Source organism: Spermophilus citellus, assembly GCF_964194105.1.
Source record: "Spermophilus citellus genome assembly, chromosome: 8".
In the NCBI taxonomy this organism is placed as follows: Eukaryota; Metazoa; Chordata; class Mammalia; order Rodentia; family Sciuridae; genus Spermophilus; species Spermophilus citellus.
This window is the reverse complement of record NC_138189.1, coordinates 103,788,124-103,932,302: the sequence shown is the minus strand read 5'-3', so window position 1 is coordinate 103,932,302 and position 144,179 is coordinate 103,788,124. Positions and strand designations below refer to the sequence as shown.

At 38.3% G+C, this 144,179-nt stretch overlaps 1 protein-coding gene across 3 annotated transcripts; it reads left to right on the top strand.

The window, feature by feature from the left end:
* Positions 1–25,204: 25,204 nt before the first annotated feature.
* On the top strand, positions 25,205–142,742 carry NFKB1 (nuclear factor kappa B subunit 1). Of its 3 annotated transcripts, none has more exons than XM_081303800.1 (24): positions 25,205–25,337; positions 45,939–45,984; positions 50,452–50,527; positions 54,139–54,176; positions 58,132–58,230; positions 92,621–92,769; positions 104,759–104,922; positions 107,032–107,190; positions 108,537–108,641; positions 110,699–110,790; positions 112,193–112,331; positions 118,577–118,720; positions 120,657–120,746; positions 121,963–122,154; positions 123,304–123,445; positions 126,408–126,522; positions 132,102–132,303; positions 132,796–132,965; positions 133,280–133,382; positions 136,542–136,666; positions 137,564–137,630; positions 137,952–138,124; positions 138,926–139,100; positions 141,878–142,742. In XM_081303800.1, exons 2-24 carry the CDS (start codon positions 45,946–45,948, stop codon positions 142,036–142,038), a joined length of 2,919 nt encoding a protein of 972 aa, XP_081159926.1. In that variant the 5' UTR covers positions 25,205–25,337; positions 45,939–45,945; the 3' UTR covers positions 142,039–142,742. The 3 variants fall into 3 exon arrangements, with proteins under 3 accessions (XP_081159926.1, XP_081159925.1, XP_081159927.1); XM_081303799.1 differs by having other exon boundaries at positions 54,136–54,176; XM_081303801.1 differs by lacking the exon at positions 54,139–54,176 and having other exon boundaries at positions 25,320–25,337.
* The last annotated feature ends 1,437 nt before the right edge of the window (positions 142,743–144,179 follow it).

Sequence of the window (144,179 nt, the reverse complement as noted above, 5' to 3'; positions counted from 1 at the left end):
GATGGGCTTCACTGAAGGCCTAAATAAAGCTAAAAGTAAGAAAGGAAGAAAGAATTTGCTCTTTCTGCCTAACTCTCTTAGAGCTGATCTTCTGTCTTAGATTCAGACACAGACTGGAACCTTTCAGGGGTCCTAAGTCTCCAGCTTTTCACCTTGTGACACCTCAGCTTTCATAGTCATATAAGCCAATTCCTTACAATAATGTAACCGATGACATGGCAGCCTTAATTGAAGAGGCTTTGCAAAATGTAACAGCAGAATAAAGAAATATATATGGTAGAAAAGATGGTAGGTAGAGAATGACAATCTATGTTAAGAATTAAAGGTGTTCAGGGTGGAAATCAAAAGCAAAAGTCAAAGATAAAACAAATAAGCAAGGGCTGGGCCTGGGGCTCAGTGGTAGAGCACTCGCCTAGCACATGTGAGGCACTGGGTTCAATCCTTAGCACCACATCATACAAATAAATAAATAAAATAAAGGCATTGTGTCCAATTACAACTAAAAAATAATAATTTTTTTTAAAAAAGCAAATGCTTTGCTGAGCAGAAAAAAAGAATCCCTTAAGTGTATTACTTTAACAAAACTATCTTGTTACAAACAAAATTAGGGCATAGCAAGCCATATCTTGGAAAATTTCTTCAATTTTAAGGATAAAGAATAATTTTAAAGCAAGCTTTTTGAAATAAACATGCACATATATAAAACATATGGGTGTGTGATACACACACACACACAATTGTTTTTGTTATTTTAAAAAAACTTCACTATACATCTAGTTTTATACTTGAACTATTTCAATGATTATTTAAGAACTTTCATAGTATAACTCCCCTATTTTAAAATTTTGATTTTCACAGTAAGCTGAAAGATGTAGTCAAGTACATATTTTTTTTAACACAAAGCAACAGGATAATGTTTTCTGAGCCATTTTATATTCTTAAAGTATCTTTATGCTGCCTTTACAGATAAACAAAAATTAATTAAATACAGAATTACTGGTTTAGAATTTTATCCCTTTAAAATTTTACAGAAAAGATTCCATTATAAACTGACATTTATTACTGTAAAAGAGAATTCTCAAGTCTTTCTGGCTTTTGTTTCATAATTAACATGTTTTAGTTCAAAAAGATTATTTTAATTTAGCAAGATAAGGTTCTCTCTATACTAATTTTGCTTGTAACATGGTAATTCTTTCAAATTAATATATTTCATACTTCGGATTTCTCCAAGGTCCTTTCTTCGTCCTTTGCTTATCTAAAAGCATCCTACAGGTATTTGAATATAACTGCCATAACTACAATTGAACTTTTTACTCAATGTGATTTTTAGAATAACTAGCACAAATCGCCAACAAATTTCACTGGGAACACACATGGAAGAAGAGGAGATACAACTGATAGCAGAACTAATTCAGGTAAGTCAAATCAACTTTTGGCCCAGTGTTAATGGCTGCACAAAGATATGCTTGATCTGTGATGCTGGTTCTGATGGTAAAGAGATAGTATTTTTTCAATGCATCACGTCATTAAATGAGTTATTTCCTGCATTCAACTTCCTTCCTTCAGCAGGATTTAAGCTTGCTGATAAGAAGATGCTAAATTTGTGAGGGAGTAAAGTTTCCTATTCCATGACCTTTCAGTTAAAGATCAGATTCAGAATTATTAAGAACAAGTGATTTAGCTTTGTCTATGAAACTATAAATTAGATTTTTCTGTAAAGGAATTTATTTTAAAAGACCAGCTCTTTAACTCTCCACCATGTATGTTACTAGTTTTTAAAAATTTCCAAACTCTAAACAATACCTAAAGTATTGTTGTAAGAATTGGAATTTCAACCTCAAATTTGTCATTAAGTACTTTTCAAAAGGAAGACTGGAAATAAATATTCCACTTAAGTATAAGCACAAGTTGTGTTGCATCACAGTTGTTTACAGAGTGGTAGGTTTTTAGGATAAAAAATGATCTTAATGGATTAAAACTCTCCTTCCACCCATGACCAACTATAATCTAAATGGGTCAAAGAGAAATATCCAGAATAAGACAGGACATATTACTACACTGCAGAATCAGAAGGCAGTAAGGGAATACTACCAGTAACTCCACATACAATAATTGGTAGCTTAGATGGAATGGGATCAACTTCTATAAAATATAAATTACCACAACTCAATCAAAAGAAAATAGATATAGATTTAGTATCCCTTATCCCAAATGTTTGGAACCAGAAGTATTTTGGATTTGGGATTTTGTTTTTCAAATTTTGGAACATTTGCATGTATATGAGATATCTCAGAGATGGGATGCAAGTTACTATAGAATTCATTTATGTCTCAAATATACCTTATACACATGGCCTGAATGAATTTCATATACTATTTTTATTACATAATTTTTATTATATAAAATTTTGCTTTTATGATATTTTATAAAATATTTTATTATATAATGCTTTATTACATGTGACCCATCACATGGGGTCATATGTGGAATTTTCTACTTGGAACTTTATATTGATACTCAATAAATTTTGGATTTGGGATTACAGATTTTCAGATTAGGGATGCAATAGCATTGTAACTATAAACAAAATTGAATTTGTAATTTTGGAACTTCCATAAGAGACACCTCCAAGAATAGAGAATACCAACTTCCACTCATTTCTCTCCCCCACTATACCTTCCCCACTCCCACACCCAACCCAGAACTGAGGATTGAGCTCAGAGCCTCACACACGCTAGGCAAACACTCTACTGCTAAACTACATCCTCAGCCTAAATTTTATCAAATATTAAAAGAAGGACCCATTACTAATTCTGTGCAATTTCATCCAGAAAACAAAAAAGAATGAATTCTTCTTAATTCATTTTATAAAGCTAGTATTATCCCGATGCCAAAACCAGCAAAAAGATGGTAAGAAAAATAAGAGGGTCTGGGGAGAGAGAGAAGAAACACTATAGACCAATATCTTTCCTGAATAAAGACAAGAAGATTTTCAGATAGATTCAGAAACATTTAAAAATAATTATACAAAGTGGGATTATTCCTGAGATGCTAGACTGCATCAAAGTTTTAAAAACCAGTTAATATAATCCACCATATGAAATCTTAAAAAAAATCACATGATCATATTAATTAATGAAGCAAAAGCATTTGGCAAAATTTAACACCCATTCATGATTTAAAAAGAAAAACTCTCAGAAAAATAGGAATAGAGAAGAACTTTTTCAACTTGATAAAGAGTATCTACTAGAAAAAAAGAAAAAAGAAAGGAAGACCTTGCCATTAACATTATACTAATGGTGAAAGATGAGTGTTTCCCCCTAAGACTGGAAGCAGGGTAAAGACCCCACTGTCCCTACTCTTATTTAACATAGTACTATAAGTTGTAGTCAGTGCAATAAGGCTAAAAAAGGGGGAAAGGGCATACAGACCAAGAAGGAAAAATAAAACTGTTTCTATCTACAGGTGACATGATTGTTTATGTAGAAAATTCCAAGGAATCTACAAGAAGAATTCCTACAACTAATAAATGAGTTCAGCAATGTCACAGGGTATATGATATATAATCAAAAATCAATTGTGGAGCACATAGGATTTGGGAGGCAGTGAAAATACTCTGTCTGATACTATAACACTGGACACATACCATTACATATTGTCCAAAATCATAGAATGTATAAAACCAAGAGTGAACCCTGAAGTAAACTCTGGACTTTGTGTGCCAATGAGGTGTCAATGTAGGTTTATCAATACTACAAGTATAACAGTCCGGTGAGGCCTGTTGATACTGGGGGAGACTATGTATGTGTAGGGGCAGGGGGAAATATGAAGATTTTCTATACTTTTCTCCTGGTTTAGTTGTAAGACTGAGTCTTCTCTAAAAAAATAATAATAATAAAGTCTTTTTAAAGTTGTATTTCTATAATATTAGCAAAGAACATCTAAGCATAATTTTTTTTGTACCAGGGATTGAACTCAGGGGTGCTTTAGCATTGAGCCACATCCCTAGCCCTTTTATTTCATATAAAAATATATTTATATATATATAAATAATATGTATATTTTATTTAAAGACAAGTTCCCGCTGAACTGCTTAGGGCATTGCTGTGTTGCTCAGGCTGGCTTTGAACTCACGATCCTCCGGCCTCAGCCTCCAGAGCCAGTGGGATTACAGGCATGCACCACCACGTCTGGCCAGAGCACAAAATTTTAAAATGCAATACCATTTATGATCACTCAAAAAAGATGGAAAAAAAACAGGTGTAAATCTAACAAAATATATGTACAGAATTTAAATGCTAAAAAAAAAAAAAAAAACTACAAAATGCTGATGAAAGAAATAGAAGATCCAAACAAATAAAGAAATGCTGTACTCATGAATTGGAAGGTTTAATATAATAAATATGTCAATTCTCCTCAAAGCGATGGGCCTGGGCTTGTGGCTCAGTGGTAGAGCACTTGCCTCAAACGTATGAGACACTAGGTTTGATCCTCAGCACCACATAAAAATAAATAAATAAATAAAGGTATTGTGTCCATCTTCAACTAAAAATATTTTTAAAAAGAAGAAGAAGGAGGAGGAGGAAGAGAGGGGTAGGTGTAGAAAGAGGAAGAGAGAAGAAAAAGTCTACCGCAATTCAAGACCATGTAGAGTTTTGGTAATCAAGTTAGTAAGTTATTGGAAGTGGGATACACATAGATCTGTGGAAAAAAAATAGAAAATCCAAAAATAAACTCACAAGAATAGCCCCAGCTGATTTTTGACAAAAGTGCAAAAGAATTTCAATAGAGGAAAGACTGCCTTTACAAAAACCGGTGCTGAAACAACTATATATCTATAGACCTAATAAAAACATTAACTCAAAATGGATCATGAACATAAATATAAAATATAAACTATAAAACTTTTAAAAATGATACATAAAATCAGGGGAAATTCTGGGAAATGGTATTAGTCAAATTACATTGTTATTTTGTGTGCATGTACAAATATGTAACAATGAATCTCACCATTATAATGTATCACTAAAAAAAAAAAAGAAAAGAAAATCTTAGTGTTCTAGGGCTAGGCAAAGAGTACTTAGTCTTTACAACAATTTGTGAAAAGATAAAACAATGATATATTGGGTTTCATCAAAATTTATGCAAAGAAAGAAAAAAACTCAGTTAAGATTAAAAGCCAAGCTACAGACTGGAAGCATATGTCTGCAAACCACATAGCCAAGAAAGGGCTGGTATGTAGAATAGATGAAGAACTCACAAAATTCTGTGTAAACAAACAAATAATCTAATTAGAAAATGAACAAAAGTCATAAATGAAACTTACTGAAGAGGATAATCAGATGGAAAGCAAACACATGAAAGTATGTGCAACTTCATCAGCCCTTAAAGATGTACAAGCCAAAGCACAATGAAATATTACTGTACACTCAGAAGAATGGCTAAAATTTTTTTAAAAAGTGACAACACTAAATGCTAATGAGGATGTAAAGACACTGGCTCACTCAAGTACCTCTGGTTGGAATGTGAAATGGTAGAGCCACTGGAAAGCAGTTTAGCAGTTTCTTTAAAAATTAAACACGTTGCTATCATACAATCTAAAAATTACATTCCTGGGCAATTATCCCAGAGAAAGGAAATTTTATGTTCATATAAATACCTATGCAAGAATGTTTATAGAAACTTTATTTTTAAAATAATTTTTTTAATTGTAGATGGTCACAATACCTTTATTTTATTTGTTCATTTTTATATGGTGCTGAGGATAGAACCCAGTGCCTCACACATTCGAGGCAAGCACTCTGCCACTGAGCCACAACCCCAGCCCGAAATTTTGATTTTTAATAGCTAAAAAGTAGAAACAACCCAGATGTCCTTCAATGTGTGAATGCATAAACAAACTGTGATTACTACTCAGCTATAAAAACAGAGGAACTCCAAATACATACACACACACACACACACACACACACACACACACACACACCTGGATGAATCTTCATGAAACTATACTGAGTGAAACAACCCCATTCTAAATGGTTACATACCATCTGACTCCATTTGTTTAATATCCTTGTTGTAGCAGAATTATAGAAATGGAGAACAGATTAGTGGTTGCCAGGGCGTGAGAAGGGGTAAAGGACAGGGAGAGGTTGGTGGAGCTGTAAAGAGCTGCAGGAGGGATCTTCCTAGTAATGGAAATGTTCTGTATCTTGACTTTATCAATGTCGAAATCCTGGCTGTAATATTGTACCATAGTTTTGCAAGATATTACATTGGGGGAAACTAGGCAAAAGGTACATAGAATCTCTCTGTCTTCCTCCTCACAACTGCATGTGAATTTACAGTTATGTCAAAATACAAAGTATAATTTTTAAGTGGGTAGTAAGGAAATACTGTGACAACTTTATGATGACAAATTCAAGAACTTAGATGAAATAGCAAGAGACAGATTAATTGCCAAAACTCACTCAAGAAAAATAGCCTGCATAGTCCTAGATTTATTAAAGACAATGAATTTTGAATTTAAAATTTTTACAAATTAAATTCCAGGTCCAGGAGGCTTCACTGGTGAAGCCTATTAAGTATTCGTGGAAGCGGGAGGCAGGGAACATTCTACACAGACACAAAAATAGATTGAAGAGGAAGGGAACATGCTTCAACTCATCCCAAAATTCTAACATTACATTGAGCCCTAAACTAGATAAAGCTGCAACAAGGAGAAAAAAGGGGGGGTGGGGGCAGGGCGAGTATGGCCTAGTATGCCTCCTGGACATATATATAAAAATTCTAGAAAATTGAATTAAATAATCTATAAACTGGATAATAAATATTAACAAGTAAGATATATTCTAGGATTTATTTAACATTCAAAAACCAATGTAGTTCAATATACTGCTAAAATAAAATTTAAAAATCATATGACTATTTCAGTGGATGCAGAAAACACATTCGACAAAATCCAACACGTACAGGATATTTTAAAAAATTCTCACAGGACACAGTGGCACATGCCTAAAATCCCTGGGGCTCAGGAGGCTGGGGCAGGTGAAGCACAAGTTCAAAGCCAGCGTCAGCAACTTAGTAAGGTTCTAAGCAACTTAGTAAGACCCTGTCTCAAAATAAAAAGGGCTGAGGATGTAGTTCAGTGGTTAAGTGCCCCTGGATTCAATTCCTGGTATAAATAAATAAATAATAAATTCTCAGCAAAGTTATAATTAGAAGGTTACTTCCTTAAACTGACATAGATCAGCTATAAAGACTTACAGAAAATATCATACTTGATAACAAAAAAAAAAAAACTCAATGATTTTCCATTAAAATCAGGAGCAAGACAAAAATGCCCACTCTCACCACATATATTCAATGTTGCACCAGTAATTTCTAACCAGTGCAATCAGGCAAGAAAAGTAAATAAAAGATGTCTCAGTTAAAAAAAAAAAAAAAGGACTGCATTTTTTAAATGGCATGACTATCAATGTAGAAAATCCAGTGAAATCTACAAAAAAAAAAAAAAAACCTCTTAGAACTGCAAAGTAAATATATCACACAAATTCAATAAATAACAACTCAGTTATATTTCTACATATAGGTTGACCCTAACTTATGAATGTCTTTTTTACTTTATGATAGTTGTGAAAACATTATACATTCAGTAGAAATCATATTCTGAATTTTGGGTTGATGTTTATCTAAGACAGCACTATGCAGGATAATATTTCCTTACTGTGCTGGGCAGTGGCAGCAAGCCACACCTCCCAGGCAGCCATGAGATCCGGAGGTAAGCAACCAATGCTCCACAGTGCACTCTGTTGCTCAGCTTCAATGGCTGGCAGTGTAGGTGAAGTAGACACAATTTTTACTTATGATCATTTCAACTTATGACGGGTTTATTGGGATGAAACTACATTCATAGTCAAGGAGCATAGGTATTAATAATAAAAAAGTAAAATTAAACGTTAAAATTTAAAATTCCATTTAAAGTATATCAAAACATAAACACTTAGGGGGGAAAAAATTTAAGTACTAGGGATTGAACCCAGAGGCATTTTGCCATGAACTACCTCCGAAGCCCTTTTTATCTTATTTTGAGACAGAGTCTTGCTAAGTTGCTCAGGCTAGCCTCAAACTTGTGATCCTCAGCCTTCTGATTAATAGTGTGAAGACATGCACCATTATGCCCAGCACTTAGGGATAGATATGACAAAAGATGTGAAAGACCTAAACACTGAAAACTAAAAAAAAAAACAAAAACAATGCTAGGAGAAATTAAACAATGCCTAATAAATGAAGACATTCCTTGTTCTTCCTTGTTCATGGGACAGAAGAAAAAGGGAAAGAACATCAATCCATATTTTTACTATATGCAATACTTACTCTACACTCTACCATAAATCTGAATTTAAGTCCTCAAACTATAAGAATTTAGAAGAAAACACAGGAGAAAGATTTTACAAGTCTGAGGTAAGCAAAGATTTCTTGGATACAACAAACACTGAAACCACAATATTGTAAAAATATAATAAATTACACTTCATCAAAATGATAATATTGTCTTCAAAAGATGAAAGACAAGCCACAGACCAAAGGAAAATATTTGCAAATCATAATCTGATAAAAGATTTATCCAGAACATAAAATGAACCCTCTAAACTCAGCGAGAAGAAAACAAACTACTAAAAATGGGGGGAAAATTTGAACATGGATTTCACTGAATGGCAAATAAACATATGAAACGACGCTCATCACCATTAGACAGTAGGATAAAACGTCAAAGTCAGTGAGATACCAATACACACACCAATTAGAATGATTATAATTAAAAAGACTGGCCATATCAAGTGTTAAAAGTATATGGTAGAGCTCCTGGAGGGAATATAAAATAATAAAATCTCTTTAGGAGAACAGTTTGCAACATATGCTCACCATATGCTCCAGTCATTTCACTCCTTGGTATTTCCCATGAGAATAGAAAGTACATGTCTCTATAAGCAGTTACATACAAATGTTTTAATAGCTCTATTTGTATAGCCCCAAACTGGTCACCACCCAAGTATCCATCAACAGAATCATACTCAGTTTTAAAGAGGACTGATATTGATGCATACAACATTGTGAATGAATCTTTGGATAATCATGCTGAATAAAAGAAGCCAGATTTAAAAAGCATGCGTGTTGTATATGGGCAGTATATGTTCCATTCATACAAAACTTTAGAAAATGCTGAGTAATCTAAAGTGACAGAAAGCAGATCAGGGAGTGGGAATGAAGAACTCCAGAAAGCCATGAGAAGACTTTTCAAGTGAACTGTATGGTCACTACCTGTATTGTGGTAATGATTCATAGGGTTATACATACATGGACTTGTGTACTCTAAATGTGTTAAATTCATTGTACGTCAGTTATAACTCACTAAAAGCATTTTCTAAAAATAATGAGCACATGACCCAATTCAGGCCAAAGAAAACATTGAAAACTTCTGGAAAAGTTCTTCTCTGATCTGAAGAGAGAGGCCTAAGAACTGTCTCTCTACCTCTCTCTCTGTCTGCCTCTTTGTCTCTATCTCTCTCTCCCTTTCTCTGCATGTCTCAGTGTGAAGAAGTATTTTGTCCATATTACAGCTGGAAGCCATCTTTTGGCCAGTAGAAAATCCAGCATGAGTAAATTGTTAACACAGATACAAAAAAGCAGAAACAAATTCCTCTGAGAGGAACAGAGCCAAAGTCCTGATTGAACAGAATATGAAGTTCTCTTTATCTAAGAACTGTTAAATACTTGATCTAATAATATTCTATAATGTTTAAGTCATTTTGAGTCAGGATTCTATGGCTTCTAGAGTAAGCATCCTAACCAAATCAGCATATTCTCATGTGCAAACCACTTTAACAATTATAATATACCATCAGAATGGAACTCTGGTTTTTAATGAAATTACTTACTTGATGTAGTAAAAAAAAAAATGGGTATGTATCTATTGATACGTTATCAGTAAAATTGGTATGTATGTTAGTTTTATAGATCTATGTATATCAATTTTTATATATCTACAATAGATAACATGAATCAGTGCTACAGTATCAGGGATATGAGCTGTTTAGAGTCTTTCCTCCTTTTGGCAACAGTTTTCCCTTAATGAATGATTGATCTAACACTCTTAATTTATGACTTTTAGGTTCCTTGTACGATTCAAAGAGTACTATAAGAATGTGGGAAAATGAGCCCAGGCCCACCAAACTTCCCTCCTGACACCCTCTCAGCTACTTCTCCTAACAAGAAAAAAAACTGGAGTAAGTAAGCAGGGGCTCAAGAAGGATGCATCTGAAGTCAGAGGCTCCAGGATCTCTGAAGAAAGCCCTTCTCTCTTTGGGATAGATGGGAAGTCCTACAACAGATAGGCCAACAACAAAGATCTGAATTTCATGGCTCCCAGTGAAAGCTGAGGGAGTCTGTCAGTCCCTCTAGGAAAGAGCTACACATGCTTGCTGATGTGGATTCTTATGAAGGATGGTCTAGTCTGGCTGAGGACAGGTAACATCAAGGGGAGCTGTGCCCATGAAATGCATTACTCCCAGCCCCTGAGGCTAGGCAGGAGTCCCCACCTGCACCCAAAGAGAGTTGGGAGAAGAGAGGCTTCCTTCCAATAACTGGGTGTTGACAGGTTGCCAGCTGGTTCACTGCCAGACCACAAGAGCAGAAACTTTCCCCTGGTAGGTTTGCCACTGCATGAAAGACCCTAACTACTTGGTCTGTAATTATAGGTCAGTGTATGCAGAGCAGGAAGTGGAAAATAACAACTTGCCCTTGTAGTACCAGCAAGCCAGAGAGGAAAACCAAGATAAACAAACACTTCAGACAGGTGTTTCATTTGAAATAGAACTGTTAGAAGAGTCAGATAAGGAGTTTTTCAAAAGCAATAAATACCCTCAAGAAGATATAATTAAAGATTTGAAGGTAAACCGTTAAATATATGATGGATACTTTAAAATCATTTTTAAAGTATTTAATAACTCTGTGTTTCTGACAGTGTGGTCCTCCTAATTAAATAACTAAAATGAACTAACTGATGGAAATAACTGAAATACTGCATAACATATTTTTTTAAAAATGAATACATTGTTTAGGTGGCATGAATGTTAATAATTCATCTATTTCCCAAAGTGAAAACTATAAGGAATAGCTGAGAAATTTTCTGTCTAGCCCTTGCCACTGGGTAGGAAAAGAAATTCTCACCTGTGACTTCATAACCACTCACACTGTATATGGTGATCAAAAGCATTCAAACAAAGAATTTAATTTGTATAGTGTACCCGGAGTAGAGGCAACAAGAAACCCAGAAATTCTATAGAGGACTCAGTTTCAACCTAACTTTCAAAGAATTTCACAAGATAACATTTTAAGAAATACAAGCAAATTATCATTGAAAACTTAGTTGTTGCATTAAGCAACTTATGAGATATGGTTGAAAAGTGAATTAGTGAACTAGAAGATAAATCCAAAGAAATTATTGAGAATGCAATATAAAGAGGTAATGATATAATAATATTAAGAGTGAGAAGGTCTATCATATACTTAATTTAAATTCCAGGAGAAGAGACTAAAGAACATAAAAAGAAAGAGAATAACTTCAAAAGATAATGGACTAGCAATTTTTCAGAACTTTTTAGCGGAGAAGGCACCAGGACTTGAACTTAGGGGCACATCCCCAGCCCTATTTCATATTTTATTTAGAGACAGTATCTCACTGAGTTGCTTAGTAGCCTCAAAGTTGCTGAAGCTGGCTTTGAACTTGTGACCCTCCTTCCTCAGCCTCCCAAGTTGCTGGGATTATAGGTCTGCACCACCACATCTGGCAAATTTTCAGACTTTTGGAAAGATAGCCAATCTTGAGATCCAAGAAGTCATATAAAACCCAATGAAATTCAAATAGGGCATACAAAAGTATGATAGTTTGGATTTATTTCTTCTTCTCTTCCTCCTTTGTGTGGGCAAATTGAACCCAGGGTCTTGTATATTCTAAGCATGTGCTCTACCACTCAGCTGCATCCACAGCCCCCAGACTGACCTTTTAATAGAAACAATGAAAACTAGAGAATTGAATGAAATCTTTAATTTTTAAAAAGAAAGTAATTCCTATAAATTTGCACATCAGTAAAATAATCTCTTAGGAACAATGACAAAATATACTTACAACCAAATGATACTAAAGAAATTCTAAAGTATAAGGTTTTTATACACGAATCTGGCCATATTGTTCTATTTTTTTTTAAAGAAATTTACACTGTAAGTTAGATAAAATTGTACTTCTATTCTAGAGGTTGAAGGCCTGTTGCTATTTTATACTGTGATTTTGAGCAGACACTAGAAGGAAGTGAGGGAGTGAGCAATATGTACATTCAGGCCAACCATAGAAAACAGCTTTTGTGTAAGCTCCAGGGGTTGGGGAGGGGGTTGGGGGGAATATTCGGGGCATCAAGAAGACCTTTTCTGGAGCAACACAATGGTAGAAGATATGCAAGGTGACACTCGGATCATGAAGAGACTTTTTATAGGGTTGACTTTGGTATCTTTACTGAGTGATAAAGGAAGCCATTGGAGGACTTTGATCTGAGAAGGGATTTGATCTGATCAAGTGGATGAGATGCTTCAGAAATAACCCCTACTTGAGTCAACAGAAATTATTCTTTCATAGGCCAGGTATGGTGGTGCATGCCTGCAATCCCAGTTGCTAGGGACCCTGAGGCAGGAGTATTATAAATTTGAGGCCAACCTCAGCAACATAGCAAGACTCTGTCTCAATTAAATAAACTACTACTACTACTACTACTACTACTAATAATAATAATAATAGTAATAAAAGGGCTTGGGGTATAGCTCAGTGATAGAGCACCTCTGGGTTTAATGCCCAGGACTCCCCTCCAGAAAAATTTTTTGTTGTTGTTCTATGAACTAAAATAATCTGGTCTTTTAAAAACTTCTGTGGATACAGAATTTGATACAAGGATAGAAAGAGAAAGCAGACAGCATGTCTTTTTCGTTGTTGATAATTTTCAACTAACAGGGTTTTTGACAGGAACTGGTCACTAAGTGTTTAAGAGTTTATTCTGTGGTGAGGCCTACTTTATGCTCTTGACACTTTGATCATATGATGAAGTTTCCCAGCATTATTCCATTCTACGTCTCACAGCCTCCTGTCCCTGTCAGGATGCATTAGCTACAGCATGAGCCCAAATAGACCATGACACACTGCCTGCCTGAATGCTTATTTTACTGTAATTCAGTGGTTATTTAGGGGTTGGCATTCGTTCTGGAAGTCCTGCATTTGTCCTCCAGATCTTCTTTTCACCATACTTCATTCTGCTTTGTGCCTCTGGCTTCCATCTGGGTCCCATATTTTGGGAAACACTGAAGATGTGAATGGTGGGAAGAAAGTTTGCACAATACCTCCTCTGGCCCCCTGCCCACCATGCAGGAAGTTGTCAGGGGCTGGTTTCTCCAGTGAAGTGCCCAGCTCCTTTCAGAAACTCCACAGCTGCACCACTTCTTGGTTCCAGCAACGTTCTGTCCCCTTGCCCTTCCACACATAGGGGTGGTTAAGGCTTGTGAGCCCTAGGCTGCTCTGGCATTCCTTACAGGATTCCCTGAACTCTGCCCACAACCCTATAAATAATCCTTCATTAAGAGCTCCTTAATTACTCTCTGGAGAGTGCCATTTGTCTTCTCACACTCTCATACATGGAACAAATATTAGCTATATTTATCAGTTTTGCTTCTTTAAATGTTTTACTTTTGTATTTATCTTATGAAATTATATTTTGGGATTTTCACCTATCTTTATATTCAGAACATTTATTCAATACAGTACAACTCAAAGCAATGAGCTAAATGCAATGCCCCCAGGTACTAGAGAAGCAAATAGGGGGGTCCTGAGGCAACTTTGGGGTTCAGTAAAGATTCCCTCAAGAAGGTGCCATTTGAGCTGAATCCCAACCAGTAAGCAGAGCTCAGCTGTATCTCAATCTGGGGCATCCCCTTTCTACTCTGGAACTGTGGGTCTCACTATGCCACAGATACAGAACCACACAGTTAGTGGTTCCTACAGGCTCCAGGCTTCCGTCAGAGTACCTAAGCTCTGTAGCTGTGAGGACATTCACCTGAAACCATCAAACTCCCCAATAGTTCTTAATACTCACTTCATTCCCCAGGGAAGAGGTAAATCTGTTATCCAAGACTGAGCATCAGGGAGTAGGACCCACACTCCTGCAGCCCACTTTTAGAGGCCAAGTCTTAACCACCAGGCCTCTCTCTGACTCCTGTTGATTTATGGCCTAAATGCAGATGATCAATAATTTCTCTGTGTTTTGGGTTTATTTGGGCCCCTAACGACATCCTCCAGCACACACTAAGCCTAGGATTATTCTTGAATTATGTTTCTATTGCGAGTAGTGAAAGGCTGAGACTGTCAGGGCACTGCAGGGATCACGAGAGGCAAGAGCTACCTCAACTCTTCCCATTACCTCTCACCTCCAAATTATACTCCTAATGTAATCAGAAAACCTGAGTTCTTACTTCTACTCCGTCACTTGGGACCTCGGACAAATTACTAAACTTTTCTCACTTCAGTTTCCTCATCTGGGAAATAGAATAAGTAATTAGATTGTTGGGACGATTGAAAGCCATGTGTAGATAAAACTCCCAGCATTTAGGGGGTGACAAAGTACCAAAAATCTAAAGAGGTACTAATATATATCTTTAAATGTCTTTTCAGCAGGTGACAGTAAGTACCAGAAGTCTAGAGAGGTACTAAAATGAATCTTTAACTCTCTTGAAGTACTGTTTTATGAATAAGGGAATAAAGTTTTCTTGTTGGTCTACAGGACAGAAATGGGGAATAAAGTACAAATTACAAAAAAACAGATTTGTCCTCAACATGAGAATAACCTTTCACAGTGCCTCTTCAGGCATGGAAGGGGCATCTTATAAAATGGTAAACCCTCAAGCTACTCACTGGAATTATTCACAGGCTTTGGGTTTCATGTTGGATTTCAAGGTCTTTAAATTTCCTTCTACCTCTGTTAAGTTTTCTATAATTCTAAAGAATTTTCTGGTTTTCAGCAGACCACAAATGAATGACTTATAGCTAAAACATCTCCTTTCAAAAAAATACTGGTTTTATTTAAAAAAAAAGTTTTGAAAAGAAATACTTACATAATTTGCTATAGGAAACACTATTCTCTATTCTGAGAAATTAAACATTTCTCAAATATTTCCATCTGCTTCCTAAATAAGATGAATTATTAGGATAGAAACGCTTTCTCAAATGCAAATCAAAACTACACTGAGATTCCATCTCACTCCAGTCAGAATGGCAATCACCAAGAAAACAAACAACAATAAAGGTTGGCGAGGATGTGGGGAAAAGGTACACTCATACATTATTCATGGGACTGCAAATTGGTACAACCACTCTGGAAAGAAGTATGAAGATACCTAAGGAAACTTGGAATGGAACCACCAGTCATTCCACTCCTAGGTTTATACTCAAAGAACTTAAAAACAGCATACTACAGTGACACAGCCACATCAATACTTACAGAAGTTCAATTCACAACAGCTGAGCTATGAAACCAACCTAGGTGCCCTTCAACAGATAAATGGATAAAGAAACTGTGGTATATATACACAATGGAATATTACTCATCCTTAAAGAAGAATGAAATTATGGTATTTGCCGATAAATGGGTGGAACTAGAGGATATTGTGCTAAGTGAAATAAGCTAATCCCAAAGACCCAAAGGCTGAATGTTTTAATATGCAGATGCTAATTCACAATGGCAGGGGGATACAGGTATTTTGAACTAGACAGAGGAGAGTGAAGGGAGGGGAGGAGGAATGGGGGTAGGAATAATAGTAGAATGAATTGGACATTACTACCCTATGTGTATGTATGGTTATATAACCTGTGTAACTCTACATCATGTACAACCAGACCAATGAGAAGTTATACTCCATTTATGTATGATGTGTCAAAATGCATTCTACTGTCATATATAACTAATTAGAACAAAAAAATTGTTTTTAGAAGAAATGTTTTCCCAAGCACACATGCACATGTGTGTATACATACACTTATTTGCACACACAGAGTTAGCTCTGAAGACTGTGTGTTAATTCCTTTACAAGCAATGAGTGTACTTTTAAAACACACTGGGATCTGAAGTTTTTAAAAATAGTTGAAACTGCAAAATAATGAACAGAAAAGCAGCACTGCATGAATTTTTACTTTAACAAGCCCTGACAATGTTCTCCTTAAAAGTATTGCAGCCATTATAACAATAGAGATCTATATAATAACTGATATTATTACAATGGGTTGTTTCAGATTTCTATAAAGTCTAGTCAGGAGATATATGCATGGAAAGGTAATTTTATCCTATTTAAAAAGATATGTAGGCACTGGGGCTGTAGCTCAGGGGTAGTGCACTTGCCTGGCATGTGTGAGGTACTGGGTTCGATTATCAGCACCTCATATAAATTAATAAAATAAAGGTATATCAACAACTAAAAATTTTTTAAAAAGTATATGTATAAGCATCAGAACATGACTTTAAAATAGACTTGACAGCCAGATATAAAACCTCTCAGAAGACCCCTCCATAAAACACATTAACTGGCAATTGTCTCAATGGGATGCCCAATAGCTATGCTGATTTCACTTGAAACAATTTCACTGGTTTCATATAGCATGACCAATCACTATGGTTTACTGGGGAACTGAAGGGCTCTTGGATGCGGGACCCTATGTGCTAAAACCAAGACAATCCCAGGCAACTGGAATGAATTGGTTCTCTAGTTTTTGTATTTTTGTGCAAATTGATAAAATATATTTCTGTTATTTTCTCAATTTTGTATCACCGGACTTCATAGGTTGAAGTCCTAACCCCTAGAACCTCACAATGTAACTGCTTTGAACTTAGGGTCTTGAAAGAGGAGTTAAAATGAGGTCAGTGGGATGGATCTTCATCTACTATGACTTGTGTCCTTCTAATAAGGGACTAGAACATGGACATAGGGAGAAGGTGGCTATTTGCAAGCCAGGAAGAGAGGCCTCTGAATAATCCAGCTCTTCTGACACCTTGTTCTCGGACTTCTGACTTCCAGAAAATAAAATTTTAGCAGTTAAGCCATCTGGTCTGTGGAATTCTGTTAGGGCAACCCTCACCAACTGACACAACTCTCTTATAGTTATTCCTATAACTATAAGATTTTGTGTGGTGCATTTCAGCCAGTGATTAGGGTCTAAGCTTTACCTCCTCCTCTTCTCATTCCTCACCAAGGAAGACCTCCCTTCCACTTCACCTCGATCATGACCTCCACACATTCCGCTTCTCCTTTATTCTGATACCTTGTTCCTTCAGTAGTCTTTATCTTATTAAATCTACTAATTCATTAAACTATCTTCCTCTTTTCCAAACTTCCTTTAGCCACAGCACTCCATAAGAGGTTCTCAAGTTAATGAAGGATGACACTAACTTCTGCCTCCTTTCTTCTCACTCCAAACTTTTGATGACCTTCTTTAACACTCACCACCCTCTTTTCCCATTCCCTACAAGTCTGGTTCTTGGCTCTCTTCTTTATGTGGAAACAACTACCACAATTTTATAATAATCTCTTGATTTAGATTTTTAACCCTATGTATCTCTGAGCGTCAGGCTTTAATTTCCAAATGAACATTAGTTATTCCCACATGGACATCTCACTGAGCCTATCACATTGCATATATCTAAGCGGAACACATCAAAACTGCAGATCCTTTCTCAGTTACGGCGTTAACACTGTAATCCACAAGATGTAGAAACACAGAGCTGAATCTTCCTCTTAGAAGTAAGATCACAGTCACTGCTAGCAGTGTTGAGAATTAATATAGTCCCCTTGACTTCCAAGCAGAGTGAGCAGGAATGAGCAGAGCAAGAACCTTGTTTCTGCATTAAGCTTCACCAGCCATGCCCTGAGGCCAAGTTCAGGATTTTGTAATTCCCAAATTCAACTGCCGGTTCTCATCTTCAACTTCTCTTAGGAACTGGCTGCAGTATCTGATAGTGTTGAACACTCTCTCACCCTGGAAACTCTTCTCTGGTTTTCCAAGCCTTCTTCCTGCATTGGATGGCACCTCAGGAGCTGTTGTTGTTTGCCTTACTGGGGATTGAACACAGCAACATTCTACAACAGAGCTACATCTCCAGCCCTTTTAATTTTTTTTTTTACCATTTAAAATTCATATTCATCTACATTGATTTAAGTCACATTACGTTTGGCTGTAAAGGTGTGGGAAGGGTAATATCAAATTTTGTAGTGAGCTAGGGTTAGGGTTAGATAATTCACATTAATATGGGGAAATATGAATATTCATCAGGAAGTACTTGTGAAAATATGGGTGGAAACATAAATATACAAGATCGGAAACAGGGAAGATTAAAATATGAATCCTATAAATATATATTGAAAATATGGGGATGCAAGGATGAATCCTATATAAGATATATCGTGGTATGTATCCAAATTTAACATTGAAAATTGAAGTCAAAATACCCTTTAAAATTCATATTTGTGTTCATGGATTTAAAGCACATACTGTTTAGATGTAAAGACAGGGTCATCCTAAGTTTTCCATTCTAGTTTCAACCCTGTGATCCTCCTGCCTCAGCCTCCTGAGTAGTGTGGATTACAGGAGTGAGCTGAGAACCATTGCCGAGTCCGAATTACGCATGGCATTTTTGCCAGAACTGAGTGGTTGAGAGGTGACGCCAGCAAGCCATTGAAATGATAATGGTTATGTTAAGCTGTGTATATTAGACCCCTGCTGTCCGCCTTGGCCTGCTACTTTGGAGTTCTCCAGGGATTCCCCAGAGAGTTCCCATTGGTTGGGGAAGGGCCGGAGGAGGGATTTCCGGTTGGTGGTTCCTGGAGGAGCCGAGTGGCGTTGGGGAGAGTTCCCGGGGAGTGTGTGTGGAGTGTGCTGGTAGAGTTCAGAAATAAAGTTTGTTCCTGCTTCAGTGGCTCGTGATTTGTGCCCAGCCAGACTGTGTGTACCACTGTGCCCAGGCAGGTGTGTACCACTGTGCCCAGCCATTTGGGGAGTCTTCAAGGACAAGTTTCCCTCTCCCTATCTCACATCAGCCCCAGAAATAAAGTCATTTATCAAATTTCTGGTCTTGGTCTTCTTTCCTAACTCTCTGTGGCCCTTTTAGAAACATGCTCAGGAAAACAACCACATCTTTATAATAATCTCTTGATTTAGATTTCTAACCCTATATATCTCTGAGCATCAGACTCTAATTTCCAAATGAACATTAGTTTTTCCCAGATGAATATCTCAGTGAGCCTATCATGTTTCATATATTGAAACGGAACACATCAAAACTGAGAAAATCCTTTCTCAGTTACAGTGTTACCATTTTAATCAACAAGATTAGAAACACAGAGACAAATCTTCCTCTCAATGAAATGACATACATAATCTGAAAACATGTCCTATTAACTCTACCAATAGGGCAAATATGGTGTCACCTTTAGTCCAATGAAGTTAGAAGACATACTTTCCCTATGCGTTCTCTTCCCTTTCTGAGGCACCTGTGGAAGAAACACTTGATGATTGTCAGCTGGTGGAGGGAATCTGAGTCACTGGCTCATGACACCGAGGCAAGTTGCCAGGTGAGCCATGCAGTCAGGAGCTTGTGCAGTGGGTATTAGATGTGAGAGAAATACACTTTTATTGTGTTAAATTAGAGATACTCACTTTTTGTTTTTAAAAACATTTATAATAGGTGCTAGTATTATTTACCCCAAACATCATGTAAATACAATGGAAACAGTATCCCAAATAGTAAATACCCAATAAATGACAGAGATCACTCTTTCTACTGCTAGTATATTAGACGGAGTCCAAATCACCTTTCACTTAGAATATAAGGACCACATAAAACATCAGCTATTGCCTGGGAAGTTAATTTACTTAGGATATATTTTTCTATACAAGTTTTTGCTCTGCTCCATTATGTCATTGGTGAATTCCAGGGTAATTGTGAAATGGCAGAAAAAGAATATTATTTTGTGTCTTCAATGCAAAGAAAAACATTAGTTATTTCCTTTTCTTCTTCACTTCTTGAAACAAGCAGGATAAATGACACCAGGTCTTCTCCTACACACTGCAACTTTTCTCCCACCACCACATGCATCTAGGATCCCTGAATGTAGATGTTGAGTTGACTTAGGTTCAAATCCTGGCTCTCTCACACTGTCTTCATCTTCCTGAGTCTCTCCATGAATAGAGTATGCTTTTATAGTCAAATCTTTGGAAAAACAATGTGTATTTTCTTTGTTTTCATCAGGCCCTAAGTGTGTGTGTGTGTGTGTTGTTGCTGAGGATTTAACTCTGGGCTTCCTTGTAATGCCAGCTATGTGCTTCATCACTGGACTAGAAAGAAGAGGGTCTTTCTGAACATGTCTACATTATTTATGGAATATATTTTAGGCACTATAAAACTGTGCTATAAGCTGTGTTTTAAACCCTGACTTCATGTCTGTAAGTCTCACTCCCACTCATCCATCTGTTTTCTTTCTTCTGTTCATTTTGATATCATATTTTATCCACCATTTCCAACATCCACTAAATACTAACCTTTTCATCAAAAAACTTCTTTTGAGAAACAACAGTATTATTAAGAACCAAAATAAATGAGGTTTCCTGAGAATCTTGCATCTCAGTAAGTGCTTCATTTACATGATGTCATTTGACCCTTATGCTACCACTATGAGCTGGGCATTATCGTCATCCCATTTTACAAAGTGAGTAAAAAGAGGAATGATCATATTTGTTAAGGTCACACAGCTACACAGAGCAGAACAGGAATGAATTATTTTCTGTGAAGGTGCCAATCAGGCTCTGGCTTCAAGTTTGAAGGGAGCACTGGATTTCACAGCCTGAGATCTTAACTACCAGACCATGCTCTTAGCACTGTAATCTCTCTCCTTATGTATTTGAGTATACCTCCATGAAAGCATTTACTGTACAATTACATGCACTCCTTTGTGCTTTGTGAATCCTTTGAAGACAGCAATGACAATGTATAAATATTCATTTAAACTGACAGAGAGGGGCTGGCGATGGGGATCAGTGGTAGGGTGCTTTCCTAGCATGTGTGAGGCACTGGGTTCGATCCTTAGCACCACATAAAAATAAACAAATAAAATAAAGGCAACCTGCCTATCTACAACTACGATTTTTTTTTCAAAACTGACAGAGATGTAGTATCTGTAAAACTAGTGACATTCTCCTTTCCAGTTTATTGATGTTTCCATTTCAGTATGTTTTCATCATTAAGGGAATACAATTCTGGACTCTCTGGATGAGGAAGAAGCATTCTTGCACTTCTTTGTTGGGTTCACTCTCAGTGATAAAATCTATTGTACAAATCCCTTTTGTCCTGGCTACTATACAAGTAGTCATTCTTCCAAGCTTTATGTTAGAAGTAGAGATCATATCTTCTTTTTCTTTTGAAACACTTATAGAGGCTAATGGAGGCTTTCAATAAGACATGCCGTTATGCAAGCACAAGATAGAATATGGTGGTCATTTTAATGGAGGTTTCATGAAATACTCCACTATGAATAGGAAGAGATGTAACATGATGCACATATGTTCTAGTGGTCAACAGTGCAAGCATTTATCTCTTAGGACTATGAGGAAATTAATTTCAATTTGTTTTACTTTATAAGTTCCTATACTAATTGTTTACATTTATATAGACCTTCTCATTCTTTTTCTCCTGTAACTTAGGATTATTACAATGTAACATATGTTGTTATTATATATTTGCATAAGGAAACATACATGTTAAACATATATTTAAAACATCCATAATGGAAAGTATTATATAAAGTGGTCATATACCTTATAAGCCATAATGATATAGGCTTAATAAACAAATTAAGAAACTGAGGCTTAAACAGGCTATTATTCCACAAAAGTTACACAGATAATTCAAGACAAAATTAGGATTCCACTTAGGTCTGATTTTAAGTCTGGTGAGTCTTCCCATTCATCCTGACTCCTTATAGCTAAGACCTGAGACCTGTGTATTCCTAAGCATGTTGAGGTTGTCTTCATAACCTGTAGCAAGTTGTATCCTTTACAGAAATACAATTCACTCCCGTTATCAGCATGTTTTTTTTTTTTTTTTTTGAGAGTGAGAGAGATAGAGGGATAGAGAGAGAGAGAATTTTTAATATTTATTTCTTTTTAGTTCTCGGCGGACACAACATCTTTGTTTGTATGTGGTGCTGAGGGTCGAACCCGGGTCACACGCATGCCAGGCGAGCGCGCTACTGCTTGAGCCACATCCCCAGCCCCATCAGCATGGTTTTTAAGAGTTTGCAAGACTCAGGTGTATGTCCGAATCACCTTCATACATTGTACAATTTCTCATTGTCAATGAGTATACTATACAGATCTTAATCTCAGAACTCTCTGTACACCATTTCCACCTCTCGGATTCATGAGAAATTCATGTGATTTCAGAGATCTAATGACAAACACAACCTACCTTTTCTATAGTATTGGTGCCCCAAATCCTGCATTTAGGCTTCTTTTTTCTTTGTAGCCTGAAAATAGCAAATACCTTCTGACATTATAGAGTGGATGAATTTTTCAGAAGCTTTCCTGAAAGCAGGTTTATAGAGAGCATACAGAAAATGGGCAACAAAGCAGGAAAATGGGAAGGTTTTAATAAGGAGTCCAAAAGAGCAAATGGGGAGCTTTTTTAGTTTTGGATGCTGTACTGCAATAAGTAGCATCTCCCCCCAAATATATGTTCATGTCCTAACCCCAGGTATCTATGAACATGATCTTATTTGAAAATAAGACCTTCATAGATGAAATCAAGTTAAGAGGTGATCATAATGGATTAGCGTGAACTCTAAACCTCACCAGTAATTTCTAAATAAGAGAAAGGAGACATGAGGAAGATGGTCACATGGCAATGGAGGCACAGATTGGAATGATACAGCTGAGCCAAGGAATGTCAAGGATTGCCAGCCAACAGGAGTTAGAAAGAGGCAAAGGATTTTTTCCTAGCCTTTGGAGAGAGAATGGCCTTGAGAACACCTTGATTTCAGGCGTATAGCCTCAAGAATTGTGACAGAATAAATTCTTGCTGTTTTACACCATCCAGTTTGTAGTAATTGTTAACTGCAGCTGTAGGAAACTAATATACCTGCTTAACACTCCAGCCTCAATTCCAAGTCACAGACCATTTTGAGTTTGAAATTTAATCCCCTTCAATTTTTGTTCCCCAAATATGTGACGATTCTATCTTGTACAATCCTACCTCTACATCTTTTGGCAACACAGCCCTCTTAGAATGAAGGGCCCTTGTAGAATGCTCACAACTAGTCCACAAAGAGGAGAAGATTCATGTCAGGAGCAAAAATCATTTTATATAGATTATACATCCATCTACTACAATATAATAGTGGCACAATTTCTAATAATGTCCCATAGTAACACAGACTTTCTAAAAATAACACAGACTTTCTAAAAGCCATTGCCTTTTATGTGTATGAACCCTCTGAATTCTAGGTGTTTGAACAGCCTCAGGAGCTAAATAGCTTGGACGCATATTGTTAGGCAGCCCCAAGTTCACCACAGAGGCTCACTCAATACCCAGTAAAATGGAGATCTCTCTCTCTCTCTCTCTCTCTCTCTCTCTCTCTACCAAACCTCCGCCAAGAAGGTTCTTATAACCTCATAAGGAAGGGGAAATAGGAAGTAGATCTGAAAGGAGGAGAGCAAGCATGCTATGGGCAATCTGGGTATCATAGCAACACCGCCTAGTTACTACCTATTCCTGATGTTTCCAGATTAAATTGACATTTGACCTCATTACATTCTAAAATATCTACTTTGGCTCAAAACTTATTTGGGGAGCTAACCCACCCCGTGGTATCCCAGACTGTGCCTGCCTGGCACAGTGTCCGTGGAATAAAGAAGTTCAAATGCCAATGAATGGTCATCACTGGGAGTACTAGTAGCAGATTCTCCAGAAATAAAACTCACCTCCACCAGATGAAGATTTCTTTCTTTCTGAGTTGTAAATCTAGATCAGTCGCTCCCTTAGCTATAATTCTCTCCAAGCAATTGTAATGGCCTGAAAGTGCTCTGCAAATGAAAGTTCTGAACAACTGACCTATAACCAAGATATCACCCAAGTCCCAGCAGATGTGCATACTTCACGGGGCAGAAGTCAGTTATGATATCGAAATTCCGGCTTAATCTGTAAAGAGATCTGAGTATAACTGAGACACAGTTAAATGGAATATACACAGGAGACTTATTTTTATACGCTGGCATGCTTGGATCCCTGCCGAACCCTCTTCCCCTCCAGCTGCCGGGGCCTGCCCTTAGGGGCTCTGGGCGGCCCAACCCTAGAAGCCCAACAACCACCGCCTCCGCAGCGCCCGCTTCCCTACACAATCCGGCCCCGCAGGCGCTTCCTGGGGGCGTCTTCACCCGCTGCAGCCCTAAGAGTTTCGGGAGCGCCAGGCCGGGAAGCCGGAGCCGCGGGAGGGGGACCCCAGCATCCTGGGCCGCCTAGCGCGCGCCCTCGCGCAGCCCCGAAGCGGCCGGGGGGCGGGAGCGAGCTGGGCTACCAGGCCGGGCTGGGGGCGATAGGCGCCCCCACAAGTGCGGGCTTCCCCCACCCCCGGCGGCGACCCCACCTCCCGCCCCCGCTGCGTGCGCGTGTGTGTCCGTCTGTCTGTCTTCTATCTCGACGTCAGTGGGAATTTCCAGCCAGGAAGTGAGAGAGTGAGCGAGAGAGAAAGAGAGAGAAGTACACCCGCGAGCCGGGGCAGGAAGAGGAGGTTTCGCCACCGGAGCGGCCCGGCGACGCGCTGACAGCTTCCCCTGCCCTTCCCGTCGGTCCGGCCTCCCGCCGCCGCCGCCCTCGGCCTGTACGCCGCCGCCGGCCGGGCTCCGAGAGCCCCGCGCAGCCCAGGTCGGAGACCCCGCGGCCAGGAAGGCGGCCCCGCCGCCGCCCGGCCACCGCGCGCCCTGCGCTTCCCTCCGCCCGCGCCGCGGACATGGCGCGGCGCTGAGTGGCCCGGCCCGACCCGGCCCGGCGAGATCGCGCGCGCGTTCTCCAGACCCGACCCGACCCGACCCGCACCGGGCCTTTTCAGGCTCCGGCTGGCCGCCGCTCTTCCTTCCCCAACCCGCTGGCCCGCGCCGCCGCGGAAGGGGAGTCCACAGGCGCAGGGAGGCCGAGCGCGGACCCGCCACCAGGGTAAGCCAAACTCGGGCAAGTGGGGGCCACTCTGGGGACGTGTGGCCCGAGTCCCGCTGCCCACCCGCCCCGCGCCCCCTCCAGCAGCACTTGGACTTCCTCATTCCAGCGCTAACCTCTGGGCTAGACTGTGGGACAAGGTTGACAGTAGTTCAGAGACACATGGGTTTGGCGACAAGGGGGAAAAGGCACATCCGGACTTCGTAGGGGTTGGTCGGCCGAAGGGCCGCGGCCTCGCGGGCCGGCATTTCTGTTTAGGTCTCCACCGGCGGGAACAAGAGCCGGAGGGCACCTCTTGCAAACTTTTTTTTTTTTTTTAATCCCCACCTCCAGCTCTTGCTGCGGGGTGGCGAGGAGGCTGAGGTGCGCTGCGGTGCGGAGGAGAGAGGGGAAGGTGGTTGGTGCAGTGCAGAGCCAGATTTCACCTAAGGGCGTTCCACGAAATGAAAGCAGAAGTGCTTGTCAGTCCTCTTGGCTAGGAAAGCCCTTCCCAGCTCCCCAAAATTGAACAGGAGATCCTATTCCTTCCTTTCCTACTTCTAAAAGAAGCCCCCCTACTTCTCTCTCCCTCTTACACACACGCACACACGCATACACGCGGCATAAAGTATTCACCTGCTAGAGGACCTGCATGATGATTTTCAAAAAATAAGGACTTGATACTTACCCTTCAAAGTCTGGCATTTGAGAAAGAAAAGAAATTACCTCCTTAAAGCACTGTTTAGATACTTGATTATGTAAAACTCTTGGACAGTGGCACCCTGCATTGTGCATGACCTCTGAAAAATAATGATATAAACAAAGCCTATCCTAAACAGGTTTTCTAGTGGTATTTTAAAACAGACACCGATGGAGATGTTGGCCCTGGTTTATTGGTCTATTCTGTACCTTAAATGGGACTTAATGATACAGGATTCAGTCATCAAGATTTAAGACATTTTTATGGACTTTGTTAAGTAGAGCTTAACTTTGCTCCTTATGAAATAACCATATTTATTTTGTTATAAAGCTCATAACTGAGTAATGGCTGTGATATTACTAAAACATTTAAAAGCTGTGTTATCAACAGACTCTTGTACTAACTGATGTTCTTTAGTAAATACTAAAACTTGGGATCAAGATGCTCAATTAGTTTTCTAACAGAATTCCTCAACTGAATATTCTTGTGTAATCATATTTATTGAAACTTTATAGGGGACACTTGATTAAAATAACGCCTTTAATGTAAGTAAGTTGTTTTTCTGATTTTAAATTTGTGCTTTCTAGAGATGAATTATTTTAATGTTTGATGCCTTAAAAACTTATGTAAACTTAAAGTACTTTTTTGAGCTTATAAACTTGGAAAGACAGGAAATACAGAGCTTTGTTTCCTATAGCATTTTACATTTATCGTTTAATTGAAGTGCTAAAATAAAAAGAACATATATAATGAATGGAAACATGAAATCTGTTGAAACTGTTCATCCATATCCATATACCCCAAATTCCTAAATGTTCTCCCTCACTTGTTTAGATAAAATGTCTTCCTAGGTTGCAGACTACTAAACAAACCTGAACATGAAGGAGGACCCATATATAGATTTAATGCTGGAACTAAAATACTATTTGCTGGGAGAGGTAAACCACTTCTAAACTGTTTGAAAGACTTTTTAAGCAAAATAGTGTCTTCCTATTGAAGGTTGGTGGCAATTTGACAACCTGTTTATCCTTAATTTGAATTTTCAGTTTTATCTTATGTTCTGCAGTTGGCAATCATTTGAGCTGAATAAATGCCCCTGTTTTTCAAACTTAGTAAATACTGGAGTATACATACAGAGGTAGTCATTCTCCTTTGTAAATACTGCTTTGATCTTTGCACTTCCTTTTTTACTTGTACCTCTTAAACAAGATCATCTTTGATGACTGAGTTGCATTTGGTTAAAGCTCAGTTTGTCTGAACTAGGCAGAATTTTAGATTTAGTAATCATATTCTTTACATTTTTCTTGTCATTGTTTCTTGAAACACATTGAACAGTTTGAGAAACCGAAGTTTGTGCAGGCTGTTTTTACTACCCTTTTAGAGTTCCAAAAAACTAATTAAGTAAGTTACTACCTTGACTTTCAGGGATTGCTTATTGTGGTAGGTAGGAGGTCTAGATAATGAATTGGCAGCAGCATGGATCTTGGGCTACCATTCAATCAGCAAGCCCATACTTTTACCTAATTTATGAGAGAGGTATTCCCCTGTTCAGCAGAGGTGAAAGTTCTGGCTTCTAGGGGAAGTGGTTACTTCATAACCTTCAATTAATTTGAACTCAGGCAAAGTAAGAAAAGTAGTTAACATTTTTAAACACTATGTTAAAATAATTATATTGAGTTGCTATAAGAATTTTTTTGTTATGGTTGTTATTGCTTTGCAGTGTGTGGAGCTATGTACTGCAGCTCTGCCATTTGCATTTTTTATAAAGTATTCAAAATATTGTATTTTTTGTCTTCAGAATTTATTAGTAGATCTTTTATTCTGAGCCTAGAGATGCCTGCAATAGGAAGTATACCTGGAATGCAGATAGGTCACAAATAGAGTAAATACTCACATTATACTCTTCTAGTTTACAGACTATACAGGAGTCCCTAGAGCAGGAATGGATGTATATGAATCCATGGCTATGCAAAATGTCTCACTAATTTGTTGTATTTTTAGTGGGAAGATTGTGTTGTTTGGTTGGCTTATTGATTTTCTGTTTATACTATGAATTACATAAGGTCATGTTAGAAGAAGCAGGAGGAGAAAAAAAGAATAGAATTTCAGTACTGGAGGACACTTCAAGGTAGATGTCTGCTTCTGCATTTACATTTATTTCTGATCAGGGTTAATTGACAAATGTCTTTTGGTAACCAGTAAACCACTTGGAACAATTTATCCTGTTTTCTGGGAATTATGATTTGTGCTGTGCATCTCTTGTAAGTGCTCAGCCTAATTGTGGCGTTTCTATAGAGGTAAGCAGGTAAATCATTAGGAGCATTTATATTAGGAGATTTGAGGTTTTAAACAACTAGAGGCACTTATTCAGCCTCAGGAATGTTTGGATGTTGTGGCACAGTCCTGCAAGTGAGTTTGGTCCTTGAATATGCGTGTGTATGTGTGTATGTTTGGGTGTGTGTATGTAAGAGTGATATTTTCACCGACTTAATAGTTAAGGCAACATAAACATGTCTTTTGTCTTTGTATTGTTTCTTAAATGAGTGTACAATGCCTTTTAAATAAAGAGAGAAAAAGGAGAAAGTAGTAATATGTTCATAAGGATGAAATTGCTTCATATCTTTGGTCTCTGCTGTTTTAGAGGGTGTCTCTGGTGCGAATTAATAAACTATATTTTAGGTAGACCTGGCCTTGAAGATCAACCAATTGCTTAGAAAATAAATTGTGAAACAAATTTGTATTGTTTTACCACAAAGAATTTAAAACCTAATAGTTTTATTCAAAAAGAATATAAGATGTAATTTGTTAAAGGTTGTAGAAACCATCAGAGTAGAGAATATGGATGAAAATATTAGTTTAAGTTAGAGAATTAATCATAACTATTGTATTGTATTTTAAATTTTAAAAAGAAATCCATTATTTTTTAGTCCTTATGTCTTGTATAGTAACAAGTGCAGATTTATCAGTAATACAAGTTTCATCTGCCTTAATTCATTGCCTGTTTTTGAAATTGAAATAGTGATATTTGTGTTTTAATTATCCATTATAAATTGGCTTATTATTTTTCATTTCTCTTTCACCTTTAGACCAAAAACCTTATCACTAGGGTCTTATTCTGATCCATGCTGTCAACACATATCAGCAGTTTTAAACTATCTGTAGATGCTATTTCTTGAAACTGTGAAAAAGTATTAAACTTTAAAGAAGAATGTAAATATTCTGGATGACTTATTCTTTTGAAGAACCTAAATTATTTTAAAAAGAAAAACAAAGAGGTATTTGAAAAATCAAATTCTATAGTTCTAGCTAAAAAGAAGCAATATCTAATTTAGATTGAAAAGAAATACTTAGCATTGTGCTTGTTAGCGCATAGTGAGCAATAACTGTTGAATGAATGAATGCATTTAAGTTATTTTTACTTCACTTTTTAAAATGGGCATCCTTTTGCGTATGGAAAAAAAATTACAGTTTTCTTGCCTTCTGGTAAGAAAGAAGCCAAAACATAGTTATTGCCTCCTAGATATTATATTATCTAAAGTGTACTTGAAGATTAGTAGGACAAGTAAATTATTTAAAAGTACCCAGTGTCTTCCCAAAAGGAAGCATTTCATTTTAAAATAGAAGTTTATGAACTGGAAAGGGTTTTGTAGTTTCAAAGTTTTAGAGGCACTTGTCAAGCAAGGCAGTAAAGTAATTGAAATGATAAATGGTGCATGTACAAGAGAAAAAAATGTTACTTTTTGGCAAAGTTAGAATTTCTCTAAACTCCATTGAAAATGCAGTTTCAGTATGAGCATCTCCAAAAAAGGAAACAATACTGTAAATACTGCTTTCTAATCTAAGGATTATTAACACTTAGGTAAATTCATCGAACAAAAAATACAAACAAAATGTGTTATGACCTCCAGAATTAAATATTTGCCATCCATAAATCTGCAACTTTTAGAATTTCTAGATGGGAAACCTTAGAAACAAATGGGCAGTTAGCAGGGTTTACAGTACTTTCCACTTTCATAGCTTAATGGTTTTGCAACACTATAAAATCCCTGCCTTTTCATGGTGAGGTTTGTACATTATTTCTCAGTTGAAATTTTTTCAACAAATTGACCTTGAAACCCTGTATCTGACCATTTATTCTTTGTGGACACAATTTATAAACGAAATATACCATTCAGACGAAAAAAGAACAAAATGACAACACTCCCATCCTTGTGTTGTGCTCTGGGAGAGCCCTAAGACAATCTTTGAGGAAGACGGAGCCATTGAACACTGCTCACTGAGCTTTCCTGCCCACCTAATTCTTGTTCTGACCCTGACCTCTCTTTGCATCCCTCACAAACACATTCAAGTTTTTAAAATCAGTTATAAAAATCAGTGTATACATATGTGTATATTAAATCTTTTTTGTTGCCAACAAATTAAATGTCTACATATATAACCAGTACATTGTTAACCTGTCATTACTGAAAAGTACTCTGAACTTGAATAGCTGCATTGTTTGTTACTTAGAGTAATAAAATAATCCAAGCACTTGCTTCTACTTCCCCATGGGATGGCTATCAGAGAATGATAAATTTTTCTATGTTCCATTACATGATCAATTCAGCTTCTGGGCATAAACAAAGCAAACAAATCTATAACTCTGTCATAATCTTTACAGTGCTATTCAAAAGTGTATGGACAATTCATACATTTCATGGTAGACTTAATAAAGCCATTGAACTTTTTTTTGATGGGAATATTTTGATAAATGAGGCTCACTGAAGTTTCTAGGATAGATTTACTTTTTGCTAACTTGAACTAAAGAAAGAACAAGACCTGCATAAATTAAGTACATTTCTAGAGAAAATATTGGAACATTAAAAATAAGTTTTTATTGTTTTGATGCATTTTATTTGTTAAAATAGCAGCCATTTCAAAAAGTATTATTTTTATTATGTGTCATGTGGTTTGAACTAGACAAACCATATTTCAATGTCAGAGCATACTCATCCCTCATTTTCCCCAAATATTGATTCTAACATATATCAAGCATGCAAAGAAGAAAAATTAAAGTGATGGCAGACTCCCTAATCAGTCTATATATTTTCTGGTTCTCTTCCCAAGCCTGCAAATAATTTAAATAGTGAAAATAAATTACTTAATTATCTTAGAAAACATGCCCTCCAAGATGAGAATTTTAGGAATGAAAAAATGACTAATTTGGATGTCTTAACATAAATTCCTAACACGTTTTATAGCTATTTGAAGAACTTCTTTGTCTACTAATTCTTAGGGATAGGTTTATTTTGTAGGGTTAATCCTACAAAATTGGTGTTTGGCCATTAAGACTTGATTTATAAGATCCATTGTCTTTTTCTTTTAAATGAGTTATGTATTCTGTTTCTTTTAGAAAGTCTACTATAATAACTAAATAGGAGTAGTTAGTCCAAGTTGTTTGGAGAGGTAGTCTAATCCCTTGCATGGTATTGAGGGTAAAGGAGAAGAATCCTTTACAATTTACAGTTGTAGTGTAATGCTGTGCATGTAAGACAACCACTTTTATGACTTAGAAAATTAAAATCAAGATGATGTATAAGGTTGGAAGAATTGGAAGAAATTTGAAGTAGAAAGGAAGAAACATGAAGAAAGTTAAGAATAAAAGTAACTCAAATTTAATTTTGCTTTATTAGATATTCAGGAAGATACTTTAAGGGATTATATAAAACCGTCGATTTACATAAAGTCAAAACTGAAAACTGAATTAAAATCTAGGAATTGGAAACGATTTTTTTTTAACTGCGCACAAATTGCTAATTTCAAACCAACCAGAAAGCCTGGGAGGAGACAGATTAAAATGAAACAAAAATATAGCAGTTTTGTACCCTATTCATTTAATTCATGCATTTCTTAGGCTGCGAATACACATTAAGATATATAAGTAATATGTCTGCTTAGGTGTGTGTGTGTGTGTGTTATTAAACCAAGAGACTTGATGAATTTGGTCAAAACAAAGGATAATAAAAGAATAGATAAAGGATTAAGAGGAGAGCATATACAAAATTAAGTCTTGAATGTGAAGAGAAAATAATCTAGAAAATGAATCAGAAGGCGGGCGTGGTGGTGCACACCTGTAATCCCAGTGACTTGAGAAGCTGAGGTAGGAGAATTGCAGATTCAAAACCAGCTTCAGCAATTTAGCAAGGCCCTAAGCAATTTCTGGAGACCCTTTCTCAAAAAATAAGAAGGGTCAGGATGTGGCTTGATGTTAAAGAGCCCTTAGGCTCAAACTCCAGTACCAAAATAAATAAATAAATAAATCAGAATTCCGGAGAAAAGGATCATTTACATATTGCATGGTTAAAGGAGGAGGTTAGAGTGAAAAGAACAGAGAGGTTGCCCATCAATATTACCATTTTGCAGGCATTCCATGGCATAATATCCTATTTTAGATAAATTGAAAACCATGGATACTCTCCCTGTACTCCAAGAGCATGTTAGAAGTCTCTTATGATTGAGTAAACATCAGTTCACCTGGGAAATTAATTTCAAAAACATGGTATCTGGCCTCAGTTAAATGTATTTCCTTGCTTCCGTGCCATATTATAGCATTCATTTGACATGTCTTTATGGTTTCTCTCCATGAGTTTACCCAATTTCCCATTTAAGACATTTAACTAAATTTAACAAGCACACAGAACCTTTTAAATATTTCCTGATTATTTTAGAACATTACATTATCAGTCATTTACCCTGCAATTATGGTTCTTTTTTATGATGGGTGGGGAAAGTATTCTGTTTCTTTTAGAAAGTCTACTGTAATAACTAAATAGGAGTAGTTAGTCCAAGTTATTTGGAGAGGTAGTCTAATCCCTTGTTGAGACAGAGAGGTGAGGTTTTTTTTAGGTGATTGTTCTGTATTTACTAAATATCTGTTAAACTGGAGAAGTCCAGCCATTCCAGGCAAGTCTAGAAAAGGATCTGATGGTAAGGCACTTAGGTATGTTCATGAGGATGTCCTCATCAACATGCAATATTAAATTTATCGCCAGCATTGTTACCCCCAGCACATTAGGGAATGCAGTTGGTAGCCCACTGTGGGCCCTGCAGTGGGTTTCCCAAGCTAGCAGTCTCAGAGCCCTTCTTTATACACTCCTTCAGTCTGTCAAGTTCTATCAAGTCAGCCTTCTCAACTCCAGCATCCCTCTCTTCCTATTTCTGCCATGTCTTCTGATGCATCATCTCCTGCTTCCTGGTGCATCTTTCTTTCCTGTGTAAGGGTGAGCTTTCTAGAGTATAAATCTGACCAGGTCATTGTCTTTAATTTCTGAAGTGCATCTCAGTTGTCCTTACAAGTGGATTCCTGCATACCTCACCTCCCACCCCTACTCCTCACCTATCCCCAAGTCCTCTCTAACAGCTGTCATGTCCTTATCCTTCTATTTGTTCACTTTGGATGCTTTTGCTTACGCCCTCCCTGAATGAGAACTTCTCTCCCCAGCCCTCCTGCTGACCGCAACCTTCAGATCTGGTCAAGCATCACCACTTCTGCCATCCTCCTTCACTCTCCCTGACCTCCGCATCAGGAATTGCACTGTCCCAGTCTGTTATTTGTTCCAAAAAACAAAACATCTTCAGGGCAGGGTTTATCTTATTTACTTATTCAGTAACTGAATAAAATATTGGGAAATGATGCCACTAATTAAGCTCTGTGGCTCTGGGCAAGTGGTTAACTTCTCTGTGAAAAAAAAATTGGGGGGTTAGATTAAATGGGCATCTACCTCTAAAATAATTTGTTTCTTTGATGTAATTGCATTAGTTGGAAGACTTCAAATTTTCTTGCTGTAATTGAGATAGATTGACTTAAGAAAAATTCATGAGTAGTTGCAAAGTCCATTCTTCATTATCAATATAAAGATATGATCAATGGTCTATTTTGTGGATAATAATTATAATCTTTGGTCCCAATCTAGTTTTTTTCCCAACATCCTGATATTTTATTATTAACTATTCTCTTATTTATATTTCTCTAAAGAAAGTCATGGCAAACTTAAGACTGAAATTGAATATAAAATTAAATATTAAACTCCAGATCAATGCTAGGTCTCATTAATTATAACTTTATTTGGAGGAGGAAAAAGGGAAAGTGATAGTAGTCTGAGCTGACTCCTCATCTGTCATAGAAGGAATGTATACAATTGATAAGTCAAGAGAAAAGATATAAAATTATTGGATATGTGAATAGATCCATCAGATAAACCAAACCCAGAAAATTATGAGTGTTAAAAAGCTAGTATCTCTGAAAAGCAAGATTGGCAGTATGAAGAGGTGTAGAGTAAGGGAACCTTTGATTATTTATGTGTTCCCATCCTTATGTAGTAGAATTTTTTTTACTATTTTCTCCTTTATTTTCTCCAGCTTTATCACAGTACAGTTGAAAAATAAAAATTACATATATTTATTGTACAAGAGGATGTTTTATGCATCTGTGTGTGTGTGTGTGTGTGTATAAAATGATTAGATCAAGAAATTAACATAAGTAGGATTTTAGTTTTTCAACAGTAATTCATTTGAGTGTATGTCAAGGTATTTTTATGTGCCAGGCACAGTTCTGAGTACAGGGAACACAGTGTTGAGCAGGACAGAAATTTAGACCATCAGGGAGCTTAGGTCATGTAATGCTTCTTGTTTTTAAATTTTTCTTTTGTAGTAGTCCTTTTTTGAAGTTGAGGAATCGCCTAACTGAAAAGTGCACAGATCGCAATGGTGCACCTTTAATGGTTTGTCTCACTCTGAGGCGCTTAACCTAGGTGGTGGTCAAGAAATAGAACATCCCCACGCCTCAAAAGCCCCCTACTGCCCCTTCTTAGTCAGGACCGCACCCTCCGCTCATCTGAAAGGTTCCATGAATGACTCTTGGATTACGTGTACATTACTTCCATGACTCATAAGACTATCAAGAGTTCACTGAATGAATTAATAACTCTGAACTGCCAATAATGAGCTTCACACAAATAAGAATTCTGCTATGGATAAAGACCCTACGGTCAGTTTAGATATTCCTTATCAAACAGAATGTTGTTTTTTTGTTTCTGTTTTTGTTTTTTGCCTAAGACATTAGTAAAAAAAAAAAAATGTATATAGAACAAATCACATTTCACATTAATTTATCATTTATGGATTTAAGACTAAAATTCTCTTCATTGCTAAGTTTTCAGGGTCACTGACAAAGAGACTTGGAAGAAATAAGGATGCACATCTGACTCTCAGATATAAGACAGTGTAGTTCATCTCTCCCTAAAGGGTTTATTTATATCAGTCCGTGGTCGGTGTGGAAAGGACCTCATAACTGGATCTAAGGACTGAGAGCTCCCTGCATAAGGCCTGATTTTGATGCATGCAAATCATTACATTTTTATATGTGTAACTGGAAGGTCTTTGCTGTACTCAGTGCTCAGGATAGGAGCACGTGGCTGTGATTGTTCCCTCAAGGGAACCTTTTCTCCTTCCAGGCCCATGGTAGCCATAGACATAGAACCAAACATTGCTGGTTCACATGATGAATCATTTTCTTTTAAAACAAAGGACAAGGGGTTGGGGAATATGGCTCTGTGGTACAGCATGGCCTAGCTTGTGTAAGGCTCTGGGTTCCATCTCTAGCACTGCTAAAACACAAAGGATATATTTTTGTAGGTTTTTGAGGGTTAATAAGATGAAAATCCAAAATAAATCATATTCAGAGTCAAGAGAACAGGATTTGTTTCTTTATAGTTGAACAAAAGAATACTAGTCTCTCAACTCATAATCCATGAAGTCTGCTTCTACCTTAATCTGGTAATGTAAATACTTAAAAATGGTACTCAAGGCAAAGGCCAGATATCAAAATTAAATTGCTGTACTGTTTTTTTAGGGAAGGAGAAAACCTGTAACATTAGAAATGCAGAAGCAAAAGGTCAGAACAAAGTTCAGTATATCAAACCTTTTTTTAGTGACACCTGAATGAAAGGCTTCAAATCATAAGTAGATGCATTGAATTGGTTTTTTAGAGGAAATGGAAAGCAGGATTGTATCAAGAGTTACTTAAGTGATAACACAGGTTTTTACCCAATTTATTATAATCCATAGAGCTTCTATAGCTGTACAATTTATTCTCAGCAGGTTGTCCTACTATAACATTAATAAAAATGAATTTCACTTAGAATGGAATCTGCCATTTGATATAAATGACACAGTAATTAAAATGTGTCCAAAACATCTTTTTGATCCTATGAATGTTAGCTGTGATTAAGAACACAACCATAGGCAAAGATTTGTTTCTTATGGAACACTTGGAATGCATTCTAATCACTTCACTCAGAAAATCCCTGTCCCCCTTGGTTATAGTGAACATGATAGGGCAAGAATTTAATTTTTTTTTCCAGACAAGGCAAATGAGGTTATATTTATTATGTTTAATTGATTCTAAGAGGCACATTTTCCCCTTTGACTTCATTACATATATATTTGAGGATTTTATTGGTATCTTACTGTTATTAGTTTCTGATTTGATTTCATTATGTTTAGGTAATATACTGTATTAGTCAGCTGTCAGTGTAGTGAAATACTTGAGGTAAATTACTCATAAGAAGCAAAGGTTTATTTTAATTCATGATTTTGGAGGCTCCGATTCCCAATCAGGTGGGCCTATTATTTGGGGCCTCTAATGAGGCAGTACTCAGGGTAGGAGCATGTGGCTGTGAAAGCCACTTACCCATCAACCAAGCAGCAAAAGGGAAGAAAGAATGGGCCAGGGTCTCATAATCTCCTTAAAGTGCATTAAGGACTTTCCAATAGGCCCTACCTCCCAAAAGTTTCACCACCTCCCAATGCTGCCACCCTTGGGGACAAAGCCTTTAACATTTGAACCTTTGGAAGGCCCTTAGCCAAACCATAGTCCATACTCTGTATGCTTTACCTGAAATTTATGGAGACTTGTTTTATAGCCCAGTGTGTGGTCTGTCTTGGGGAATGTTCCATGTGCTCTCAAAGAGTGTGTGTATTCTGCAAAGGTTGGGGTGTTTTGTACATGGACTTAGGTTCATTTGATTCATGGTGTTGTTCCTAAATCTTATAGTGTTCTTACTAATATGGTTTAAAAATGTATCCCCTTCCAAATTCACATGTTGAAACTTAATGACCAATGCGATAGTACTGAGAGGTAGAGCCTTTAAGGGGTGTTGAGATCATGAGGGTTCCTCATGAGGAGGGAGTGCATTCCCTCTAGCTCCTCCACTCTCCATTATGTGAAGCACAGTGTTCTTCCCTTTGGAGGATGCATCTCTCAGCAGACATCTAATGCTGGTCCTGTGTTCCCATGTAGCTGGAATCACAGTCATATGTCACTGTGCCTGGTCCTAGGCTGCCCTTTCTTGTCTCTTGACACTTTGGAGATTTTTTTTATTTGGCATTAGTTTTCAACAGTTTGGCTATAATATGCTTAAGCATAGTTTTATTTATCTTTCTCCAACATGAGAATCTTTGAGATTCTTAGATAATAGGCCAATTTTTTAAAAATCAGCTTTGGAAAATTCTCAGTCATTATTTGTACAAATATTTGCCCTATCTTTTTATCCCCCCTCCTGGGATTCTAAATTACAAATATGTAAACTACTTGATATTTTGCCCTAGACCACTCAAGCAAGTCTTCATTTCTTTCTGCGTGCTCTCCATATTTCAAGTTGGAGAGTTTTTATTGATGTAGTTTATTAATTCTTTCTTCTATGTTATCAAAGTTCTTGAAAAATCCATTTGCTGAAATTTCATTTCAGTTCTAGAATTTCCATTTAGTTCTTTTTAAAAAAAGTTTGCTTATTACTGCTAAGATTCTGTATCTGTTCATTCATTATATCCATCTTTGCCTTTATATTTGTTGAATATATTGTTGTTAACTATTTTGAAATCATTCATTGCTAATCTCACTATTTGTTTTGTATTTTTTCTTCTGGGTCGTATATTTCTGTTTCTTTGCAGGCTTTATAATTTTTAATTGTGCCTTTACATATTCCACTGTGGAAAGCTTGTGTTTTTGTCTTCCATTATGCAGTGTTGAATTTGTAGTAATAGGCAATAAGTTTACTGGTTAATCAACAGGTTTTATAAGATGGATTTAGAATAGCTGTAATTTTAGGGTGTGTTCCTAACTCTCATTGCATGGTTTTTGAGCTGTCACAACTGAATGCTTAGAATGTTCAGCATTGTCTCTCCACCCTGGGATGTGGCAATTACATTGTCTCTCAGCACCATGTAACCTCTTGAATTCAACTCTTATATCCTGAATATTTGCTTTTTAGTTGGCTTTTCAGGGTCTTGTCTTGCACTAGCATAGCTTAATATTTGGCTAACGACTAGAGGTGACCTCTCTGCAGATTTCTGAGGCTCTTATTCCTGTTGTAAACCTTTTCTGTGACATTGCTGCTCTCTGTTTGGGCTCTACTCCATGTAGAAAGTGACCATGGTTCAAAAAGTAAGGATGGACTTGGAGCTGATAGCCTATGATATATAGCACTATGATATCTGTTGTTCAGTATCTTAACCTATTGCATTAAGTATTTTGTGTAGTTTTGCAGTTGAACATGGTAAAGGAACAAGTTCAGATAACTGTTAATCTGTCATGATCAAAACCAGGAGTCAATATTTTCACAAATTTGATATTTCAATGCTTCTTACAGTTAATACTATATTAATAAAAAATACTTATGTCTACTGGTTGGGAAGTACAAAAGAGCAAAACTCCCATTTATATTAGGCACTTATACTCCCTTGAGAAGATTTTAAATATATAGGAAAAATTAAGTTGCAGTAGAACATGTGCTGTAAAGTGTAGAATCACCACGACTGTAAGTGTTCTAGACCTAATGTGGATTACAGGGCTATAAATTATAAGGAAAAGTACAAGGTTTTATGGTTAAGGTTGGATTTAAGTAGAGCCTTGAAGAGTGGGTAATACTTAGATAGGAAAGATGGCATTTCAGGATGTAAGGCACACTAAACAAACAGAAGAGATGGAAATGAGCAAGACGTTTTTGAATAACCAGTCTGCCTGAAGTAATAGTTTTGGTTGGAACATGATAATAAGTGATGCTATAATATGCTTATACTACAACTTATCTACAACTAAAAAATATTAAGAAAAAAGAAATGATAAATTGGCTTTAGAGATTAGAAAGTGGAGGAAATTTAAAACATCATCACTTATTTTATAATGTCATCATTACTTAATGTTAAAAGTGACCGAATAATATTTGCACTTTGAAAATTTTAACAGTTCTAATTTTGTTCTCACAGCAAAGTATTTTTGACGAACTGTACTTGTTTCTTCTGTTCAGTTGGGAATTGAATAAGACAATAAGAATAAAAGCCAGTCAGTGCAGGAGTGTAATTACTGAATTGTATTACCAAGATAACTCGTGCCCCACATACTCTCCGTTTCCCTTAACACTTACTAGGTTGCACTTTTTTTTTTAACCTGTTCATCTTCCTACTTACTAAACTGTTACATTAGTTAACTTCTGCTGCATAAGAAATCACCACAAAGCAAATTGAAACACCAGCATTCATTATTTCTTCCAAGTCTGTGGGCTGTATAATCATCTGTCTGGACTTGCCTGGCTGATCTCTGAAGTTTTCGCCTGCTCAGCCTGTGCTGCTTAGTCGAGGGGAGCCTCAGCCAGCCTTGCCCCTTTCTGCTCCATATGGTGTCTCATCCTCCAGTGGGCTAGCCCAGGCCGGTTCACACAGCAGCAGTGTTCCAAGAGAGAAAGAATGTGATCACTGCAAGGCTTTTTGAAACCAGTGTGCAGTACCCACACTTTTCCTTCATTCTCTTGGTCAGAGCTAGTTACAGGACTGCCAAGATTCAAAGCATGAAGACATAGATATTTTTCCTTCTGTTGGGTGAGTGTAAAAAAAAAAAAAAATGTGACCATTATTTCATTCTACCACAACTATAAGTTCTGTGAGTACAAGAACTGTGTTTTTCTTATTGTGTAGCATCATGTCTTTGGAAGCGGACACAGTAGGCATAACTGTTTTTTAATGAATGAGTAAACTAATGAAGGAAGGAAAACATCCAGGTAACATTTCAAATAAACCTGTCACACAGTGCACAGCATGTGCCACAACAACCACCGGTTTTCCCCTCTTGGTTGCCAATACTGGCACAGCTCAAATTTAGCTTTAAATTTGTATATATTTTTGTAATATGGTCAGTGAGTATGTTTTTCCTACAGACATGTTTCAGAGAGAATACCTTTATTCTTCTTTGAAATTTACCAATGAATGGAGATATATAGATATCATCCCCCCTTACATATCTCTCTCTCTTTCTCTCTTTCTCTCTCTCTATATATGTATATATGTATATATTTTCATATGTGCATATAGGTTTAAAATATCACTTGAACTGATATTATTTGGTGTTTTTATTTTCACATTTGATTTCTTGTAAATAACTCATTTGAATTTCCTACATTGTCAGAGTCTTATTCTGCTTTTCAGGCTATGCTACTTGAGCCAAATAATGTGTTGACTAAGGCTTTGCTGTTTTGTGGGTGCAGAGCCAATGAGCACAACCAGGAAATCAGAGAGTGAAAGAAGGTTTGCAGCAAATAAGGAGAGCATGGGGTGACTCCCAAAGTGCTATCTCCCCCAAAAAGGAGGCAAGGGAATCTAATTGGGGAGACTTGTCTGTATGTCAAAGAGCACACATTTCTATGAAAGTGCATTTTGAGATCATCTTCTTCATATGTTCAAAAATGGTGCATTGGGAGCTTATGGGGCAAATATAGCATTATAGTGAGATTGTAAAGAGCAAGTTCATTCCAGGACATCTAGAAGAGGGGTTGATTGTTTGGGGACTGGTTTAAACCAGTTCCTTACATTCTTTGGAGAGCTTTTCTTGAAAAAAACAACTTGAATGTTGGCTATTATCATGGGAGACAGCAGCCACTTCTCCACAAGCATAGGTGACTGGTCCTGTGAGTTTCTATTTGTAAGTTTCCAGCTATAGCAGCTACCATTGCAAGTAGACCAGCTCCAAGTAGAACACTTGGGAGACCTGGAGCAAAGGTCTGTATTAAAATAATGAAGTCAAGAAGAAAATCACATCTACCTCCAATAAAAGTGGTAGTAGACAGGTTAGCTAGCATTACTCTGTCGGCCTAAGCAAATGATTTAGTCTCTCTAATTTTTAGTTTCTCAGCCGGGGCAATCAGTATTCCTCAGGATTAATGTGAGAATTAAGTGAAACATGTGAAGCACTGTCTACAGTTCCTTTCTCATGGGAGGTAGTCAGTAAAGTTTAGTTCTTACTCTGTGTGAACAGAAGTACTGTCCTGGTGCCATAGCATTCATCAGGGTTTCTTCTCAGCATTATTAACAGTTGGAGCTGGGAAATCGTTTAATGTGAGGGGCTGCCCTGTGCATTATAGGTTTAGTGGTGTCTCTAGCCTCTCTACACTAAAATCCACTAGGACTGCCCACAACAGCACAAAATGACTCCTGGTCGCCAGATGTCCCCTGGGGACAAAATGCAAACATTTTATTCAGCAGTGACACATAATCACTTTAGAGAAATAATATGGCCATGTACCTGTAAATGTAGATGGAAAAGAAATAAAATACTTGATTCTTCTCAGAATACTTAAAAACTTTTGCTGTCTGTATTGCTCTTTTAATAATTTATGAACAGATTATTATGCTCTTCTACTAAAATGGCTAACATTTGCTAGGAAATCATTCACTGTGCTAATAGGCTTTGCATGAATTAACCAGCTGAATATTTTCTGTGTGTCTGCCATCCCTGTTAGGTTGACATTCCATCCTCAACAGGGACCTTATCTTTACCAGTGCTGAGTCACTAGGTAGATATTCCACATTTTAGTTGGTCACATTATACCCAAATGAAACAATACCAGTATAAAAATGCAGAGAGGAGTAGAACAAAATGAAAACTGTGTCTATACATATCTCAGTATGGTAGCATACAAATAATTATTCTTTTAAAAATTTTTTGGAAATCATCTCTTCTGAAAAAAACAAGTCTACTGTCAACTTATCTTTCATCATTTCTAGCACCATATAGTATCAGCAAGATGTAAATGAACAGACATTTTAAAGTTAGATTTTTTTCTATTGTATTTCTTATGAAAGAATTCCAGGAGTACTTAGAAATTTTGGGCTCATTCAAACTTCATGTTTTATTCACTATATGTCATCATTAAGATGTCAAAGTTAAACTGATAAACTGAATTCTTTAAATTTGAAAAAAAAAAGATGTCAAAGTTAAACTTAATATTTAACTTATTCATTAACAGTTAGGCAACTGTTAAACAATTTGTTACCAAAGGACATTTAGATTGTTTTCGTTTATTTGCTGCAGTGACTTATCCTTATACTTACTTTTTTTTTGCGTACTTGCTCAGATAATTCCTGAAATTGAAATTACAGAAAGAAAAGTTACAGTTACTTGAATGTTTTACATTATATGCAGTGCGCATGTGCATTACCTTATATCATATATCATGCTTTTTCTAACAAATTCCTATGTAAAAAAGAGGCTTCAGCAGATTTCTTTTTCTTTATATATTTATTACCTTACAGAAATGGTGAAAAGTCAGCTTTATTTCTTATGAGTTTCATCCTTATTGCTATGCAAGATGACATACTAAAATTGCACATAAATGGTGTGTGTTGTGGCTGAATATACTCTTGAATACAGAGGTACTTCATCTAATTCCCACTGTATCTTCTGGATGGCAACTAAAATTCTGTTTTTCAAACTGAAAATTGTGAGCTATAGTGAGTCATGAAATCATTTTAATGAGTTTGAAAAAATTGAAGTTAATGCACTCAGTCTAGTTTTCTTCAGAGAGAAGCTGAGGTGTTGGGGTGGGCGTCACAGATGTGTAGAAAGTAACCCACTGGGCATTTCATTGAACTCATCACATATTCAGAACTAGGCTAGTTGTAACCTTTTGCTTTTCCTATAGAAAAATAACAGTTCACTGGATATTTTCTTTGTTGCTAGCTAGTTACATTTTCTGTTTCTCTTTTCATGTATGAAAATCTTCCTAAAAAACCTCACTGTTGTTGGGGGGAGAGATGCAGAGATTAGACCCATCTTCTCCCCAGACGACTCAGTATCTGCTTTTTTGTTTCAGGGTCCTTCCTCAAAAGCACAGAACTGAGCAAAAGGAAAGCGAGGGGAAGGTCTGGGGACCGGGGGGACTGAAGGGGCTTTCCCTGGTTTTTTCAAATCCTTCAGTTCTAAAAGCTTAGTTGGTATTTCAACATTTTAGAAGTAAAACCTGCTTTTACAATTAATGCAAATATTACTTTATGATTCATTCTTTCCAAATGATTCTTGGTTTCTTTTGACATTTTATTTTAAAATTTGAATTAGCATTGACATCACCCTAGGAGTAGCTCTTACCTCTCAGTTCTTCTCAGTGAATTCAGCTATCTTTGAAGGTGGTACAAGTTCAGTTTTTAACATTCTCCCAGGTGTCTCTCAAGTTGCTGTAGGGTTTTTAAAACTATTTTTTTATAGGTATGCACTAGTGCATAAATCTTGTAGTGGGATGTTATTGGAGGGAAGACTATTTAATTTAGTGGTTTGTCCACATACCTATAATTTGGAGCTCTTCATTAAGGCTTTCTCTACAATACGTGATCACGATACTTAATCTGTGTCAGTTCTGCTAAAGGAAGTTGAGTTGACTTTTTAAAGTTACAGTGAAGGCTACTTTATGTTAAATCCACACTTAAAGTTATAGTATATACAACTATAGTATATACAACAGTTTTAGTATATACATAAATCAGTGCCATATAGGTAACTGAATGGGTTCTGTTGGTTCAATACGTCAACCATCTCACCTCTACTTTGGAAGACTCTGGGTCAAGATTATTTGGAAAGAATCAGGACACCACCCCAGATTAATGGAAAGCCTAAAATGAAAAGAATATTTTTAAAATTTTTGTGAAAGTTTGAGCTCCTGGGTGGTCTAAGTTTAAGGGTTTTCAAAAAGATTGCTGTAACTGATATTAACGTGCAATTTCAATATAACATTTTTTACTGGTATTCTCCATGTAACTGAAATTTATGATTCTTTAATATAGAAATATGATTATCAAAAATATGCATACAGAGTTTTAATGTAGATATCCACTTAAAAATGCATACAAAAATTCAAGTTTACCAAAGAATGACTTAGAGCATGTATTCTTTGGATAGCAATTTATTAGCTAGCACATATTCCAAGCTCAACAAAGTTCTACCCTTTTCAAAATTCCATTCCATCCAAATCTCCATTTTTACAAATGAGATAACAGGCCACAGTGAGTTAGCTAATCAAGGTCACCCACCCAGGCATGAAAGAACTCTTGAATTTTGAATTACTTAATTTCTCTTTACTATATCAAGTCAATTTTCTCTTTTAAACTGTTTACCTTAATAGATATGTATTTAATTGCACCTGTTGGAATATTTGCACTCACTATTTCTTGTAGAAAGCACATATTTCCCTGCCAATCTGCCTGGACTTCCTGTTCTATAGACTGGGAGCTGTTCTTTTCCCTTTTGTTAGAGTTGGACTCTGCCTTGCATCCCTGAGAATTCTCAGGAAGCTGTCTCTCTCCATCAGTCATTCAGTGTCATTCAGGGACCCAGATTTGGTACCTCCTACTTATCAGCCATCTGCTAGGCTGTTCATCGTTACCTGCATGGTAGAAGCCTCATCTGGGTTTTATCCATTAGGAAAGAGAAGCAAAATATGGAGGGAGTTTCTCAAGGACCTTAAGCCCACAGTAGTTATGACTTTCTATCGGTGAGCATTTTGTCAAATGGCCATCTCTAACCCGGGAAGTATATGGCAATTCTAGCTGAACTGTCACAGTCCCTCCTCCACCCCTTCTGCTGTGGAACAGGAGAGAGCACTTGTTGGTAGACAACATTCTCAGCTGCAATCCCAGGTGTCCTTTCATGCTTTATAGGCTTTGTGGAAAAAATTGATAAATTTGTCTCAGAAATTAATATTTGCTTTTGAAAACACTTTTTCCATGTCACGTAGCTTAAACTTGATCTAAGTAAATTTCAACTAAATAATCTATATTTAAAATAATGAAAGGATATCTCTGAATTAAGTAAATCCCTAATGATACGTGATTTTAGGTACTATCTTTATGCGATCATTTTCATGTTATCAGGACTCGCAGCATCAAACAAGATTTCTAGGGCCTGCAGTGTATTAATACCTGGCTGGAGTTAAGTAAGTTGAGATCCATAGCCTTGATAAGAAGGGCTCTTATTTTTGTGTATTTAATTATACTTTTGATATTACAGAGTTTCTATTCCACTTTGACAGTGGCAGGAAAATGCTTCAATGGAATGCAATAGAAGACAGAGCCTGGCAGACTGTAGCCGTCCTCCCCGGTGCTATGCAAAACTCTGATCAGGCCCTTTGAACTTCTCAACTGGAGTGACTTGCAGAAAATTTGGAGACAATTTTAGAACATCACAGAGTTCATGAGGGCTGAAAAATAATATACATAAAAGCCCAAACTGTAAAGTCTTGAAGTTTAGAGGGTGATACAAAGAAATGGCCTCAAGTATGCATAGTTTTTATAGAGAGGATGTAGACCCGTTGTACCAAACTCAGGATACTGTGTGAGCTCAGCAAGAGGTTCCATATCATAGTAAGTGGCAATTCCTTAATTATGCAATCTCCCTGCTGTTAGATTTAGATATCAAAGGGGAACTATATCATGTCCTCCTTCTAAAGGTCTTTAAAAGGATTGTATTTAATCTTCATAGAATTTACAGTTTACCATATCATGCATTCCATGTTGATGGAATTTTTAAGGTTCACCCCAATGTTACAGTTTTGTTTTGTTTTATTATACAGCTCCAGAATGGCAGGAAACAATCCATATGGGGGAATGCCTGAACAAGTAAGTGTTACCATCTTACTGTTAATTTTATTTATTTTTTAATTTCATTTAAATGGATTCATTTTTCAAAATGTATACAGGCAAACATAGTAATTCAATATCAATACAACTCTAAAATTACTAAATATTTCTTTTAAGTTTTTTCTTCAGTTTCCCTGTCCTTCCAGGTAAGGTTAGAGAAGACATGTCATACAAAATGAGTCACTTAAACTACTAAGTTTTATTGTATAAATATTGTTGATGTTGTAGTTAAAACAATAGCCCTTAGTTTCCTAGGGCTACCGGAACTAATGATCACAAATCTGCGACTTGAAACAACAGAAAAGAGTCTCACAGTTTGTGAGGCTAGAGGTTGAAATCGAGGTGTTGGCAGGGTTGGTTCCTTCTGAATACTCTGAGGGGACTGGTTCTGTGACTCTGAGGTAGCCTCTCTGATGCTCTCACTCCATGGCATTCCTTGGCTCCCGGATGCATTCCAGCAATCTCTGCCTCTATTGTCACATGCCCCTTCCCCTACTGTGTGTCTGCATCTGAATCTCTCTCTCTTTTTTTCTTAAAGAATACGATGAATTTTATTTAGTGCAAAGACAGTTGAAATTCGAATCAAAATATTATCTATTCTGAACTCCCATCTTAAACAAATGTTAGTAGAAATTAAGCAGTAACAATGATTCTCTTTTCTTAAAAAGGTATCAGACATTGGATTTAGAGCCCACCCTTATCTAATCTGACTTCATCTTATCTTGTTTATCTGAAAGAATGTTATTTCCAAATAAAGGCACATCCATAAGTTCCAGCAAATAGAAATTAAACATTTTTACATTTAATTTAACATAGTTCAGTTCATTATAGCCCATTAAAATATATATTTAAAATTCCATATATATATATATATATATATATATATATATATATATAATATGTAGTAAAACTCTTCTACTGAGGAGCCAGAGTTGTGTAGTTGAAAAGAACCTTTTGGACTTAAAATTTGAAGATCATTATGTAAGTGTTGACTGCTACTAATCAGCTCTTCTAAGTGAAAAATCACTTATGAAGCATCCCCATCCTCACTTTTCATTTGAAAAATAGAAAGCTCCACATTCACTGTGGTTTTAAATATTACATGTTTAAGTAACATGTTTTGGGAGCACAAAACTGTTCTTTCTTTTTAATTAGCAGCATGAAGGAATACCAGTGTTCTTTTTTGGTTTTCCCTAACTTTTTACTTTGAAAGATTCCAGCAAATCTTTGCTGGTTACTAACACTTTGCTTCTTTCTCTCTCTTCTATTTATTATGCTCCTGAAGCATTTTTATGTACCAGAACTTTGATGTAGTAGAGATACAAAAATAAGTAAAATATCTGGGCATGGTGGTACATGCCTGTAGTCCCAGTGACTCAGGAAGCTGAGGCAGGAGGATCACAAGTTTGTGGCCAGTCCAGCAACTTAGCCAGACCCTGTCTCAAAATAAAATAAAAAGGTCTGGGATGCAGCTCAGTAATAAGCACCTCTGGGTGAAAATGGCCAATACCAAAACAAACAGAAAACCAAATAAGTGGTACATAGAGTCTAGTCTCAGAAAGCTGCCATTCTAATAAGAGGGATGGAGACATTGTTTCCCTAGGGTAATAAATGCTATAGTAGTAGTGATCTGCACAGAGCTGGACTGAAGTGTTGAGAGGGATTACTGGGTGCCACTTTGGGGATGAACATTTAGGGAGGACTTTCCAAAGAGGTCTATAAAAGCTGAGATTTAAAAGATGTAATTTTCTAGGATAGACCAGGAGAGAGAACCGCAGGTACCAGGACATGCTGGTCCAATATTCATTATCATTTCTCATTTAAATTGTAATGGCAATCATCTAAAACAATGGATTTCCCAAAATTACTCATGCACAGAATTAGCCAGAAAACAGAACCAAAAGTGAGAAGTTTTAAGGAATCTGGTGTTGCTCCCTTAAAGTAGACTTAGAGCAGTCATTAATCTTTTTAAAAAAAATATTTATTTTTTAGTTGTCGTTGGACACAATACCTTTATATTATTTATGGATCAAACCCAAGGCCTTATTATACATGCTAGGTGAGTGCTCTACCGCTGAGCCACACCTCCATCACCCCTCAACCCCCCCACCCCCGCAGTCATTAATCTTGATGTAATATTCTGATTGATTTAGGAAGAATGAGTAGCTTTCCACATTAGGATGCTCTTTTCCAATTTTGTTGCAAAAATGGCAATTCAGGTAAATCTAGGAACATTTTCTTTGATTGCAGAATGAAAGACATTTGGCTACTCATATTATCAAAACCCTTTGTTTTACCTTTCACTTTTAATACGTGATTTCTAACAATTAAAGGCAAACTCTAACCAGCATGAGGGTTGTTTCTGCTTGGTTTTTAAACCAGGCTTTCCTGTCTCTATACACAGGAAATCTTATCAATCAGAGATGGTCCTTTATGCCACACAAGAGTAAAACCTGCTGAAAACATTCATTTTGAAAGTTTCTTATGTAGGCAATTTTGTGCTCGTTAGCAACAAGGGTGGAGCATATTCTTGCAGTTCCATTTTTGAGGGGAGAGGACCTTGAAGATTTTTTTGTTGGCATTTTTGTTTTGTTTTGTTTCTGTTCGCTGTTGCTGTTTTCTTGTCTTGAGCTTCATGGCCTATATTTCCTAAGGTTTACATGTCCTTGATGAGATATCCTCTGTGTTTCATTTGTGTGTGCTGCAGATTGCTCTCCACCCCAATCTGATACTAGAAGCTGCAACACAGTGTTATCTTTTCGTGCTTTTGCTATCAGTTTAGCCATTTTAGCCACCTCCAGGCTCATAGGAAAGGAAATTTTTTCTTCTAGGTCAGCCTTTCTGCTCTGATACTGGTAAGGTGGGGCCCCTTTTGTAGAATGTGTTTTCTTATTCCTATATTTCCTTTTCAGCAAACAGTAAATAGCATCAATGAGATTTACTCTGAAGCATTGAAGTAGAGCACACTTTTTGTTCCTCAATTGAAAATTTGCAACTCTAACAACTAAAGTGTTATTTATGTAAATACTGCTTCTCTTACTCTTGATTTGACTAGGTTCTTAAGTACCCAAGAGCCTTCAGTAATTTACTAATAAGAAGAGGATACTCTCTATTAAAGAAAATTATTGATATCCAGCATACTTGCTACCTATCATAAAAACTGAAGTACGGTTGGTTCCGATGTTATCCACAAACACTTCAAACAGATGTGAACTAAATGGAAAATAAATTTCTTTGTTTTGTTTTGTTTTTGGTACCAGGGATTAAACCCAGGGACACTTAACCACTGTGAGCTTCATACCTCATACTTTATATTTTATTTTGAAACAGGGACTCACTAAGTTACTTAGAACCCCTCTAAGTTGCTGAGGCTGGCTTTGAACTCATGTCCTCCTGCCTCAGCTTCATGAGCTGTTGGGATTATAGGTATTACAGGCATGACCCACTGTGCCAGGCTGGAATAATAATTATTACCTTAGAAAATTATCTGCTTCTTGGACTGAAAAATTCTCTTTTTTAGTTATCTGATATTGTTCCAGAGCTGCTGTCAATAATTCTTTCAGGCCTTGAAATTGAGTGGCTAGATTAGAGATATATTTGCCATCATAAAAGAAATATTTATTTTAGGATTATATTCTTTTTAAATTTTTTTTTGTAGTTGTAAATGGACAGAATTCCTTTATTTGTTTATTTTTTTAATGTGGTGCTGAGAATCGAATCCAGTGCCTCACACATGCTAAGCAAGTCCTCTGCCACTAAGCCACAGCCCCAACCCAGGATTATATTCTTATATTTCTAAGAAAGTACTAGCTCCAAATCATCCAAATAAGTAGTAACTTATCAAGATAGAATTTAATTTCCTGTAAATATACTGTGTGCCTACTGTTTTAATTTTGTGTTGCTGCTATAAGTACTGACCACCCACTTGTGGCTTAGAACAAACACACATTTATCTTTTATAGTCTAGATGTCAGAATTCTAAAGTCAAAGCAGCTTGGAAGGCTGAGGCATGAAAATTGCAAGTCCAAGGCCAACTTCATCAACTTAGTGAGCGTCTGAGCATCTTAGCAAGACCCTGTCTCAAAACATGGTCTGAGGATGTGGCTCACTAGTTAAATGCCGCTGGATTGAAATATTTATTAAGCACCCACTCTGTGATGAGCATATACTTGACTCTGAAGATGTACTAGTAAGCAAGCCAGAGCCTTGCCTTAGGGATTTCTAGCTAGCTTATCCTTCTCATTCTCTTCATTTTGCAAATTCCATACACATGAGAGTTTAATTAGTCTTATAAGGTTTTCTTTTAAATCTTGATTTTAAATATTTTCAGGCTTTGGGTTTTTCCTTGAGTTTTCATTTTTGTAATTTTTAGGTATATCAACATTACTTTCTTAATATAATGTTGGAAAAGTAATGATTACATAATTTGTAATTTTTTCTTTACAGATATTTCATTTGAATCCTTTGCCTCATACTATATTTAATCCAGAATTATTTCCCCCGGAGATGCCACTGCCTACAGGTAAGAAAGCTATCACCTTTGCCTTATTGTTTTACTTTCACTTAAAAAAAAAATTCAAGCTTTGCTAATAGTCTTAGAAATTCGGGATATGAATAGAAAGGAAATAGTGATTTATGTTTTAAAAACCCATCTTTCAATACATTTTTCTCAACATATAATTGCACAAAATTGTTTCACCTCACTTATCTATTATATTAGCAACCACAGTTGCTCTGTCTGCTAGGACAATTCAGAGGATTTTCTTTTCTCAATATAAGGATTTCCCTTTTCTCCCAATTTTACTATCTCAGTTCTTTTACAATTCCTGTGTTTTGTCCCACACTCATGCAAAGTGGTCTGTACTCCTCAGCTCTGTTCTAAAAACATATATATATATATATATGACAGTCTGTTGTATGCCTGCCAGCCAAAGGAAACATCATAAAGATTAACTCAGTAAAAAATATATATATATTTTAAAAAATCTTTTTTAGCTTTGCATTCTGGCCAATTGGACAAAATTTACAATAATAATCTTCTCTCAGAACATGACTATGTTCGTTATCTGAATTCACAAATTGTTTAATCTCATATGTAATAAAACATTCAACCTCATCTGGCCTCTTTTTTACTGATTTGTGCATAAGCATGGTTTGAGGGCTCTATTTTGTTTCACCCCTCACATCTGTGGGACTGAACAGATGTTCAGAATCAGTGTGGGTGAATTACAGAGATTGTGTACCAGAAAGTTTGGTAATCACTGGCGTGGACAGCAAGTGTTTTGTTTACTGTGGATTTGCTTGTCTCATGGGGAGACATGATCCTGTTTTTATCATTGTCACTTAAAATTACTGTGGTGACTCTGGTACTCACCATTAATGCTTTAGATCAGAATGTTTCTCTGCATTTGTATCTTTAATATTTCTGGAGTTTATGGGAGGGAACAGTCAATCTGCCACACTTGCCCTTCACTAGCAGAAGTTATATTGGTAGAGGCCTTTCTGTCTTTACCCCACAACATACTTTTCAGGCTATAGTATCTGTGGTCTTGTGAAGTGCTGTCCAATTTGAGTTCTAGGTCAGCTTCCTGTGAACAAATAAATGGCTTAGTAGCATCTGTGTTTCCTGTCAACTTTTTTATTCTGGGGTTCAAAGTATTTTTCTTAGTATTAATGTTTTATTGAAAATGTAAGAACTTGATTCTTCCCTCAGGAAGTATACACATTTCTATTTAATACCTTGTAAACACCAAAGAGCTATCTTGAGGAAGATCTTTCTTTTTTAAGTGTTTTTTTTTCTTTAGGTTTATAGACATAGAAGTAAGATTATCAAAATACCATCTCAGTGAATATTCTGTGTCAGAGCTTCATGTTGTAGAAATTACTTTGCTGTAAATATTGGAAAATCTCTCAAAATTATCTCTGAAATCTTATTTTCTGATTGGTATTACCATCATCTTTTCTGGATGTTTCCTCCTCTTTATTCCAGTCACATAGTTCTGTTTTTATAGTCCAAGATACATGAGATGTTTCGTTCAAATTTTAAAGGAGTTAGGGAGGCTCTCTAAACTAATATTAACTTGAATTTTAATATGGATTTTTTTTCAGTCTTCTGGATTTCTAGAAATCTAAAACCATTGGTAAATCTGCTCCTTGTTGAAAACTATGGGATATGGGACAACTGTTAGTTTTGTAACACTCTACGATAACTTAAATTTCTATGCACAGTGGGATGCCGCTTTCATGGCACAGAAACATGTCCAAAAGAAAGTTGGCCTTAAAACAAATATGTGCATATCGAATCTAATTTTCTAGTTGATTTAACTTTAAATGTGTTCTCTGAAAGAGAAAAATGGAGCCATTTCACATGGAATTTCACATATTTAAAGAAGATTAAGTCCTTTAGAAAAACTAACACCAAAACTGAAAGTATTTTTAGGAGAGTTAACAAGAAGGGAGAGACTTGAAGTTTAATGTAAATGTGCTTCCAGCTCTATATATTTCCCATGGCATCTTATCCAAATATTGCTTTCTTAGAGAGCTTTCTTCTTAAGGTGTTCTTTTAACATTTTTACAGGAAATATTTCCATATCTGTTACATTGTCCTACAGGCTGTATATTAGTGGTGTGAAAATATTTTTATTTCTAATCAGTGTTATTTCCTTAGCAAAAATTAAATTCGTGCCATTTTTTTAAAAATTTTAAGATTATTTTCTAAAAGTACTTTAAAATGTTAAGGGATGAATTTCATACAAACAAAAAGAAAGTAATCTGATACATACCATATTGGCCAGTGACACCCAATTTTTCCTTTCTTACCTATATTTCACTTCAAATTCAGTCATTTTTCAGCTGACTTATAAATTTCTTGAATACTAACAAAATAATTATATCCTTTTCTCTACAGTTCTTTAGTTTTATCGTGATTCAACAAAATGCTGAAAAGACAAAAAATTATGTTAATTTTTATTTTATTTTAAATTTCAACCAGATTTATCTCTTTTTTGCAAATTGATTTATCCAAAATAAGTCTTTAAGCTTCTAGCAGTAGAAACAGTGAAGATTCAAATGGACCCAGAAGTATTCTTCTAGAATGTTTTTAATACCAAACATCTTTATTTATATTCAAACAAATATGAAATTCCATACATCATAATTTATTCCAACGGTATGGGTTATGCTACTTTTGACATAAAAACCAGTTATGATGCTTAGTGACTTTCTCACTTTGAGCAAATTCATATTTATGCTCTCAGAGGTCCTGATTATCATCTGAATTTCAGGAATTTTCAGGTCAGATAGTTGGGCTATGGATTAAGCATGTAGCTTTTGTTGTGCTTTTATAGTTATTAATTGGTATGCACCTAACTTCAATGAAATTATTTTCAGTGTTTTCTAAATGCTCGTGGTGTTTATTTAGAAAGAGTTCATATGATAGCACAATATTAAGAAATTCCATATAAACGTCCAGAGCTACAGGTTAATAAGAAAAATTCACAATGTCTTATAGACAAAATTAAATTATTAGGGGGAAAGGAAGAACAAACTAGTCAGATAATGAAGGCCAGATTCAGGTAAGGGAAAAGAACAGAAACGTAGCGTAAGGAGAAACAGCTGGCCTGGGATCATCTTTTGCGTCTTTCACACGTGTAGATTGCTAGCTCCATCCTTAATTTCACATTGAGCCCATAAGGACTAAAAGTCCAGTGATGTGAAGGAAAAATAACATGTCATAACACCCAGAAAGCGATTGCTGCATGTAATTGATGTTCGTGTTTTTTGGAAAATGCTGTGCTGGGAGACAAGATGGCGGAGTTTATTGACTTCCCATGCCTGCCCATCTGGGCACCCTTAGTTGAGTTGGGCAGTGTGCCATTGCCAGTCAGCATACATTCACTTATTGTGGCTCTCTAGAACTGTAAAACTACTATTAAAATAAGGGTAATATTGGAAATGTAATAGTTCAAACGAGGAGGAGAAATTATGTCCTTGTGGAATGTTAAGTACAAAAGTGATTTGAAACCTCAATTTACAAACATAATTTCAGTTTTTGACTTGCTTTACATTTTATACCACATTTGAGAAGCCTCACAGTTTCTTTTGGTTTCTGTTTGTTGTTTTTGTTTTTAGCAGATGGCCCATACCTTCAAATATTAGAGCAACCTAAACAGGTAAGAAGATGAAAGGGATGGGACTTTTTCTGAAATGTTAGAGCCCTACATCTAATATTAAGCATTACATAATAGTAAACAATGGTAAATAAATTTTATGAAGGAAGTAGCTTATCTGGAAGATCAAACCTGCCAAATTATGTAACACTTTGGTCATCCATTTTACATTGCTCTTAGTCATTCTTTAAACGGTCTTGAACCTCTGTGCATAGTTCTGTGGAACTCCAGTTAATTATAGATCCTTATGTAGTCTGCTATCTCTGGCAGCTTAGTTTATCAGCACTCCTAGGAAAGGCATAGGTTATTTCCAATCGTTTTCACTGATAAAGAAATACATGCAGTACACAGCCTTTGAGTTAAATTTATCAATCATGTCCACTCGTGAATAGTATTTCTTAACCTTCCTCCGTGCTTTCATAGTTTCGACTTTTTCTCTTATCTGTGAAACATGTAACTTAAGGCCTTAAAGTATCAGGCAGAGGTAAAGTATTAGAATGGATTGTTGAATTCCTTTCCTTCTGGTGTTAGCTTTAGACTCAGTCTCTTTGCAGCAAAGAGAGGAACATTTTATCTTATTGGGCTCTTCCTCTGAACATTAGATTTTATAGAGGATAGCTTGAAAATGGAAATGGCCTCAAAACCATGTCTCAGCTGTGTGCATGAATATTTATTGGAAACTGCATGGCTCCAGTGCTGTGAAATAGGAGGAAAGAGAATCTTTTATATTTGCCCATAGGACATTTCAATTATTAGGGGATAAAAGTAACAGTATAGTCTCCCACAGAATGACAGTCACTAAATCTCTGAACGGATGTGCTTATCATATCTGTGTGAAACTAAGCATACATATACCTGTCCTCCTGCAGTTATATTACCCAATATCTTTCCTAAGTGTTCTTTGAGGTAACCCAGGTGAATGAGTGTAGCACTTTTATATTGAGTAACATTTAATAAATATAAGAACTTAAATGTCAAGAGCTATATAAAGCAACCACTACATTTGTGGTTTCCAGAATCATGGCATTATATATGTAATAGATTTGGTCAGAATTTAAAGAATATGAATATCTTAATGAAAACCAGACTATCCTTACAAGGTTGAAATTAGATGAAAGGTTTTGTTGTGGGGACAGGAATTCCATGAGAAACTTTGGAGCATTGTTCTAGTTGTTTACAAGTGGCACATCCTGACTCCACAGTTTACCAAAAGCATTTTCTTTTGCTTTACCTCCATGTCCAATTCTTGTACCAGTGATTTCTCGCATGAATTCACCTGTTCTCTTAAACAACCATTCAGAGGAATTTTATTCCCTGAAATTTTACACAGGAATCCAGCATCCCAAAAAATTCTGTTTGTAAAATTTAGTGATCCATGAAACTGTTAAGCCAACTAAAATTTTTCTGCACACCAAAGTATTTTTTAAATACCTATTTTTATAAGGATAGCACTATAATAAATTTTTAACATATAATTCTTCTTGGGGCGCAATGATCACAAAGAAAAATTTGACATTTATGATTTGTTTGAAGAGTTAATGTCATTCCAAAATTCAAAACAATTCATTATGTGTGACTATATAAAAACTCATGTGAGTAAAGCAATGTGTTTGTTTATCAAAGTGGTATTGTTTTGATATCTGACTACAGTGAAAGTAAGCAGGTTGTGTTTAAGTCAGGCTTTCTGACTGGATGAATGTAGCCCTGCCTTTGAGGTCAGTGACTCATTTTGAGCAAATGGAGTTACTGAGATGAATGGCTGTGGATTGGCAAATCTTTAATCTCAGAAATTTAGAATCAGAAATATATCTACACAATACATTTGAAAACATCTATCTTCCTGAAATAAAAATTATAAATTTCCATCCTCAAGTTACAAATTGCTTTTCATTGATCTTTCGATGCTCTTTTGCAACTAAGAATAATATCTTTTAAGTGTCTTTAAAATTATAAAGCCTTGACTATTTACTTATAGTCAATTTGATACCTCTGTCAATAAGAAAAAAAATGTATATGTATATATTTTTTCAACTGCCCCAAGGGAACTTTACGATTAAAGATAATAAATTATTTTATTATTATTATTTTTTAAAGTTAGAAAATGTTCTTTTTCTTTGGGGCCTTTGTGGTACAGGTTTTCCCTTGCTCTGATGGTGATGAGTCATAGCATAGATTACTAATCTTCAGAATACCCAGTTCTGTTGTGCTTTTATTTGGTGTTAATTATCTAATACAGTTTTAAAAGTGAAGTTGTGTTTGAATTGATTAGCAGCCAAGTAAATGTCTATCTTCATGGTTAGCCAGTTCTGGAGACTAACTGTAGTACATGCTCTTATTTTCTCATGCTCTTAGAAATCTTATTACTATTGCTTCCAAAAGACGTAGAGCTGAATTTGTAGTTCATTTTTAAATTTGAATTTTGTGAGAAGTGAAACAGATGAATTGCCCCTAAAAACTCACCTTGAAGGCTCTACCAGTATTCAGGTTTGGGGTCTCCTATGGAGTCATATGCAGGAGTTGCTTTAGGTCTTACTTTGATGAGTTGAGTATCCCATGTAGGCCTTGAGGACTTTCCCAGACTAGGGAATTTATTTTGGGCCTTTCTCATCTAGAGGACCAATTTTCTTTGGAAATCAGGAAGTCCTCAGAGAATTTAGAGACAGTTGCAGATGCAATTGCAGAGATTTAAGTAAGTGCAAGGCACCTGGACCACTTAAAGATTGTAAGACTCTAGTAGGCATAATGAACTGTAGTATAGTCTACGGAGACAAAGATTTTACTTTGGTCCATGAGCTCAAAGTCATTAAAACCTTCATGTTGGCTGCAGATCTGTAATGTGTGAGTACATAAGGCAGAAACCCTCACCAGCAAATAGTGAGCATGGGAGTTCCTGATGACTAACGATCAACACTGAGTATGAGGCACCTGCCCCACAATAAAAGTAAATGAAAGATGAAGATGTTTCTTAAATTATGGCATTGAAAGGTGAAATTGAAAAAGAAAAACCCATACAGTTGAGTTATTATATAGTCATAAACAACTAACACTACCATCAATTGAATTATTCATTTTAAAGCTGAGTGTTTCAGAAAATACAATGAAATATTCCTTAATATTTGCCTACTTTTCTTTTTCTCTGTATATGAACATGTGTAAATATAGTTAAGTTACTTTTTTATAAATTACAAACTGTTAGAACTGGAGACCTTAAAGATGGTCTAGCACAGTCTTCTCATATGTACAGATGGAAAAACATGGCACTTAGGTATTTATCAGTCCCCAATAATTCACATAGAAAAGGCTTCCAGCTGACACTTTATTGATTAACCACATCTGTAAAATTTCTTGATCAGATAGTATAAGGAACTATCTGGTTTTGGATTCATTCAAGTCAGTTAGTATTCAAGCTGGAGCTCAATTACATGAATAATCATAAAATCAAAGATCTGATCTTCTGAATGGGAGAAGCCCACCAGATGCAGAGTGTAGCATAAAGTGTGTTCTACAATTCTGATGCAATCAATATTTGTGTCATCCCTCACTCCAAACAAAATGTAGTCAGAGCAGATAAAGGAATTCCTTTAAGTAACAATCAAAGAAGCATAACTTACTAAATATGGCAAAGTTCAGAGCTTGGCAGCAGCAATTTGAAATTGAATGTCTAATTCAGACAAGCCATAGCACATCACATCCAAAAGCTTGAACTCCAGTAGTTCACTGTCCACATCTGTGCCGCAGGGGAGGAGAACCCAGGTGCCATAGCTCAGTGCACAGGTACCAGTTAATAGGGTAGTCATGATAATTTGGGGAAAGTAATTTTCATTCTCCATGTTCTCTCATTGTTTCATATTTTTTAAATCTGGGACACATGAACATTAGAAATTTGTGAGTAACTTTGTTTCTCTCATTTTTAGTAAGTATTTCTCAAAACTTATTGGCTGTGTATTCACCTTTGCAGAGAGGATTTCGTTTCCGTTATGTTTGTGAAGGCCCATCCCATGGCGGACTTCCTGGTGCATCTAGTGAGAAGAACAAGAAGTCCTACCCTCAGGTTAAAGTAAGTTTATAGTATCCTACTATGTGAATTCTCAAAAATTCAATTTTCTAGGAGCAAAACCAAAGAATTGCTTTAAATGAGTACAATTTGCCTTTGCCCCTAAGCAGATGTGTTCACATGAGTATTTAATTTTTATAGAGCAATTTGTCTCATAGCAATAAAAGTGACAGGTTTTCAAACTTTGCCAACATTTCCATTAAATAACAAAATCTTTTTAGCCTCAGCTAAGAAATTTTTATTAATGCTTGACCATCTTAAAAGGTTTCTATATTGTTTACTCTCTAAAACCTTAATAAGATTTTGAAACAAATGCTTGATTTGAGCTCTGCACAGATTTATGGGAAATAAACAGGTAATGAGTATATGGATTGTATAGGATGTCATTTAAGATCACGAGTTCAGATCCAGACAGTGTGACAAGCTATGTAGGATTTGAATAGGTTTACTCAACCCTTCTAAACCTCATTATCCTAATGTGTAAAAATACAGAAATATTCATAAGGTCTTCTAGGGATTGAATGAGAAATTATATGTAAGTACTCTATTGAAAACTTGAAAGTCCCCCACACCCTATCTGTGCAGTACAGTCATATGTGTTGTCCCTTCTTGGAATGCTTGGCTTAGTGATATGTTGGTGGGGTGCTTGGGCGCTCCTTTGCCATCTTCATGCTCTTCTATTGTTAGGTGAATTAATGGAGAATGTCTTCTTCTCTAAATTAGGTTGAGTTTGATTTTCATAATATGGTGCCATGTTTCATAAATTGACTGAGGATAGTTTTGTCAGTCAACAATTGGAGTTCAGTCATTTATAAAAGTTTTTATATATTCAGTAATTCAAAACCTAGACAAAAAGTTACCAACACTCTCCCCACTAGGAGTGTGCATCCTTTCAATTTTTTTTGTTGGTATGTTTTTGTTAGTAGATGTTCAACAGAGCTGTCCCTCAGCAAAATTGCAATGTCAGGGAATTTATCTTTGGTTTTACCAGTCTTGGATTCTGTTTTTTTCCTTTTCTTATATCTATCTCACTTCTAGGCCCAGGCCTTTCTAATTTCTTATCATTGTTCTATAACAAAAGAAAAGCATTGTGATGCTACTGTTTATCTTTCAAGTGAAACTCACCCATAGTCATGTCTTCATTTTGAGACTTTTAGCTCTAGTTATGGAATGAAAGGTGTTTTCCCTGTTAAAGGTAATTAGACAGGGAAATGCAATGTCTTGAGTCCATAGAAGGAGACTGCGGTTGCATTACTCCAGATTCTCCAGAAAGACAGGACCAACAGGCGAAAATAGATCAATGGATGGATGGATAGATAGGAAGGGAGGGAGGGAGGAAGGTATAGTCCCCCATGGCAAAATATAGACTCAGAGGTGCTGGCGGCATGGCTCATTCTAAGTCCAGAAGCCTCAGAACCAGAGAAGATGGTGGTGTAACAGTCCAAGATGGTAGGCTTGAGAAACAAGGGGTAGGGGGGAGGTTGTTGGTATAAGTCCTGGAGTCCAAAGGCTGAGGATCCTGGAGTTCTGATGTCCAAGAACAGAATAGGAGTATCCTACCTTCTGAGGGGTGGGTAGAGAATTTTCTCTCTGCCTTTTTCTTCTTGGTGCCTGCCAACATTAAGGGCAGATCTTCCCCTCAGTTCAGTGATTCACATGGCAAGCTCTTCTGGAAACACCCTGACAGATACACCCAGAAATGATTCTGTCCTAGCTCTCTAGGCATCTTTTAGTCCATTCAAGTTAACACCAAAAATGAACCATTACAACGGTCGTGGCTTCAACCCTTTACCACCCTGGGTGAAAAATCAGGAGCACAGGGGGGCTGGAGCTGGAGCTCAGTGGTAGAATACTTGCCTAGCATGTGTTAGGCACTGGGTTCCATCCGAAGCACCACACAAAAATGAATAAAATTTTTTTTAAAAATGAGGAGCACCAATAAAGAAAGGAATTAGAATCTATTCAGCACCAACAATTTGCCACGTGTGTGACACCCAATATCACTTTTAATATTCATAACAACCCTAGTGGATAAAAATGTGTGATGCCTGTGAGCAAACTGAAGCTCGAAGAGAGGAAGTAACTGGCTTTTCTCACAGGACCAGAGGTTCTTCACCCTACAGAGGACTGTTTCGCACTGAGCCTCTTATTTAGGATGTGCACACTTGAGGTGGTGGAGACAGGAAGACAAGGGGCCGGGACATGGGAGGACAGTGATGGAATAAGGCATGGAGAATGGGAATCAGAGAAAACGCAGGAGAGAGAGGCCAGGGTAGGGGAAGTATGCTCAGTACCAGGAAGTCAGATCCAGCACTCTTCAACACACGTGTCTGTCCCGTATGTCACACACGTATGTGTTTATGTGTATGTACAGCTGAAGGGTAATTGAAGTCAGCCCTGATACTGATGATAACTACTTAAGAATTAATGTTATGAGAAAAGCTACACAGTCCCGTACAGTTTTATGAGCTTTTTACTTCTCTGGCTCCAGTATTTTGTGGCTAAGTAACATTCTTGGTACTAACAAATCCATGGCATTAACTTTGTTGTAAGTTTATTGACTAATAAAAAAGTTTATATCTCCATTTATGCCCAGTCTTCATGCCTCCTTCTCATGTGGTACTTCCACCCACTCAGAAACTTTCCTGCCTCCCAGTCACAAAATAGTTCAGAACTGAAACAACTTCATGGACTATCTTGTTGAACCACATCTGCATCAAGGAGTTGAATACTTGGTGAAAAGTGTAGATAAGTGAGCAACTAATAATAAAGCAAGTCAAGTATAAATGTGGAAGGTTGGTCATTATCTCTTTAGCCAGAGTACATTATTTCACCCAGCCATTTATTTTTATTCATTAATTCCACCCATATTTATTAAGCACTTAATGAAATTGAAAGAAAAGGAGGAACTTAGAGCTCACAGAACCTGGCCATTACAAGTTGTCCTTAGGCCTCTTATTGTTCACTGAGAGTTTAAAGGGCTTTTTCAATTAAATTTATTTACCTATTTATTTTAGAATCTCTTCATTAGAAGGATGGGAAAGAGGGAAAGAGAGATAATTGTGAGGTCTTTTTTTTCCCAGAGGTTTTCTTGCAGTGTCCCTTCTAATAGTTTTCCTTGTAAAGAATAGCTATGGGTCGGGCTGGGGTTGTGGCTCAGTAGTAGAGCACTCACCTAGCACCGGCGAGGCCCTGGGTTCGATCCCCAACACCACATTAAAATAAATAAGTAAAGATATTGTGTCCAACTACAACTAACAAATAAATATTTAAAAAGAGTGGGTGAACTTTCAGTTTACAAAGAGATTGTAAATCCCATTTTCCTACAAAATGTAGGCATTCAAAAATCTGCTCTCAGTCTTTCTTTATCAGGAGTGCCTTCTCAGTTGTGTGTTTCTTTTCTGCAGTACTTTACTAAGCATCTGCTCTGTGTGAGGCTGCAAGGCAAGTAGTGACAGGTTCACCTAGATCAGAGTTTCTCAAATTCTGCACTATTGACATTTTGGGCCAGAAATTCTTTGCTGTGAAGTGCCTTACAGAATATAAGCATCATCTCTGTTTCTACCCACTAGCATCTCAACAGTTGTGACAACCAGAGATGTCTGCAGACATTTGCAAACATCCCATGTAGTGCAAAATCAGCCCTGTTTGAGAATCACTGGTCTAGATGCAATGTCAAATTAGTCTTAACCATACTCCTTTGTGTACCTTTTTACTCAGAAGCTGTATCACATAGAATATTGTCCATATACATGTTATTTTACAGACACATGCTCTCTTCCCAATTATTAGCAGACATTTATTTTCAAGGTGATCATCATGATGTCTGAATAAGGAAGAAATACATAAATCTTAAATGTTCAGTATCCTATGGTGACTGTATACCTAAACGTTAATATAAAAGTTCTGTTGGCTATCTGTTATAAACTTATAGAGGAGAAAGGGGAAGTGGAGGCAGGGGTTCCATCCACCTGCATTAACAACAGGAACATCTATGGATGGTGCTTTCAGGTCAGGGGAGGTCTTATGAGAGTGCCACATGCACACCCCCAGAATCCATTCCTGCAGGAGCCTCAGAAGGAAGGCATTTACATTTATTGAAGAGAAATTGGGGAGCCATATTTAGTAAGTGCACTTGTTCAGGTTTGAAGGTAAAAATGTCATGGACCCTGCCTTTCCCTCACCTGAAGTCTCTCTCCCCCTCCAGCCTCACTCCCTGCCTCTGTGAAGCACCACCACCTTCCTTGGAGAGGTGCCCAGGAAGGCTGGTGGTTCTTGTGTGTTCAATCCCGTGGAGGCTTCAGCAAGGGTCAGGGGCCAACATGAAAGTTCTGGAACTGACTGGCTTGGGAGCTGCGCAAACGAAACTGCACTTTATAGAACATGTAAATATATAACCCATGTGGGTGACTCACTGATGTCTAGATTTGATGCCTCAAGTTAAACCATTTTAGAACCAACTCTAGGGCCTTACCCAGGTCCTTCATTTTCTACTGGAATTGTGCCCCATTCATAAAACTCTGTTGCAGATAAGCGGGGTGCAAGCTAGGCTTAGACACCCTCTTGCCATGTTAACATTGTTTCTAGAACTTGGGCTACTGTACTATGTGGTGGTATGTATGTTTCTTTCACGTAGCTGAGAGAAAGAATCCCATTTAGCTTTCTAATGTTGCATGCAAGTATTCCATATTCTTTTTACAAAATATTTTAAATTATAAAATATTTCAAGCAAGGGCTGGGGTTGTGGCTCAGTGGTAGAGTGTTCGCCTAGCACGTGTGAGGCTCTGGGTTCAATCCTCAGCACCACATAATAAATAAATAGATAAAATAAATGTATTGTGTCCAACTACAACTAAAAAAAAATAAATATTAAAAAAATATTTCAAGCAGAAAGGAAATTTAAAAACTAATAACAGATACCTTATGCCACATTGTAGACTTAATAGATATGAACATTTACCTGTATTTATTGCTTCTCTAACAAAACATAATTGCATTTAAGGCCCCACCCATCTATTACTTGTCCTTCTTCCTTTTCCATAGGTTAACTACTGCTATGAACTTCTGAGTTATTTTTTTAAATATTTTTACTACCTAAGCATACATTGATAAATATTGGCATTTTGAAGAAAATTAATTTTTGCTAGCATCATCTCAAAATTTTGATTATATATGATGGCTTCTTTTCGGGCCAAATGAGTGTTAAACAGTGCTTGCATTGCTCCTGCTGATTCCTCTTTATTATCTGGTTTAAAAACAGTTTCCTTCACTGTGTGGAGTATATGCTAACTCTTAAAGCAAAAAATAATAACCAGAAAAAAAATCTAGAGAAAGAAACTATGCAGACTAACTCTTATATCTTGCCCTATTTTAAGAGGTTTTCCTGTTGTTAAACATGTAATATTCTATTATACTGTCCTATAAAGCTTCGCTTTAATGTTTACTCAGGTCTTATTTCATCATGGAACTCCTAATGGGGGAGGCTGGCAGAAGAGCAGGAGAACCTCCTCTAGGCCAAGCTTGTCCCTGCCTGTCTTTGACTCAGCAAGGAGTGCCAGGGGAGGCTCATCGCCCTCTATTTCCCGAAAGTTGTGCATAAAAAATTTTAAATCAAACTGCCTTCCTTTTTACAGAGGTGGAATGAGGCCAAGTAGAGTAGCCCCTTGGGGCATCAGAAACTAATCTCACTCCCATTCTCGGCCTCTGTGATATCCTCCTGCATGCCTCACTATGCAAAACACACATCAACAGCAGTGATTTTGTTTCCAAGATGCAAATAGCTAACACTTGGAATTCTTATTTTCTCTTTTGTTATAAATATCAAATAACAAGGGACTTGAAACAACTGATACCAGTGTACTTATTTTTTATCAAATATTTTCTGAAAGCTGCTTCTTACATATGCTTCTTTTCCTGAGTGTTTTATATTGAGCAAAAGACATGTGTTGAATGTTTAGTTCAACAGCAGCTTTTTTATGCCCCTTCCACTCCCCACCCCACCTCCATATCCCCCCGATTAAAAAGAATATCTATTCTCAGTACCTCTTACTTAAAAATCCTAAATGTCAAGTTTCTGTCAAGGTCAAATGAAGACTGACTGATCTGCTTTGGCATTTAAGGATATCACATATCTTTGCATAACCTCCCTTTCCTTTGTATAGACTTGTCTGATTCAAGAAGTTTTCCATTCTGAGGATCTGGTTGAAAAACTAATTTTGAATAATTCAGTCTGACTCATTTACTTAAAACACCAGGAGAGAAGATCACCAATAATCAATTGGGCATGCATAAGAAACATAGATCATACATTTGTTAGAATTTCCATTGAGACCCTTAAGTTGTTCATTGTGTGCATATGTTAATAAGAGAAAACAATCCTACCCCTTATGTACATTATATATAACATGTACTCTCTAACTCACACAGAAAAAAGATGCCTAATGAAGAGAAGGGCTTTGTAACTTGAAGTCCACAGACCCTTTTAGTGGTTTCTGAGGGCCTTTGGACTCCTAAATTTATATGCAGAGTTTTATGTCTATGTGTATGCATTTTTTTTTCTGGGGGAAATGCATATAACTTTTTAAAATCGGATTTTCAAAGACAAACATGGTTAAGAATTAATGCCATAGGGTACATGTCACTTTGACTTTTTGATAGCAGCAAATTTTTTTAAAAAAATGATCTCTATAATGTTTCTTACTTTTTTCTTTTTTCTTTTAAATTTTTAATATCTGCACGTTTGCATTTTCTGTACATTTTAAGTGAGTTAAAATGCTTTAGGTTGCTCAACACAAAAGTCAATAAAGTTTCCCTTCAGTGTGCCAGTTGATAGAAAAGATATTGATAAAAAAGAAGTAAGACCAGTGTCAATAGGTGGAAAAGGTGAATAGGCTTTACTACCCTCCCCCAACACATACTGACTAAGCGTGAAGTTAACTATGATTAGGGGTTAAAGCCAAAAGAGAGAAGACAGTTAAATCATAGATATTCATTGAACACTGTGTATCAGGCAAGCAGACAGAATATCCAATGTATAACCACATCCTAGACTTCTACATAATATTTCTTTTAACTAGTTCAGGAGTTTTGCATTTGGCTCCTAGAACAAAATATTACCTTGTCAAATGTTTTTGAACATAGCCCTCTAAATCAAAATCACCATTATAAACTGGAGAAAGCTGCTCATTAAGAGAAACTTTTAATACAGATCATAACTATGAAAATTAACCCTCATAAATTATTAGAGATCCACAGACTTCTTGAATTTGTGAATTGTCTGAATTTTAAATATGTGATTTTTCAGTACTGGCTTGGTGACCTTCTGTTGGCTGTTTGCATTTTTCTTGCCTCTATGTTTCCCTGAATATGATTGTTCCTGGGATTATTGTTTAATCTGAAGCAACTTTTGAATGGCTTCTACTAAACCCAGTGGTCTTCATTTGAAGATTAACATAGTGTCTCGCTATTCTATTCAGCAATCCTGTTTTCATTAAATTGCATACAGGTAGTTCTTTTCAATAAGGTAAGGTGGCTACACAGAAGCACTAAGGTCCTCAAATGTCTGCTGCTGCGTCCCCCACAGACAACTTGTTTTTTAACCCATCTGCGGATCTAGAGGTGATGCTGAAGCTTTCCTGTGGTCTCCATCCTTTCTCCCACCCTGGTAGAATCCTCCCCTGGTGGATTCCAGAGCAGAATCCTTCAGCCCACCTTCACTTCCTTGAAGTCTCCTGGAGGTGAGCTGGAAGATGCATGCAGATTTGCACACATAGTGCCTTTCACCTTTAGGTCCCCATCCACCCAACAAAATAATTATTTACAACATCCCATTTAATCTCAAGGGCAATTCACTGAGAGAGCTTCTGTGATCCTCCTTTTATCAATGAGAAAATGGAAGTCTGGAGCAAATGAGGAAGCCTTCCCCACCTCAACCCCCAGTCTCCAGCCTCTGGGGGATGCAACCTGAGGTTTTCATTCAGGCAGTATGAGATAAGAGCCCACCCACACTCTTACATACCATAGAACACTATTAATTATCATAATATTAAGGATTTGTCTCTTGCAGGGTGTCCTTTAAATTTGTGGTTCTTAATCATGGTGTGTATCAGAATCATCCAAAAATATTTCTACAGAGATACCTAGGACATACTCTACATGTGCTGAGCCACACTAGAGTCCTATAATTCTGTGATAACTTCTAAGGACTAGGATTATTATATAATGATGACATATAACCACAGATGATTAAAGAGACTAATCATAACATAACCATGAAATAGAATGGTGTTTTTTAAAAACAGTAATTATAAACACTCCAAATATGACATTGAAAACTGCTTATAATCTAACACTAAGGAAAAAAGCAGGATTCCAAATTAGTTATATTAGTATTTTTTTTTAAAAGAGCTTTTTTTTTTAAGAGCTTTTTTCCTTTAAAAAAAAAATTACATGGGTGCACCTTTAGCTGATTTACCCATGAATTAAACTAGTTGAGTGACATGGGACTCTGCCTTGAGTGTCAGGACCTTATACTGAAGGGAGAAAAATGTGAAGCACACTCAATAGCTATGCTTACCAGCTGTTTCAGTTGAAGGTGAGAGATGATGGAGATGTAGAGCTATAGACACTGATTTCGTCACAAGATCCACAGGAGAAGGTGCAGTCTGGTCTGTGGACAGCACTTTTAGGGTTAAAGCATTGGCTTTGACACCAGTTATTTGAGGGCCAGGCATACTATTGATTCTTGGTTTTGCCATTTTATCAGCAGTGTTACTAAACTTGGCTAAATCTTAGCTTCCTTATCTGCAAAATTGACAAAAACGATACCTCCTTCATGGGATATATGTGTAAATTGAATAGTCAGTGCATGGTATATAGTAAGCACTTAAAAATAATGGCTGTTTCTGTTTTTATGTGCCCAAATACACTAATGTGAATATTGAAAGACAGCTTTATTGATTGATTTATGGATTCATGGAACTATCTGAAAGTTTTACCACATCACTAATTTCTTACTTTCAGAAGTAGCACATGATGTCTTAGGAAAATCTCACAGGTAGCAGGAGGCTAGAAAGGAATTTATAAATTCTTATTGTATTCTTCAACTGTGTTCTCTTATGCACTATACATATGCTAATTTCAACAAGTATTATATTATTGTCCTAGGGCTGCCATAACAAATTACACAACCTGGGTCCTTTTTTTTTTTTTTTTTTTTTTTACTAGAGCATCATAATCATATATAGAATTTGTATTCATTTTGACGAAACAATAGGTGCAAGAAATTTGATTTCCATCCTCATCCCCCGCTTTTCCATCCCTCCTCCCCGTCCTATTCCCTCTCTTCTGTTCTGTTGATCTTCCTTTCACTCCTTTATCTATTTATGTTTGATTGGTGTTTTCTACACACACACACACACACACACATATAATATGGTATATTGGTATTATATACATATATATTTATATGTGTGTGTGAAATTCTTTTATATATATATATATATATATATATATATATATATATATATATAAAACAAGCTACTGTTTATTTCATTCCATTTTCTACCCCCTTCCCTTCCTTCCTCCCTCCTTGTTTTCCTTCCTCTTCTCCACTGATCTGTCCTATATCTTCATGGTATCCAGTCCCCTCCCCCACTATCTTCTTTCCCTTATTTTGCTGTAGCTTCTTTCATATGAGAGAAAACATTCAGCTCTTGATTTTCTGAATCTGGCTTATTTCACTTAACATGATTTTCTCCATTTCCATTTCCCAGAAATTGCTATTATTTCATTTTTTTGTGGCTGAGTAAAACTCCATTGTGTATATATACAATTTCTTGATCCATTCATCTGTCAGTGGTCATCTGGGTTGATTCTATAATTTGGCTATTGTGAATTGTGCTGCTATAAACACTGAGGTGGCTGTATCACTGTAGTATTCTGATTTTAGTTCTTTTGGATAAGTACTACGGAGTGGGATAACTGAGTGGTGGTTCCATTGCTAGTGTTTTGAAGACTCTCCACACTGCTTTCTGTAGTGCTTATATTAATTTATAGTCCCACCAGCAATGTGTAAGTGTACTTTTCCCCCACATTTTCTTCAGCATTTATTATTGTTTGTGTTCTTCATACTTGTCATTCTGATTGGAATTAGATGAAATCTTAGTGGAGTTTTGATTTGCATTTTCCGGATGACTAGAGATGTTGAACATTTTTTCATATATTTTCTGGCCATTGTATTTCTTCTTTTGAGAAGTTTCTGTTTAGTTCTTTGGCTCATTTATTAATTGGGTTATTTGATTTGTTTGGCATTAAGATTTTTGAGTTCTTTATATATTATGGATATTAATCACCTGTACGAAGAAAGCTGACAAAGATTTTCTCCCACTCTGTAGGCTCTCTCTCTTGACTTGCTTAGTCGTTCCTTTGATGTACAGAGCTTTTTCGTTTGATGGCATCCCGCTTATTCATTCTTGGTTTTATTTCCTAAACTTTATGGGTTGTATTGAGCAAGTCATTGCCTGTACCTACATGATGGAGTGTTGACCCCTTTAAAGCAACAGAAATTCATTCTTTCACAGTTATGGAGGCTCTAGGTCCACCCTCACGTCAACAGGGCCATGTTCCTTCTGTGGACCCTAGGGAAACTGACTTCCTTGCCTGTTTCCAGTTCCAGTCCTTGGCATTCTTTGTCTGTATCACTCCAATTTCTGCCTCTATTTTCATGTGGTTGTTTTCTCTCTGTGTGTCTGTTCAAATCTCCTTCTTTCTCTTACAAAGACACCAACCAATGTTTGGGGGATGGGGGCACCATAATTCAGTAAGACCTCACCTTAAATAATTGCATCTGCAAAGAATCCATATCCAAGTAAGGTCACATTCTAGAGTTCCAAGTGGACATGAATTTAGGGGGACACTATTCAACCCATTACAAGTGTATACTGGTATTGAGCTGATAAACCATTAGTCCTGAGGTATGGATAATGCTTATTTCAGCCCCATGATGTACTCAGTAAGAAATTTACATGTATCCATGTGGTGTTCCCTTGTATGTCATTTTTATTTATTTAGGAAGTAGTAGAAAATCTTTTTAAGTTACAGGGGTTTGCCAGTTTTACCAGTGTTTTATTCTACTCAAGAAAAAGAAATTCCAACGATATTTCCTCATTGAGTCAATGATGGGTGCTAGTAAATGTCTGACAACTAGCTCAGGTAGGAGCCCTGCACACATACACACCCCTACACATGTACACAACCTGATTTATAACATCTGTCAATTTTCTTGAATATTTAATTTTAAGATATTAGTGTGAATTTAAGTGGCTTGCAAAATTTCTGAAAATGTAACCTTTGATCCTTTGGAGCTGGTCAAGCTATTTCCAGCATACCACTGCAAGATTTCATAAAGAAAACAGATATGAGATTACATCCTAGATATTAACCCAATGATCAGTAGTCAAATCAAGAGAAGGTAATAAATTGCTTCCTATAGGGTTCTGTTCTGATGTGTCACATAATGTAATTACCAAGGACTTTGTAGGATCTGAGTAAACCAATTAAGTTGCTGAAGTGGAGACATCTGTTGTATTGTAGTTAAAAAGAGCTTGTGGTTTAGTGGGCAAAACACCATACTTGAAAGCAAAAGCTAGATCTTACTCCAGATTGTGCCACTTGCAGACTATGTGATCTTCAACCACTTGCTTAATCTCTTCAAACTTTATTTTCCTCATGTATAAGTGGAAAATAAAAATATCTACCTTGCAGGAAGAGTCTAGGAATAAATGAGTAATTTACATGCAATCAACTAGCATAGTTCTTGGCATGCATATAGCATTAGATGTGCATTCAGGACATATTTATATTTTTAATTTTTAAAAATCATGAAGAATGCCTGAAATGTGATTGTTAGTTCCATAAGAGCAAGGAATTTCGCCTGTTTAATCTCCAGCACCTGGAATGATGACTAGTGTATACGAGGTGGCCAGTGGCTGTTTGCATATTGAATAAAAGCTCAGTGGGCAGAAAGCGGTAAGAATCCTCTTCCTATAAGCAGCACTGCTTCTGCCATGATGTGACTAAGGAAGAGACAGATAGCATGATATGATAATACCAGGTTGTAACTGGCAGCAGCACGAGTCTTCAGCCGGGTCCCCGGGTTCCCTCCAGGTGTGCTCCCTGTGCTCCCATCTCCCCAGCCTTCTTTTCCTGTTCCTCTCCAACCTTACTTGACTTGTAGTGAGGACGGCCATGTCTTAGTCCCAACTCAGGTCTTAGACATATCACCAAACCTTTTCTGGGTTGAAATGGCCTTTTCTGCCTCCATTTTTCAATCCATTGGAAAAAATGATAAGCTGAGATAAAAACCAACAAGGAGACTTAGTTGTTTAAAAAAGTGAAGATCCCTGGGGAAGAACTAAGTGGCTTCTAACTCCAGTAAATTCAGGGATGAAATGATACAGTGTGGCTTCCATGGTGTGGGCTTCACCTGCAGCTGGGAAGGTGGCCCTCGTGGCAGCTCTAGGCTCACCTGGAGAGCACCTGTATTATAAGTCCAAATGCAGCAAAGAGTCTGCTTTCCTGGAAGCTGAAAGAGAGGTTTAAGAGATCTGAGACTGGCGGTGTCTAGGTTCTGGTTGGTCTGAGTTGTTTGGCGACCCACCTCTCAAGGTAACACTGGAGATAGGGAATGTGGGGCCAAGTGACTTCCTTAACAGACATTCCTAGGCTTTACCCCTGATTCTGGAAGTGGGCTTAGCTGCACCACACACATGTGGGCTGAATTGGGTTGTATGTTCCAAGCAAGAGATCCGTGTACTGGTAAAATTCAGAAGTAACATCAAATAATTTCTCTCTCCCACAGTCTCCTAAGACTTCCAAACCTTTTTCATTACTGATTGTGTGATTCTGTTCTTCCTCTCTGGAAATCATCTTCTTGGTGCTATCCCCAATGCATGACTTCTTTCTTTTTTGTTTTTTTAATTAAGAACTAGTTTTTAATTTATTTACAAGTATCATCTGCATTTAACAAAAATTCAAGTAATTACAAAGAATAGTGAAAAGCAACTTTCCCTTTTATCCAAAATCCCTGTCTTCCTTGGAGAGAAGCACCATTACAAATCTCTTGAGTAGGCTTCCAAAAATACTCCATGCATTTACAAGCTTGCATGCATATGTGTATTCTTGTAAGCACAGGTGTATTATATGTCCAAATGCATACCAAACATAAACAGTAAGCATATGTATGTGTACCTAAATTTTATAAATGTATAAAATATTCCATCCTTTGATTATTTCACTTAATGAATTTTAAAGAGTCTTTAGAATCTCATAGACATCTAGGGAGGTGAGATTGCAAAGTGATTATTAGAAAGCTCAAAAGGCAGGCTATCCTGGGTTCAGATCCAGCTCTGCCCCTTATTAGCTGTGTAACCTTGGGCAAGTTAGTTAACTTCTCTGTGCCTCTGTTAAAATAAAAAAAAAAAAAAAACAGCATCTACCTCACAGTATTGTTGGGAAGATGAAATGAATAGTATTGTAAAGAGCAGTGCCTGTCCCATGGTAAGTGGTCTGCCAGGTTTGAATATCTATCTTATTCTTCATAATGACTGTGTGCCATTTCATTGATCATATACAGCTTCTCATTGCTGCTTTTGTGCACAACATCTTTGCCAGCCTCTGAATCCATCTCCTCTTCTCTCTTTATCACGGACATGCTCCAAAGGCCTGTCATGATAATCCCGCTTGAACCCGGTCTTTATGATTTTTGAACACATTTTGTCATTTAGTTGCCTTTTACTATCCATCAAACTTTCCTTTTATAAATGTTCCTTATTTCTTATGAATTCTTTTTTTGTTTGTTGGGTTTTTAATTTTTTATTTATTTTTTGTTTGTTTTGGATACTAAGGATTGAATCTATGGGTACTTAACCACTGAGCCATATCCCCAGCCTTTTTATTTATTTGTTTGTTTGTTTGTTTGTTTGTTTGTTTATTCAGACAGGGTCTTGCTAAGTTTCTTAGGGCCTCACTAAGTTGCTGAGGCTGGCTTGGAACTTGCAGTGCTCCTGCCTCAGCCTTCTGAACCACTGGGATTCCAGACATGCACCACTGCACCCACAAATTCCAGTTTTTTCCCTTGGCTTCATTTTCAGCCCTTTGTCATTTCATTTACTTCTTGTGCATTTTCATGATGTCTTTTTCAGTGCAACTACTTCTTCAGAAGGTCTGCCCTGATTTGCCCTCATTTGATCAGCTGATACAGGTGACCTTTCAGTATCCCTCCATAATGGGCCACGATACCCTTGCATGTCTCAATGCTGTGAGCCTCCTATTGGCTCAGTTACTTACACTCCTGTCTCCTCATCTCTAGATGGTATTTCTTGAGGGCAGGAACCATGTCTTATACTTCATTATATCATCTCCAGCTGGTAGATGTACAATAAATATTTGTTGAATTAAATTAAAGTCCTTTTCATTTTTGGGGCACTCAATTATTGCCCCAATGAGTAATAGAAATCACATGAAACATGTTATGCTGTTTCCACTTGTCATTTATTGAACTCTTACTGTGTACCAGGTGTTGCATAATTCTCATACAACTCTGCAAGGGAAATCTTATTATCTCAATTTTTAGTTTAAGAAACAAGCTCAATGGATAACTTAACTAAAAGCAGTTTTTCTTTCTTTATTTCCTTCCTCTCATGGTTTTATGCTATCTATCTATCTATATATACCAAACATAAACAGTAAGCATATGTATATGTACCTAAATTTTATAAATGTATAAAATATTCCATATATATATATATATATATATATATATATATATATATATCACAAGTTTCATATTTGGGAGCATTTCCAATTTCAGATTTTTAAATTAGGATGGAAAACTGATAAAATCTATGCAGATATTCCCAAATCCAAAATACTTCAAAATCTGAACCATTTCTACTCCCAGGCATTTCAGATAAATGTGATCATGGATTCTCTTGTTACTCAAGATACTGTAAGCCATTTGTCTTATTCATTACGATTCCTAAATCGTCCTCATCTTGGCCAATGGGAGCCTTCCATCTCACAGGAGCCAGCAGCTTAGATACAAAGGCCCAAGTACTTCTTACCTCCACAGTAGTTCTCCCTATAAACCCACCAAGTTACCATGTGGCTGAAGAAGCCAGCTCCCTTGCCTTTTTGACGTGTCCCACCCATTTTTTAATGCTTTCTTATTTCTGAAACCATGAGCTGTTCTGTGTTCACCCTCTACTTTCCCTGCCCAGTCCCGGAATATCATTCATCTCTCCAAGAAGCCCTCATTCCTTTTGGCAGAAAAATTTCTTCTAGACTCTTTCATTAGAACTAGAAAACTGATTTTTTTTTTTTTTTTTTTTACATCCCAGCCCCTATTTTGTATTTTATTTACAGACAGGGTCTTACAGAGTTGCTTAGTGACTCACTTTTGCTGAGGCTGGCTTTGAACTCAGGATCCTCCTGTCTCAACCTTCTGGGCCACTGAGATTTCAGGTGTGTGCCACCATCCCTGACTAGGAAGTTGATTTTTTTTTTAAGAGTCTTAGACTCATACTCTAATCCACATCACTAATTCCATCCCAACACTACAGGCTTCTTCCTGCCCGTTCCCCATCCCATATTTGCATCTTTCTTATATAGTGAAAAACCCTATTGCCAGTGATGGCAGTGTACTCACTCATTTGCTGAGTCCTATAATATACACAAACAAAAACATTAATAGAAACGTTGTGGGCTGGGGTTGTGGCTCAGCAGTAGAGCACTCGCCTCATGTGCGAGACCCTGGGTTCGATCCTCAGCACCACATAAAAATATATGAATAAAAAAAAGTATTGTGTCCAATGGCAAATAAAAAATAAATATTATTACCTTATATACAATCAGAGATATGATAAATTGTGGTATAAAGGTGTATTAAGAATTGTAATGCAAAAAAATAAGATAATAACAATAAAAAAAGAAAGGTTGTATAGTTTTAGAAATACTGTGCCAGCACCAATTCTAGCTACAAATTTACTAAATACAATTCGAAATTTCTTTGCAGTTCTTTTGGCCAAATATATTCAGGATATTCAGAGTAATGTTCTTTTGTATTATTTTTTTTTCCTTCTAGGTAATTAGATTTTCATTAAGCTACAGAGTTAAGCCAGATCTTTGTGTCAAGTTTTAGGAATTTTCTCATTCCTATTGATTTAATTTTATTTTTGAATATAGCATTTATTAGTCTCACATAATATTTCATTTATGTGAGTTTCACTAGACCCTTTCTAAATTATTATAAAGTCAAGTTGTTTTATTACTTTTAAAATAGGAAAATAAAACCCAGCAGGCAGAGCCTTGATTTAAAGTGCATCCTGAATGGTTATTTCAGGAACGTGAACTCATCCACACCCAGAATGTTCCCTTGTAGGTTTCAGAGCCTCCTTGGTTGGCCTTTCTGCCTCGCCTTTGTGTAGCATGTAGTTATCCAGTGCACACCACCTGCCAGACACAGTGCTGTCCTCTGTGGTCACACACTTGAATGTGATCAGCTCTCTGCCCCAGGGAATTGCTGGAGAGAGAGAGAGAGAGAGAGAGAGAGAGAGAGAGAGAGAGAGAGAGAGAGAGAGAGAGAGAAGAATGTGTGTGTGTGTGTGTGTGTGTTGGGGAAGGCTGGGGGAAATGCATCTTCCTAAGATCACTCCCCAACTAGGTGGTCCTTCCCCCTGTTGGCCATGGGGGTGTACCACAACTTAGTGAGGCCCTAAGAAACTTAGGGAGACCCTGTCTTAATTAAAAAAAAAAAAAAGGCTGGGGATGTAGCTCAGAGGTTAAGTACCCATAGATTCAATCTAGAAAGAAAAACTGTTTTCAGTTAAGTTATCCATCAATGTGAGGTGACAGATCACATCACCTATCACACTGTCTTCTGGGACAGGCTTTCTAAAATAGTGAGATGGCAAGATGCTGGAGATCGCTGTTTTGCAACTTCAGAGATTAGCTGTATGTCCCATGCTGGTGACATACAACCTGAGGGACATTCCCAGTGATGAACCCTAGGGATCTATTTACCCCACTATTTTAATATATTTCCTCAATCTTGAGCCCTTTTAAGGTTCTTACAAAATTTTCAAGTGACATAAAGTAATAGATAGCAAATAATTTAAATTTAAATTAATCTTAAAAAGCTGGGACAAAGTGCCAAATTCTTAGGTAATGACGTTTAAAAAGAGATACGTGCATCCAGAAAACAAATTACCACAAGTACAGGGTGGGAGTGATGATTTAGCAGGAGTGCATGCAGAAAGATCTAGGAGTTAATGATAGACTCATCGTGAGCCAAGAAGACCATGTGACTGCCAAACAAGGAATTTAGGCTGCATTAATAAAAGTATAGTATGTAAGCCCACGGAGGTGGTAGTCTCTCACTCTATTGAAAGATCACACCAGGAATACGTGTCCACTGCTGGGCCCCACGCTGGCAGAGATAGAAACCCACGTGAGTCTGTTCAGAACAGCTTAGTGACAGGACTCAAACTTTGCTGAAATGGGGAGTGGTTATTGTGCCCAAGAATATTTACAGCCTGGAGGGTTGTCTGGTTGTCTTCAACTAGTTGAATGGCTGTCATGAAAAGAAGGATGAAATGTGCCCTGTCACTAGAGAAATGGGGAGCCATGAGCAGGAGCCCTGGGAGAGCAAGGATTCAGTTGTCGGGGAGTCAGAGCTGCCTGCGGGTGGAATGCAGAGCATCAGGATGAGTGAGTTAATTGCCACTGCAACGGTTCAAAAATTAACTGGCGGACTACAGGGCAGGGAGCCACCTGGGCTAAGACTCTCCGCACAGACTTACAACTAGCCAGTCAATTCAGCCTGCCTGCCTCCGTCCATCCTCTCTCCCTTCCCTTCCACCCACTTTGTCTTTAGAAAGAATTAAATAAGCCATAACTTTATAATAACAGCTAAACAAGATGTGGTTATAGGGCAGTTTAGATTCTCTGAAAAATCCCCAAAATAATGGAAACCAGTAGCTTGCAAACCATTTTATCCAAGGCTCAAAATGTGTGACTTATTTCATATACTTATGTATTAATCTATTTATATAAGCTAAACATTAAATTACTTACCACCCGAAAGGAGTGTTGTTTTTTTTTTTTTTTTCCTGGCTTCAAGTACTGTCATACTTTAAGTTACTGGCTGATGTTATCCTAGAAGTTGGTAGAAATGTTGGTGTTTCCCCCTTCCTACTTTTGTTGACATCATAGTATGCAGATGGTACAATATTTTGGTTAACCTCAGTCTGACACTTAGGGGATGATTTCTTTTTTGCCGTACTAGTGTCTGGGGGTATGAAATGACAATTAAAATGACACCAAGAAATCAGACAAAGAAAATTTCCCAGTTCTACTCACTTGTAATTCTCCTAATTTAGTAGGGGGTTTCCAGAGGAAATCACAGGAGAATAGCTCAAGTGCTCTTTATCTTATGTACTTTCCTTCTAAAGGAAAGAGCAGCTCATTGTCTTCTTCCCAGAGTAGCCCAAATTCTTATACAAGGCAGCTGTATTTACCCCAGTACAAATTAAATTCCAGACAGAAGGAGGTCTTTAAGTACTGTCAATCACGGAAAGCCTCACTGCTCGTCTAACCAGAGGCTTCTGCGAAGGAGATAGAGTAGGTTTAACAAGCAAGAAAAGTATGAGGTGACTATATGCCTCCACCAAGATAGAAATCAGTCATGTTTAATTCCACATGAGTTTCAGCATCACAGAGTCAGAGAAATCCCTCATTATCTCAAATTAGATTTGGTTGAAAAACATTGTGTTAGCCAGGAATCATGGCGAATGCCTATAAGTAATTCTAGCAACTCCAGGAGCTGAGGCAGGAGGGTGGTGAGACCCTGTTTCAAAATAAATAAAATAAGTAAAAAGGGCTGGGGGTGTGGCCAAGTGGTAAAGCATCCTGGGTCAATCCCCAGTACCAAAAAAGAAAGAAGGAAGGAAGGAAGGAAGGGAGGAAGGGAGGAAGGAAGGAAGGGAGGAAGGGAGGAAGGGAGGAAGGGAAAAACACTGTGTTGAGGGTCAGGGATGTAGCGCAGTGGTTGTAGCTTGCCTAGTACGCAGGAGGCCCTCGGTTTCATCCCCAGCATCCCACCACCATCACCACATACAAAGTATTAAGAGACTTAAAAAACATTTTAAGAGAATGGTAGAAATTTATATATTTATATTAGCAATTTCTGTTTTCAAAAAACAAATGTCAGAGTCCTAAAATATTTATTTTGGAGTTATTTCAATCACACCTAACATGTGTTTCAGTCCCTCTAATTATTTTTAAGTTATTCAAAAGGAATTTTTAAAACTTTTTTGATTAAAATTTGTTTTTTTGTTGGCTTGTCTGACCCCCGCCTCCCTGCCAACTTGTATAACTGAAGCATTTCTGACATATTTCCAGAACAGACAGTTCTTTATTATCAGCATTTAATGACCCAGGGCAGGGCACTCTTTGGATTTGTTGAAAATAAACACTTTGGGTACTCAGTCTCAGCTTTAATGACAAAAGTTGAAATCTTTGCCTAACATAAAGGTTTTTCTTTGTCTCTAAATTTTGATTTTCCATGCTACCAGAGGCCCCATTACAACAGGTAATTTGAGTGTTGACTGTATGTTTTCTCAGTTTAATTGTGGTAAAATGTATTTAAAATGTTCTCAATTTTTCAGTTAAGTTGATCTATAAGGTTTTTCCATCTCTGAAATTCTATGGTGTTAAACTCTTTCCTTCCTTCCTCCTTCCTTCCTTCTTCCCTCCTTCCTCTTTCTTTTTCTGCAGTTTGAAATTGTGATCTTTGGGTATTGTCTTTTGTGTGTCTTATATATATGACTAGGAATCATAGAATTTTAGAGCTGGAAAATATGTCATTCTAAAAAAAAAAAAATTAAGAGGTCCAGATGGCTTTGTATGGTGGCACATGCCTGTAATCCCTGCTGCTCTTGAGGCTGAGGCAGGAGGATTGCAAGTTTGAGGTCCCCTTCAAAAACCCTGCCTCAATACAAATTTTTTCAAAGGGTTAAGGATGTAGCTCAGTTGTAGAGTACCCATGGGTTCAATTCCCAGTACTGCAAAATAAATAAATTAATTAATTAAAGTAAAAAAGAGCTTTGGATATGTTTAGTGGTAGAGTGCTTGCCTAGCATGTGCATGATCCACAGCAACACACACACACACACACACACACACACACACACAATGCCCAAAGTGGCAAGGTGACTTACGCAAAATCATAGTAATAACTAGTGACTAGGACCCTGGCCTCCTACTACAGCACTGAAAATTAACCCAAGTATTCTTACCTAAAAAAAAAAAAAAAAAAAAAAAACAACAACTGCAGATTCAACCAGGCCTCTAAGTGAACAAGAAGTTAGAATATTTTTGACAAAGTTAAGCATGGCATGCCATCTTCAGGAAATGATTTGCTAACTCTAATGTATTTAGTATAAAGGGGAACATTCTCCCATTATACCATAGGGAAATTTTGGACATTCTCAAATTTGAGAATTTTGAGGCAGATAGATTAAACCCAACTTATTCAGACTCTTCATCAACATCCAAAATGCTTTCTCCAAACCTGGAATCAGACTTGAAAAAAAGTACAACTTGAGGTAGTGAAAAGTTTCCTGATTTTTCACTTCTAGATATTTTCAAATGACTCAGAAGCATAAACTGACGCTGTAGGCTGGGACTCTTTGCCAGTGGGAGAGTGACAGCGTGTCTTGGGGACGCTGATGGGAAGCCTGCCTGTGGCTGTCCTGGCACCGTTTGCTGGCAGTGACATGTGAGGTGCATGTCCAGATGACATGGACACGGGGCCTGCAGCCCAGGCTGGGCTTCTCCTCACACCCCCGTCTCAATTCTGCTTCATCTAGCTCTGACTCTCACTCTTTATGATCATTTTCCACCCATCCTGCCACCTTGGCCAAGCCCCAGCACAGTTAGGAAATTGTGCTTCAGGGTTGAATTCTACCTGAGAGTTAAACTTAGGAAAATTAAAGATGTTTTAGCATTCCTGCTGCCAGCCTCTCTAGAATTGAAAGTTGTTTTTCTAAGTGTAAAAGGCTAAGAGAGTATAAGGGCTTCAAAAAATAATCCTCTTGGAAATGGCTGTGCCAAGGTTAGGTGTTCCCAAGTTGGATATCAAGCCAGTGAGTCAGTAAAACTTCACAAGTTAATTGGCTTCATTTACTCACCTTTGCTGGAACTTTTCAGAAAGTCCTTAGGGATTCCTAGAGTCAGATGATTGAGATGAACCCCTCAGGACAGGAACGCTTCAACAATCCTTAAAGGAAAATGGCTTGGTGGCCCTGCTATTGGCATTCTTTCCTAATGCTGCTTGGGGCAGTTGACCACTTTTTGGCTCCCTCCTTCTTCAGTGCAACCTGGAGCCAGTGATTAGTTCTGTACACAGATACTGATTCAGCAGCTACTGGTTCTGTGCAGAGGATTGGGGAAATAGAATTAGTATCTCTGTCCTCAGAGATCAATCAGTTGAACTGAAGTGCTAAGATAGGCCCTTAAATAGCTGAAATACAGTGATATCTTGTTTGTTGTACTCAGCCTTGTATAACCAGTAGTTTCTGCATGGGACCTGATGAGTAAAATATTTTTTGAGTGAAAGAATGAATGATCTAATAGCTTCAAGCAAAGATAAATTTCTGAGAATTAGCTAGCTGATTATAGAAGATTTGAGGGAATCAAGCACGTGTGCTGGATCTTGAAGAGAAAAGTAAATGTTTGGAAGCAAAGATCTATCTAGAGAAAATCGCACAAGCAGAAAAATCAGTAACAGAGCCTCAAAAATAGAAATCTCTGAGCTCAAATAGGGAATAGTGAGAGATTCTGTTGAAATGAAGAATACGTGAGAGGACAGGTGGTAATAAGGCCAGAAAGATATAACAGGACAGATCATGCAAGAATATAGACTAACCTTTTTGTGAAAAAGGGGCAATAGAAGTTTTGATATATATCATAATCAGCAGTGTGCTTCAGGAATATAAATCTCATAGTTTGAGAAGGGAAAGGCCCAGGGACACCAGTTAGAAGAATTGCAGTGATTCAGCATAAGTTAAACTTAGAGTTCAAGCTAAAATGTGTAACCTATGGCAATGAGAATAAAGAAACAAATGCAGAGATTTGGGAGGTACCACTTGGTTAAAATGTAGCCATTGATTACAGAAGCTAAGAAGCAGAGCAATTCAAGATGATAGGAGGGTTTCCATGCAGTTGCTTAGAAGATGGTAGTGCTATTTAACAGAGGTGGAATGGGTTTGAGAAGGAAGATGCTTAGTCCAGCCTTGGGCACAGAGTTGTAAAAGTGGTATAGATAATAAGATGTCCTGAGAGCCAATGAAATGTCAAATATGGTTAAAAGAATAGTAAGAACATGAGACTTAAATTTAGTTGTCATCTACATGGAGTAGACAGTTAAGTCCAGAGTGGGTAAGTGTCAAAGGTGTCATGGTAAATATTAGAAATGGACCACTGAGCAATCTCTGGAGAGACTTTGCCTTGGGAAGGAGAAGAGTGCCTTAGTCAAAGCAGTCAGTAACGTGATGGGGGGGGGGGGGTCTGAGAGGGAATGGTAGCACATCCCATGCTTCAGAGACTCCAAGTGGGGTGAAAATATAAGAAGTGACTAGAAGGTTTGGAAACTTGAAGTCAGTCATGACCTTTAAGCACTTTTTTTTTAAGAATAGGGGAATTAGTTAATTTACAAAAGGCTGCAGATGAAGTAGATGGTTCCACTTTGGTAATTAGAAACTTTCTTGCATTCTTGGGAGGGAGAGAGAGATTGCTGTTCCAGCAGATATGAGCAGAATCTTTTCTCATTTCTCATTGGATCTCTCATTGGATCCGGGAAACATGAAATGAAAGAACAGGTCTTCATTTCTTGGTTAGTGGCTAGCTCCATAGGTTTCAATAAATGCTAAGCTTGAAAGTCATCCTCCTTATCAAGAAAGGGTTGTTTTTAGAATAAGAAAGGGGAGCGTGCTTGTCTGGAAATTGAGGTAAAGGATGGACCCCTCAGAGAGGAAGGAGGGAGCTGGTGATTCAAAGTCTGGAATGAGCAGTGGAGTAGTTATTCCTGGAAAAGAGAACAGACTTATGTTTCTCTGAATTAGGAGGGATATGTGAAATAGCAGGGTGTTTTGAGCCTCAGTAACAGTAAGGAGAAGGGAGGTTAAAGGAACTCACGCTTTGTGGGTTCTACCTTCTCATTAAAATCAGAGGATATCTCCACTGTAGATGTCTGTTAAGGCAGGAAGAGAAAAATAACAATTGCTGTCATTTATTTCATGCCTGCTTTTTATAAAGAACTGTACTAAACACTTGGTCTTCTTAATCCTCATCAAAATTCAGAAATTATGCATTTGTGTTCACATTTGAACAGATGGAAAAAACAGGTAGAAAAGGTCAAGTAACTTGCTCAGGGTCACCAAGCTGGTAATGGAAGAGCCAGGATTTAGAGCCAGGTCCATCTCATTCCAAAGCCTGTGCTCTTTATTGAAAGAGAGTCCATTGGTTTGAGATCTTGGAAGTGTAGCCCTGCACCACATCATGGTAGGATCTTTTGATAAGATCTATGGTAAGATTCCTATCAGCCATGTCGGGGAGGGACACTCTCCTTTGAAGAGTGAGGGATGTGAAATTGGATGGACCAGAATTGTGAATCCTGGATACCTGAGACAGGCATAGAGGCTAGTGCTGAGCCTCACCGGTACAAGGGAGAATACCGCATGGGCAACAGCAGTCAGGGTGGCAAGAGGGATGTACGAGGGGTGTATGAGATCTAAGAGAAGAGCTGCTCCCTTGATATTCTAACGATGATGAGGTAAAAGTCACCTTCCCTTCACTGCCCCACAGATGCTGGAACTCCTGTCTCTTCAAGGTTAGATTCCTCTTACCCATAGGTCATGGCAGCTACCAGAGTCCCTAGCTAGACATCCTTCCACCAGCATAGGCCAGTGTTCTGCTCTGGTGCAGGGTGGTCACAGTGTATTTTAAATCACCTGTTGAGAGGCTACTTTAGGTCTAGCCTTCTTTTTAAAGACAAGATAATAAAAGAAAGAATATAGTCTCCTTAATTTTTTTCCTAACACAACTCTATGTTTCAGTAAACTGCCTTCACTAAATAACTTTTTTTTTTTTTTTAAAGAGAGAGTGAGAGAGGAGAGAGAGGGAGAGAGAGAGAGAAATTTTAATATTTATTTTTTTTTTTAGTTCTCGGCGGACACAACATCTTTGTTGGTATGTGGTGCTGAGCATCGAACCCAGGCCGCACGCACGCCAGGCGAGCGCGCTACCGCTTGAGCCACATCCCCAGCCCACTAAATAACTTTTTAAAAATATTTTTCTTTAGTTCTAGGTGGACACATGACTTTATTTTATTTGTTTATTGTTATGTGGTGCTGAGGATGGAACCCAGTGCCTCACATGTGCTAGGTGAGCACTCTACCACTGAGCCACGACCCCAGCCCCTAAATAACTTTTTAATTATGCCTTAATTATGTAATTATGTGCTCATTGAAGAATTAATTATTGAATGTCCACAATATAACAAAACATTACTCCAGGAACTGGGGAATAAGAGGAGAGAGATCAGTGTTTTCTTTCTTGATAGAGCCTGCAATCTGGTGGAGAAGAGAGGCAAAATTAAAACACATGAAATGTGTAGTATATTAAATGGCAATAATGTCCAGAGAAAAATAAAATAGGGAGAGGAATAAGGAATGTGGGGATGGGATGGGTGAGCGTAGGTAGAGGTACGATATCCAACAAAGCCCCCTGAGAATTGGCAGTTATGCAAAGCCTGTAGGTAAGGGATGCACAGATGTCCTGACTAGAGCGTCCTAGGCAGAGGACACATCACGAGCAGCAGCTTTCAGGTGGGAGCTCACCTGCTAGTTCAAGAACAGCATGAGTCTGATGTGACCACAGGGAAGTGTGTGAGAAACCAAATCAGAGAGGAAATGGGGGGTCAGACGGCCTCAGGCCTCATTGGCTGTTACAAAGACTCTGGCTCTTAGAATGGAGAGGCATTGGAGGGTTTGTTTCATTTTGTTTTGCTTTTTTACATGGAGATTTTTAATCATGTATACACAGAAGAATAGAATGAGCTCCCTGTACCAATCACTCAGCTTCAACAACTTTCATTTTTGGAGAGTTTTGAGCAGAGGAATAACAAGCCTTGGCATGACCTGACTTGGACAGGGTTGCTCAGGCAGATCAGTTGTGGGGAGGCAGAACAGGCTCAGGAGACTTGTTAAGAGCAAAAACCTAGGAGACAGAGGATACTGGCTTGAATCTAAGTGGCAGTGTTATGTGGGAAGTGGTCAGACTTGGGGTATCTTTTGAGGACCTGACTTGATATTGTAGATATTATATCTGATTCTAAAAAAGAATTTGAGAATCCATTAATTAGAGAAAGAAATGGTACCAGAATTCCACTGTGTTAAACTTTTTTATCTGCTCAAGAATGCACCCAACTGGCAAAAATTGGTTTATGTAGGAACATTTCTAACACAATTCATCCCAAAATTGCCAACTTCTACTTTTTCCATATCCTTTTGCAATCATGGTTAATTGACTGGACAAAGGTATGCTGTATTGACACTTATTGAGGTACAAGACCCCCAGCAGTTCTGTTAACAATAGTATACTTCTTGTACTTGATTTTCTTAAAGAAGCATGATTTATAAACAAGTGTATCTGATGTCATAAAACTGAAAATTAAGATAAAACCTAAAAAAGGAAACCCTAGGTTAGCATGAGACACACATAAAAATTAAACTTTCAGAGCAGAGTTATATGTAGATAGAGATTTTATTCATCTTTTCTGTGTCATGGATGAGTCCCTCTCAGCCTGTGATGTTGAGATATGGTGGTTTGCTATTTTCCACCCAGCCTAACATCTTGAACCATATGTGCCATTGGTCAATCAAGTAGGGCACTAAGCAAGGTAAAAGAACATCAATAAATTACTGCAAATCCTGGGCACCACTGGAAAGCAGTAAATGGATCAAAGAGGATGTTTTCATTTCATCCCATCCCTTACTGAGAACACCTCACTGACATTCACAAGACTTCCAGAAGGATTTCCAGGGTCCTCTCTGTCTTGGCTGTCTAACTTAGGGTGATATCTCTTGCAACTCAATCTGTCTAAACTTGTTTTCTTATCTGCAAAATGGGGGTAATAGTGCCAATCATGCCTACCTCACAATTTTGTCAGGAAGCTTAGGAGGCCTTTGCAAAAAGAGAGAATGGAAAAAACCTATACTTCCATGGCACCTACCACATGCCGGTCACTGTGTAGTTCTCACGGCAGCCCTCTGATGTCACGTTATTGGCCCATTTTGTAGACATGGAGCTTGTGGCTCAGGGAAGTTATCTAACTTGTATAGGGCCACAGAGCTGGGAGGGGGGAAAGCTAGGAATTGATCTCAGAACTTGATATCCCCTGCTTTAGACAGAAGGAAGAGACTAACTTTACTGAGCATCTTCCTATGCCAGTAACTACGTTAGACACAGCTTTGCATGCTGTCATTTAGTGAAATTAATCTATACTTTCTGGTTGTTCAAATAATAAATAACAAGGAACAATAAGAACTGGATACTTTTCATCCTTGAGAGAAAAGGCAAAATAATTTTCTTTCTTTCCTTTTTCTTCTTCCTCTCTTTTTTCCTTATAAGCTGACTTGCAACCTGACAGAAAAGAATAAATGTGTGGTTTCATGTCTGTCACATGATTTTTTTTAAATATTTATTTTTTAGGTGTAGATGGACACAACACAATGCCTTTATTTTTATGTGGTGCTGAGGATCGAACCCAGGTCCCACCCATGCTAGGCGAGCGCTCTACCGCTACCGCTGAGCCACAATCCCAGCCCCACATGATTTTTTTTTTTATTGGTTGTTCACAACATTACAAAGCTCTTGACATATCATATTTCATACATTAGAATCAAGTGGGTTATGAACTCCCATTTTTACCCAAAATACAGATTGCAGAATCACATCGGTTGCACATCACATTTTTACATACTGCCATATTAGTGACTGTTGTATTCTGCTACCTTTCCTAACCTCTACTATCCCCCCTCCCCTCCCCTCCCATCTTCTCTCTGTACCCCATCTACTGTAATTCATTTCCCTCCATGTTTGTTATCCCATTCCCCCCATAACCTCTTATATGTAATTTTGTATAACAATGAGGGGCTCCCTCCATTTCCATGTGATTTCCCTTTTTTTCTCCCTTTCCCTCCCACCTCATGACTCTGTTTAATGTTAGTCTTTTCTTCCTGCTCTTCATCCCTGTTCTGTTCTTAGTTGCTCTCATTATATCAAAGAAGACATTTGGTATTTGTTTTTTAGGGATTGGCTAGCTTCACTAAGCATAATCTGCTCTAGTGCCATCCATTTCCCTGCAAATTCCGTGCTGGTGGGACTGCAAACGGGTGCGGCCAATTTGGAAAGCAGTATGGAGATTCCTGGGAAAGCTGGGAATGGAACCACCATTTGACCCAGCTATTGCCCTTCTCGGACTATTTCCTGAAGACCTTAAAAGAGCACACTACAGGGATACTGCCACATCGGTGTTCATAGCAGCACAATTCACAATTGCTAGACTGTGGAATCAACCCAGATGCCCTTCAATAGATGAATGGATAAAAAAAAAAATGTGGCATTTATACACCATGGAGTATTACGCAGCCCACATGATTTTTTTAAATGAAGAAGACATGCAAGGGGACGAGAGAACTTTTCCCACCTTTCACAACTGTCTGCGAGGCCTTTCTCACAGCACACACCAACAATACCAAACAAACAGGTTTTTCAGGAATAACTGTCATGTACCAACACTGTGGTAGGCAAAGTAAAGCTATAAAACCCTGAAGAGTTTGCACATATACCAAAGTGATGGAGTCCAGTGGTAGCACAGTGTAATGGAAAATGTGAATTTTGGAGGTGGACAGATCCAAGCTCAAGAAGCTGCCCAGTCCCCACATGAATAGGAACCATGGCAGTTTACTTCATTTTACTGGGTCTCCTTTCCTTCAGCTGTGGAATGGGGTATCACTGCTGACCCCATCCCAACCCTGGGCTGTTGTGGGGATTGACTGAGTTGACATCTTCCTTCCCCTTTCATAAACACAGCAAGTTAGCCAGTATAGATGTAGATGGCCTGAAAATTAACTAACAAATAAGATAATGACTCTTTCGTAGCTGATCGCATGTGATTTTCCTGTCCTGTCCCTTCTAATCACATTCCTGAAACAGGGACAGTAGCAGGGCCTTAGTGGGCTAAAGTAGTGAGGACAGTGTCATGAAAGATTCAGATTTAGCTCTTCCCTTGGAGGAGTGGATGGTTCTTGGCTGGAAAGAGAAAGGACCCCTGGGTGGTAGAACCACTTGAAGGAACACCATACAGTGACAGCAAGAAAGTCTGAGGAGTCACGGTGTGTGTGTGTGTGTGTGTGTGTGGGGCGGGGGCACTCACCTTTGAGCTCTTGCACACACTCTTCTCCCTGCCAGGAATACTCTCTCAAGCCCCTGGGCCCCTACCACCCCTCTTCTTGTTAGACTCCTACTCTTCTTTTAGATCTCAGCCCTGATTTACTCTCTCAGAAAGCTCTGAACTTCCTGACCAGGTCAAAACCCTATTACAGATCTTTCTTTGATAAGTTCTTCACATTTATGCCTTTATGTGTTTTTATGTGTGAGATTATTTGATTGGTATCACTCCCACTCTCTACTTCCTGTAAGAACAGGGTTCAGACCTGTTCTGCACTCACGGCATGTCCCTTCTTTCCCTGATGCACTACCGTGTGAGGAACATTTAGAAGGGGCTTAATATATGCTCACTGAATAGATAGATGAGTTTTGGTGAAGTCATAGCCCTGTTGGGAGAGAGGATATATAGTTGGGATTGCTGATCCCATTAGGTGCCAAGCACTGTATTAACAACCCTAAAACAGCAAGCATATTCATGCTTTTCAAGATGGAAAAACTGAAACCCAGAAATGTTAGCCATCTTTTCCTTCTTCGCTGTCATCATCACCATTATTACTTCACAGGAAAATCTAAGCAGAGAAGAGCAATTTCATGTGTCACATCCTACATTCATGCTGCCTGAGCTTTCTGCCAGTGTGATTTGGCCAAATTGACCCAGAGAGGAAACTGGATATTTCAAATTCTATTCCCAAAAAATTCTAGACTAGAATGGTGTCCTTGTTCTAATTAGTTATACATGACAGTAGAATGCAATCTGACCCATCATACATAACTGGAGTACAACTTCTCATTCTTCTGGTTGTACATGGTGTAGAATCACACCGATTGTGTAATCATATGCACCTAGAGTAATAATTTCCAATCCATTCTAGACAACTTCTTTAAGCCAACTTTGAAGAACCAACCTGCAAGTGCTTCTCCATAGTATGTCAGAATTATTTTAAATGAAAGTAGTTGATTTGACTACGTTCAGTACCAAGACCCTTGGTTTCTAGTTCTTTTGGGGGAGAGGTGGGGGAGATTTACTGGGGATTGAATCCAGGGTTACTCTACCTTGAGCCACATCCCCAGCCCTTTTTTTAATTTCATATTTTATTTTGAGACAGGACCTTCAACTTTATCTTACTTCAGCCTCCTGAGTTGCTGGTTTCTACTTCTTATTTGAAAAGCAGATGTAATCTGCGAGTCCCAAAGCTTCTGGAAGAAAGTCTCAAATTTCATCAAGGAAGCCAAGAAAGCTCCCAACAATGACAGCTGCTAGTATAAAGACATTGTTATTACTAGAAAATTAACAAAGCCTGGTAACTCAGGATTATAAAAGACTTACCCTAGGAATAGAAGGGGCATGAACTGATCGTTCATTCCTGCCACCCACTTTTAAACAGGATGTTTTAAAAAGTCATCTCAGGGCGATTTTGTTATCAAACGATCTGTAGGGGGAAGAGCGCATGACAGTCATAAACAAGCTATCAGTTAACACTGTATACTGCTATTATTTGCTGAGCACTCTTTTAAAAACTTTGAGTGATTAACATGGGCAGTTCTCACCACAACCCGTTAAGGTACTATGATCCCAGTTTATGGATGAGGAAACTGAGCAAGGTCATGCGGCTTGCCTGGCCTGGTGTCCATGTTCTTACAGTGTCCCTGCATACCTGACTGCTCAGTAATTTCACCTTTATCTCCTTGGCTGTATTGGGAAGTTTAATTTATGTTTAAGCCAGTACTGATCAAAAGTCTGTCTTGTACAGACTCTTTCAGGAAAACCTTTCCAACAGATACAGTTGCTCTCTATCAACTTAATTTTCAAAGAAGTCACTGTTCCATGAAGTGAAAGGGAAAACATGAAAACAAATTTTCCGTAGATCAAACGAATTTCTGAATCAACTGCAAATAGCTCTCAGTCATGGCATTTTTTAAATTTTTTTTTTTTTTTTTAAAGAGAGAGTGAGAGAGGGGAGAGAGAGAGAGAGAGATAATTTTTTTTAATATTTATTTTTTAGTTCTCGGCGGACACAACATCTTTGTTGGTATGTGGTGCTGAGGATCGAACCCGGGCCGCACACATGCCAGGCAAGCGCGCTACCACTTGAGCCACATCCCCAGCCCCATTTTTTAAATTTATTTATTTTTATTGGTTGTTCAAAACATTACAAAGCTCTTGACATATCATATTTCATACATTAGAATCAAGTGGGTTATGAACTCCCATTTTTACCCCAAATACAGATTGCAGAATCACATCGGTTGCACATCACATTTTTACATAATGCCATATTAGTAACTGTTGTATTCTGCTACCTTTCCTATCCTCTACTATCCCCCCTCCCCTCCCCTCCCATCTTCTCTCTCTACCCCATCTACTGTAATTCATTTCTCTCCTTGTTTATTTTCCCATTCCCCTCACAACCTCTTATATGTAATTTTGTATAACAATGAGGGTCTCCTTCCATTTCCATGCAATTTCCCTTTTCTCTCCCTTTCCCTCCCACCTCATGTCTCTGTTTAATGTTAATCTTCCTCCTGCTCTTCCTCCGTGCTCTGTTCTTAGTTGCTCTCATTATATCAAAGAAGACATTTGGCATTTGTTTTTTAGGGATTGGCTAGCTTCACTTAGCATAATCTGCTCTAGTGCCATCCATTTCCCTGCAAATTCCATGATTTTGTCATTTTTTAGTGCTGCGTAATACTCCATTGTGTATAAATGCCACATTTTTTTTTATCCATTCATCTATTGAAGGGCATCTGGGTTGGTTCCACAGTCTAGCTATTGTGAATTGTGCTGCTATGAACATCGATGTGGCAGTATCCCTGTAGTACGCTCTTTTAAGGTCTTCAGGGAATAGTCCGAGAAGGGCAATAGCTGGGTCAAATGGTGGTTCCATTCCCAGCTTTCCCAGGAATCTCCATACTGCTTTCCAAATTGGCCGCACCAATTTGCAGTCCCACCAGCAATGTACAAGAGTACCCTTTTCCCCACATCCTCGCCAGCACTTGTTGTTGTTTGACTTCATAATGGCTGCCAATCTTACTGGAGTGAGATGGTATCTTAGGGTGGTTTTGATTTGCATTTCTCTGACTGCTAGAGATGGTGAGCATCAGTCATGGCATTTTATGAAGGATGGTCTCCCTGGAGTGAGTTTGCTAAGGTCTTCATGTACCATATAACTTGCAAATAGTATCATTTTTGTCTGTCCTCACACGTCAGCTTTCTTCTTTCAGTTGGTATTTTGGAAAGTCCACAAAGCCCAGGGGCCTCCCTGTTGTTGCCCTGTGGTCTATGTAAAAACCAAACATTGCTCTGCTGAGTTGGACTCTTTCAAATGGATCAAACAGCGCATTAGTCACTGGCAAATCTTTCAGATCCTTTACCTCAGAGACTACCCAGTTCCTCATTCTTGCCACCCTCCTGGCATGAAGTAATTGTAAGAAAAAGATGTGAGTGCTTTGTGAACACACCTCCCACCACTTTCCATCAATGCTAGTGAGTAACTCTGTCATAGCAGTAACATGGAAGGGTCCAAGTGTCCAGGGCGATTGGGTTAATCCCGGACTTCTCAGGTGGTTTCACCCATTTAGGGTCATTTATCTTTTTATGCAAGTGAAGTTTTTTATCACACCTCACTCTCCTGCTCTTGTGCTCACTGTCACTTTAGAAGTGAAGTTACTTGGTTTATTTAGTGCTCTTTTATTGTTCATTAACGAAGACTGATTTCAGATGTCATTCCAAGGCCCAGAACTACAGTAATCCAGGGAGTACAGTTAGCCTGGAGCAGATCGGGCACTCCATATTCCCTGTCCTGCACTCAGAAGCAAAGGCTTCCTGCCTGTCATAAAATAGGGAAACATGCTCAATTCATAATGAGCTTTATGCGCAGAAGGGTTTTTAAACACTAGGCCTAAGACATTGATTTGTGCTTTGAGGTGGTCAAAATCAAATTTAATCTGAAACCCCCTTTGTAAACTAGTCTCTGCAAGGACTGGAAGCCCATCCCCAGCAGGTGGCCTTGGTCCCTGAGAGTGGGGATGTCTTAGTCTGTTTTCTGTTACTATAACTGAATGCTATCGACTAGGTCATTCATATAAAGTACAGGTTCATCTGACTCATACTTCTAAAGGCTGGGAAGTTCAGGACTGGGCAGCCACATCCTTCTTTCTGGAGGGACTCTCTTCAGAGTCCCAAGATAACACAGGGCATCACGTGGTGAGACAAAATGTCCTAACTCAAGCATCCCCTCCTCGTCTTAGAAAGTCCCAGCCCCGTTGGATTAGGGCCATAATCTTGTGGCTTATTTGACTTTACTCACCTCCCAAAGGCCCCACCTCCAGTCTGTAGTTGGATTACATTTCTACCTTCTTAATACTCACAGCGGGGGTGAGATTTCTACATGAGTGTTGGTGTGCATATCCAAACCATTGGTAGGTATTAAAAGAGGGTTCAAAACTAATCTCTCCCACAGCTCAGCACTAGAGCTTGGGTAGAGAGGCCCAAAGCACCTAGCAGAGCCACACAGTTACTGGAGGGGAGTCTGCCCTTTGCTCAGGGGACACTATCACTCCCTAGGCATCAGGGGAATAATCCCAGCAATGATCAACTCTTGCAATCAGAGACTGGACTAGGAAAATAATCCATACTGGGAACATCCTACAAAAATCCTGCCTCAGTAGAGTATGAATCCAGTTGACAGCGTTTCTAATAGAAGCAGGCTGGTTACAAAGGACTCTCTCTCCCTCCAGGAAGTTTCATTGGCAAGTGTAGGTTCCACTTTAAGTTTATATTAGAAGGAGTTCCAGAGACACAGTGCATTTCCAAGAATTTGCCTGAATTTATGATTGCGTTCTAACTTAATAGGATTCAGTAGAGTAAAATTGAGGCCACGGGTCTTTTCTGTTGGTATGATTTCAGTGTTGGGACTTTCTCAAGGAAAAAAATGGTCTACTTTTAGGCTGGATAAACAATTGGAGGAGAAAGGGTGTCCAAGATCTTTTGCTTTTCCCTTTTTGCTGTCCTCATTTTAAGGATACACAAATAAAAAAGATAAATGACCTTAAATGGAAAAAAATCTGATTTTATAAACTAAGAACTAAACAACTAAACAGGTGTGAAATCTAAGAATTTGCAGTTAGGGAGTGCACTTTTTTTTTTAACTAAGGAAACTTAACAGTGACCTGAGTGTGTGTGTGTGTGTGTGTGTGTGTGTGTGTAGTGTATGTTAATTCATTGTCAGAAGTCATGGCAGTGAGGACTTCTGAATGCTGAGGTGTTCTAACAGATGACTGTCAGCCAGCTCAGTAGGCTTGAGTATTCAAAGCCAACTTTCAGAGCCAGGTCCTTGGCAAGCTCCTGCCTAATCACACCGCAGAGGCGTACAACGCACTATTCTGTTTACCTCCCTTATTCTCATGGTTTCCATCCATCACCCATTCCTTTCTCATTGATCATTTACCCAGATTTTGTAACCAGAAATTGTGATGAGGGTTCAGAGAAAAAGCACATTCTCGGTGAGTGGTAAAGGGCTGCTTCATGACAACACGGCATCCTCCAGGATGTGCTGATCCAGCCTGAGCAATGCAGACTGTCTTCTCAATGGCCTGCTTCTGGAGTGTATTCTTCTCAGCACATAAGACAGCTTCCATGAACATTTCAGTTTATTTCCATCCTTTCATTTATTCATCACATTTAAAAACAGAACTGCAGGCATATGTATGGATATGCATAATTTTGTATTTTACTTCTTATAAAGACTTAACCAGTTTTTCATACATTTTTTCATGTGATCTTGCAGTCAGATATGCTAACTTATTAAATGTTTTTCTTATATAGATTTGCAACTATGTGGGACCTGCAAAGGTTATTGTTCAGTTGGTCACAAATGGGAAAAATATCCACCTGCATGCCCACAGCCTGGTGGGAAAACACTGTGAGGATGGAATCTGCACTGTGAATGCCGGACCCAAGGACATGGTGGTCGGGTAAGTGAGGGCATCGATCGGGTGCTGCGGAAGGTGGGAGCAGATAGACGCAAGGTGCAGAGATGAGGAATAACAAGCCTTTCTCACTAGGCACCTTTCTAAGACCCTCGGCAGGTCTTAAAAGGGAAGGGGGGCATTTGCTCTCAGTTGGACTCCAAGGAGGAGGGTGGCCACATAGCGGACTTACTTCAGACAACCCTTGGATCTGTGATCCTAGACTAATTATTTGTAGCACCCTCTTCTACTCTCCAAGGTGGCCCAGTTTGGATGATAAATTACATGGTCACTCGACTAGAAGGCATTTGTGTCACTTTCAACAATATTTTCCTTCTGAAAAAAAGATAAGGACAAATTTGAAGAACCCTAACGGTAGCAGAAAGCAACACTTTAGAGATAGTTTTTGCATTGTTCTTGATGATTCCTTTAATAAATTTCTAGTGTGAACCTTTGGGGCATGAAGTAGATAAATATGGTTCCAACTCTGTGCTGCTTAAAAAGTGTGCACAGATAAGAAGCCAAGGAATGCAAATTTGGTCATTCATAGACTTGAAATGTAAATAGAAAGTGACATGTTCATTTAAGGATTGGCCAAATAAACAATTTTTAATGAAGTTTTATAGAAATAATGTAAATCCAAAAGAATCAAGAAAATTTTTAATAAAACATTATGCTAAAGAATAAATTTTTTCTCGTTTTCCTAAAATAGCACACGACATGGTAATTTAACACATGACATAAACTGATATCTACAGTCAATAATCCCAAAAATGTTTTTTTTAATATTTATTTTTAAGTTTTTGGTGGACACAATATCTTTATTTTACATTAATGTGGTGCTGAGGATCGAACCCAGTGCCTTGTGCATGCTAGGCAAGTGCTGTACCACTGAGCCACAACTCCAGCCGCCCCCCTAGAATGGTTATTTTAAGTTCTACTTTTGGATTTGTCAAAAAAACAGAGATAAGAAATTTTTAATTAATCTTATTTAATTTTTAAAAATATCTTTCACCATTTTCTAATCCTGGTTTAAATAGTTTATGCTAAAATTCTAGATAATGTGGGCTATTCACTCAAAAGGAAGGAATTGTTTAACTCATCTATCATTAAGCTGATGATAGCATTTCAGGTTTTAAATTCTGGTCAAGTTTCAGGTTGGTTGTTACCAGGGAGGTTGAGTTGTTATGTTCCCAGGTATTTCTTTGTTTGACTGTGAAAATATTCAAGTGTGAAAAACCTAGAGAGAGAGCTTTCTTTTAAGTTACTAAAACCTGATTCTTTTGATGTTAGAAAAAAAAAAAAAGACTCTAGATTGAAGGAAGAAGCTTAAGTTGATTTGAAAAATTCAAGTATGTTTCATATGAACTTGTTCAACATCCTCTTGAAAGACTGGCCTGTTTCCTGCCGAATGTCACCTTCAGTTGGAGGTCTGTTCTGGAATACCCCCTCCAGTTTCTGACTGGCCTAGGAGAGCTTTGAAATAGAGGGTAATTGTTATCACTTTAAACTCATTCATCACTTAGTGTTTCTACAGATTTACTCCAATGGGTTCCTGTTAGTTTGAAGTGTTGATTCTCTTTGGTCTTGTTTAATCTGTGTGCTTATCTTTCTCTTGGAGGAAATTATAGTTAAAGCTCCCTACTAATAATATCTGTTAATGTAAACTTCCAGTACATTGTCTAGTGTTTCTGGAGCTTTGTTTAGCAATCTTTGATGATTTTAGAAGGAACTAATGGGCATATAATAGTACAAGTAAATCCCCTATCTATCTCCAAGTAAGGTGAAAATTTAGTACCTTTATTCCTTCAAAGTGTGGAGGGGAAGGGATAAATAGGGCTTAGAAGTTGGAAGCATTCATCGTTCATTGACTCATTTATTCATTCATCAAACATTTTGAACATGTTAAACTCCCGAGTTTGAACTCCCTGATGTTGATTTGGTGGTAGCTCTGTGAGATTTTCTTACCCTAGACAATTTCATTGAGGAATTTAATCAAGGAGAGGCCCCCGAGTGCTACATAGACTCAGCAGCCTTTCTTGTTCCATAGCCTGTGGAAGATTGGTACTCCTTTCTCCCTTGATTGGTTAGCGGAGAGATTTTTGTCAAAGCACACTGTTTCCTTTATAATTCATTTGTCTTTCTCTCTGTCTCTGTCTCTCGTTTTTAGTTTTCAATATCAGAACTGATTGCTCTTTTGTAGAAAGAAAACCATGCAAGCATTCTGAAAACCAGAATTCTATTTTCAGTTCTATTACTCTAAACGAGTAAGACAAAGGGCAAGTGGCGTGACATTTTTGGAGACCTTAATCCCTTCCCTTATAAAATGAGTTTGTATTACAGAATCTATCTCCAGGCTCTTTATATCTCCAAACTTCTAGACTGAGCTAACACTAGCTAATATTATGAAATAACATGAGCAAACTTGCCCACATATGTTTTTGTGGCATGACATTGATTATTATTATAACGTTCTGACTTGCAGGCCAGAATATCAAATGGAAAAATCAGGAAGATAGCCAGAGTTATTCCTTAGACTTGTCAATACCAAAAATAGAATCAAGATAATCTGTTTTCAATAGTACAGATTAGACTAAGAGTATGGGTTCACAAGCAGAACACTGATCTAACACATCAAATAAAGATACATAGGGCTGGGGTTGTGGCTCAGTGGTAGAGTGCTTGCCTAGCATGCAAGAGGCACTGGATTCAATTCCTGGCCCCACATTTAAAAAAATAAAATAAAGGTATTGTGCCCATCTACATCTAAAACAATTTTTTTTAAAGATACATAATAAATTACATTTAAAAGAAATAGCCTTAGAAATTCCTAAAATCAAATGAATTACCTTTCTCTGGAGTGTTTATCTTCACCTTTCTCTCAGCATAAATTTTCAATAATCTTGGTTTCTGTAGCTTTCAAAACTATTTTATCTTTATTAAATTATTTGTTTTAAATAACTTTTTTTTCTTTTAAAATGTTCCTTATTTTTCCCACATTTTTTTTTACTGGTGCATTTTAGTTGTACATACTGATGGGATTTATTGTTATATATTTGTACAATACATAATGTAACAATCTAATTTGGCCAGTATCACTCCCCAGCACTTGAAGTCTTAACTATAGGTTTTTTTGCTTTACTGTGAGAGATTTGTCTTTTTGCTTTTTTAATTCTTTTTTTAGTTATTTTTCATTTTTTTCCTTTTTTTTCTTATTCATTTATTTAGTTAGCTTTTACTATCTTTCTTGAAAAAAAGAGCCTTAGTTTGGTATTTTATTTTGACCTGGAATATCAACAATTTTTCCCATTTTAAAAAATTTGTTCTTTTTCAATATAATGACAGTAGAGTGTATTTTGACATATTACCCATACCTGGAGTATAACTTATTCTAATAAGGATCCCATTCTTGTGTGCGTATATGATATGCAGTTTCACTGCATACATACAGTGATGTATTCATGAATGAACATAGGAAAGTTATGTCAGATTCATTATTCTTTCCTATTCCTGTTCCCCCTCCCTTCCCTTTATTCCCCTTTGTCTAATCCAATGAACTTCTCTTCTTTCCCTCCTCCCCACCTTGTTGTATGTTAGCATCTGCATATCAAATAGAACATTAAACCTCTGGGGTTTGGGGAGGGGGGTGATTGGCTGAGTTTGCTTAGCATGATATTCTCTAGCTCCGTCCATTTACCTGCAAATGGCATAATTTTATTATTCTTTAAGGCTGAGTAATATTCTATTGTGTGTGTGTGTATTATATTTTCTTTATCCATTCCTCTGTTGAAGGGCACTAGGTTGGTTTCATAGCTTAGCTGTTGTGAATTGAGCTGTTTTAAACATTGAGGTGGCCATGTTACTCTAGTTTGCTGATTTTAAGTCCTCTGGGTATAGACCAAGTGGAATAACTGCATCAAATGGTTCTATTTCAAGTTTTAATCTCCATACTGCTTTCCAGTGTGCAGTTCCACCAGCAATATATGAATGTACCTTTCCCCCACATTTATTGTTACTTCTACTCTTGATAATTGCCATTCTGACTGGAATGAGATAGAATCTGAGGAAATTTTAATTTGCATTTCTATAATTTCTAGAGATGTCAAACATTTTTTCATGTATTTGGGTTTTTTATTTTTCAAAGTTTATTAAAAACAAATGGTCATATTCTATTCTTATTCAACAAACTGTAAATTTTACAAAACAAGATCAAACTAATATAAGACATTTCAATAGAAGAAAGTCCAGCTGTTAATGTCATTAATACCAATCATCTAAAGAAAAGTAAATATATCAAATAAATATTTGGAATTGGTGAAACATTTCTATTCTTGGCACTATTTAAACTGAGCCCACAATTTGGGGCTGTGTTTTCCACTCAAATATTTCATCACTGAAAAACAAATATCTAATATTAATCATAGTTTTATTTTTTAAATAATAGAGCCTTTTTATTCATTCTTTAATTATTGATACATATTTGAATTGTTTCCTATTTGCACATAATGCTGTTGTAAACATTCTTTCACACAGTGACAATAGGTTCCATATTATTTGTATTTCTTCTGTGAATTGCCTGTTCAGTTCCTGATTTATTGATTGGGTTATTTATTTATTTATTTATTGTGTTAAGTTTTATGAGTTCTTCATATATTCTGGAGATTAATGCTCTATCTGAAGTGCAGATGGCAAAGATTTTCTTTCATTCTATAGGTTCTCTCTTCAAATTCTTGATTGTTTCCTTTGCTGTGAAAAAGCTTTTTAGTTTGATATGATCCTGTTTATTGAATATCAACAATTTCTTCAACATTTTAGTTCCTTGAAATTTTAATTCAATGGAAAATATCTGTAATTACTTATCTTTGCTGTAGGTGGCTTTCCCCAGCAATAATCACCACACATTGTTTGCTTCCTGGTAGTCTGGGTTTAGAGAGATATGGAATACTTTTTTCTTTCACAATTAAAACATACAGTATATAGCAACAGGTAAGCCCTAGAAGTGGAAAAATAAATATAAAAATGCAAAGGAGAAACATTAGGCCTGCTATTGAGCTAGTGTACACCATGTTAAATCACTGTTTTATAGATCCAAAATCAATTGATGATTGATAATTTATTGGATTGAACCTCAACATGCATTAAAGGAGATGACTGAAGAAAATTGACTAAGTATGGACCAAAGGTGGGAAGTATCAAACTTCCATATTAGACTGTGTATTTTGAGTCAGAGGCTGCTTTTAAATTCTATGAAGTCAGTGGCAGAGTCCTGAGAAAAAGAAAGGCCACAGAAAGGGGCCCCTTTTGAATTCCAGCCCAATGACAGGGATTCAGATATAGCTGGAGGGCAGCAACGGTCCCAGATGATTACATGATGGAAGCATCTGGCAGACTGCAGCAAGTTTGAACTTGGCTACTAGTTAAAGACACCCTGGGTCACTCTGATGCCAGGCCCCTTCCCAGAGACCCTAATCTCCTTGGAAAGAGTACTGTTGAGCCAGGCGCTTACACCTCAGGGTACATCTGAAGCAACTAGATGGTTTGGTAAAACACTGGTTGATAAGACTCAACCCCAGAGTTTCTGATTCAGTAGGTTTGCAGTAGGACCTAAAATTTGTATCATAGTAAGTCTAAGTTAATGCTGCTGCTGGTGGTGGTCTAGAAACTACGTGTTGAAAACCACTGTGCCAAAAATATGTCATTTTGAGTAAGAAACAGGGTTGTAGTCTCAGTCTCATTATTAGCAGTGATAACCTTTCTTTAAAAATGTTGTCAAGTATTTTGAAGCATAATCTAAATATTATAGTAGTCTCCCTTTAAAATATCAATGTCTATGAATTTTGACAAATATTCATATAACCACCACAATCAAAATACAGAATAGTTCCATAACCCCCCAAGTCCCCTGTATACTCTCTTTTATTCAATTATTTTTCCCAACTCACTCTGACAACTTCTGGTGTGTTTTCTAACCCTGTAGTTTTGCCATTTCCAGAATGACATGTAAATGGAACCACAGCATATGTGGCTTTTTTTTTTTTTTTTTTGAGTGTGGCTCCTTTCACTTAGCGTCATGCAGTAAGATTACTCCATGCTGTTCTGCGCATGAGTGGTTGATATGTTTTAGATATTAAATAGTAGTATTTCATGATATCAGTGCATTACATTTATCCATTCACCTATTGAGGGATATTTGGTTTCTTTCCAGTTTTTGATGAAAAGCGCTTTTTATGTAAACATAGTTTTCATTTCTCTTGGGTAGATATGGAGAAGTGGAAAAGCTGGGACATATGCTAAGTGTTTGTATATCTTGTTAAGAACTACCTAATTGCTTTCCAAAGCGATTGTACCATTTTGTATTTCTATGCATTCATATGTGTAATTCTATTTTTTCCTTTATCCTATTAGTATTAACAGTCTGCTCTTGTTTTCTTTTACATTTTATTATGAAACTTTCAAATATATATAAAAGAGGAAAGAATGGTACAATAAGCCTACACTTTGAACCCATCACCAGAGTCAACAATTATTACATGGCCAGTCTTGATTTAAATATACTCCCACCTGAATGTCTTTTGGCAATTGATATCTGGTTCAATTCCATTATGGTAAAAAATAGTATATAATGTGTATATTTTATAAACAACATAATATATATTATTTACATAATATACACATTATATACTATATAATATATATAGTATAGTATGTAATAGGTATAATTTGTATTCTTATAAATTTATAAAGACTTGTTTTATGGCTCAGAATATGGTCTTTTAAGATTTTTTTCCATGTGTACTTAAAAATAATGTTTATCTTTGTCTTGCTGAGTAGATATTCTATAAACGTCAATTAGGTCAAGTTGTTTGATAGTATTGTTCAAATCTTTATGTTGTTACTGGTTTTCTGTCTACTGGTTCTATCAATTATTGAGACAGAAGTGTTAAGATCTCTCACTATAGGAGCTGGGGCTGGGACTCAGAGGTAGAGCGCTCGCCTAGCATGTGCGAGGCGCTGAGTTCCATCCTCAGCACCACATAAAATATAAAGAAAGAAAGAAAGAAAGAAAGAAAGAAAAGGAAGGAAGGAAGGAAGGAAGGAAGGAAGGAAGGAAGGAGGGAGGGAGGGAGGGAGGGAGGGAAGGAAGGAAGGAAGGAAGGTATCATGTCCAACTAAAAAATTTTTTTTTAAATTCTCACTATATTTATAGATATATCTACTCTTCCTTTCAGTTTTATAAAATTTTGCTTCTGGTAATGTGAAGCTCTTTTATTAGGAGCATAAACATTTAGGATTCTTATGTCCTCTTAATGATTGATCCCTTTTTCATTATGAAGTGGTCCTCTTTTATCCTTGATAAAGTTTTTTGCTTAAAAAAAAGTTTTTTTGCTTAAAAATCTACTGATACTAAGCTACTTCAGCTTTCTTTTGTTAATGTTAGCATGGAACATTTTCTTCCCATCCTCTTAGTTATAACCCATTTAAGTATTTATACTCAAAATAAATATATACTATGTATAGTTCAGTCTTGCTTTTTATTCAGATAGTGACTTTTAATAAGATTGTTTAAGCCACTTATAGTTAATGTGATTATTGATAAAGCTGTGCTTAAGTCCACCATCTTGATTTTTTTTCTTTTGTCACATCTGTTTATTATTTCTACTTTCCTTCTTTTGAAGTAATTGATTATTTGTTATGATTTCATTTTATCTTTTTTTTGTTTGTTTTGTTTATACATCTTTGTATTTTTAGCAATTATTTGGGGGTTCATACTACACATCTTGTACTTATCAGAGTCTAACTTTAAGTAACATTATTTTCTGTTCTGTATAATGTGTGAACCTTACAACAGTGTACTTTCATTTCCCTTCTCCACATTTCATGCTATTGTGTCATACATGTGCCATAGATCTTACACTTTTTTTTGCCTTAGACAGTTATCTTTGAAAGAAAAAAAATTTAATTAGGGAAAAAATTATATTTACACACATATTTACCATTTGCCTCACTCATCATTTGTTTTATAAGTCAAGATTTCTATCTGGTATCATTTTCTTCTGCCTAAAGCGCTTCCTTTAGCTTTTCTTGTACTGCTGATCTGATGTTGACGAATTCTTCCAGTTGTCATATATCTAACATGTCTTTACTTCAGCTTTGTTATTCAGAGAGATTTGTGAACAATAGAGAATTTCAGGCTAACAGTGTTATTCTTTCATGTACTTAACATTTGTTGCCTCACTGTCTTGTGGCTTGCCTGTCTCCGACAAGTAATCTCCTGTCAGTCTTATATGTTGTTCCTGTGAACATAATGTGTAATTTTTTTCTTCAGCCATTCTTCAGATTTTTTTTTCATCATTAGTTTTAAGCAATTTGATTATGATGGACTTTAGTGTAGTTTTTTGTTGTTGTTTTTTTGTTGTTATTGTTGTTTGTAGTCCTTGAGGTTCATTGGGATTCTTGGATCTGGGGCTTATATTTTTATTAAATTTTGAACTTTTCAGCCATTGTTTTTTCAGAGATTTTATTTCTCCCTACTCCTCTTTTTCTCTAATTCTGTAGCCTTGATTACACATATTTAGCCATTTGAAATTGTCCCAGAGCTCACTAATGACTCATTTCCTTCCCTTCCCTTTTCTTTCCTTTCTTTTTTTCCTTCAACAGGTAAAGAACCTAGGGCCTCATCCTGAGCATGTTTGTGCTCTACTACTAAGTTCCACCCCTTCTTCTTCTTATTTTAAATTCTTTTTCTCTATGTTTCATTTGAATAGTTTTATTCATATGTTTTCAAGTTCACTAATCTTTTTTTCTACAGTGTCTAGTAGGTTATTAATCCCATCCAATGTACTTTTTTCCTTAGAAATTGTAGTTTCCATCTGTGGGTTTGTATGAGCTCTTTTTGGTATCTCCAGTGTTTCTCCTTTGACACACCAGTGCTTGCTTTCTTTTTGACCATGTGGAATCTATCTATAATAGCTATTTCAATGTACTTGTCTACAAATTTTGTCATCTGAAACATTTCTGGATCTGTTTCTGTTTGTTGATTTTTATCCTCGTTATGAATTATATCTTTCTACTTCTTTCTGTGCCTTGTAATATTTTATTAGGTGCCTTACAGTTTGAATTTTGCATTGTTGGATGCTGGATTTGTGTGTGTGTGTGTGTGTTGTGTGTGTGTGTGTGTGTGTGTGTGTGGATGTGCCTTTAAATAATTTTGGGAATTGGAATGAAGTTGAATTTGGGAAACTTGTGACTCTTTCTAGACTTACTTTTAAGCTTTATTAGGGAGACCAGAGAAGCCATTAGTCTAGGTTAACACCATCACTCTGGCACTACCTTCTGAATATTCAATCTGATGCTCCATGCATTTTGAGATTTCTTGAATGCTTATAGCTCTCCTTATGCTATAAGAATTGTTGCACCTGCTCCTTTATGGTGGCTCCTTTCCCAGCCTTGAGTAGTTTCCCCCATACATGCTATGATTAGGACTCAGCTGAAGATGTCAGTGGATCTCTGAGTCTCACTGCATGCCCTCTCTCTCTGCTGCTCTGCCTGGGAATCCCAGCCTCCTTGGCCTCCTCAGATGTCTAACTGTGCCTCCTCAAATCAAGTGTATTGGAGGCTAGGATTAGGTTCCCCATTCCTATGCCATAGCCTGGGACTCTTTCCAAGTCTTAAGCTAGAGAATTGTAAGACTCACATTACTTATTTTCTTTTCTGAAGTATGGCTGTTCTGTGCTGCCTGTTTTCTGACAACCATTGTTTTCACATGTGAGTTTCCATTCAATCTGTTACTCCATCATTAACCTAAAGCGGAAGACTGACTTTCACATTGTTTTATAACCAGATTAAACCATTCGTGATTCACCTAATAAACAAGAATGATGTCTTTCTCATAGAAGGTAAATTAAATATACATCAAAATAAACATCAAAAAGTATTTTATAGATGATGCAGTGTAAAGTGCTGCATAGGTGTCTGACATTCTATTCCTAGAAGATGGATACTCCTAGGAGATCACCATTTTCTTAAATATTTGTTTTTCTTAAATATTTGTTTTCCAATCATTATGGATATTCTATATAGGAATAGGATTTAAAGGGACAAGTAATACAGGTGCTGCTGAGGGTTGATGCCTCTGTGCATATTGGTCTTCATAGTGCATAGTTTTCTGTGCAGCATTCGTGTATTCAGTAGACATGTACTAAAGTCCCACGTGTCAGGCAGCGTCCCAGCCATTAGAGATCTCTACCCTCAAGGAGCATATCTTTTACTGGTATATTTTATTCTCTGCATGTGTCTCTGCTGTCCACCTTATCTCCTCTGTCTAGACACATGATGCATCCCATGTCTGGGCTTCCATGTGAAAGCTCATTTCATTCTGTCTTCACCTCTTCTCTTTCTTTTCCCTCATTTATATGACCTTCCCACTTTAGTTTGTTCTTTCATTCAGTCCAGTTGTCATAACATCTCATTCTTTCGTCTACTAATTTATATTATATTATACTATATTACATAAGTTTCTGTGGATACGTACATATTTTGTTTCTGAGAGAGAGAAAAAAAAGTCCTTACAAAAGCTCACAAGAGTTTAGGAGGTCTGGGCCCCATTTACCTCTTTGAACTCTTTCCTATGGGGCCCTTGTTCATTTTGTTCTGGCCACGTTGACCTCTGGACGCTTGTGTTTTGAAAACACCAGTCTGGTCCCGTCCCAGGATGTGTGCACTTGCTGTTCCTCCTGCATTCTGGTACTCTGCATCCCGGTATCCACATCTTCCTTCACTTCCTCAGATTTTGCTTAGTTTTCACCCTTTTGCTGAGTTCTTCCTAATCTCTCCTTATTTTAAAGTGTCATGCCTTTTCCTACCGTTTCTTCTATTCCTCATTCCTATCTTATTTTTCTTAAATATTGTTGAACAAATGAGTCTCCTTGATAAAGTGCTTTTTTGTCATTTATTAGTGTGTCATATTACATTTATTAAATAGACTTCTTTGTTTCATGCACTTTAAAAATTTGATGGGTGGAGCATTTTATTTTTTTAAATCCTTTCAATTACTTTATTTAGCTTGTGAACATATTTTGTTCTATAAATATGTAGCCTTCGTGAGATAAAGCTTCTCCGTCCCTGATTATGTGAGCACTTTTAGTACATGAGTGCTGTGGAATTAGATGACATTCTGGTGGTGATAAGTAATTCCAACCTTATAGATCACCAGGGAGGAAATGGGATTCCAAGTAGACTTTAAATCCCACCCAGCATGATCCATAAGAAAAAGGATGATCCAAAAGAAAAAAAGATTTCTTCCAAATGTAATGATTTTCTTGTTCTTCAAGATGAGTTGATGACAGGAGGACTAAACTAAAGGAAAAAATGGGCCAGGTGTGGTGTAATCCCAGCAACTTGGGAGGCTGATCAGGAGGATTGCAGGTTCAAAGCCAATCTCAGCAACTTAGCAAGGCCCTGAGCAACTCAGCGAGACCCTCTCTCTAAATAAAATATAAAAATGTGTTGGAGATATTAGTATATATTTGGAATTTAAATTTTATTTCATATGATCCCATAGAAAATGCCCTAAAAGGAATCCAGGTACAGCTTCCTTATTGATATCTATATGCAAATACAACCCACTCCCTTAATCACAGTTTGGAATTCATTTAAGTTTACTGCAGACTCATTTGGTAGCAAAATCTACTCTGACCTGACATGCAGCTATTTATAATCTTTATTTTTCCATTTGGTGCGTCTAGTTATGGATTTCTCTGCAGACGTTAGCATGTTTGATGACATTGTGCCCCTTAGACCTGACGAGAGCATTATGTCATATGCAGTATATTCCATATAGTGCCCTTCTTATATTTTTTTTAAGTATGTAGCTCAAGAGATTTGGATAAAAGATTGTGTATTTCTTTAATCTACCTTACAAAAGTGAAGCCAGACACTCCGTTTATTAAGTAACCTTGTACTGTTTTTGCTGTTGCTGTCACTATTGTCCCTCCAGCTTTGCAAACTTGGGTATACTTCATGTGACAAAGAAAAAAGTATTTGAAACACTGGAAGCACGGATGACAGACGCGTGTGTAAGGGGCTACAATCCGGGACTTCTAGTGCATCCTGACCTTGCCTATTTGCAAGCAGAAGGTGGAGGAGACCGGCAGCTCACAGGTGAGCATCATTTTGTCCCAGCCTTGCTCCTCTGAGGAGCTCAGGCTTTTGTTTTCTCAGGCATGGAACTATACGTTCATCTATTTGTTTTAGGCTTTTCCTTTTCCCAGTCTGTACCCCACACAGCTCCCGCCATTTCCCTGCTCAGAACCTTTGATGGCGTCCTGCAGCCTCTAGAATAACACCTCCATGGCCTGGCGTCCAAAGCCCTCCCATTCTGTTGCCTGCCATCCTCCCAGGCTCATCTCCAGCCCCACCCTGCTCTCACCTCTTGCTCTCACTGCTCTCGGAACACCTGATGCATATTCATACCTACCTACATGTCTTCTCTGCTGGCAGCACCCATCCTTTCCTTTCAGTCAGTCAAAACCAAAGCATGATTGGTCCAAAGAACACCTCCTGTTATACCCACCCCCAACTTGCTTTATTGTAAGGAAAACATCCAAGTATTATTTTTATCATAAAAATGAAATGATTTTCTATTTTTCTGCCTATAGTCAGAATGTGTCTTTGAACTTTATTCCCTGTCCCATCAAATGACCCATTTCTATTTTACATTTTGTCCTTCAGGGATTGTTGGGATTTTTCTACTTGGTTTGGCTTGTTGTTGTTTGTTTGTTTGTTTGTATTTGGGGGAGTCTTTTTTTTTTTTGTACTAGGGATTGAACTCGGGGGCACTTAACCACTGAGCCACATCCCCAGCACATTTTGTATTTTATTTAGAGACTGGGTCTTGCTGAGTTGCTCAGGGCCTTGCTAAGTTGCTGAGGTTGGCTTTGAACTTGCAATCCTCCTGCCTCAGCCTCCCAGGCTGCTGGGATTACAGGTGTGTGTGTGCCACCACACCTGGCCCATTTTGTCCTTTAGTTTGGCCTTCCTGTCGTCATCTCATGCTCATGTAATCATAGAACTGAAGGTCATTTCTCTACTAAGCATTTCCGTCTTCTGCTACCCAGCCTCTGAGCTTGCACCTCATCCTGGTCTCCTTCTCACTTGTGCTGCCTCTTCAGTCCCTGCTCCAGCTTTTCGCTGTGCTCCCTGGCATTCCACTCCATACCCCATTTTCATGGGTTCAGTGAGAATCTTCTCCCTGGTCTCTGTCCCTCCACTTCTGGTCCAGTTTATACCCTGTGGCGGGATAAATCGCACTAAACCCTGCAACTCACTATTACTTGGCATCTCCCCATTGCCTACAAAATCTAAATTCTGCAAGCTGCCAGCTTAGGCCTCCCAAATGCTGCCCCCCCCCCCAATCTGCATTTCTGACTCTTGTTCCCCACTCTACCCTTTGCTGTCAAACAGAACCGCTCCATAGAAGAACCAAGGTTTCTTACTTCCCAGAGTTGGCACATTTTTTCTATTCTTGCTCTCCTTTCTTCCTGAAATGCCCTTATCCACAGTCTGCACATGTTCAAATTCTTTTATCCCTTCAAGATTTAGAGCAAATGTCTCTTCTTTCTGCTTCAAAGCCTCTGAACTCTCCTCCCTCAAAATCTCACGTCACTCCTCTGTAGCTCTCTGGTAGTACTTATCACTTGAACTATTCCCTTTTAGGATACTATAAATTAAATGTGACTTTATCCATCAGGGTGTAAGCGTCATTAGGAGGAAAAGAACAAATGTGATCAAGTCATTTGGTTTCTTCCCAAGTATTTCTTGAGCACCTATGTGCCAGGCCCTGTGCTATCCTCTATGAAAGGAGCACAGTTCCTGTGCTTAATGGACTTTTGGAACAATTGTTTTTCACATTTCTCTGTATAGCTGGTGCATAATAGAATTATTCCATCCCACTTTATCACAATCTTTGTGCCTTTGACTCTTGTTGAAGGAAGGCAGAATGAGGGAGGACAGGAGAAGAGAGGCAGTCTGATACATGGAAGACAATTTTTACCAAAATCCAGGAAAAAATTCAGATCTTATTTTGATAACTTTAATTTAGATGACATAACTGAGACTACTTAAAAATGTTTACTAATAATATAAAGAATTTCAAGAGAGGAAAAAAAATAGGTTTTTAAGGCCCCATTCTTTGGGCTTTATAAAAGCTGTTGTAAAAGCCCGCACTGTCCGCTGTCCTTCGGCATGAACGACTATGCTGTATGATTCTAGATCGGGAAAAGGAGCTCATCCGCCAGGCGGCTCTTCAGCAGACTAAGGAGATGGACCTCAGCGTGGTGCGGCTCATGTTTACAGCTTTTCTTCCCGACAGCACGGGCAGCTTCACCAGGCGCCTGGAACCCGTGGTGTCAGACGCCATCTATGACAGCAGTGAGTAGTTGGCTTCTAACAGGATGCAGCTCGATAACAGTGTCAAAACAGGCTTCCATCCCTGCCCTACCACTTAGTAGCCAGCTCTGAGCTGTATGGGAAGTAACTTAATCACTTTGACCCTTGAGTTTTAACATCTACCAAATGTGAGCACTGCGGTCTAGCTTATGTCTCCATTCAGTATTTTTCAGAAATGCTCAATAAATGTAGTTATCTTTCCTCAGATGTGCATGATAGACTCTTACAAGTCTCTCATCTATGAACACATTACTCAAGGATAGACTGTGCTCTTAGAAGGGAAAAAGTATCTTGATATGTTTTCTTGGAGGTTCTGAAAAGACGTTAATAGAAGACAATTATTATTCTTGTCCATCTTCATTCCCACATGGTTACTAAACATTACCAAGATAGGAACTTCAAGTTAATAGAATGAATAGTGTAGATAGTATGTGCCTTCAATTTTAAAAAGTTTCACGGTGGTCTTTAGCATTCACCATGCAACTTTATTGTTTGGTATGCATGGGATTTATTAAACAGATATTTCTAGAGAACCTGCAAATGCAGTACTTGGGCTTCTTATATGGAGTTTGGTATTGGTAGAAAACTCCATGCTCAAGTACAACAGCTAACTGATTTCTCTAATTTAAACAAGATTGAAGGGAAGTGAAAGGTTTACAAAATGATACAGACATATATATCACAGATCACCTTAAAATGCAGCTGTTGAAGTTAAAAAAAAAAAGAAAAAAAAAAGGAAGCTTTACAGTATTACCACATGAAACTTTTTGCCCCCTAACCACACAGAAATTCTAATTTAGTTTGGGGAAAGGAAATACAACATCTCCTTTTTTTTTTTTTTTCTTTTGTAGAATAAAAATTAATCAGTAGTTCAAGAAAAAAAAACTGTATTTTTCCTAAGAATTTTTGGACTTTAATAAATGGGATAGCGTTAGCATGGAAACAAGTTTGGGGTTGTAATCTTCCCCTAATTAAAATTCCAGCCATCTGTTGGCTTGGTAATTCCTGAAACACTATAAAAGCTCTTTCTCTTTCTGTATCGATCTCTGTGCTAGAAGGAGAACAGGTACCATCATCTAATCCACCTCATCTATTCCTTTCTACCTCACCTGTTTTAGTGATAATGAATGGCCCATGCCCCAGAGGGGCTCTGAGGACCTTGGAAGCCATTCTTGTTTTATTTGTACCTTTGTTAAAGTGATAGGAGTGAAGTATCTATGTGAACTTTGCTCAGGTAATGTGTGGTAAGCGCAGCATCCCTCAGAGGGGATTAGCCTGTGAAGCTGAGAATAAATCTTGAAGTCTGTTATTTTTCCCCCTTTGAACAGAAGCCCCCAATGCATCCAATTTGAAAATTGTAAGAATGGACAGGACAGCTGGATGTGTAACTGGAGGGGAAGAAATTTATCTTCTCTGTGACAAAGTTCAGAAAGGTAAGCATACACTCCAATTTCAAGATGTGGAATATAATTTTCTCAGTGTATATCAGTCACTTTTCAGCAACAGAATAGAAATATCCCCTCTTTTCCATAGAACTCTTAAAAACTTGTGCACATTCCATATTTCCCAGGTATAAATTGTCTGTGTTATATTTTAAAACCAAACCAAATAATTCATTTTAAAATTTCCCAAATAAATAAAGAGAAATTTTAAAAATAATGATGATTGTAACTAGTGACTCTCCGTAATTTTATGCTCTAAGCTTTGCTATCTGTACTTGGTTAGACTCAAATAAATGAATAATAGCCCATGTACAGACACATGCAGAGAATAAATGTTAAGTTTTACGTGATGTAAAATTGTTGAGTCCATGTTATTTGCTCAAAATTCACTCACTTTTAAAAATAAAATGGTAAATGGAAGCCAGGAACAGTGGCTCACTCCTTAATCCCAGCTACTCAGGGGTCTAAGGAAGAAAGATCACAAGTTCAAGGCCAGCCTCAGCAACATAAAAAGACCTGTCTCAAAGTACAAAGGGCTGTGAACATACCTCTTAGGCTAGGTAGAGCACTTAACTATGATGCATGAAGACCTGGGTTTGATCCCTGACATTATTAAAACAAAAACAAGAAAACCCCACTTATACAAAGTAGACATTTTCAAAGTAAGCAGATATATAACAGGAAATGGTCCTTAAATAAAGGAACTATAGCTTTTCAAAAAAAATCACATTTGAGATTAAATGCCAGAAGAAATGGGATCAGATTATAAAGTAAATATATATATTCTTTATTTTAAAAAAATGTTTGCACAATGGGCTGGTGTTGTAGTACAGTGGTAGAGTGCTTGCCTCGCATGTGTGAGGCCCTGGGTTCAGTCCCCAGCACCACATAAAAATAAACAAATAAAAATAAAGATATAAAAAAAATGTTTGCACTTTCTTTGCTTACAGTGCCTTCTTCCAACCACTCTAATGAGTAAAGTAATACTCCTTTCCAGATTCCTGAGTGTGTGCACATGAGTAAATGCAATTCTAGTACCTTTATTTGCCACTGTATTTCTTAATCCTGGTCCTTGCATTGGGACATCTTCGTAAGAGAAGTCCTATACTTGGCATAGAGGAGCTGAATAACTGGGCCCAGGATAGACTAGGACTGAACCAGGAGCCCATGAGATGTTTTATCCAACTCTACTATTTCTAAAATTGTATTAAAATAGAAATAGAAACTTCGTTTCATTAGTCCATAATGTGGTCCTTCCTACAAAATGGGAACTGAAGCTAGGGAGATGCCAACCTGTATGGATTATCCTGTTATTGCTGAAGTGGAGCTTATGCCTAGAGTATGAAATTTAGTCTGATTTAATCACAAAGGACCTGACCATCACAGTACTTTGATCCGTTACTCAATATGGACTGATAAAGTATTATAGGGAGGCAGCACAGTAGTGTTTAAGAGCCTGGACTCTGAAACTACGATGTCTGGGTTCAGATCCTGGCTTCTTCGTCCATTTTCTGTTCAACCTTGGGTACGTTACTTGAAAAACTCTCTGGACCCTTTTCTTTTCTGCAAAATGAGAATAATAACAGGACACCTACATCACAGGGTGTGGGGAAGATTAAGTGAATAATATTTATGTGTAAAATTCCTAGAACAAAAAAAAAATTCCTAGAACAGCATCTGCCATATAGTAAAACATACAAGTTAATTATTATTATGTGTATCTATATATTGAGTTGAACCACATTTGGAGATTCCGATATTCTTCTACTCTCATTCTCCATGTTTCTCAAGGAATGATTTGGTTTAAAGACGAAAAAGTGGGAAGGTCAAACACTGATTAAGAGAACACTCAGATTGATTCGGTAAATCTAATCTAATTCTACCATTGAATAAAAAGTCAGCAACTTGAGAAAATTTTAAATGAGTCAAAACCTATTTATATTAATTACTTTTTAAGTATACAGTAGGTTAAATCAGCTTTATTTTTCAGCATGCTTTAAAATATTATTACATTATTTGCAATTACACCTGGATGTGACTATTTACAGATGATATCCAGATTCGGTTTTATGAAGAGGAGGAAAATGGTGGAGTTTGGGAAGGATTTGGAGATTTTTCCCCCACAGATGTTCATAGACAAGTAAGTAGATTATTACCGTTGTTATCGTTCTACATTTTCTGCCTTGTGGACTTTCAGTATTTCATTTTCATATATGAAAATGGAAAAACGCAAGTGTTTACATCTGTGAAACAGTACTATTTTTAAGACTTGTGGGTTATGCAGAAAACTAACCCATCATAGAATTATGGGAAAGTTTCTAATAGAACTTTGGTTCTGAGATACAGGCAAGGCATTTCATTTGGTGTCTGAGCCTCTGTCTCATAAGGCAGTGGCTCTCAGTCCTTCAGTGGAAATGTTTAGGTATTCTATTGAAGTGGTTAGGGTGAGACCTGTTAAGAAGGTACTGTGCTGAGTATGGACAGGAGTGATCTTCTAGTAAAGGCTGATGTTGCCCTGATAATGAAGATTTCCCAGGGACGACTTGTTATATAACCAGAGGATAAATATTCTGAGTCCCCATCCTCCTTCTTATGAGTGATTGAGAAATACTGTCTTCATTAAAAGTTGGGAACAGTCCTAATGTTAATCAGGAAGTGGCTAGTTAAATAAATTATGGGGCATCCATGTGGTGAAATATTATGTAGCCATTACAGGAAATGAGAACCCTGTGTATTAAGTTAGAAAGATCCCAAAGATACAAATGTAAAATCTCTTAAAGGACAGGTGTAGAACAAAGTGTATGTAAAAGTGGTTCTGTGCTCATATATGGATATGCACAAACTCTGGATGGGGATGTAAGAAACTAACAAGTGTGCATGTCTCTGGGGGCTGGCATTCTTAGGAATTGTGTGGAAGAGGAATAGGGATGGCAAGGAAGATTATCAATGTATACCATTGTGTATGCCTTTTATATTTTGTAATCTTGATTCCTATGAATATTTTACATTGTAAAAAAAAATCAAACTAAAAAAATGTTAAAATGCATAACTATTCCAACGCCACCAGAGGAATTAATGTCCTGAATAGGGTTGGTTTACTCCCTCTCACCAGCCACACTGCAGGCTGATTAGTAAGACCCTTTGCTTCAACTTTTTCTACACCCAACTTTTCTGACATTGCTTTTAAATGGTTTTGGAATCTTTTGAGGCTGATTTGAAAGAGAATAAAGAAGTGATGCAGTGAATTTTGTATGTATGACATTTATGACTAGAAGACATTTGAAATATGAATAAATTGAAATAATAGAGATTTGCAATCTGTTGTCACAGTGTTTTACTTCAATTTCACAGTGACAGTGTAATAAAAATGTGTGTGTATTGAACACTGAGTTTTGACCTTTTTCTCCAGGGTGCTGTGTTTTTTAGCATACTTTGTTTAAGTGCTGGGTATAAATAAAAGCATAAGGAATGTGTTTAATGTACAGGGTTTCTAAGAAAAAAATGTACTTCCAAACCAACATTTGGATCTTTGTATCCTGTAGTTCGCCATCGTCTTCAAAACCCCAAAGTATAAAGATGTCAACATTACAAAGCCAGCCTCTGTCTTCGTCCAGCTTCGGAGAAAATCTGATTTGGAAACTAGTGAACCAAAACCTTTTCTCTACTACCCTGAAATCAAAGGTAACTAAGGTGTTCAGACTCCCATGCTTGATTAGAGGACAAGCTAATTAGAAAAAATTGGCTGGTCGCCTCCTTTGACCAGCTTCCTAGAAGCAGTCCCTACATCCGTGGCACTTATCTTTTAGAGAAGAGACAGGTAGGTAATGTACTATTTTTCAGGTCATGGAATTAGTCCAACTTAAAAATAATGTTTTCTCCATCAAACTTGCATGAGGGCTGGGGCTGGGGCTCAGTGCTAGCGCACTTGCCTAGCATGTGTGAGGCACTGGGTTCAATTCTCAGCACCGCATATAAATAAATAAAAACTAAAGGTCTATCAACAACTAAAAGAAAATATTTTTAAAAAAACTTGTATGAAATACTGGCACTTGAGAGTTGGTCTTTGAATTTGGGAATCCACTATTTATTGAGTAACTCAGGTTTCAGACAGTTGAGATGAGAAAATAAGTCTTGCTGTTGGAGAGAATCAGCCGCTGAGATAACCAGCCCCAGGTCATGGAGCAGAAAACTCAGCCACCGTGCACGTAGGACTATAAAATGAATAACACACCTTTCTTTTACACACACACACACACACACACACAGAAAAAAAAAACTTCAAGAAAGGGACAGAATAGTCTTAATTAAATTTATTTTGCAAAGTATGATTTTAGTAAGTACCCAAAGTAAAGCATCTCCAGAAGCAGGGAAGAGTGGGGAGGAGACAGCCCTTGATACCTTCACTCTGAAGAAGCCTCCAAAGAGAAGGCCTCTTTCAGGAGGTAGCATTCGGAATAGAATTTGAAATATAGTTCAAGATTAACAGAACTCAGAACTTTTCTAGATTTAGGACGCTGGAGGTACTCAAGTGCAATGGTGTGACAGTTTGTTCAGAGAGAAGTGGCCATTACAGTGCTGAGGTGGACCGCTGAAGGCCAAGGCAAGTGCAGGAGGCCAGGGCTGGGCTGGAGGGTGCTGTGAGTGGCAGCTGAAGAATTTTGCCTTGATTCTGCAGAGGGATGGACAGGCCCACCTGTGTTGGAATGATGGCCCTGACTTGTCTGAGTCAACACTGAGGGCACTGTCTGGGAGTCAGACAGTGAATCAGAAGAGTAATGCAAGAATCCAAGTGAGCAATGGTGAGGTTAGCAAAGGTGTTTGTGTTCAGGTGTAAAAGGAGGGGTGGATCCAGTCAACAATGTGGCAATGGCGTCAAGAGGACCTGGATGTTCGGTGAGCTGGGAAAGAGAGGGAAGATTCAGGAGTCATAGATGATTCTAGGATTTCCAGACTGGGAAGCTTATATCATGGCTGACTAGATGAAAGGAACAAGGGAGAAAAAGTAGGTTTGGGTGGAAAAGAGGAGTTCAGCTTAAAACATGTACCATTAGGTGTCTGTGGAAGTTCAACTGCAGAATCCTCATAGGCTGCTCAAAGGGCAGGAATGGAATTCAAGAAAGGGAAGCATGGGAGGTTCAGCATTCAGAAGCATCTTGAGATGAGATAGGACCGGCACCAAACTGGAGAGTTATTCAGAGGCATTTCTTAATCCAATTGCACTGACCCCTGTGGAGAAACTAACTATATTAAAGTGTTCTTTTCCCCTTATTTTGTATATTACATATTGAAAACCATGATTCTGAGATGTTCCTACACTCTGCCAGGCTGCATAAGGGTCTGGGGTACAATAAAGTTAGAAACCTCTGGATTAGATGCGAGTGAGACTGGAGAGGGAGGTCAGGTAGACAGCACCCAGGTCCTGGCTGAGGTTGGAAACCACAAAGGTGCAGCAGCAGCAAGCCACACGATGTTGGATTCTGTGATAGCAGATCATGAGGGTGATCTATGAAGAGGGCTTTCCTTTCCTAGAACTCACGCTGAGACAGAGCATTTTTAAAATTCTACTCTGAGTTCGTGTTTCTTTCTGAGGCTGTGACCTCACCGCTGCTTGGTCAGACTGGCAGTGCACTTGGGGCAGGGGGTCAGCAAGCATGGCCAGCACAAGAGCCTCCTTTAACTTCACATGAGATATCGTGGGGAATCCTAGTGTCCAGGCCAGATGGGCACCAGAGAATAGGGCAGGAGGCCACCTCTTGGCCTCTCCTGGAGGTTCTCCTGCCTCTTCTCTCTTCCCCACCTTCAGGCACTGCCTAAAGCCTTCTGAATGCTTCCATCTACACAAGAACTGTGGAAATCGCCATTTTGGTTGAAACACCCTTCTTCTAAAGTAGACACAGAAAAAGAAATAGGAGCCTAGAAATAGTCAAAGCTGAACTTAGTTTCTAGACTACCTGTCTACCTTTTCCAGTGGTGTTTGTACATCAAGAAAGTGTGCTGTAGCAAGGGCATGTTCAGACTGTTCATAGTAGGTTTAGAGAGTTGTCTCCTGAAAGTTCAAAATTGTACCTGTGTTTCAGGCACTCACCTTAGAGGCTAACAGTGATTCAAACTCCATACAGTACAACCATTGTAAGAACCATCTAGAAAAGGGAGAATTAGCCATTGAGCTCCAAAGGAAGAAATGGCCAACATGTATGTAATTGAGTAATTATTATAACTGCCTTGGCCGGGCACAGTGGCACATGCCTGTAATCCCAGTGGCTTGGGAGGCTGAGGCAGGAGGATTGCAAGTTCAAAGCCAGCCTCAGCAAATTAGTGATAGTGAAGCCCTAAGCAACTCAGCAAGACCCTGTTTCTAAATACAATATAAAAAGTGCCCCTGCGTTCAATCCCTGGTACCAAAGAAAGAAAGAAAGAAAGAAAGAAAGAAAGAAAGAAAGAAAGAAAAACTGTCTTATTAAGTCTAGCAGTCTTATTTTATAAAATCTTCAGAGTTATAGTAGAAACCCAAGAGAGTAGGCCAAAGGAGAAATAACCTTGCCAGGTTGCATGCATCCAAACTGTACAACCAACAGAGTCATTATTTACAATTCCCAGAAGTCACTAAACACACCTGTCATTACCCCAGTCCCTGTAGTCACTCCCTATCTCATTGTCTAATGATGTATTCTTAATTATTTCTATCAGTATGTAAACTTGTCTTATCTACTTGTCTCTTGTCTTCTTCCCATTCCTAGTGGGAAGAATCTTCTTCAGTACAGAGACTTGGTATTTGTGTCTCTAACATCCAACAAAGCATTTGTCACATATACTAGATGCACATTAACTGTCTGTGGGCTGACTTCTTGATTGGCCAGGCAAGTTGCCATCTGATGCAAAGGGCCAGCAATATGTTGGGTGCCATCAAGTAAGACACTAGATCATAAAACATTGTCCTCTCACTATATAGAATCATCCAATCCTGAACTCTGTGTCCTCTGTGGTCATTGGCTTTGCACCTTACAAAAACTTCATGGAGAAGGTTGGGTTCAGGAGACACAGTTACAGTAATCAAAAGGAGGATGATTGGCAAGGGAAGAATATAGTTGAGGAACTGCTATTTGAAGGCAGAGAAAGACCACAGTGACCTGTCAGTCTAAAAAGATGGAGATTAGGAAGAAATAGAATCATCGACTTTAAGTTAGGAAAGGTCTGGTCAGAGTAAATGCAGGCATCTCCACCGGTAAACTAGAACCCAAAAAGTGAGGATGAGCTACTCTTAGAGCACATAAACAGGAAAAGGAGGTAGAGGCTAAAATTTTATCTGTATAATTAAACTATGATCTAAAATCATGAACCACTATCTAAAATCATTGATTATTAATCAGTTATTACCACAAAGCTATTTTGGAGTGTTTCCCAGAGGATGGCAGTCAAATATAATAAAAGATCACTAGACTTCAGATCTGATCTTCACTCTGCCCTGACTTCAGACAAATCACTTATCCACTGCGGCTTCAGTTTTCTCTTCTGTAAAAGGAGAATCTGTGGTGGTAGCCACTTGGGTCCCTTCTGGAGTAGGTCGCTCTTTCATTCCCTGGTGCCACTGTCAAAGGCAGTCCGCAAGGGTGCTGTCATACTTTCACCAAGTGTGAACATCATTTCCACGCTCCATTCCGTGGAGATTCTGATCTTTAGGTTCTTTTTTAAAGAATGTCTCACAGGATTTTCTGAATTGGTTTCTTGTCATTGGAATCATACTGGCTGTAGTATAGCTAATATTTTTAGAATTGTTTCTTAAAACTTCCCATTGTAGAATCAGACATCACTTTCCCATGTTTACATAGGAATACATAACCAGTGAAACTCCACATCATGTACAACCACAAGAATGGGATCCTAACTAGAATAAGTTACATTCCGTGTATGTATAATATGTCAAAATATACTCTACTGTCATGTGTATCTAAAAAGAACAAATTAAAAAGTCTTTTTAAAAATTCCCATTGTACAGTGAAATATAAGCAGTGAGCATATCTACTTTAAAAGGCAAAAAGAGTTCATGGAAAATACTGACCAATGTCTTTGCTGGAAATCATGTCAATAAATAACAGTTATTCCCAAAGATGAATAAGTTGCCTGCTCTCCTCTTGTACTTCATACTTATACAGTGGAGTAATTTTCTATGTGAGATCAATAGTTTATATAAGATAAATAAGTGCAGCTATTAATTAGTTATGGTATAACAGATGGGGAAATTTTACAAATCTGTCCATAATTCTTTGATAAGGAAGTTGTTAAATTTTATTCCCTTCTAGTGGAAGCTTATTTTTCTAAAAATTCACCCACCTTGGCCTTTCTCTTCTGATAAGTAGGGGCATACTCAGTTTTTAAACTATTCAGTGCACTTTGTACCCTACTTTCCTCTGCTCTGTCTTTCAACTGCAGTGAGATGATCACGAGATAATCAGTAAACAGCAGCCTCCATCCAGTCTTGAGATGATTGAAACAACCACAGATTTAGAAATGAGCGAAAAAAACTGACACCGAAGCATCAGAAATAGGACAGTTCTTAAGTATTGGGAAGCTGACTGAAAAAAAGCTGACTAAAACACATTGACTGGTTTTTTTTGTTGTTGTTTTTTTGTTTTTTAATGTAAACTAAGAAAAACCTCCTTCACTGCTTCAGCCCAAAAGACAGAAGGGAGAAAAACAAAGTATAGGTAGGAAAATTATAGAAGAGAAAGAGAAACAGAAACAATAAGAACACAAAGGTGGACATCAGAGGCAGAGACAGAACTCAGAAGGGGCATTGGAGCTGGTGGGAAGCAGAAGAAAACGAGGACCACACAAGGACTGGGGAAAAGAGTTCCAAATGGCAGCCAGACCTGGACCGTCGAGGGTCTCAGAGGCCGTCCCTGCATGTTGGTCAAGGAGTGTTCTGAGACTCCTGGACCCCTGTACCATCAGTCACCAGCGCCTGCAGATGCCTCTCTCAGTGTGTTTCTGGGATCCTCCCCATTTCTGTTATCATGGTGACCATTAAGGAACACGTCTCCACCACCTTGTCTCTGCACTGTCCTGCCTCGGTTGAGTCTTTCCTAACCCTGTCCACAAGTGACAGATGAATCTCCTAAAACTACAAGCCCAAACACATCATTCCCCCACTCAAAAACATTCAATAGCTTTTCCACCTGTGAATTAAGAACTTTAGGTTCATACGCCAGATACATCTCAGCGTGGTCCCACCTCTCAAGAATTCCTCATACTAACCTTTCAGTTAAGCCCAAAACATCTTGTTCTCTAAGCACCCCAGGCACGTCTTCCCTTCATTACCCTGTTCCCTTCGTATTCCCTTCCCAGAACATCCTCCTCATCTTCTTCCTCCTAGTCAATGTCCTATGAATCTGCACCTGAATCTACCATGTAACCACTAGAGTGCTGTCTTGCTAAATCTCTCCCCAGCTACCTCAAAACTAATGTTGGGGAAGAGGGTTCTTGACACCAAAGACCTGTTGTGCCTCTCCTTATCCCCAGCATTTAGGTCACTGTAAGTGCACAATGAGTGTTAGCTGGATAGGGTAATAATTTTGTGTGACCAAATGTGTACAGTAATGTTTTTGTATTCCTTATCTTTGATATCTCAATCTTTGATGGGCAATCTAATCTCTCACAATTTTACCAATGCTGGGGACTCAGGAAGCTGTCGCTTGCAGAGTGGAATTGGGTGTGTACTACTCTGTGGTCTCTCCGAGGCCCGTTCTCATTCTTCGTACCTATTGGAATAAATATAATGCTTCTTGAAATTTGGCATCTCTTCCTCCTTGAGTGCTTTCTATTTCCCTTTACGATGTTTAAAAATACCATGAGAATCAATAGTCTCTCTGTGGCTAGTGGTGGAACCGAATCAATCTTTTCTCCTCTGGTTTCTCTTCCTGTAAATACAGATAAAGAGGAAGTGCAGAGGAAACGGCAGAAGCTCATGCCCAATTTTTCGGATAGTTTCGGCGGCGGCAGTGGTGCCGGGGCTGGAGGTGGAGGCATGTTTGGTAGCGGCGGTGGAGGAGGGAGCACTGGAAGTACGGGTCCAGGTACAAAACAGTCTGTTCTTTTGAAAGCTTTCTCAAATTGGAGAGAGTACTGTTTTCCTTCCCTGGGTTTCTAAACAGGTCTCTGGGTTGAGTGGCAGTGGCATTATCAAGTACATGAGTTTCAATTAATGAAAATTTCCCTACAACTGTAAATTTATTTTTCAGAAAACACATGTTTGTCTTACAGTGCAGACTCCCTTTATCCACAGTTTCACTTCTCATGGTTTCAGTTACCTGTGGTCAACTTCAGTCTAAAAATACTAATAGTTATCTTGACTTTCAAGAGAGAAACCACATTCACATAACTTTTATTACAATATATCATTCTCAGCATTATATTTTGCTACTATTGTTGTTGATCTTTTACTGTGCCTAATTTAAAAAATAACTTACAAATTGCATACCTTTGTCATAGGTATGTGTGTATTAGAAAAAATGTGGTATATGTAGCATTCAGTATTATCCCTGGTTCAAATATCCCCTGGGGATCTCAGAACCTATCCCTTGTGAATAAGAGAAAACTACTATATATATGTGGTATCTTCCAAAAACTTTAAGAAGAAAGAAATTCATCCAGTGCTGGAATATAGCTCAGTGGGAGCGTGCTTGCCAAGCTTGTGTGAGGCCTTGAGTTGAAGCCCTTGTACTGTCAGAAAGCAAAAAATTAAATTTTAAAAAATCATCTAATTACAGAAAGATACCCCTCTAAATATTATAGTGTACTAGTTGTCTTGGTATTGTTTGGAAACATTTAAAAGATTCCATATTATGCTGGTTGCGGTGGCACATACCTGTAATCCCAGCAGCTCGGGAGGCTGAGGCAGGAGGATCGTGAGTTCAAAGCCAGCCTTAGCAAAAGCAAGGCACTAAGCAACTCAGACACTGTCTCTAAATAAAATACAAAATAGGGTTGGGGATGTGGTTCAGTGGCCGAGTGGCCCTGAGTTCAATCCCTATTACCCAACCCCCAAGAAAGATTCCATATCATACATACTTGATTGTCAATGTATATTATATATCTACATAGGCTACATTGTAGATTATATATACTATGTTACAGAAAAATTTGAAAACATAAAATCCTGCCATTGAAGTTTAAACATTTTTAATTTACCATATCTTATGGTAAATATTTATGAATTTTCCCAAGTGCAGCTATGATCATCATGCAAATTACTTTATTATTTATTTATAGCAGCTATTTATTATCATCATATCATGATTGTATGTCTAGAGTCATGTGCTGCTTTCACCTAACATAAGCATATTTCCTCGTGGTAATATAGACTTCACATAAGCACAGTTTGTTAAGCATCATTATTAATGACTCATAATATTTCATCAAGTGAACAAACCATAGTGTAACTTACTTGAGTGTTTCTCCTACATAAAATCCTGCACCCAACTCCTATCTAAATGGTTTTCCTTTTATTCAAGATTGTTTTTAAATTAGATTCTTTGAAGTAAGTGTACGAGGTCAAAGGGTATAACATCTAATGCCAGCTGCTTCCCTATAGAATTTTTCCAGTTTATTCTCTCCCCCAAAACGCACAAGAATGGACAGTGGTGGCCATTCTCCTCTGAGGTGTCAGTAGGTTTTCTCTGTTTTGTTTGTTTTTTTCCTCCTGAGTTTATTTTAACGTCTTCTCTATAAACCAGTCTGAGTCTGGTGTGACCCTTCCTCAGTAGCCTCTCTCCTTCAGAAGGGAGAGGGACACATTCTCAGCATTAACTCCTCCATGTGCCAATCTGAACACTGCCTGAGCTGCCAAAATTTAACTTTGCCAAAGTGGAATTCAGTGGCCCCATCGGTGTGTCTTACGGACTCTAAGCTGATGCTCCATTTGTGGGCACCACACTATCCTCCCACACCAAAATCTGTATTCCACTAAGGGACCAACACTGAGTTTTACATGTGCTTTACCTGCCATTCCAGGGTACGGCTTCCCGCACTATGGATTTCCTACATATGGTGGAATTACCTTCCACCCTGGAACCACTAAATCCAATGCTGGGCTGAAGCATGGTAAGTAGTACTTTAAAACAGGGGAAGAGAAGAAGTCAATGCTGAAAAGGATGTTTTTTTCATCATTACTTATCACAATAACAAAATCATCTTTTAAAAAATTTTAGAAAATATTTTTCCAAAAACCTTATTATTTCCTCTGGAGAGTATAAATTCTGTTTCTAATATTCATTTATGTATTTACTTTTTAAGTAGCATAAATGGGGGCAGAAGAAAAGAACATTACAGAGAAGTTGACAGAGACTTGACTGTTCAAACATTAGAAAAAGATCCACAACACTTACCTGTTGTCTTTCTCCCTCAAGTGATACACTTTTGAAATCGTTTTGAGTTTTATGGGCTTGGTCTTTTCCAATCAAGTGTTTTCCCTAAGTAGCAGTTGTCATACTATGTGTTCCTAACTTACATTAAAATTACATACTAGTGTATGCACTGAAGAAATAATTCTATAAACCTTCCCACTTATTAAATGCCTGTTTTGTGCCAAGTGTTTTTATATGCCCTAACTGTATTTTTTTTTAACTTTTAATTGACTTTATTTTGTATTCAGGAATCAGGCAACATTTAATTCCATAAAATAGAATAAGTATTTCCCTTAATTCTCATCTTTATACTCTGTAAGGAAAATATTAGCATCTGTACACGAAAGGTGCTGAGGCTCAGAAATGTTCATTCACTTGCTGAAAGTACATGGCTATTAGTGGCAGAATCAGAATTTGAACTCGGTCTGCCCGTAAACCCCAGGTGCTCTCATAGAACCTGTAAGATAACAAATTTGTACCAGAAAGACCATGATTAGAAATAGAGCACTGGGAGACCTCCCACACTGAAGAATGCGAATCAAGATCACATCTTTGCAACTTGCCTTAAAAAAAAAAAAAATAAGAGCTGTCCTTTCAAGAACTTTAAAAATTTCCATTTCACTTCAATACACAGAAGAGCTTTATTTCAATTTTCTCATTTACAGATAAACAAAATGAGATCTAAGTTTTTAGAAGTATACTTGAAAAATATTTTTAGAAGCTATTTTTAAAATAGCGTCACAAAATATTATTTATGATATGAAAATTTTAAAAAGATCTCGAATTATGATTTTTATTTTCCTTTTGCAATTCACTTGCTTCTTGCCTTTATCTGATCTACTTTGAAACAGTGAATTACAACTTAATTAATAAATTTTACTGAGAAATGGCTGATGGTTTTGCATTTCTCTTAGGAACCATGAATGATGTATCTAAAAGTGATCCTGAAGATTGTGGCAAGAGTGGTGGCAGAGAGATTGTAAATCTCTCTGGGAACATTATCAAAACCACAGAACAAGATAAACTGGGCATGTCCATTGACGGAAATGAGGAGGTGACGCTGCCGTGCACCATGGGAGTAAAGGAAGAGGACTCTCCGTTTCAGGGTAGGTGGATGCACAGAGCAGCACTCTGTGTGTGCTGGCTAGGGAGGGGTCTAGGTACCAAGCGGACTTCAGAATGGAGGTTTCTTTTCTGTTAACCTGAATGTACTTATTATGTTCTCGTCCAGTTCTGTGTGCTCACCTTTTGAAAAGCAGATGTTGGTCATTTTATTCACACTGGAATTCCCATTTTTTCTGTGTGAACCTAAAGCACAGAAATTAGCATGTCCATCCTCCTATTGTCCTTGTGCCGGTTGGGGGGATCAGGAGAGACCATCAGCTTCTCTTCTTTTAGTCACCCCTCTCTAGTGTCTAGCTTGTGGTCATACTAGATGGAACTTTGCCTGAAAATGGAACTTTTCTTTTTGTCCTGTTGCCCTCTTTGAAAGGTAGGATTCGGAGGGAAAGTACTTCTGTGTTTCCTTTGAAACAGTCCTTGTTTGCTATGTTGTGACTCTAGGTCACCTCATATAGTACTCAAAAGACCTCTGTAAAGGGAAAGAAAGTAAATATGGGCTTGGCGGCCACATGTGGCCACTATTGCATATTCTTTCTTCTTCCTTTATTTGTAATACCCCTTTAAAAATGTATGAACCATGTTTAGCCAGGGAGACATTTAAAAAGTGGTTAATGTGTCCTGTTTGGAGCCCAAAGATCACAATTTGCCGTCACCTGACTTCAAGGGAACAAATCTCATAAAAACACCAATGGCTGATTGAAAGTTACCTGCCTGTGTTTTTTAATACATTAACTAGACAGGTAGTTGCTAAAGATTCCAGAGAAGGATCATTTTACCAAGAAATTAATTATTGAAAAATCATGGCAAATCTAATCAACAATGGGGATTGATCAGTTGCCCTTAGAATAATGCACATTGGTTTTTCTCCTTAAAATAACAGACATTCCTAAATTCTTCCCCCTATCAAGCCATCGACAGATTTTTTAGGTCAATCTCTGTATATTTCAGTGAGTCAGTCAGTATCTAATTGTGCTTTCTCTAGTGAACACAACCCAGAAGCGCTGAAAGGAGCATTTTTTATTAAAATGTGTGTCGGTGTCAGAACACCAGTGCTCATGGTTCTGGCCTCGAGCCTGCCCTGCACGTGGAACAAGTGTAGGAAACTCAGCTGTGCTGTGGTCATTGTCTTGCAGATAACCTCTTTCTGGAGAAGGCTATGCAGCTTGCCAAGCGGCATGCCAATGCCCTTTTCGACTACGCGGTGACGGGAGATGTGAAGATGCTGCTGGCTGTCCAGCGGCACCTCACTGCAGTGCAGGATGAGAATGGGGACAGGTAAGTCAGGGCTTCTATAGGACAAGGGTTGCTTTAGGTTAGGGCAGAGAGGCTAGAGATACAAAAACTTGCTCAAAGTTATTGGGTCCTGTAACAGGAACATCCTGTCAAAAAAAAAAAGAATGTGTCATGAGGTTGAGTAGCATGATTTTCTTTTCCTGTTCTGCTGAAGTCACCTGTTAGACTCTGGAGTGGCTGAAGGGCTCATCTAAGAGTAGGTTTCACTGGGTGGGGGCCTGGGACTAATCTGTGTTGGTGATGGCACTTTTTTGAAAACCTTGTCTTATTTATTGAAATAATATTGGGAGAATAGTTAGATTCCAAATTCCTGAAGCATTCTTATCCCAACTGTATATTTGAAAGGATAGTGTATTCAGGAAAAGCCCAATAAAAGACAGCAGCAACAGTAAAGTGATTCAGAGACGGTTGTCATTCTTTGCCGGTTACTGGTCCTTCTCTGCCTCTATTTGTAGTCACCAGTAATGTGAGTGGTTCACCCTCTTGTGACTGCTCCAACCCATGCTGTGTGGGAGTCTGACATTCCAAACACCATGCCTTCCATTCCTGCTATTACTGAAATTCTATTTGCAAAGCCACCTGGCTTCCTTCTAAAAAGGTCCTCTTGGTCCTTTCATTGAGACTTCTAAAATGATCTCAAAAGCCTACAGAAATAACAAGAGACACCAGCCTTCAGATTCAAGTCAAGTGCTTTATCTAAAACTTTCTAAAAATAGCTTCAACACTGAGAAATGCTTTTCTGTGGAAGATCTCTTGTGTGTCGTGTTTTAAGTCTCTGTTTTAAAAACTCAACCAAATGCTTTAGGAAAGTGCCAACCTCAGGGTTTCAAGCAGAGACCTTTGTTCTCATTCCTTGCAGCATAACCAAGGATGTGGTATAACCACTGGCCTTGTTATACAGTACAAGAGGAACTGGTACAAGTCTCTTTGTGTAAGGACATGAACAGTAGAAAGTTTTCTCAGGGTTAAATAATCTAATTAGCATTCAATGGCATATAACCACAAGAGAAAACAGTTAGCCAAGACAGGACAGCCACGTTTCAAGTGGCATTTTGGGGACCTACTGAATTGATGAGTGTAAGGAAGATGAGCACAGGCAAGTTAGAAAGGGAATGCTGATACTTGAAGGGAGGACTATGGAAGGTCTGCAGGGCACATCATTCCAGTGGGTGTTTTGGGGGAAGCACACATAAAGACCCTGGACGTACCTGAAGGGGCTGGGGAGGTAGGCTTCCCTGGCCTAAGCAGGAAATTAATACTTATCTGGAACCCACTGACTCACACAATCAGGCTCTCTGAGAGGCCAGAGAAGTGGAACCAAAACCAAATAGGAGTCCTCTTAGAAGCATAGACAGGGGCAGCTTTGGGCCATCATAGCTCAGCCTCTTATTTTCATTGAGTTTGTCTTATTTGGCTAAATCTGAATCCTGGGGCCATTAGTCATCATAGAAATTAAAATAAAGAAAAAATTATAAAGCCCCTTGCTTTTGGGGAAATTCCCATGAGGGTGTGAGGATTTGAGGGGGAGGAGGAATGTACTTCTGCTGTGAAATGCTGAGCTGCACATGGAAATTTTTAGGCAGTTTTTGAAGTGAAATTTTTTTCTTGATACATGTGCATCAGGTCCACATCAGACTGTGCGTCCTTTTCGGAAATCTTCTTCCAGCACCCCGTGAAATAGTGAAACCCTGAAAACATTCATTGAAAAATATCTGTCAAGTGCTAAAATCACAGTTTAAGAGTTTTTGAACCTCCTGTGCCAAAGTTAATCCCAAATAAATTATACATGTTATTACTAAGACAGAGGCCTAGGTAAAATGGCACCTATATCTTTGAATTGAAAAAATCTAGCCTGCTTCTCCAAGCCCAGATGTACTGCCTCTGTCCTCTGCATCTTAGTCTGTCCATGCATGGAGTAGTCCTCTTAGGTGTTCATCTCCAACTCTGTAGAGCAGGGTACATCTATCACTTATGTAGGATGGCTGAAGACAGGCCTGGGCTTGATTGCGAGCTTCACAGCAGCTTACTGTCTCTGTTGACCTTGGCTGAGTTATGGTACACCTTTAAGTCTATTTTATCCAAGACACAAAGATTAGATTACCTTGAATTGTTGCTGTGATTACAGTGTACATCAAATGCTTATCATAGTCTGGTAAGCAGAATCTCTCAACAAATAGAAGCCACATTTGTCATTATGAGTTGTTTCAAATTAATTTTAATAATTAGTGTCCTAACAACTTAAAAGAATTATCCCAGGATGATGCTTGACACCCACCAGTATTTTCAAACTCTTTATCATCAGCCCCCAACATTCCTTTATTGTGTTCCTGCCTAAAGCGTGTGCGAGGGCCTTCTAGCTGACTGGACATTGAACCTGCCTCAAAAAAAGACCACAAGCCAGAGAAGGAGTATAGCATACAGAAAACTGCAGTTGCCTAACCTAGCAGGGAATTCAGATTTTTCTCCCAGTAGTTAAGTCTGCCTCCATTCTCTTGGGATATAGGAAGATCTTTAAAAAGGCACAACACTATACCTTGAAGCAGGTGGAAGGGCTAAGTAACTAAAGTTTTCTGAAAATTTCCTTGTCTGAGAACATCAGAGAAGAGGTAGCAGAGAAGAAGCCCAAAGCTGTGGTGACGTAAAGCTAGGATTTGAGCTTAGATTCCTCCACCCTGAAGCCGGGGTGCCTCTGCACTTCAAGGGGTCATATACAAACACTCCGGAGGCCAGGCAGAGACCAATAGCAGTCCTAGATGAGGGGTTAGGAGGGGCAGATCCTCTGGAGAGAATATTCTACCTCCAATCAAGACATTTTATAAATTTAAAACATTTTAGGACCAAATAAAACTAAGTATGAGAGTCAGGTTCTATTTTCAAGTAGAATCATTTCTTGAGACTCTTTTTGTTCATTAACACCTTAGTTAATTCTGTATTTCCATTCCAGTGTCTTACACTTAGCCATCATCCACCTTCATGCTCAGCTTGTGAGAGATCTGCTAGAAGTTACATCTGGTTTGATTTCTGATGACATTATCAACATGAGAAATGATCTGTACCAGGTAAGCAGAAATCTCAAGGAGGAAAACTGAAGAAAAACTGTTTTGTTTTGTTTTTTTATATATGTGTATATATTATTTTGGTAATGTTTCCATCAAAAACATAACAAAACTTTGTTGGTAATTCTAAAAGCCTGTGAGTTGGGAATGTTATTTTTTGGATTAGAATCTTTTTTATCTATGGTGATGATAGCAATCACCCTATACTGAAAGTCAGCATCCCGCTGGGGAAAGGCACACTTTAAACTTTAAAAATCAAAGAGTTACATTTTAGACAGAGAACCTAGAGTAAAAAATGTCACATCTGTCAAGAAAAATAAAGTTGAAAAAAAAATTGGGTTTTTCTGAAAAGCCAATACTATATGAGAATTCTGAGGTCTACCGAAATGCACTTTGACAACAGCCAGATTAAATGTATATCAAATCAAGAGTACCGAAATCTGAACACAGAGAGGTGAAGGGGTTACGTGAGGAGGAAAAGGTGTTTTTCAAAAACTGAAAAACAGATCAAAGTGGAAAAATTGGGTACACCAGAGTTTTTGCCCTACTGAGTTTTAAACAGAAATTAGCCGGGCCCTACCTGCAAAGCTACCCAAGGGGCTCTACATTAGAAAACGAGGGTAACTGGAGACTCAGTGAGAGCCTGATGGGTACATGCAGATTTCAGGGTGAGGCAGGGATGGCCAGTGGAAAGTGCTTGGACATATCCAAAGCCTGGGTGCAGGGTGTTGGGAGCCCAGAGTCCAAGTCCAAGATGCCATTCCACCATTGAGGGATTCTTCCTCTCCCCTCCCCTGGGCCCTTTTCCTACAGAGCTGTCTTTCCAAAATATGCCCAGCAATCGTGTATAATTATTTACTAGTAAGGGCTCCAGGTCCCTGGGATTTATTTGTTTTGAGTGCAGAGCAGTTAATTTATTTCCTTTTTATTTTCATATTTTAAAATGTGCTTTAAAAGTACAAAAATATTAGCCAGGTGCTGTGGCACATGCCTGTAATCCCAGCAGCTTGGGACTGAGGCAGGAGGATCATAAGTTCAGAGCCAGCCTCAGCAATGGCGAGGTACCAAGCAACTCAGTGAGACCCTGTCTCTAAATAAAATACGAAATTGGGCTGGGGATGTGGCTCAGTGGTTGAGTGCCCCTATATTCAATCTGGTTACCTCTCCACAAAAAAAAAAGTACTGAAATATTGATTTGTAGTTCTCAGTAAATTTCTATCTAGAAGTAGGTATTTCACTCAATATTGGACACTAATTTTGTTCTCTAGCTGTTGTGCTTCATATCAAGAGGAAAATAACAGTAGGGACTCTTCACTAACTCACTGTATAAAATAACTAGGATGAAGTCTGATTTTAAATTTATATTTAAAGGAATATCTTCTTCAGACTTTCATATCATTTTGGGGGCTGTTGGTATTTGGAAAGTCCTTTGTCCCACAAAGATTTATTCTCTCAGAGTCTTGATTGTTTCTTTAAACGTCACAAGTGAATGAATCAAACCAAGAGCAGGATGGCGTAGTTTCTCAGTCCTCCTTTCAAAGATTACTTGCCTCCACTGTCTGTAGGTCAGATTCAAGGAAGTGCTGCTTGTTTTTCTGTTTATAAATAGGATCTGCAAAGGACACAGCACAACAGGATTAGTAGCTGAGATTTATTATGTGCTAAACTCCTTTCTGTATCATTTGGTTACATATATTGAGACTCTTCAATCCATTAGAGACTTCAGTTCATTATACGGCCAAGAACACTTCTGCCCCTTTTAATTCAGAAACCCTCAGGAGAATACAGCTCCATTTTCCCCAGCTCCCCACTGTTCTGGTTAATGGGCAGACAATCTGGATTTCTTGGTATGCCTTTTGGTGACAACCTTGAATTTGAGAACAAGAAAATGCTAAGAAGTGAACTCTCGTTTATCTGTTGTCAAGTTTTCTGATAACTATTTTTGATAAAAAAAATATATACAGTTATCTAAGTTATATGGATTATTTGGTATTCATCTTAAACATTTTCCCCAGATACCTTTCACTAATCTTGAAAGTACATTTCTGTGACCATCTGTCATGATCAAATTCCTCTCCCACCCACCCTGTAGAGAGATGTTCAAAATAGACCAAGAGCATTGAGTTAGGATTTTTCTGAGAATATTCTCTTTAAATTATATTTACCTTCCCCAACAACAACCACTCCATTATTTGACATGAATTGTTTTATTGTATATGTTCCATAAAACATTAGTGTTTTCCATGCATGCATTTTTCTTTTATATTTTTAATTTTAATAAATATAACATACAGTTATTGTTTTTTAAAATACTGCAAAAGGATAAACATTGGGAAGTCCAAGTTGCCCTCCATGGCAATGCACAAGTCCTCTAGCCCTACTTCCAAAGCTAACTGTTGCGTTTGTAGGTATAGTACTTTCCCAAGAGCTGGCTATATGTGTATGTGCAGTTGAAATACATACTGTAGTACTCTCACATACAACCACCCACATTATATTATACATGCATCTGCCACATGCATTAACCTTTTTCTTGATTTTTAATTTGATGTGATTATAGATTCATAGGAAGTTATAACATAGTGAGAGATGGTAGTGTATTTAATGGCTGCTAATAGGAGATTCCCTCATCCAGTTTCTTCCACTGGTTACGTGCTGCATAAATACAGCACAATATAAAAACCAACAAATAATGCTGATATAATCCACAGGTCCTAATGAGATTTCTGCAGTCTTACATGCACTTATTTGTGCATATGGTATTGCCAGGAGTAGTGACATGTAGGTAGTCCCAGCTATTTGGGAGACTAAGGCAGGAGAAGCCCTTCAGCCCAAGAGTTCATTGCAGCCTGGGTAATAACACAAGATCCTGGCTTCAAAAAAAATAAAGAAATAAAATTGTGGGTGTAATGTTAATATACACGCTACTGTATAATATATAATTATATTAAACATAATTATATGTGTATATATAACATTTTATATATAACACATATAGCTTTTATTTGTAAAATACATATAGTTATTCATACGTGCATTTTTTAAATGTGTGACATTTTACTCTGTGTCACTGTTTCTACCTTGGCTATTTATTGAATTTATCCATGAAGTTCTGCATATGGTTCATTGTTATTGCTCCTGAACAGAATCCCATAGTGTGCCTCTTCACCCACGTCCTCTTGTAGATTTGTGGGTTGCTGCGACATTTGAGCATGTACTTGGTCCTCCGTGTGACATCTGCTGAAGACACACGTGGTACCACAAGACATGGTATGTGTGGTCCCAGAGTCCCACACTTATAATTGTTTAAGATACAGCCCTGGGTTTTAAGATCCAGAAACCTAAAATGTCACAGAAAACATTTGGTGGCACTGAAGGAAAAACTTTTTAAAAAAAAAAATTTTTTTTTCATGATAAGAAAATTTGTATGGCATAAAAAAACTATAGTAAAACTAGGGATAAATCTCAATTTCTGAATTATATGTATAAGTACCTGTAATTATACGCGCACACACATACACACACACCCCTTACAACTTGAGGTCTTTTTTACAATGTCATTCTTTCTTTTTCCCACTTCCCTTGGCAGTCTAGTAAGCGCAGCCGTTGTTGACTGATTCATTTTTGAGTGGAAGGCTCTTGGTAACAACACCACAAGTTTTGAGAAGATCATTCCATTTCAAGCCAGGATTTATAATTCTAGTATGTGAAAGAATCGAGCGAGAATGATAAGTTAGCAACACACACACTCCGGTCTCATTTCTGCTGGGTTCCAGAATTGTTGTAACTGCCATGTACACAGCCTAGCCATCTTCATGTGGCAGCTCCCTGTGGCGTGGCCGCCCACACTGTCTAGGATGTTGGTGGCTCCCCTTCCACTGCGGCCGTGGCCAGCGACTGCTTGCTGTAAGGGAGTTTCGCCGATAGGCAGGCTGGCTTTTCTAGTTAGGCTCCTGTGAAATAAACTGATTTTTATTCTTAAAAATATACCCTTTTCTCTGTCAGTGATTCCGGGTTTTTTTGTTTGTTTGTTTGTTTGTTTGTTTGTTTGTTTTGAAAGATGCTTTCAAGGTTGGGTTCGTTGCTGTGTTTTGAAAACACGGCTTTTGAAACATCTCATTTGCATTCACCCACTACTTCGTGGGCAGGGTAGTCTAATGAACTGTTTTATCTCTTAGGTTCCAGCAACTCAGCTTTTCTGTTCATCTGAGCACTTTTAGTGACATAGTTGTATTGTCTTCATTATGCCACTTAGGAACCTGCATCACCAACTATGAATTGGAAGTACGGGAGTTACAATGATTGGTCTTAGGAACCCAGTCTATGCAACAATATTTTTTAACTTAATGCATTTATTTTCTGTATCAGTATATAATGATGGCCCCTTTTTAATCTTTTTTTTTTTTTAAGAGAGAGTGAGAGAGAGAGAGAGGGAGAGAGAGAGAGAATTTTAATATTTTTTTTTTTTTTTAGTTCTCGGCGGACACAACATCTTTGTATGTGGTGCTGAGGATCGAACCCGGGTCGCACACATGCCAGGCGAGCGTGCTACCACTTGAGCCACATCCCCAGCCCCAATCTTTTTTTTTTTTTTTTTATTGAGAAGTCTATTTACATTCCTTCAGTAAAATCATAGTCTCAATTTGCTAACAAATGGGATTATCAACTGAAGTTAGATTGTTACTAGAAACTCAAAAGGACCGTATTTACTATGATATGAGCTAAAGAAATGACAAATGGGCTATGTTAAGAAACAAGAAATCTAGGGCTGGGGATGTGACTCAAGCGGTAATGCACTCGCCTGGCATGCGCGGGCGCTGGGTTCAATCCTCAGCACCACATAGAATAAAATAAAGATGTTGTGTCCACTGAAAACTGAAAAATAAATATTAAAAAATATTCTCTCTCTCTCTCTCTCTCTCTCTCTAAAAGCAAAAGAAACAAGAAATCTAGATAGGGAAGAGGGATAGAGGGAAAGGGAAGACGCAGGGGATTAGCAAGGATGGTGGATTGTGATGGTCATCATTATACAAAGTACATGTATGAAGACTTGAATTCAGTGTCAACATAGAAATATGAAAAACTGTGGTATATATGTGTGTTAAGAATTGTAATTCGGGCTGGCATTGTGGCTCAGTGGTAGCGCGCTTGCCTAGCAAACACGAGGCCCTGGGTTCGATCCTCAGTACCGCATGGAAACAAATAGAAGTATTGTGTCCAACTACAACTAAAAAAAAATAAATATTTTAAAAAAGAAAGAATTGTAATGCAAAAAAACAACAACAACAACAAAGTACACGTATAATGGCAAAAAAACGAAACAAGAAAGCTGTTGAAAGTGATAAATGTGAAATCATCCTAATAATCTCAATTATGGAATGGTTAAATGTTATTTAGTAAACTTGCTTTTTTAGAAGATGGTATGGAACAGGGAGCTCCTTTGCCAAGGTCAGGAGATAATCTAGGAATGGGAAATGGCCCTGCAGTCTGATGTCCTGTACTGCTATGCTATGACAGCTCCCAACCCGTGGGCTGTAGATGCTCACCACTGACAGTGAATCTCCTTCCCTTTCTCTACTTAGACGCCCTTGCACTTGGCAGTGATCACTAAGCAAGAAGATGTGGTAGAGGACTTGCTGAGTGCCGGGGCTGACCTGAGCCTTCTGGACCGCTTGGGTAACTCTGTTTTGCACCTAGCTGCCAAAGAAGGACATGATAAAGTTCTCAGTGTCTTACTCAAGCACAAAAAGGCAGCACTACTTATCGACCATCCCAACGGGGAAGGTAAGAGTCACCATTGCTGGTACAACCTTCTCCTGTTCACCTTCTAGATGCTCACTCATGTGTGTTACTTGAGTTTCACTCACAGTGCTTTTCCTTAGTCACCTGGAGTTGGTCCTATCTTGGTGGAATTTTGTGCTCACTATAACTAATGTCTTTAAAGACAATTTGGAATGGTTAGTCAGTAGGAGGAAAAAGCAGAGGCTTGAGCAAACATTCGTCTTGAAGTACATAAAGCATCACTTATTTGGAGAATGTTTATTTATTCATTGTCTCTTGAGAGCATAATAGGAGACTGTGGGTTTTTAAGACAAAACAATAGACTTAAAGAGCCTTTACAGAAAACCCTGAGCTGAGACTCTTTCAACACTGTTAGTGCTGAAACCTGACTGGCTTCCCTCCCTGGGATCCAGTTTTGCCATCCCTTCAGCTTCACTGAGGGCTGTCAGTGAGCAGCATCCCCACCCTGTGTCTGTCCCTGTGCTTGGGCCCTAGGTCTGAATGCCATTCACATAGCTGTGATGAGCAACAGCCTGCCGTGTCTGCTGCTGCTGGTGGCCGCCGGAGCAGACGTCAATGCTCAGGAGCAGAAGTCCGGGCGAACAGCACTGCACCTGGCTGTGGAGCATGACAACATCTCCTTGGCGGGCTGCCTGCTCCTGGAGGTGAAAGACACACTTGTCTTTGCATTGAATTTCCAGGGGAGAAATCTTTGCAAAGAATGATGTCAGTAACAGCCTTCCTCCTCACACCTAGCTCTACTTATTTAACATTTTTGGAAGACTTCAGAGTAGCACCTTCAGGCATTCCCCCCACCTTTTGCCCCTCATCTCTAATTAGGAATTTCTTCAGTGGCAGAGCCAGTCCAAGTAGCAACGGGGCTAGTAATGTGACCTGAGGGGTCATATACAGGGGCAGGTGGGGGCAAAAGGCCAAGAGCACCTTTCACTAACTCTTCTCTGTGTGGGCTTGGCCTTAGGGAGATGCCCACGTAGACAGTACCACCTATGATGGAACTACACCCCTACACATCGCAGCCGGGAGAGGGTCCACCAAGCTGGCAGCTCTTCTAAAAGCAGCAGGTAGGTGGCCCTGCCATCACTGATGGACGGTTATCTGAAATGCAAACCTGACTTCAGAGCAGCACTGTTGCTGCCTTTTGGCCTCAGACATGCTGCTGAAAGTGTGGGTATAAATATTATATGAACAATCACATTTTCTTTGTTTTTTTTTAAACTGGATGAAAAAGTGAGATGATATTTTTTAATTTATTTATTTTTTAAATACATGACAGTAGTGGAATGCATTACACTCATTATTACACATAATCAGCACAATTTTTTGTAACTATTTAAAGTATGTTCACACCAAATTATGCCACTATACATGTACTCTTTTTTGCATTATAGTTCTTAATATACATATAAACCCCAATTTTTCATATCTCTGTATATAAGGTATGTTGACACCAAATTCAAATCTTCATACATGTATTTTGTATAATGATGACCATCACATTCCACCATCCTTGCTAATCCCCTTCCCCTTCCCTTTCCCTCCCACCCCTCTTCCCTATCTAGAAATAATCTTCTTCCCATACTCTCCCTCCCTACCCCACTTTGAGTCATCCCCCTTATATCAGAGAAAACATTTGGCATTTGTTTTTTGGGGATTGGCTTACTTCACTAGCATGATCTTCTCTAACGCCATCCATTTACCTGCAAATGCCATGATTTTGTTATTTTCTAAAGTGCTGAGTAATATTCCATTGTGTATAAATGCCACATTTTTTTTATCCATTCATCCACTGAAGGACATCTAGATTGGCTCCACAGTTTAGATATTGTGAATTGTGCTGCTATAAACATTAATGTGGCTGTGTCCCTGTAGTATGCTGTTTTTAGGTCCTTTGGGTATAGTCCGAGAAGAGGAATAGCTGGGTCAAATGGTGGTTCCATTCCCAGATTTCCAAGGAATCTCCATACTATTTTCCAAATTGGCTGCATCAATTTGCAGTCCCACCAGCAATGTATGAGTGTACCTTTTTCCCCACATCCTCATCAACACTTATTGTTGTTTGTCTTCATAATAGCTGCCATTCTGACTGGAGTGAGATGATAGAGTAGTTTTGATTTGCATTTCTCTGATTGCCAGAGATGATGAGCATTTTTTCATATATTTGTTGATTGATTGTATATTCTCTTCTGAGAAGAGTCTGTTCAGTCCTTGGCTCATTTATTGACCAATCACATTTTCAACTATTATTAAGGCACTATTTGGACCAGATCAGGGTTTTACTCTCATCGTCATGTTAGTTTTTACTCTCTGACTTATCTGTATGTATTGGATTTGGATTATTTAGGTTGATTCCCAAAGCAAGGGATCTTCTTAAAGTAGAGTTTACTTCCTTAGAGAATTCTGAGCTGTGTCAGTCTCTGATTACATCAGAAGTCTCTAGAAGAAAAGTATTTAAAGACTTCCTTCACAAGAAAGGAAGAAATAATTTAAAAACTTCATTTTACAAGAAAGGTTTCTTAGAAGTTGAAAGAATAGGCAAAAGCCAATGGGCTACCTATTGACTATTGTTACACATAAAACACTGAAAACTGCTATCACATATTGGCCTTACTGTGTATCAGGCACTGTGCTGGTATTTTACATGCACTGTCTCATTAGTCTCACTAAATCTACAATAACCCTTTGAGATAAGCATTGTTCATTCAGTACCTTAGAACCAAGGAATCAGACTTGAGAGGCCACTAGACCCTATTCTGGTGTGTCACACCTCCACAGACCAAACTCCAGACTTTATCCTCTCACCATGTTTTTCCCATCTTCCTAGCTTGTGAGTTTGCAGATGTTATTCCATTTAATTCTCTAATCCTGCAAAGTATAGAAAATTATTTCTACTCATCTTCAAATTTCCAGTACCTTGCATATTTAGAACCTTAAAAAATGTTTAATGAAATGGGTATCTCAAGCTTGCCCTGACATATCTGATTTAATTTAGAAGTTATTTTAAAATTTTTAGAAGGTAAATGCTTCAGAAATTCAAGAAAACAGAGCAGGCTATGGTGCTGTTTTGAAGATATAAGAACTTTTCTTTGAGGGCACCGTATTTTTCTGCAAAGTAAAACTCATACCCCACATTCGCAGCAGCCTTTAAATTGAATGTGTTCTTTGCTGAGAGGCCCTGGTCTCAGAGGTGGTAAATTGTTTTGAAAGTCACCAGTTTTATGGAAGAAATGCCTTCAGGCTAGACAGCAGTTTCTCAGATGAAAAGCCTAGTTCCAAACTCAGAGGCATGAAGAAGAGCACTTAATGAAGAACAGCCATAACTCGACCTCTCCAGTTGTTAGTCCTGGAAATTGTTGGTCTTGGTTTCTCCACGTTTGTATGTTTAGGCCAGGCTTGGTGGAGTGAAAGCAAGACATAGTTTGGCAATCCTTCTTTGGCTTTCATTAAATAGTCCTCCATTTTTGAAGTTGGCCCAAAACAAATGTTCTGCCAGAAAAATAAAAACAAGTTCTTTGTCCCAAAAGGGTGTGCTAAGTAGTTCATTAGACATCAGGCTAATCACTCTCTAATAGGAATAGTCTCAAAACCTTTGATAAGTGATTTCACCCTAATCTTTGAGTTACTTTCAGTGTTTTGTGCTAGAAGTACAAGAATAGACTAGATTTCCCAAGATTCATTGGCCCTAAATTTTTTAGTAACTACACATCCTAGCAGAAGATTCTTTTGATGTTTTTCTATTTAAGGATCAGGGCCCTGGCAGTGTTGTACCCAAGAATAAAACTGACCAGGCTGTCACTAGACATCAAGCGTCTTTGCTCTTTTGAGTGAGGGAGAGAAGAAGGTGAAAGATGCTCATGGGCAGTCATAATTTTAAACATTTAGGACACTGATCCTCAGAGTGCACCCTTGTCTCTATTAACAACTGTCCATTGGTCCTCAGATTAAGATACATCATTCAATTGAAAAATATCCTGTAGAGTTGAATGTAAAAGAGTATTTGGAGTCTTGTTTTCAATAATGTCCTTGGGTACTAGGACACCTTTATAGTCGAAGTAAATTAGAATTTAAAAAGATGTTCTTTGGATATTTCAGTAGAAACATGTCTCATGCATTAGAAATTATCCAGGTAATTACCTCCAGCTTTGCTTTTGAAATGCAACCCCTGTAGGCTGTTGGTGGTTGAGATCTGGGTTTACCTAACACAGTGCCACCCAACTTCACAGGAGCAGATCCCCTGGTGGAGAACTTTGAGCCTCTTTATGACCTGGATGACTCTTGGGGAAAGGCAGGAGAGGATGAAGGGGTTGTGCCTGGAACCACACCCCTAGACATGGCCGCCAACTGGCAGGTGAGTGCTGCTCCGCCCATCTGATGGCTGCTGAGGAAGCCAGAGGTTCAGGAAGGTAAGAACAGATGGCCTTCGGGTGCTTTATTCCCTAAAGAACATGCTTTCATTGTTAAGAAAGTCTGCCTGTCAAGAGCCAACTTTATATTTATCTTGAAAAGCCTATCCATGAAAGATCTAGGTCAGATGGGCTCAGAATGTAAAAGTGTATGTCTAATCAGATCAGAGTCGAGATGTGAGCAAGGTTAGAAACGAGGGAGCACAAACTTCACATGAGAGTTCTGCATTTCAAGCACGTGCCAGAATTATTACCGTCTGGATTTCTGAAGCCAGGATCAGTACTATCATTTGCTTAGAACTTAGGTGAGTGATTTTGGAACATAAAAATAAACGGGGAATTCTTCAGAGGATTTCCATAAATATGAACAGATAAGTAGATTCAGAGCTTTCTCAAAATGCCACTGAACTGAGATCTAAAGGGGAAGAGCAGATACTAGGTCTTTGTGACCCAGAGAAAAGAGCCAGAGGGAGGAGCTGTCGTCATACATACTTCTGACACCACAGGGGACTTTTCTAGGGGCAAGCACTCCACATCTTAAAAAAAAAAAGAGAGAGAGAGAGATGCTTATGTGCTTCCTGATGGCCCAGTTCAGTTCGTGTAGGGATGAGTGACCTGGAGATTCCACAGTCGTCCCATTCCCCTCAGCCCCCTGCATGGTGGTACCTCATCTGCTCCAGAAGGCTTTGCCCCAGAACACAGAAAGCTCACCTCCTTCAGTGACCCTGGGTCATCTTCACCAGGTTCACCAGTGACAAACAGCCCTGGAAAGACTGGCATAGCTATGGATTTTTTTAACTTAAGACATTTCTGTGTAATGTGTTCCTGTGTTTTCCTAACAGGTATTTGACATCTTAAATGGGAAGCCGTATGAGCCAGAGTTTACATCTGAGGATTTGCTGGCACACGGTAGGTTGTGGTGGAACCAGCTTCTCTTCACCAGTACTGGCTCCACACTGCCTTTCAAAGGGGGAGGGGGAGACGCAGCACTATCCAGGGTGTCTGAGAAAGGCACAGTTTTCATTTTAGAATCAAAAGGCCCTAGAGGTTTGAAAAGGGACTATCTGGACCTAATCTACTATAAATATATCCTGCTTTGGCTCAGCTGGGCCTTCAAGTTGAGTAGCTTGGTTGCTTCCACTAGGAGTAAGGGCAAACCAGGTGGCAGGAATCTGTCCCTCCAGAGCGTCCCTGTAGGTTAGGACAACGGTGTTTCTTCATTTCCTTCAGGAGACATGAAACAGCTGACCGAAGATGCAAAACTGCAGCTCTACAAGTTGCTAGAAATCCCTGATCCAGACAAAAACTGGGCTACTCTGGCACAGAAGTTAGGTCTGGGGATACTTAATAATGCTTTCCGGCTGAGTCCTGCTCCTTCAAAAACTCTCATGGACAACTATGAGGTACCACATCTCCTTATATATTTAACCATTTTTATTTAACTCTGCCCTGTTACCATCCCTGGCCAAGGCACAAGCCCCCTCCCTGCTCCTTAACTTGGACAAAGAAAACCAGTTCTGTCCCAAGGGCTTAGGTGGGCACGCAGGTCAGGATGGAAGCCCATTTTCCTGAGAAGTTTGTGTTCAGAAGCTTTGAGAAGCTCCCTGTTTTTAAACACCTGGAGACTTCCTGCAGAAATGCTGCTTAGAGAGTTGAGGTTGTCACAAAACCGCACATCTTCCTGACCCCAAGAACATGCCCTGGTCACATGTCAGGACACAGAATCGTTGTTGTGCTGGGTGATTCCTGGTGGAGCCATTACCAGGTGGTGGCTTCATTTCTAAAAATAAAAGGGAGAAGAACATGGAATGTATTTATTTTCTTTTGAAAGTGGCATTGTTAGCTATTGTCTCTCTGTGTATTTTACAGTGTTGGCTTACACAAGGGTACTTTACTCTAGGTAGTGTTTTATTGCCTCAACACACTGTGTGTGTGTGTGTGTGTGTGTGTGTGTGTGTGTGTGGTATGTTTTCACGATAAACTGCTTCTCTGTGATTTCCTGAGTGATCTTTGAACAGAAACAGGAAACCTGACTCAAAGACAGAGTGTTTTCTCAGTCACTTTTCCCTCTGCCCTTTCCAGTCCCACATTGCTCTCTCTGAGCAGACAAGACAGCTTGGAAGAGGACAAGGGATGGGTGTTGGTGTCTACAGCCTGCATGGCGACTCAAACACAAAAGAACATGCTCTTGGTTTTCCTCACAGGTCTCTGGGGGGACCATCAAAGAGCTGGTAGAGGCCCTAAGACAGATGGGCTACACCGAAGCAATCGAAGTGATCCAGGCGGCCTTCTGCAGCTCGGAAGCCTCCAGCCCCGTGAAGACCACCTCTCAGGCCCATTCACTGCCTTTCTTGCCTTCCTCAACAAGGCAGCAAATAGGTAAAGATAAAAGACAGACAAAGCAGTGGAGAGATCTCCCTGCTCCCTGAGGCTGGTGTCTTCTTGGCATATTCCAGCTCCCTCCCCATCATCTCCTGAATATATCCTCTGGTAAGACTGGTCTGTCCTCCGTTTTACTCTCTACCCCTCTGGACGCTACTCTTCATGAGGGTACTGTTCCTGTTCTCACTCTCTTAAGTGTAAAGAGAGGGAGATTCAGAGAGAGAAAAATGTAAAGTCTAAGGTTTGTAGAATGAGGACTGGAACCCAGATGACAGATGGGTGTCTACCCCCCAACCCCCGCCCCCACCCCCGCCCTGCAGTTCTCCATGTACTTCCTCTTTGTGATCCCCTGCCCTCAGCTCCCTCTCCCGGGCTCGTGGCACTGACTGCATCTCCCCGTGTTGACCTGCCATCTGTCATCCCACCGGAAAGCACGGACCCGTAGGGAGTGGACCCTCCACGCAGCCCACGCGTCCTGTATTTCTCGATAATTTTATTCTTCCACTCTGGACAACCATTTCATGCCTTCTGTCTCTAAGCCCCCCAGGACCCCTCCGCTCTCCTTACTTGTCCTGTACTCTGGCCTCACACACCATTGGGAATAGAAAAGCCACAAGAAGTGTCTCATCTTGGCATCGTCAAGTCTGCAGCCCCCAGACCATGCCCCGTGCTCACAGGACCCCTTCCAAAAGGGCTTAGTGCTGAGGGTCCCTCCCCTCCCGCCTCCTGCAGGTCCTGGCTTCCCTAATCCTTGCCTCTCTCGCCTGCCTTAGCAGTTCCTCCTCACCCCTCAACCCGCCACCCTACTGGATCACCTAGCAAGCAGGCTAGAATTTCCTCATCTCTAAAAACAAAACAGAAAAAAAATGGCCCCCTTGATCCCACATCCCCTTTAGCTGCAGCCCAGTTCTCTGTTCCTCTGCACAGCAGCACTTCTCAAAAGAATGTTCTGAAGCTGTTCTTTCCTTCTCTTCACCTTCTGTCCTTTGCCTGAACCCCAGTGAGTTCTGTCCCCAGCCCCCCACCAGCTCTGCTGTTGTCACGGTTGCCAGATCTGGTCATCACCCTTCCCATTTTCTCAGCGTCACTGTCAGCCACTCCCTCCCACTTCAGCCTCCACTCCTGGCCTTTCCACAGCACGTCCACCTTGCAGCTTCCTCCATGCCCACCTATTCAAGTTATAGCCCTCCAGAGCCTGTCCTGCACCTGCCTGCCTCTTCTGGGCAGTCCTCTCGAGACCCACACCACCCCATTTGGCTCCATCTGTAAGAGGCACTGCCCCCCTCCAGGGGATTAAGACCAAGTCTAAGAATTGCCCATGAGTACTTCATGGCCCTCCTCCCCTCACATCCAACCCATCAGCTCCCCAGTCCAGTCTACCCTCATTTCTTGCCTGGTTTCCTACTGTAGCTCCTCGTCCTCCTCTGTGTTTGTGTCCTGGTGTCTTCCCTCGGCCCAATCTCTGGACCACCAGTTACTGAGATCATGGGTCTCCAGTTGCGCTCCCTCCAGTTCATCCACTCAGCAAATCCTTATCTGGCATATACTGTAAGCCTGGCACTAGTTCAGGTTTTAGAGATCAGGCCAGGACCCTGCTTTGCCCCTTCACTCTTTCAAAGATGGCTTTTTGACTCTCCCAAGTGTGTCCTCAGCTCACAAGGCTGGATCTCAAAAGTCTGATGCAGCCCAACCTTCTTTTGAACCTTCTTTTCCCCTTCCCTGGAGAGCTCCCTAACCAGGCGGCTTCTGGCCATTCACTTTCAGTTCCAATGTCACCTTGACAGCAGGGCCTCCTTGGGTACTAAGACAGGTAGGATTTGCATAGTGCTGAAAGAAATAATGTGTCCATCAGGAAAACACCCCAGATCTCCATATCATGACCTGGTATTCCTTCTACACAAATATTCAAAGAAAAAAGTCAATACTTACACATTAAGACTTCAATTTGTAGTTATTTTTAAAATACCGCATGTTTCCCAGCACTCAATAGATACCAAAAATGATTGATTGATTGATTGAGTAAATCACTGTCAAGACAATAGCATTAAAGTCTTAATATCCTAACACATATCTACATAAGAAGATGGCATTATGATTAGTGTGTTCTAGACTTGTGCCTCGTCTCTATTTACATAATATAGGAAATAATTTGCATTGATTAGATTCCTAAAGACACTTTTTAACAAAGAGAATTCACATTAATTTTCCAGTATAGGTGCATTTGTATTAAAATCACCTTTCATGCTACCAGAAATGTTTTTGAGGCAGTGTACACTGTTAAATAACATGTGAGGCTCAGAGAGAGATCTCATTTTTAGTTCCTACTTCGATTACCAATTAGTTTTGTCTAGGATCAGCAGTTTCTCCAGCTATAAAATAGGTAATGCAGTGGTTGGAAAATTATACCTGATTTCTAAGAAGAAAAAAAAAAGGTGTATTTTGAGTCAAGAGAATTCAAAAAAGATTCTGATAAACAGAGGCTAGATTGCAAGAGAAAGATGTGAAAACATTGGCCGGATCTGACATCTCCATAGTGTTTAAGGTCACTGGTACCCTCTCCCTTCACATCACCGTGAACAGTACTGATGAGCAGGAGTCACAGAAGGGGTATGTGGTGGCTGGTGGAACCAGCGGGCAGGCTGTGTACATCAAGGTCCATCCATAGCCTTTCAAAGGCAAACTTGGTGCCCAGCTGGAACGTAAGGTGTATGAGAACAAAGGCTTTGTCTTTGTCCTAGCTGTGCCCCCAATGAATTCATGCTTTCTCTCTTTAGATGAGCTTCGAGACAACGACAGCATCTGTGACAGTGGTGTGGAGACATCCTTCCGCAAACTCAGCTTTACAGAGTCTCTGACCAGCAGCAGCTCATTGCTAACTCTCAACAAAATGCCACACGATTATGGGCAGGAAGGACCTATAGAAGGCAAAATTTAGCCTGCGGGCAGTTTCCCATGCTGTGTAAACCAAAGTCCTAAAATTCCACTGCATTGTCCAAAAGAAGGAAGGTAAAGTGCATCCAGAGGTGCTCAGAGGAACAGCGGCCTGCCTGAATCATGCTGGATTTAATTCAAGGCCTTCTAAATGTGGCTTCCTTTCCTGGTTTTTCAATGAGTTTTAGTTGATTCACTTGCAGATAAGTATCTTGCAATCCCCTCACTGCACTGAACTGATGTGACCTGGGGATGAGGTAGTTTATTGAGCTTTACTGGCTGCTGCTGGATTACAGTTGCTTTTTTTGTCGTCTTTGCTGCTGTCCCTCTGCTGCATTCCCATGGTCATTAAAGGGTGTCCCCACCTGGTGTTCTTTCTAGCCGTCCAGGGCACAGTTGTGCATTCAGATTAAGGATGAAGAAAAGAGGTGTTTTAAAATCAGAGTCACTTAGTGTGCAATAAAAAAAAAAAAAAGGCTCATTGCTTTTTCTAATGTGGTTATCTCAGTGATTTGGAAAAAAGAAGAACTTATCAATATTTAAACATGGTTATAATCAGTGCCGAAAATGATATTTTCCCTTTTTTCTGCATTTTGCTATTGTAAATATGTTTTTTTAGATCAAATACTTTAAAGGAAAAATGTTGGATTTATAAATGCTATTTTTTATTTTACTTTTATAATAAAAGGAAAAGCAAATTGTTGACCTCACTTTGTTTGATCTATGCTAATACTTTCCTAAGATGATTCTGTTACCGCTGTTGACCAGTAACAAGTCCTTGCTTCCCCAATGCTGAAGTAAAACACCAGAGAAGCTCGCAGAGGCAAGTGGAGAGTGGAAAGTGGAAGGCTTTATTAAAGACAGAAGAAAAGACTTCCTCCCGAGGAAGAAGGGGACCTGAAAGGCGGAATCCGTGGAAGGGGAGGTCTTCCCTTTTTTATAACAAAGGTCTTCTTTTAGTCCTCCCATATTCCTGTCCTTTGTTCCCCTCTATCCTGCAGAGATAGATAGAATGCAGGTGGGAAGGCCAAAAGGTGGGAGATAGGTGGACTGGAGGAGAATCTGGGCAGGAAGGGCCTGGGGTGCTTTGATTAACACCTGCTGTTTGCTGGTAGCCACTTTATTAACAGTTCTTTAGGAGGGCCTTGGGGACATTAACATTTCAATTTCCCCAGGTGTTGTTCTGATCACCTGGACTCCATTCTTGTTATGGTCTCCATTTTCTTTATCTTACTCAGTATTAGACCTGATTTACCTAACTACACTAACTACCTATCTTTAAATCTGGCTTCCCCTGATAATCATGGTGGTGGTGGTGGGGGGGGGGTCATTCCATATTCTGGTTATTACATTAGCATCCCCCTTTAGAGTCAACTTGTCTGATCTAGAACAACAACAAAAAATTATCACAAGAAAAGCGTTTTAATCTAAGATGAAAAGTTCAGGTTTGCCAAATCCTGGTCCAGCTCCTCTCTGTCAGCCGTGTTCATCTTCCTGCATCTCACACACACTGTACATCTTTAATGTCTTTTCTCTGTCTCCATGATGCTGACAATAACGAAATTTCAACATACAAGAGACCCTTGCACAAGAAACCCTTCAGTATGAAGCTTTCTCAAATGGCTCTTCACTCAGAGTTGGGGAAAAAGGAAGAGAAAAACTCAAAACATTTTTGAACAAGATACTGGATACTGTGATGCGCAGCCAAGATCCCTTCTTAACAAAGCACTTGTCTCCCAGATGCTGGAAGCCCACTAGCTATCAGCTCCTCAGGGAATGTCCTTAGCCACACAGAGCCACCTCTTCCATTTCCATGGTGGCTCCCAAGCAAGGACTCACTGGTGTGGGTGTACAAAAGCCTATTCAACGCCAGGCAATGCTGCGGAGCTGTGAGCTCAGACTTACCCAGTAGGTGAGCTGAGGCTGTAACTCTCATCTCCCTCCACCCAGTCCTGCTTCCTTCCCCGCCCTTCTACATCTGTTGATCTTGAGAGCATTGCAAATAAACATCCTGCACATGAATCTCCATGTGAGAGTTAATTTCCTGGAGAACCCAGCCTACAGAAGTGCTGGAAACCATGTTGACCAATTGTGCATATGTTAAGTCACCTAGTTTTGAAAATAACCCAATAAGGTATGCATATT

Coding starts and splice junctions, on each gene's coding strand:
- NFKB1 (XM_081303799.1), top strand. CDS start 45,946: ATGGCAGGAAACAATCCATATGGGGGAATGCCTGAACAA. Junction 107,191..108,536: donor AGACGCCATCTATGACAGCA/GTGAGTAGTTGG, acceptor CCCTTTGAACAG/AAGCCCCCAATGCATCCAAT. Junction 123,446..126,407: donor CAGGATGAGAATGGGGACAG/GTAAGTCAGGGC, acceptor TTTCCATTCCAG/TGTCTTACACTTAGCCATCA.